General features: G+C 41.1%; 4 protein-coding genes and 1 long non-coding RNA gene across 6 annotated transcripts; all 5 read left to right on the top strand.

Annotated features, from left to right (window-relative positions):
* The first annotated feature begins 10,868 nt into the window (after nt 1-10,868).
* rbm20 (RNA binding motif protein 20) lies at nt 10,869-58,063 on the top strand. Of its 2 annotated transcripts, none has more exons than XM_047579574.1 (14): nt 10,869-11,012; nt 40,244-41,276; nt 41,568-41,632; nt 42,063-42,172; nt 43,358-43,458; nt 48,239-48,385; nt 49,133-49,264; nt 49,353-49,432; nt 49,563-50,277; nt 50,366-50,452; nt 50,555-51,140; nt 51,401-51,466; nt 54,782-54,903; nt 56,869-58,063. In XM_047579574.1, the coding sequence occupies exons 1-14, from the start codon at nt 10,891-10,893 to the stop codon at nt 56,935-56,937; spliced, it is 3,435 nt and encodes a 1,144-aa protein (XP_047435530.1). In that variant the 5' UTR covers nt 10,869-10,890; the 3' UTR covers nt 56,938-58,063. The 2 variants fall into 2 exon arrangements, with proteins under 2 accessions (XP_047435530.1, XP_047435531.1); XM_047579575.1 differs by lacking the exon at nt 10,869-11,012 and adding an exon at nt 34,654-34,812.
* Nucleotides 58,064-59,318: 1,255 nt separating this feature from the next.
* pdcd4b (programmed cell death 4b) lies at nt 59,319-67,509 on the top strand. The gene is made up of 12 exons (XM_047578940.1): nt 59,319-59,420; nt 59,857-59,955; nt 60,453-60,770; nt 62,931-63,025; nt 63,128-63,241; nt 63,344-63,565; nt 64,750-64,847; nt 65,595-65,709; nt 65,951-66,058; nt 66,338-66,448; nt 66,565-66,704; nt 66,792-67,509. The coding sequence occupies exons 2-12, from the start codon at nt 59,913-59,915 to the stop codon at nt 66,850-66,852; spliced, it is 1,425 nt and encodes a 474-aa protein (XP_047434896.1). The 5' UTR covers nt 59,319-59,420; nt 59,857-59,912; the 3' UTR covers nt 66,853-67,509.
* Nucleotides 67,510-70,142: 2,633 nt separating this feature from the next.
* On the top strand, nt 70,143-85,772 carry shoc2 (SHOC2 leucine rich repeat scaffold protein). Its single transcript, XM_047578809.1, has 9 exons — nt 70,143-70,220; nt 75,161-76,241; nt 76,619-76,756; nt 76,906-77,036; nt 77,411-77,599; nt 78,151-78,273; nt 78,510-78,647; nt 79,908-80,025; nt 81,148-85,772. Exons 2-9 carry the CDS (start codon nt 75,539-75,541, stop codon nt 81,354-81,356), a joined length of 1,749 nt encoding a protein of 582 aa, XP_047434765.1. The 5' UTR covers nt 70,143-70,220; nt 75,161-75,538; the 3' UTR covers nt 81,357-85,772.
* Nucleotides 85,773-96,074: 10,302 nt separating this feature from the next.
* Nucleotides 96,075-98,409, top strand: adra2a (adrenoceptor alpha 2A). Its single transcript, XM_047576567.1, has 2 exons — nt 96,075-96,357; nt 96,534-98,409. The coding sequence occupies exon 2, from the start codon at nt 96,742-96,744 to the stop codon at nt 97,966-97,968; it is 1,227 nt and encodes a 408-aa protein (XP_047432523.1). The 5' UTR covers nt 96,075-96,357; nt 96,534-96,741; the 3' UTR covers nt 97,969-98,409.
* Nucleotides 98,410-100,566: 2,157 nt separating this feature from the next.
* On the top strand, nt 100,567-101,711 carry LOC125004351. Its single transcript, XR_007112323.1, has 2 exons — nt 100,567-100,959; nt 101,043-101,711. It is a non-coding gene; the product is annotated as an uncharacterized LOC125004351 (long non-coding RNA).
* Nucleotides 101,712-129,135: the final 27,424 nt, after the last annotated feature.

Below are 129,135 nucleotides of genomic sequence, written 5' to 3'. Positions count from 1 at the left end.
AAATCAGATAATATACTGTAATAAAAATGGCTGCCACCGTACAAGGCTGAACGGCGTCTGTTGCCAAGTCAGCTGATGCGCGTCCGGATAGAAGGAGGACCTAAATTTATCAGCTCCTGCTTAAAACTCATCTCCTACATGTTTCAGTTTCCTGCTGCATCTCACGCAGATAAACCTCCTGTTTTACAGGTGTTGTTTGCTCTGTTTCAGTCGAAGCTGCCTCATCCTTGCATTCAAACAGGCTGCATGCACGGTGCAGATCACGTAATTTAAAGTCTGCTGAACGTTATTTAGAAACAAACAGGGCTTATCTGACCAAACAAGTCTCTACCATATCAGATATAGCTTCATTAGAACCTCAAGCTTCATGACGGTGAACAGTTTATTCATTTGTCCACCATCTTTGTGAAGAAACCATTTGTCTCCAGAAATCCGTCTTTTTTTTTCTCGCACCGTTTTCCACAACTAATTATTTCACTTCTACCCCCACAGAGCTTCCCTCCATTACCATACATGTCATATTTTCCCAGCGGTCCGTCCACCCCTCTGACCTCTATCAGAATGCTGAGTACTGTAATGAACAGATATTACCAGCTGCCATAATCAAGCTCTTTAATCATAAAAAAAAGGCATAAAGCTGTCCTGGATTTTACAGTCAACAGCTTAATTTGTTGTCTAACAGGTGTTTATTAACTGCGGCGCAGAGGGAGGAGGAGGAGGAGGAGGAGGAGGAGGGAGGCCTGTAAAAAAGACGGTCTCTGTCCTTGCACTTCATGGTGGTCCATCTGCAGCGCAGGGTATGACGGGTTTGACTGGTTATTCCTCTTGGCCGCTCCAAAGTCATCCATCTGTTTTAGTCGCCTGTCAGCTGATCAGGCAGTTTGTCATCTGTCTGTTTGTCTCACTGCTTTGCCCCCTAAAGCAGACATGTGATTCTGGTCTGTGTTAAAGTTCCTACATAAACACGCAACTGATCCAAAGCCAGAGCCGGAGCCCTGGACTTTGTGGCGAGAGGTGAGTAACATAAGTATTTTGTTTAGTCCGAGGTAAGGGAAATGTCACTCTGGCTGTGAAATCACAAAATCCTGGGTTATTGAAGGCCGGGATGAACATGAGTAGCATTTGATTTGCCATTCCACATATAATTAGCCATAGTGAAAACAGGACACAGTCGTGTGAATGCTTTGAGAGCTTGAATGATTGTCCCGTGATGATGATGATGGGACTGAGACGTGACTATCCAAAATATCTGAAATAAAGCTGAGTTGTCACAGTCTGAATCCATGTCCAGTTTCATAATATACAGAAAATCACATTAAATTATTGTCTCGACAAATTAATTATATACATATATGAATCAAATTTCACATTGTAATGCAGTGTAATACAACACCTAGCAACTGGTTCCCTGCTTAAAGCTCCTCTACTAGTAAAGACATTTTTGATTTAATTCAATTTATATAACACCCATAACAATACAAAATTTAGCGGAGAAATTTATTTTTTTTAACTGTTGCATATTCAGTGGTCTCAGCTATGTATTTTACTAGCTTACAGTTGACTAAGCAAAACGAATAAACCCCATTGTAGCGAAAGATTAAACTAATGAACACAAGTTAAATGATCACTTCCAAAAAATACTATTTCAAAAATGTTATTATCATTATACTTAATGGCTAAAGAAAAAACTGTGCTGCTTTCAAAAGGGCCTTGTGGTTATGATGTGGCCTTCAAGTGTCATCTGCTGCCCTATGGGAAAGGCGCCCTCTTGTGGTGTACGCAGGTTTTTGTAGGTTGCAAGGACGAAGGTTGGAAGGACACACACACACACAAATTACGTCTGTGGTTGCTACTGAGGTGCAGAGATTACGCTGGCTACGTTTGCTAAGGACTAACCCATGACCTTCCAAGCTCACTTGGCAATCTTGGTTACTTGGCAAACAGACCAGTGGGTAAATGTGGACACACACAGTGTGACCACAGAGTAGCTACAGTGTGGGCTTACAGTGGGATTCTGATTTGGCCCGCTTGAGGGGCCAATTAAAGCAGCCCACACCCCCACCCTGCCCTTACTGTGGGCCCACAATGAACCCCTTCAGGGGCCCACTCTACTTAGCGTGGGGTGGCCCACACTCACCCCACACACTGCAGGCTGCGCCACCAAGGCTCCACACTGTGAGGCCCACACGCGCCCCAAATTTCACAGCTGAGGTCCCAAAGGGGCATGTTTGCTATGTCCTGGGCTAAATTGATTTCTGTGGAAGAAAATCTTTTCAAATTCAATATGAGGTTCATTCACTTTCTGTGCAGGAGGACTGGAGCCTATCCCAGCGGTCACTGGGCGAGAGGTGGGGTACACCCTGGACAGGTCTCCAGTCTAACGCAGGGGTAACGCAGATACAAACAACCACTCACAGAACCCTCACAGACACAGGGAGAACATGCAAACACCACCCAGAAAGACCCCAGTCAGATTCAAGCCCAGGACCTTCGTGCTGTGAGGAATCAGCGGTAACCACCACCACCATACTGTGCTGCTCCAATATGAGGTTCAAAGCATCATATTGTATTGTATTATATTATGTTGTTGAGGCGGATGAAATGCAGAATTGTAATGAAAATAATAACAAATCATCCAGGAGGGGTAATCTTAGCTGACACCAATTTGCCTGACAGGCTGCAGACAGACATTGACCCTGTTGGCCTCCACCTCAGCTGCTGGAGCCCTACCAGAGGCCCAGGCTTAGACTGTGAGAAACCAAAGATCACTGACCTGACCTGAACGGTTGCCCTGCGGTAAAGTGCGATATGTGCCAGGTGGATCAGTGCCATTTTAATAGCCAGCTCTGTGATTTACATGACATTTTTTTGTTTCAGATAACTTGGTGTTAAATCAACCAAGGCTTCTTGCATTTCTGTTATATTCGACTTGACAGAATTAACAGCAATGTTAGCTTTTCATAAAATTCTTCTCCTGTGTCTGGAGCCAAAAAGTTGCACGTGAACACAGAGTTGGGTTGGGTATTTTGAGTTTTATTGCCATGCTCAAATTTCTTATGCTTCGCACCTTGTTTCTCTATTACTGCATTTTGTCATTTTGTTTTCTTGGCAAGTAAGTGTACTACCAGCCAGAGCTCAGCGGGCACATAGCTTCTGAGTAAAAGGAAATAACTCTACATACCAGCAGGTGGCAGTAGACTGTATTCGTCATTCAAAAAAGGAAACAGGAAGAGATACCATTAGCTGAGATGCTAGGCAGCGCTACAAACTGTGTACAGAGCTGAATCATGCTGTTTATTCATTGCAGATGCTCATATTCGTGATGAATGAAGATTAATAATAATAATTAGAGGAGCTTTCTGTGTGACCACTGAACTTAAGTGCTTTGTCTGTTTTAATTATTACCTGTTTTGCTAAACTGTATAGCCAATCAGAATGACTTCTTTCCCTGGAAACCTGCTGGGGTCTGACTAGTGCCTGCAGCGCTAGACGCTGACCTACTGCCCAACCTCGGCAAAAGGCCAAATGTTGGTCTTGTGTGTCACGGTCTTCAAAGATCAGTCCACTAAAGAGAGTTTCTCTCTGAATTAATGACTGATTAGTTTATTACTGAAATACGTCAAGATCCACTTAGATAGGTTTGTAGAGATCATAACTCGTAACTTAACTGAACAGGTTAAAAATCGTTATTTTCTTAACCAAACAGCATGAGTATCATCAAACTCAAGTAATAGTTAACTCACATAAAGTTTTCTTCTCTTACATGAACCCCAACAAAGCAGGCTGCCTTTTTACCCATCATTGTTCATCTTTAAGGTAAGAGTGTCGTCGCACCTCCACGCTTCATCTCGTTGCTGAGTGAATTAGGTGCCTTTTAAGTCTATAAAATGTGAACGTGTTAACAAACTCTCTCCTAATCACCGCTGTTTAAAGCTTCTCAGGTCCGGGACTAAATCCATTCACACAGGATCTGGTGCTGGCGTTAGTGTCGTTCAGCCCTATAAAACTTTTAAGTGTCCATAAACATGCATCTACATTTAGCTGCGTAAGACGGGCCTTTTCTGCGTTAGAAAGCCAACAACGTGGAGCAGCTAGTGATTCTCTGTGCTCCATCATGGCTGTGTGAGTGTCACCGTGTTATTTTAGTTCAGCAGTAAAATAATGTGGCTGCTGTCCTGTCGTGAACAATGGAATTTATGGCCGCTGTTGTCTGTGATTGCTGCAGCCTCATTCCTTTTTTAAGCTGCTTTTATGAGGTCATATGCCCGCTGGGTCCTGCGCCAAATGCTGATGACTGGTGATAACTTGAAGCCACAGTGGCACCGGTGTCTAAACTGTGAATTTGTTAAAGTCGCTTCAGATAAAAATGTTAAAAATGGGTTTATTTCTGTGTCTTCGTGGCTGAGGGTGTGCAAATGTGCTCGGGTTGGACAGATCCGTGAGCCAAACAGCTCCAGGACTTAAAAATCCTCCACTTTAATCTGCGTGGCCTTTAGACTTTAATGAGACGGCAAGAAATTTATGAATGTTCTTGTTCTAGGGAAAGCGCTTTAATATCTTCAGATTTGTGTTTCTTTTCACATGAAAATGAAAAAAATTAATTCTATAACACCTGCGGACGCCTCCATCCGCATTTAAGGTTTGTTTTCGGTGTGTGTGCATGTTTGCGTTGTGTCATCGCCGTTAGCCGGTGAGAGAGGCCAGCTGAAATAGAAACCTTCTTCTCATGCAATGGCTGTAACCACGCTTGACCTTCTGTGTGCATGTGTGTGTTTGTCAGCGTGTCACATGTGTTAGTGAATGAATTTGTGAGCTTTTACAGGCTCAGTTTTCAGCGCGGAGGTCTCGCTGTAATGAGGCCAAAGGTAGAATATTAGAACGGTTTTAATTAACAGACTAAGTCTACTTAATGGCTTCGCACATGTCAGGCTAAATCCTCTGCAAAAAAAAAAAAAAAAAAAGCATTCCCCTCTTCATGGGAAGAAAGGCATTCTCCAGAAAGGCATTCTCAGCTGCACCGGGAGAATTTTTTGAAAACTGATCGCTGGGATAGAGAGAGTTGCTTCTCGCTTAGTACACGATTACTCCGGCATTGCGCAAATGTTTGGAGGATTGTTATGGTCGTCTGTGTTGCTCTGGATTGTTGTGTCACAAAACATAATGGCGGAGAAGTCGCAGCTCAGTTTTCATCCAACATGACTGGCGCAGAGGACACGTTATCTCCCTTTAAGCAGACACTCCACATCTTCATTTCCCGAATAATGACCGCATGCCTATTCAACTTTACTGCACTGCTTTCATATATAAATACACATTTGGATCTGTACAGGGTAACCACACACACACACAAGTGGAGGAACTAAGTACAGTTATAGAAATAAAATTTTGCATCTTTTTAATTCACTCCACTGTATCCTGGAGGAAAAGATTGTACTTTCTACTCCACTACATTTATTTGACTTTAGCTACCTTTAACAACATGTCTTAGGACACATGGAAGGCTTTTCTCACTTCACAAATCTGAGCTTTGAAAGATACGTCTTCAACAGGGGTTCCGCGACCCAAAATCTCTGTTGTTGTATTTTTAAAAATTTTCCCCCACAAATTAAACTTTCTTTTAATACACATTAACATGAATCTAATAAATTTTAGTGAAGTTAACACTTCACTCATTCAGCAATACAGGAGCTGTCTCAACAGAGCACCGTGTCACACGGAGAGTCACACTAGTCGAGATGTGTCAATCTAAGCTTCCTGTACACAGGAGGCTCCTATCACTGCTGAGCCGATCAGCAGTGATAATAATAATGTATATTTACACATAGCACTAGGTCAAGTTTAATATAGAACACATATAGTAGGTGAGAGGTCACTACTTAATCTCTCCATCAGTTTGGGTCCTTGGTATGAAAAACATCGAAGACCCTGCTTCAAAATGTTGTCATCTATAATAAATAACCTGTAGACTAACAGATTAACATGATTGAGGAGAGGCTACTTAACTGCTAATAACTCTTCCGGTTTCCTGGAAAAGTTATTTCCTTTCAAGCAGGCGTGAGTGTATGTTCCAGCTGGTCATTGGCCGTCGTCTTCACCAGTGGCGGTTCTAGACCAAAATTACCAGGGGGGCCGAGGTGGGACCAATGTATTTTCAGGGGGGCACATATAAGGACAAAACACAGCAATATTTAAGCATTCAAAATGTTTAGTTTTCAAAATGTAAGTTATTTAAAAACCAAAAGAAAATACACTGAGTTTAAGTTTATTTCATTTTCATTAAGTATTAATATAAAAAGATAAACATTCTTTGTCTCAATAAACATAAAATAAAATGTGCTCAAGCCTTGAAACCAAGTTTATCTGTTATGTAAAATAAGATTTCTGTTTCTGCATAAAATAACACTTTTATCTGCACAATGACACCTTTTTTTATCTAAACATTTAGCTATACGCAAAGTTCTTTTTCACAGCATGAGACTTAAATGTACAATCACACCGTCTTTATCTAAATCACACTCATCATCTCATTGTTTGTTTATCTACAGTCAGGAGGAAAAATAGAAATAAAAAATAAAAAAGGACATAATGTCCTTGATCCGTTTCATGTTGACAGTCTATGAAAAATAAAATGGAGAGGATTATAGCATCTACTCTCAGAAGGCCATTTAAGTTTTTCATTAAACAAGTAGCTACATACTGTTGGTTATTTCACTCATTTCCCAAGCATGACATCATGTTACTGACTTCAATAGCTTTGCTTATTCACAAACATAACAAGACCAAGCTGTGATTAAGCGCAATAAAAACAAATTTTATCATTGTAGTGACAGTAGCCAGTGACGTTATGTTGTCACTGGCGTTATGAAATTGAATCGTTTTCCAACCTCGGCCTCTTTGCAGTAGTCGAGGGCTGCTGGCTGTTCACTTTCACATCCAAACTTCCCAATTCACGCTGCCGGTCTTTCAGAAGCGGGTAACACTGTGTGTGTAGCACTTCAACGAGTCCGTGTAGAACGCTCGGTGGCGTTAGTTCCGATCTTCAAGTCACCGCATGTCACCTTAAGAAATTAATAAATCTATTATCCGTTCAGCACAGGGGCCACAACAGGGGCCAGGAGCAATTTAACAGGGGCACTTCCCCTGTTGGCCCCCGTTGGCCCCCGTGTAAAACTGCCAATGGTCTTCACCTAGCTTTCTTCAAGATCTTAGATGCTGTGCTTTGTAAACTAATTAGTTCTTTTTTGCCACTTTTAATGAACAAAAATATTTTTTTTTATGACTCTCACTGAGTTTACACTTAACAATGCTGTGTTAGAGTTTTCTGCTGAGGCTGCATTAAGGGAAACATTTAAAATGTTGTTCGATGGCACACATACAGAAGCACACGTACAGTAGTGAGAGAGCTTTCAGGTTATTTGGATACTTTCCGGGGGTTAGTGTGTCCACGTGATGATAAGAACTAGCCAGATGTTTACAGCCTGCAGACACTTCCACAACATCCAGTTTAGTATGGATACATGTTAGACGAGTGAAAAAACTGCAGTGCACCATTCTCTGGATGACGCACTATGTTCACGATTCTTCCGGCAGTACATTTGTGGAGGTGATTTGTGTAGTTCACTTTGATGGTTAAAAAAAAAAAAAAATCAGATATCCACTGGACAAACAGTTTAAAAGTAACTCAGCTCTGTAACTGCCCTGCGTCGCACTGAGTCATCCAGACATGCACCATTATAGAGAGTGCTTCATGCTACAGTGATATCTGCTTTCCTGTAGAGCCAAAAATAAGTGGGGGGATTGTTTTGTAGAGTGTCACATGAATACATACACGCGCTCAAACACACGTGATGCATAGAGATTTTTTTCTAATGGTTGTCAGCAAGGAGTGTCAGATATTTTCTTAATTCTACCATTCATCACTGAAGCAGACGACATGAAGATTGAGAGAATGCCTTCTCTTTCTCTTTAGCTATTAGGAAAATGCCTACCATGGTGTAGCTGATTTAGCTAAATGATTTAGATGAGATTTAAGCCGATCAACAGTATACATTACAATATGAGTTTTAGACAGACTCCAAAACAAACTGCTGTCCTGACAGTTTTGCTGAAATTGGACTAAACTCAATTGTCTCAAAAAATAGCAGCAGCAGTTTCTTCTTCCCATTTTTTCCTGCTTTATTCATTACATTTCTGATGTGAATGCATAAAAGCCAAAGGAAAAGTACAGATGTCTGACTTTTTCCCAGTTGTGTGAATGAGTGAAGGCCAATCATCACAGCTTTTCATAAAAATCTTTTACATCATGTTTCTAGATTAAAGTAAACTAGGCAAAAACTGTGAACAATAAGATATAAATATATTTTATACCTGCTCGATTCACTATTTAAACATTAATATATATATATATATATATATATATATATATATATTTAAAGGACCAGGGTGTTTGGCTTAGTGACATCTAGTGGGTATGCTACACATTGCAACCTTCTGAATAGCCCCTCCTTTCTTCAGGGATGTATGAAAGCCATTAACCATATACTGTATAAAGAATGAGTGACACACTAAGCATTGCCATTTTAATAGTGCCTGACTCCATCTGGCTCAATTAAAAAATGGGCAAAGAGGTAGTGCATGAGCCGAAAGACAGGTGTCAAGTGACCTGTAAGGCCAACCACCTATCAGTTAAATTGATTACTCCCTAAATTATGCATAATTTTAAGCCTTGACATAATTAAACAGTTCTTGATAAAATTGTGAAGTTACGCATTTAAACACGGAGATTGACTAACCAGAGCCGTATTTTAGAGACAGTCCTGCCAACTAGGGAATGGACCGTCTTATCCTTTATGCTGATTGGTTCTGAGCTGGTCACGTGTTTCATGGGCGCCATGTTAGATACATCTAGCCAATATTCTCCTACAGAGAGGTGTCAACAACAGAGAATAAAATCGGATCAAAAGTTAAAATATACCACAATGCTCAGTGCTCAGTCTACGGCTCCAGCACAGGATCGGTTTACCCAGTGGGCAGAAACGGAGAAAGTCATGGGAGCAGAAGATTAAAAGGATGTCAACTGATTTCTCCCTGTCATGTGAGGTAAATGTCAGTTTCTCCCTTTGACGTTTAAGGTTTTATGTAGGAACAATAAAGTCATACCATCATTAATGTGTACCTGAATCTCAAGAACGCCCAACACAAATGATGAAGTTTGAAGTTAACCAAGTCTTATGCTGCCTAGTTATCTAGACTAAAGGCTTAGAAAAATAGCAGCGACCGTCATATTTACTGTGAAACCCGCGTGCACATGTAACTTTTAGACAAATTTAATTGACATGTAACTTTGCTTTGGTTGCTAAGTTATTATGGCTAGCGTGCTAATGTTATAGCCTAATGGTAAGACCAATGATAATACTAAAATAACAGTAAAGGGCTTTTTACATATTGACAGACGTTGGCAATAACATTTTTGTACCCGTTATCGGTGAAAATAGGACATGTATTTCAATATAACACATCGGCCCCATAGTGTTACTCTGTAGAATCTTCCCTCCGATCTGATGCGGCTCTGTGACTCACTTTTGGAGACACGCCTCTTGTGGCCATTCAAGGAACAGCAGTATTTGCCACTATCGCCCAAAAGCTGCAGCTTAGTTTTTTAGCCGTGGCATGCACAGTGCATGAGCTAGTTTACTGTAGAAATGTGTCAGAAAAACATTATGAGGCTATGATAAATCTTACATACTGGTGCTTTAAGAGAAATATTACCTTTTGGTCGAATATCCAGTTCCAGATGATTAGGGTTTGGTTTCATCGACACAGGTGTAGTTTCTAACTAAAGACAAAAAATACACTCCAACTTATAGTCCTAGATTCATAATTTGGAAGCCTTCTACATCATCAGTTATAATAATAATCCTCTTACATATTACTGTAACCTGTCAAATCAAAATAAATGATTAAAAATCCAACCATGCAATACAAGCTAGCCACCACCTCTTACCTTCGTGGTGTGGTGTGGCGTATAAAGGGCCGCGGATGTCCCATTCAGTGCTATCCCCCCCTAATGGTGATTTATTACTGAACATGCCCTACCTTTTGGCTCGGAGACATTACAAAATGTTAATAATCTGACACTGTGTTCCAGAGCTGGAGACTGGACCCTCCAATTATTCAGCAGCTGAATCGATCCCAACACCCACTGAGTGACTGATGGCATTCCCAGAACCACAGTGCACGGCATCATTGGCCAGACTATTGCAAGGGTATGTGTGTGCGTTGTGTGTGTGCTTGACTGTAGAGGTGATAATCAGCAGTGACTAGCGGGGAACTTTCTTGTCCCTGTTGTTGTGCTGCGTGGAGCTGTCCTGGGCAGGGACTCCCATTTGGTCCTGTTCAACTCACCCCCCGAGAGCCGTCCCATGAGCCCACCTCTTCTGTTATTGCCTCTTAAACTGCCCTCAGTCAACCTCCTGTTTCCCTTTGAAGAGGCTCTGCTCCGTCCCCCCCCCCCCCCCCCCCAATCTCTGCCCTGGAGAGAACACAAGTGAAGTGAAGGAAAGCCTTGGAAGTAGTAGCACAGTTTATAGGGAAAGAGAGTTGGATAGACGAAGCTAAAGGGGGCTTTGCTGGCTTTGCTGCTGCTGTCGATCAGAAGTGGCTGCGTGGAAGAGACCCTGCTGAAGTGTCAGCAGCCAGTCTCTTCCCGCCTGTTTGTCCTTCAGTCATCTATCCATTCAGCAAGGGGAGTGAAAAGCAGACTAGACAAAGTTGCCGCCTCATCAGGATTTGCTGTCTTTGGACAGTGGTAGTTATTTTTGAGGGGGGGTGTGTGTGTGGGAAGGGTAGGGGTGTTAAAGCTGCAGGTGGTGCTAGGGAGTTTGCTTCACCATGCAGCAAGCTTGGGATCGGAAAAGTAGCTTTGAGAGTGTAAAACGAGGGTCCACAAAAATGCTGGGAAAAGGACAAAGTGGTGGATACCCCTTGGAGACAGCGAGTGAACCCTTGCAGAGGTAAGGAGAAAATGAATAAACCTCAAGATCAGCAGGCGTATACAGCTTATGCTGTATGTAAGAAAAGAAAAACAAAAATCCACATGAGATTCGGGTGATGGCTTTTAATGAATATAATATCATTTACAAATGTGGCTGAGCCAGTGGGAAATATTTATGAAAGACATAACTGCATCTCTGCTAGAATATCCGGTGGCATGAAACCTCCCACGATGTCTGCTCTAAATGTGATATATAAAAAAATAGATGATTTTCATACGTCAGTCCGCTAGTTAAGTATCAGCATTTTATTTTATATTAGTTCTATACACTTTGTAGTTTAATGTAAAAATATTAGAGTGAAGAACAGTATGGAAATTTGAGTTTCATTTTTACGAGCGGTTTCTTACTTTGAAATCATATTTAAATTCTAAAGCAAGACCAGAGATGCTTTAAGATAATGTACATGTTTTAGTTGTCTCATTGTATATTAAAAAATATATATATCTAAGACAAACATGTCTGTGGAAAAGTAAGGACTGGCCTAAATCTGGCCTAAAATTGATTTGAATGATTGGAGGTATATAGTATGAATATACATTATGTCAGTTTGTATTAATAACTAAACACAAACATTGTACTACTTGATATTGTAAATTTTTCGATTTACCTAAATTTCATTTCATCTCACCTCATCTTCTGCCACCGCTTATCCTCAAATTTGAGGTTTTAAAGTTAGGCAAAATATTCATCCCAAACTTGCAGTTTGTACTGTTTCTGAACTTTTCCTACAGCATGGTGTTTATCAAGAATAAAATGTATGTAGCGAAATTTGTATTAACTATTAACTATATTGCTTCTTTTCACACCCATGAAACTAACCCACAAAACACAACTTTTGTGGGTTTAAAAGATGTTCCATGGGTTTATATGAACTAAAATAAAACTGATTGTTTAGTTGTTTAAATTGTGAAAAAAACTCAGCAGTTTTTAACATTTTTTATTTATTTATAATAAGTAAGATAATTTCAGTATATATTCTATACTGAAATTCAAATGCTGACCAACTCTGTAACTTTTGTCTAAACCTTTTTTTTTCTTTTTGGAAGTGGGAAATTTCACTGCAACTGCATCTGGTGAAGTCGTTTAACTCCGTCCTCGCTCTGTGATAATACGACTAGGCCCTGTACTGAGTTTGTCAGCATCTATATACCAGCTGTGCCACATTTAATGCTGCAAGACTGAAATTATCTAGCAGCACCAGATATTTTACAGGTCTCACAACTAATCTACAATCTAACAGAAACGTGTGGTAAATGGTTTTTAATCCTCCATTTACAGATGGTTTATAGTTTATAGTGACTTTATGCCAAAGATGGTTTGAAAGCTTTGTCTTTGAAGCACTTGTGCATGAGTGTTTGTTCATTAATCAAACTTGTCCACATTAGCAAACAGTGTAATTTGTCTTAAAGATTGAATATCAAGCTGTCAGCATCGAGGAGAGTGTGGTCTCTGGCAGCCTGACTGTGTGGTGTACTGTGTACTGTGTTACTGGTCAGAGACATGGCAGGGACTCAAGAGGGATAAGAAATAGGGAAAATTACACATTCTGTGTATTATTGTTTCCTGGTGTGATACAATTGCTACAGTATAGATATACTACAATTATTTTGCTAATATTGGTATAGTGAGTCCAGTGATCATTTATTTGTGCAGCTCCATATGGAAAATTATACATTTGTATTTACAATCTGTGCAGTTTATGGCTTCACATTATATCACACCACTTTAACATTTGTCGTTGCCTGTTAGGTTAATTAGCAAATTTAATGGGACTTTGGTCAAGCAGGGGTTGAAATAAAACATCACGTTAAAACATTCTGGACAAAACGAACTGAAACTGCTTATAGAGTTTCACGAGGACGTAGCGTCTCTCATCTAAGCAGCTTCTTTAGTTCAAATTCAAATTATTTTTTAAATTTTAAATGTTATATTTATATTTACCTAAATCAGTACAATAAATCAAATTATTTCATAATTACACTTTATCATTACACATCCTATCCCGTGTAATAATTAATGTTCAATTTGTTATAGCACATAATAAAATCAAATGATTTTTTTTCACATGACTCATCCGTCTTGGTTTTTCCCTTTGAAGCAAAAACCAGACCAGCTCCTCTGGTCATGTGGATCTCATCTGTTTCCAGTGAATAACAAGGAGCACGTTGTTTGTTCTGAGCTACTTTCTCTGCACCTGTCGGGTCCACAGGACAGTGGCATTAGTTTGATCTGTTCTGTCCCTAAGTTCTTAAAAACCCGCTCTTTGTTGTCCTTCTCTTAATAGGCTGTCAGATATTTATCTTGAACCCCAGATGAATCGCATTAAGTCGCCGTATACTGACTTGCAGTAGGAGATGTAATCATTTATTTTATTAGACAAAAGGAGCCTGTGCGGTGACGTCTCTCCTTCATGGGTTGGAGGGTAAAATACAGGGCTGTCATTTTATTTTGGCAGGGCTGTTATTAAGCTCTTACACATGATCTAATCTTATAAAAACACTTGATGTGTTGTCCTAGGCCTCAGTTGTGGCACGGCCATATGTTTTGTTAACTTGCTCTTAAGTACACAATCCACTAAGTAAACGTCTGCAGAAAAGTTGTAAACCAAAGTACGGAAACAGATGCATCATTACAAGTGGTAAAGAGGTTTAGCTCCTCAGTCTGGATGGAGCTGAAGCCGTGCGGGGTCTCATGCAGCGACTAGTGATAAGAGGAAAGGGTCTAGGAGCTGGTCCTTGTTTTTCTGCTGGTGACGTGCATCCTGTGATGGATTGCAGAGCTACGGATTTGAGGTCAAATAGATTAGTTGAGCATGGTTAACATGTTTTCACATTAGCATTCATACCTTCCGTCTTTTTGCTATTTCACTTTCCTCATCTTACTGCCCTTTCCCACCTGCTGGCTCTATATCACTTCGACAGCTTGTCGCGGGGGGGGGGGAGTCGGTTGTCCGAGCACCTTGCACCACAGCCCCTGCTGCTCCTCTTCAGCGTACACCGGCTTGTGAAAATGCCACAGAAAGGGTAAATCCCACCGGGCCTCTGCCTTCCCGCTTTACCGACCGCCGCACGTTACGTGATTTCGGGTTTGATTTATTCGTTTTGTCCTCAAGCTGCAACACCGGCAAAGCCACAGCTACGGGTCACGACTCAAAGGCACCGAATGTTGTCGTACAGCCTTTCTAACACTCTGCGTTGTAAATGGTAGCATTTGTTGGAAAACAGTGAAGAAGAAGTATTCTCGTTATAACGCCGATTCTTTTTGTGGTTTTGTTTCAATTACTTATTTAGACTCTAAGGATCCACGAAGGAAATTACTTGGCAACAGTAGCTTCATTGCACGTAAAAGTTGTGTTACTCTTTATTTATCCCTTAATTTAACCACGAAACACTGAAAACACATCCTATAGTGGTGACTCACTTCTGCAGTTATTTGGTTTGTAATCTGAGCCATCAGAGTGGATCTATTTATTTTTATCTTGAGGAGGAGCTGTGATTTTGAGTGTGTTTGTTTTGTCCTCTAGCTGATTAACCACAATCTCTCCCGGCCTGCTTGTCTATCTCTAGCTGTTGGTCTGAGTGCGTTGTTCATTTTTTTTTAGGTAACTTAAATCTGACCGCTGAGTCGGGAGGTTCAGTCCTATACCGTGGGAGGTCATTAACAAGAGCTAATCTGCCGGGCTTCCCTGCACCTCATATGGCTTTGCCCAAATGCTTGTCTGGACTTAGATGTGGCGATTGATTAGTGAGCTGGCTTTACAGCTCTGTGACAGTGGGCGCTCCCTTTGAAGAAGGATGAGCTGAATAAATGCCAAGTATTTAGTTTTGTTTTTTTTTTTCCAGAGAGGGGCCCAGTATTTTTTCTATCCTGGACCTCAGTAGCAGCTCGTGGTTTGTCAGACAACAGAGTAATTCAACATGTGGTGAAAATGATTTGTTTGTTGCCTCGTGAATGATGAACCCGCCCAAAGCCACGCTGGCCAGATATTCTTCTTCGGCGTGGGTGCAGTCGACTACACGTGGCAGCAGGTGGATTTCTTTCCTCTCATACATGAGGTCTATCTCTTCCTTTACTTACAGGATTTGTAAATTATTGTGTCACCTCCGCTACCAAATCTCTCCCCCACCGCCACCGTAAGCATGTGTTCATTGCCGTGTTGACGTGTGGCAGCAACTGTGGCTAATCCTGATGTTAAATGGCTGACAGTTGCATGGCACCACAGAAGAGCTTCGGAGGCCTCGTGGTGACCGTGGCCATGTGGGCGTCCCTCTCATTCAGTCAGCAAAACCACTGGTTTTGCAAAATGCACCCTTGGTATGAGCAAAAGGATGTTTCACTCCATCTGCTTTAGACAAAGGCTCTGGTCAGACCAGGTGTCTGCCTGCTTGTAACTGGGTCACCCACAACGCATTAACATACGTTCTGGGTGACCCAGTTACAAGTAGGCAACTCTAAGTACGTATGTTCACACCTGGCATCTAAGTGTGTCTCCAGAGACCACTTGTGGACAGATCAAATCGTTGCACTGCATTAGATCTCTCAGTGTGGTGGAAAGTGTAGGATCGTTGCGTTGCACTTCTGTACTTCTTGTCATGCTTGTATTAATTCGTGTGTGTGTGTTCATGCATCTATATTTGTCTTTTGAGTTTTATACCAGAGAGTGTACAAGTTTGTAATGTCAGACGTTATAAGTGAACTTGTTAACAGTGTCCTTACTGTTGATGTGGTTCTCGACCTGCAGAGCAGAGGGTTGTTTCCTATTAGGAAAGCAGGCGCTGAGTTGACAGGCTTAGCTGGGGCTGACTATCTGAAACAGTGGGGGTGGGAAGAGTTAAAGAGGTTTCGTACACTGTGTCTACGTTAAAAGATAGCATTTAGGAAAGAGCACTGTCAAATATTTCCGTCTGTGTACATACGCCAACGAGATTAGCTTGGACGGGTTTGAGAGGGATACGACAGCTAATCCTAAAATCATCACGTTTCAGGGTTTAGCTCTGCTGCTTCTATAAATGAAGACTCGGTTGGTGTGATGCTGTTCGGATGTGACGCAGAAAGTTTTCAGTCAGTATTAATCACATGAGACGGTGTGTGGTGTGATGTGTGGGGTTTGATTGCCCGAAGTCGTCTTTAGCAAACTATCAGCACTTCACTTGATTGTGGAGTTCTAGCAACAAGTCTGATAAAGATGAGCAGGTATATTTTTAATAATAGCTTCTTTTTTTCTTTTTTTTTTTACGCAGGTCTGCGCATTATCTGGTGGGGGATGCAATAAATGACTGCAGATTTATTGTTGCTTTTTCTGGAAAAAGTCTAACTTTGTGACATTTTGATTCCCTGGACATTTAAGCAGCAGAGGACCACAGCTCAAATTACAAGACTGTCACTGTTTTCCCCGTTGGGATCATCTCTTCATCACAACTTCTTCCTCTCCTTAATGCTCAATTATATGAGCTGGCAAGGTTTAAAGGTCTCAGTGTAACACAGTCTAACTTTAAAGGGTTGTTCACGTAAAACTAATAAAGTGGCCCAGTAACCTTCTCTCTAATTATTAGAGAATAAAAGTCAGACTTGTATGTAATTAAATTTTGGGGAAATTTGAGAAGAAATTAAATTCCTGTAGCCTTTTACTTATCAGCTCTCAGAGACGTCAGACATTCCTGTAGTTTCTAGGGGATTAAAAGAATTTACTGAACTGTTGACCTACTGTTTGTTGACAGTTTTATACAGTTGACAGCCAATGTTTTTGGGGATTCGTGAATGGCCTCCTAATAGTCTTAAGGCCTGAAGCATAGGAGAAGATCTTAAAAATGACAAGAATGACCCCAGTCTTGCACACATCCAGACCATATGGTTGTGGTATTCTTCACAGTGCATGCATCAACTCTGCTTGGATTAATGGAGACCAGATGTCATTCAGTCTATGTGAGAGTGAATCAGTGGTTGGTGGGAAGTTCTTCTCTCTTCTTATCTTCCATAGGAGGAGTTAATGTGCAAAGGAAAAAGAAAAGCGATGAGGTGACACGTTTATTAGTCTCCGCTTGTTTCTGGTCTTCGACAGTGGACGTATATGTGCTGCAGCTGCTGCACCTGCGCTGACTGTGTCAGATACGGCACATGTGTTTCCAACTCACCACAGGAGTTCAGGTGATTTTAGTCTCAACCATTCACCACAAATGTACAAATGCTGCTAATAGTTAGTTTATGCTATGCAACAATGAAGCGAAAGGGTACCATAAATGTTCTGTTGAGGGCTGTGATCGGAAACATCAAGCTGATGCCCAATAATCGATGGGCATCATATTATCAAAGCTGAGCTTTCTTCACTATTTTCAATGCTTTCTTTAATGCTCCAGCGCATTTGTTTCATCGGCCAACTCGGGTTGGTGTAATATATTATACATGATACAACATCATAATATAGTCGATCCTTTCTCTTAGGCTAGTTCAGAAAACAAGATGGCACCTTGAGTGTTTGGAGAAACTGTTAGTAAAACAGCCGATCATTACATCTCTTTCATCAAGAGAACTGTGGTTACACGGAGGAAGAGGCTGCTCTCGTTGTTGTTCTAGTGGTTCTGGTGAAGGACCTCCACTGTGGGAATGAAATCAACAAGAAAAGTAGCCCTGATAATATATAATCTCTCAGCGTGGCTCACAAACTTATGGGGAATAAAAGCTCTGTTGCCAATAAAGTATAAAGAGGGAGTTTGTATGTTCACTTCTTCATGGCTCTGTTGTTCTGATATTGTGTAGGTAGGTTGCTGCAGGTAAGATTGGGTACGTGGGCACTCTAGTATAATTATTCCTCACATTTAGCTCCCTGAGTCACAAGTGAGTCAGTACCGTTTTAAGATCCTATCAGTACTGGTGCTGCTGTGCTATTTTCTTCTGTCAAGGCTAACATGAGAAGGAGGTCTCTGTTTCTTGATGCCAGTCTGTCGTTTAGTGGTGTTTGTTCAGGATATACTTATACAGAGGGAGGATTGGAGGCTTTGTGTGTCACAAACTAAGTTTCAATTCTTGACATTTCAGACGGCGTTCTACCGAGAACTTTGTCACCTTTCAAAACTGTCTGCTATAAAATTCCTGTTCATCACGTCCACACAGAGGAACGAGAGAGAAATCCCTCTGATCAGTTTTCAGCTCGGAGAGGCAATGCTTGAGGAGGAGAACAGGAGTATACAAAACAAACAAAACACACGGAGTGGCTTTCTTTAACGTTTAACATCTGAACATCTAAATCTGAACATTCAAAATATTCTCAGTAAGTGAACAAACACATCAGGTTCTGTACAACAGTTTGTAGCTCTCCCCAGCTTCCTAGTCTTCTGGTTAATAGTTGTTCTTTTGGTTTCCTGGAGTTATTTCCATTCATGCAGACGTAGAACTTTTGTGCCAGCTGCTCACAGGCTTTGGTCTTTATGGTGTGTTCAAGTGCTGGTAGCTCTTTGATGTCTCTTTGGTGAATCTGTACAGCCTCTTGACAACCTTCGACAAGGATGCAGAAAGTATCGTTTAAGATTTTCAAACTGATATGTCTAAGGCTAGTGTTTGTCATGTACAAGTACAATAATGCAGTTAAAGCCTTGAAAAATGTTTTCATTGTGTGTCAACCTTGGTGTGCATTTGACACACCTGACCAGTAAGTAAGATCTTTATTGTAAACAAGAAAGCTTTGGACAGACAGTAGTGTTATTAATAATAGGCCAGCGCTGGCTTGTAAGTCTTCCTGATTAATAGAAATAGGTGTCTTTGTTTTGATATCGTCCAGCTATGCCAGCCATCAGCACAAGGTCACACACCAGACACACGGTTCAATGAAGCGCCCCAGCTATGAATTTGGAGAATGTACTGAATGCATGTTGCTCCACAGGTTTAACAGTAGGAGAGTACTGGTGTCTAAGACCCACACAGCCTCCCTGCTCTCCCCTGTTAGCCCCGCACCAACAGCTGAGGCCAGGGGAGATTGTAGCACGTGTGCTCACCCCAAAGGCATCTTCCTTTCATCCACACGGCGAGGGGGCCAGAATATAGGAAATCAGATTTACCACACACGCGCAGGTGGAACCCACAAGGTCAGAAAAACAATTGTTAAATGACGAATTAAAGCACCACTGTAAGCAAGGAGATGTGATTTGTTTCCGGCAATATGAGCTTTTGGAAAATTATCCAATAAAGGATGGGCACACGCATTACAGAAAGAATTGGGTGCCCTCCACTCCTTTGTCACGTCTTTATGTAACATGCGTGTTTACCAACACGTCCAGTCTTTTGAGCTTCACGTCTTAAAGCGTTCTATGAATCATGAGTAGTGACTCAGAGGCAATAGTCGACAGCTTTGTCTAATCCCTTGCCCCAGTCATAGACGTTTTTATGTATATATTCAGAAGCATTTCCAGAGGTATTTTCTTCTTGTTTTAACTTAGCAGCTTCTTGAGTCATTTTTACACAAGTTGTGTTTATCTGCGTCAGCATGAGACAATGTAAGCCTGTGGGTCACAGAGCAGCACTGTATAAACTAATGTGGAACAATCTATTACCACCAGTAAATCTACGTGACTATGCGGTGATAATCTCTGTTCATTTATCTTGGAGAAGGCAGACATAAAATCTGATACAAAGCTCCTGATGTCAGGTTTAGATCCAGCCTGTCAGGTTGTGTCAGGGGTTTGCGCTAACGTCATGCTTAGGATGTGAGACGAGACGGCTGCGTAAATCACAAGAGCACGACTGTTACTGCTGATTATTAAATTAGGAACTGATTTCTGTCGGTATCAGGGCAGAGATGAGGGCTCTGTCTATGAATAGGTGTCTAATAGCAGGCTAAAAGAGTTGCTGCTCAGGGAGCAGCAGGCGAACAGAGGGGAGGCAAAGGGTGATAATTACCTATGTGTAATTATTCATAATCACCACATAGATTATCTTTGTGAAATATGATTCACTGTTTGTTTGTGCTTCGGCTCAGAAAGATGCTTATGTCTTTGGCCACCAACCAAAAAAAGAAAAAAAGGGTCAGCTGGTCAAGGCTTTGACTGCGTTAAATAGTTAATATGATGGGAAGCCTACTCATAACCCTGTCAGGTGTTAAGATGACTGAGCAGGTGTTTGATTCAGTGGAGAACTGGGATGTAGTTTAGCAACAAGAGTGTATGTTTAAATTACATGTAGACCGTTCAGTCTGGATATACATTTAAGTTAAGAGTGACTCTAGACTCATAACAAACTCCATACTGATGCACATTTAGCCACAGTATTTGGTAAATGTCTGTCTTTTTGCTTCAGTAAGTCAGGTGTTTGTGGTAGGCTGGCCTCTATTATAAAGGAATATGTGACCTAAAGGTGAAGGTGATAAAGCATTTGTATTTGACAATAGTGTATAGTTTGGCCACAAGAGTCGTAGTCAAAATGACGTGGCAACTTTTACGGTGAGGTTAGGCTTGGTCCGGTTCTGAATTCATTCTTGAGCAAACAATACAGCAATACAAGTTTGTTCAAACAAGAGTTTTAGAAGGTAAATGAAGCTGGAGTCAGTCTGTCATTACTTCTGATAACTCAGTTTAATGTTTAAAGTTGGTGTTCACCTTCCGTTATATTCCTGCCAGCTTTGACGTCTACAGTGAGAAAAACCACTTTACACTGAATGATTTGTTTTGGTGAGTGAAAACGCACATGTGTCATCAGAACCTTTTCTGGCCTCCATTAAACAGTTCAGCTGAAATCTCTAATATGAATTATTTCAGATGAGGTGTTGTCTATGTAATCATAGCCGCCGAGGATTTGTGAACACAGACTTCTTTTAAATATGCAAATAAAAGGAAAACTACTAAACTATATGTTTTCAGAGCAGCCCAAGTTGCTCAACTATCAAAACCTGTTTAATGCAGAAAAGAAAAATGGCTGGAGCTCTGCTGGTGTCCCTCAAACCGGTGGTGCGCTGGAAAGGAAACTAATGGCTGAAGGGAAATGGAAAAATCAAGCAGAAAAATGCAGAAAACAATCCAGGTCCAGGCACTCAAATATGTTTGAAAATGCTTTTAATTAAACAGGCTGGAGTACCAGAGGAAGGCTCAGTCTGAAACGCGTATTTGTTTGTTTTTTTACTGCAGCCCCTTGAATTAAAAGCCTTTTCAAACCCATTTGAGTGCCTGGATGTGGATTTTTTTATGCAGTTTCCTGTATGATTTTTTTTCCATTTTCCTTCATCCCTTTTAATGCAGTTCAGTAATCAGTGATGTCCTTGAAACAGCTTAAAGTGCCAGTTTACTTTGACACCTCCTGGAGACACATTAACCATCACTGCACATGTTGCCATAGTTTCTCATAGTCTCTTAATGCAGATTGAATATAAAGATTGGATCATTTTAGTCGACTTTGAGAGGTCAAAGAACCCGAGCATCACCAGATTGAGTTTGTTTGTTGTCTGCCTCGTAAAAAAGCGACATGTGTAGCTTCTAAAACCAGCTTTTAGGTGGATCGTCTTGCACCTCTAGATTTATGATCCGGTGACCTACAGTGACACCGACAGTCAGACATTACCACAGTTCGTCTCACTCAGTCTAATGAACCGTCTGTGTTTTTGTTTTTTTTACTGAAGCTTTATACTAAAGGAACATGTGGCAGAGGAAGGCGAACTGGCTCTGTTCACTCCTCCACATGCTGTGGAACACATGTGGCAGTGAGGGAAGGCGTCAGGAAGCTCGCGGATTTGTGGTGGTGTAAAGATACAGTTTGACATGTAATCGCTTTTGGCCCTTGTGAAGTTGGGGGGAAAGCTGTACACGATAGAGGCTCTTCTCAGTCTGGTACATTCAGACCCTAAGCTATCTACAGGACACCAGGTGGGTAATGTATAAATTATCACACATGCCAGATCTGCAAACAGCCCCCTCTTCATTCCAACACCGGAGGAGTCGGAGTGCTCCTAGACTTAATATATAACTTTACAACTCAGCAAATTGTAATTGTAGATACTGTCCACACCGATGCTAATGGATCGCAATGCCTGATATTCACTGCGGGGTATTTGGTCTCCATCATGTGACCAGCCCTCGCCAACAGATGAAGCAGGTGAGCTGGATCGCTGACATTACGTGGAGTTATTGACAGCTGTGAACAGGTTCCCCTCGTGTCCCGTGATAAGATAAATAAAGGTGGCTGCAACTGTGAGGAAAGCATGATGAATAGAGATGTCAGAGTTTTATTTTAATTAATCCTACACATAAATCTCTGAGGATTTATAGGAGATAACACGCTGCATTTGAGATGATGCAGTGAAGGTTGTGGTCGTTCAGATGCGGAGAATTTAAACCTCCAGACAATCAAGAAGAATAAGCAAGACAAACATATGGGATGCAGAAAGGACTCTGTGAGGATGTCTGCAGTTGAGGTCAAGCAGAGTATGTTGTGCACTTTGCTTTGTTTACTTGCACACAAGGGTCCTGCTAATAATTGGATCAGTAGGAAATATAGATTGAGAAGAGTAGTAAATCCTAACTCGATAACATGGGATAAATAAAAACATTCTGTGACTTGATCAGAGTGGAAACATGGCAGTACTAAATCAAAATCTGTGAAAAGATGAATGAAGCTGGATACAGTGTTGCCGTTGAAATCTGGGTCTCGGTCTTCCTCTCGTATTCACTGCTGTCGGTAATGAAATAATAAAATATAATAAAAATATGTATCTTGTATCATTTTATTCAGGTGATATCTCCAGAAAAATTCCAGTAGAATAAATACTCTCCATATTAACGTGTGGGATGAAGACTTATGGCGTCTGTAACTTATGACTCGGAGAGAATTATCACTTCATTATTATTTCCATGGTGCAGGAGGTTGAGGTCTGTCTCCTGGATCCTACAACGGATGAAACTTCTACCACAGGAAATCATTTTCCAGAGAGGCTTCAGCTATAATTACACTTTAACCACGTTTCCCTCAAAACATTTTGCTATTAATCTGTTGATTCTGCTCTATAGGGATCTCAAATAGTGTTGGAGTTACAGTCGGGGATACGGTTTAAATGGACTGAGAAGGGTGGTAATAGGAAGAATGACTCCCAGGAGATGACTGCCTCCAGTAAGAAGCACTTAGTCTGTCACCTGGCCCACTCTGTGTTATCTTTCAAGCACAGCACTTTGCCAGAACCTCGTCACCATAACAGCGAACGAATTAAACAGAGTCATTCATGAAAATATTATCGGAACATTAAAATGTGATCTTGGTTCACAGGCAACCAACACTTGCGTTTTTGTATATTCATAGTTATTTAAAAAAATTAGAAAAAAATAGGAAAAAGTTATTATGAACCGTTATTATAAACCATACCATAACACGGTCATGACAGGGGTTGCAACAATCGATTAGTCTGTCTATTCTTTAGGGATATTCTGTTAATCTATGGAGTATTTTTTTGGACTAGTCCTTTGGTCAACGTTTCACTAAATATAACATTAATCTTTCAATGTTTTATTCAAACATTTTCTGATAATAACATATTTTAACAAAGAATCCATGGATGTAACATGTCCAACTTACTAACTTCATCACAAACGCTGCAGTTGGCTGTTTAATTTTTACACATCATTCTAGTTCCAGGTCCGTGTTCAAACAATGACCTCATTTTTGATGACTGGCTTTGTGCTTTTGCCAGATAAAGTCTGTTTGTTAACACTCCTGGCGGTGGGAGCTGCATTAGTGGGAATGAACATAAACACACTAATTGAACTTACATCATCAGCTACGCTGCCCTCTCGATGCAAGCTTACTTGTAACATGCTGCTAGTCAGTAACATGATGCCTTCTAAGCCGACTATATGTCGCATGTCAAGTCTGGTAAATTTAAACTGCATATAACGCAGTGATCTATAAATTACCTCGGGCTATATATCTCTTAGCTTGGATCATTTCAGCTGATGGCTCAGTTAGAGCGCGCTCTTTGTAGACAGAGATTTTCCCTGCAGTGTGTTTGGACTTTACTTTTCTCAGAAATGTCATCATTTTAATATAGAAGTTACCGGGCCTACAGCAGGAAGCTCCACAAAATCTTTTAACCTCCCGTCTCTCGTCCAGTGCAGCGCTGCCAGTCGTCTTTATAGTCACTTGGCAAACATGTTGAATCCACAGCGGCACAAGTTGGTGACAGATATCAAATTTTACTGGCTGATCAGCTTAGAGAACCACTGCATAGATGGAAGTAAACAAAACAACAAAGTCCACAGGGCATCCAGAAGGCTCTGCTCGTTTCTCATCATCATCCAGTCTGAACATTCAGATACATAAATACACGGTTATCTCGACTGAATGAACCGTAGACCAGCTGATCAGCACTGAGAGGTCATCTCTCCACGGCAGCTGATAGCAGCTCGAAAAAAAAAAAAAAAATAAAAATGCAAATGTCATGAGCAATTTTGATAATAAAGATAATTCTAGCTCTTGGTTTTACTATCATCCACAAGGCCTTAGCATATAGCTTCTAATTAAAACAACTGGCATATCAGCAGCATTACTTGGGAAGTTTTTCACCGTGCGATGCAGAATTATAAATGTGCCTTTAACCTGCATTTCTCTGTCAGTGACGAAATGCCACCTCCTCCCATTTAAGTGCCACAGAGTTTGCTAGAGTGTGGAGCAGCATGGGTGCAGGATTCAGAATATTTTGGCTAAAGTGGTGAATCATGGAGTGAAACTGGAGTGAGTCACTGCCCTGTCTGTCATCACAAACCTTACATAACACCAAAACAGTAACTTTGGAAACTGGGTCAGACCACACATCATGGCTGTGGTGACGTAACGAATCAGAATCCGGTGTGAGTGGTATTAACCTTACAATACTTTGACTTTATAATTCTTATTCCATGTAGGTTAATGACAAATGAATGTGTGAAAGGAGACAGATCTTCATTGTTTTATTATTGCTCCTGACTCATCGCTGTTATGAAACTTTTTTTTTTTTTTTTACATTTTTCTTCCATTATTATCTCTATTTATCGGTCTTCCCACATGCATATACGTACGTTCACCCACGCTGGGTTGGATGAGTGTGTAGAGGTGTGATCGCACCTGTTCTCTGCTCCAGCTGTCAGAAGGATATCGACAGATTATCCTTGAGTGTTTGTGTCAGAATCACCTTTACTGGCCATGTACAAATAGGAATTGGATTGTCAGTCCTCTTACACAGGCATAGTTAGCTAAATGGACAAGGTTAAACATTTAAGAGGTGTATGTGGAACAAAAGGAGCTGTTTTCCTTTAGCTCTCGGTTTGAAATTTGGGTATAACTTGTGAGGATGTGTCACAGTAAAAGAGTCGAAGCTCAGAGCATGCATGCACCGAGTCACCGTGGGGATAGAAACATGTAATAAGAGATAACTCCTTTATACTGTAAAGACAACACGACCTCATGGTGCTGGCAGAAGCGATGGTGCGTCAACCTACTATTCCTGGCTTCTGCTATCAGCCACTCCGCTACCGCCATCATCGAGTGCCAGCCATGGATAATGAAGAGATCTGTGTGTGCGTGTGTGTCTGTGACAGGGAAACAGTGGGAAGGCAGAGAGGGCGAAGCACAAAAACAAACAGAGACGGCGAGATAGTAGATGCTTATCAGAAGAAGGCCGTTGTCATGAAAATCAAGCATGCTAATGGGCCGCCTAAAATACCCCGCGTGTGACGAGCGGTAGGGGGTACGCGGAGGCTTTCTGTTTGTCGTCACAAGGTCAAACATCCATAGCAAAGAGCTTCCTGTCAATTAACCTCCCAGCTAATCAACTGCACCGCAGGGAGGGAGGAGGGCACAGGTGGCGGTGGCTTATTATGACTCAAACTGCTATAATTGCACCGCTGATTTCAAGCGCTTCCAGTTAAAACTTGCGGAGCGACTGCGCACAAGAAATAAACAAAACTGCGGTTGTGTTTTTGTGTGTGGGTCTGGAACAGCTCAGATACAGCTGTCAGTGACTCATCAGTGTGAAGATAGCAGGCAGTGGCCTTTCTGCCTCCCCGCTACGCTGGGATTTGCCTGTTTCCCTTTGCAGACAGTGAAGTCAAGATAAAACTTGTCTGTCTCTGTCTATCCTCCAGCCATAGAAACAATAAAAGCATCTCTGCTACTTATGGCAAAGATAAACATATTTTTAGCCCAGTGATACGCAGATTTCGTGTCCCCAGTCTGCTGAAAATACCAACGATAACGTGTCTTTTCAGAAAGCTGGTTCGATTCGACTGAAGAAGGCACAGACTTCTGTGAATAATTATACTGTGGATATTTAAATGCAGTTTCCCCATTGTGGGACACATAAAGGTTTTTCTATTCTATTCTATGTGTGACGTCACAGAAGGTGAAGTCTCCATGGTTACGGCCACTGAAAGTTGAGCATGGAGATTAGCAGCATTAGTTTGAATCATAGGTCTAGTTGCATCTAAATTGTAAAATTACTTTAAAAAATGGGCAAGAGCTGTTTTGCGACTGACTATACCAATAGATTTGAAAAGCAGTCAGAGATATATTTTTACAGATCTCCAACTCCCAAAGAAAAGAGAAGTAAATGGATCACTGCATTACTAACCTGGTGTTGTGGTTCACATTTAGTGTCAGGTAATATTAATTTATGCTGTATTTTCTGGTGAGGTCATACCATAAATTACATTCTGGAGGGCTGTCAGATAAGCTTGTCCATGTTGTTGTTTTGGTGTATTTTAGTTCCATCAATAAATAAAAATAAAATAATAGACAGAATATTTGTGATCACTCCTCGTCATCCTTTTAACGTCCAGTCAGACGCTACAGTATTATATGGCTAACGCTACTTCTCAGTAAAGCTCTTAGTGTTGTCATCTTTTACTTAGCAACATTTATCATGACTGAAAAGACCTAATACTAACTGAAACTGAGGCTAATCCACTTTTCCAAATCCAAACTAGTTTGTATGGATCATTGTCGAGTCCAATTGTCCTTAGTTTGATCTGATAATCCACATTTTCCCCAGTCTCGCTGTTTTTACTGATACGTTTCACTGTGTTTTTGCCACTTGGGGGTCGTCAGCGTATAACCTCTATAAACAGGAACAAGTGCCAGCATGCGATCCATTCATTTAAACGTAATTGTTAATGTGTAGTCTAGTCTCATAGTCTGGCTTTTCCGGTGTGTCCTGCACTATTACCATAATTGTTTAGTCACACAGATCATTCTGATCGGCAGTTTTAGCTAAGAAATGACAAATTCAAACCATCTGTTTTTTGTCCGTCGACTATAGTCTTTGTGATGTGTTCAAGTGCAGCTTTTTGGCTGAGACACAGGCAACGTGAGGCTGGTGCCGTAAAAAACCCGATAGACTGCAGTTTACGTTACCTAACCGACGTCACCGGATCATTGCTCCCTCAGCTGTCTGTCCGCGGTGCTGTCCGTCATATTTTTATTTACCTCACAGATAAACAAACTAACAGATTAACATTCACGCTGGTATCTGCTGATCTGTTGATGATTAACACTCACAGACAACTAGATCTTCTAATAGAGCCGTGGTCTCTGAGTGCGCCGTATCATCGCCTTTTTGTAATTAGACCACAGTGCATTCAAAAATAGACAGCAATAGCTGTATGCAATATGTAACCGTATATTGTGTAAATGTGTGAGAAGAATGAAGTTTGGAAAACGGCATTTAGTTTTATGTGATGATAATTTTATGTTTGGCGACTGGTGTGGCCAGTTTATGGAGCAGTCCTCTGTTTCCTGTGTGTACGTGACTGGTTTGTGAAAGCGAGCCGTCCTTCACTGACAGTTTATACAACGTTTGAGCTCTTTTTGAATGTGCGGCTGAATTCCAACACGAGGAGGACACAGGTGTCACTGGCAGCAGTCTCAGCTTTTGCATTGATTTCTTTTTATGCGAATAAGATTAAAGATAGGCCTCGGGGCTGGTGCACTGTAGCCACAAAATGGAAAAATAAAAACACTAAATGAACAATCTTGTTTTGTTGTTTCTTTTTTTTTTTTTTTTTTTTACGAGTGCGTTCTGTTTGAGTGGTGCAGCTCTGCGGAGTAATCCCTTGACGGTCATCATTCTCTGGCATAGCCAACCCATTCTGTCCACTGGCTTTGGGGGGGATTTCTCACTCGCAGTGGGGTTTGGCTCAACGACTTTCTCCTTTTCCTCCTTTTGTCGCGTTAGGAATTCGCCCGAGCAGCTGTCGAGAAAAAGTTGCTGAGTTCACTTGCTTTCGTTGGTCGGGCTAATTTGCACTAATGGCTGCTTGAGCGGCCAGGGCCTTCCTGAGATCAGACGTGTTGAGCCATATGGTCTCAGCGCTCTCCCTGTCCATGTCAGCCCTGTATTGTGCCCACCATGTGTGGGTGTGTGATTGGCTCCGTTTTAGCCTAAATCTGTTATCCATCTGTTGGCTCCACTTTGAACAAGAATATCATGCCCATTCCCTTGTGGAGCGCCTCTGAACTGTATTTCAGTATTTCGAGACATCTGAGACAACCATAAGAATCAATTTTCCAATCCAACTGTTGCTCAGCACATTTTGGGTGAAATCTGTCTCAATCAGTATACTTGTCAGTAATGAATTTTTAGATAATGATGTTCGGATGCACGTTAGATTTTGACACATTAAATACAGATAATATATTTAGTAGATTAATATTTATGTTGTAGCCTCTCTATCACTGTAGAACCATATGTCACTTAAATATGCCAAACCCATATTAATCACGCTCCCACTTTCTCTTTCCCTGTTTTCCTTTAGATTTAATCACAGGCATACATCCGTATTGTGTCTATATTTTCATTTAAAGTTAAAGCTCTGACAAATCTCTGTGTCACAACCAGTGATGTTCGATACCTCCGATTTACTTTGTGATCTGATACTGAGTAAAATTCAGGTTGGTACTGGCAATGCCGATACTTTGCGTAAAAAATGTGTCTGATAAACCTAAAAAAAGAAAAGTAATGTGTTTCAAGTCACAGCTTCATAAAGAATACAAGACATCAGAGTAATTTATTTATTTATTTTAAACTTAAAGGATATCGGGGTTGTGGCCTCATTTACTGTATAGCCAAGCTTATACCACGGAAGGAAAAACAAACAGAGGACACAATAATATGTGAAAAAAGAAATTAGTAAAATAATTGGACCATTTAAATACATTTTTGTTTAACTATTAAGAACTTCTATAAGATTAAAACTTGCATGTTAATTGTGACACTGTTCTCCTCTTCTGTCCTCTTCATCATAAATTCTTCGTTTCACGAGGTTTGTTGTGTTGCCACAACTCAGTAGTTTAGTTACTTTCCACTTCCAGTTCCTATATTACCTCAAATGACTCAAGTATCAAAAGTATCAATAATTTGATTTAAGGATCGATTTTAGAGCATAAGCACCTGGTATCGGAAGTATCAGCGTTTCAGTATCGATCCCTACAAATTATGCTTTTTTTTATAACTGATTTCACACAGTTAAATTCTTTTAATCTCTTTTGATGTTTTTCCTCACTCAGTCTGATTTAATCTTCCTTCCCGTCACTGGACAAAAATCAAAATGTATTTCCAGAATTTTTAAAAACAGCAGAACTGTATAAATTTCTTTTTTTTTCTTCCTGCCCACTTTTATGCAGCCACATTCATGTAGGGAATCTTAGCTCTCGTTGAGCCTTTGTCTCTATGGAAATCATACTTCTTACATGCAGCTTTACCACTACAATATTTGGATTTATTTATTTATGATGCGTGCAGTGATTGCTGGTGCAGGGCTTTTATTTGCGGTTTTTGTTTTCAGTCTCTTTTACTGTGGGCCTTAATTTGGCTGTAACTTCAACTGCGTTTAACCACCTGTCACCACAATAGCGCTGGGCTTGGACTGTTTGTTTTATGGATCACACACGGGGAATGTTACGAGGTGGACGAGAATATATTCTGGTGCTGCAAAAGGAATTAAATAACTTCAGAAAAAAAATAAAAAAATGATGGGAGGCAAGAAGGGAGCCGCGCTGCCATTGGCTGCTGAGTGACTGAGCGGGGCGATGCAGCTGGGTGTGATTGGTATTTGAAAGCGCGACAGCAGTGACAGATGGTAAAATGCAATGCTTGCTCTGGACAGAGATGGAGGAGAGTGGGAGTGAGGTAAGGCCAACGGGAGAGGCTGATTCGAGAGGAAGGAAGGTAGGAAGGAAGGAGAGAAGGAGGGGTTGTGGGAATCACGTCACCCCGTGCACCAATTTAGCTCTGATGTTGCTGACCATGGCCGGGGAAGACTCCAGCTTCCTCGCTGTGCCCCGCGTCTACTCGTGAACAGAACTAACGAGTTACCCTGTGGAAAATGTCATCTTGTTTGCATGTTTATATTTGGAAGTGGAGAAAGTCTTAAAGAAACATTTAAAAAGAAATGAAAAAGTGAAAAAGAAATTGACTTGCTGCACCGAGCCAGCAGCTATAAATAACTGTTTCAGAGCAGCGGGAAAAATGGCTGGTTGAGCTCAGTTGTCAAAGCCAACACAATCCTCCCCCACTCATCATGTTACTTCACCTCTGAGTCTTGTGACGACTTCTGTAGTTGAATTCCCACCTTTCAAATATTTCTCTAATCTAATTTAGACGACAGGAATTTGCAAAGGAGCAAAATACTTTTCCCGATGTTCCCGATGCTCATCGTTTCTTTTTTTTTTTTGCCTGACTGGAGGATTAAAAGGCGAGGATTTTTTTTTTCTTGTCTAGCTGTAGCTGCCGTTTGAAAGGTTTACACTTTCCCCTGTGAGGTCGTCATCCTTCGGCGACCGTGACAAGCCAGATGGATCTCTGACGTCACTCGGTCACCTGGCCCTCAGCTCTCAGCTCTCAGCACCCAGTTTGACACTCAGTGTCAGCAGATCCCAGGTAAACCAGGGTCTTTTCTTTCTCTGTCTGCAGTCTCGCATCAAAACTGACCACAGGACACCCAGTAGGCCAGAAAGTGTTCAACTATCTGAAAAGTTGTGGTGGATTGGGAATGTATGGCTTAAATTTTACCTTTTTTTTTTGCTTTAGTGCCTGATAAGCAGATATTTATACCAGGCTACAAAGTCTTGTTCCTTTTTATTTACAGAAGTATTTTATTTCCGAGTAAACGCCTCAAACAGGTGTCACCCTGTAATCCCCAAGCGAGCACTGTGTCAGCAGAGCTTTAAAGACTAATTGCTGTTTTCCTGCTACGGGACATGTTTGTGGGAACGCTCCTAAGGGTCCACATTCGGGAGGCAGCTGTCCAGTCAGAAGGTTCTTTTTGACCTCTGTGTTTCTCTGTGACCCCAATATTCCACGTTACTCCATCCTAATGGCTGAAACAAGATCACCTCCAGCGCCCATGTGCATGTGAGACGCGGAGAACAAAGTTTCCCCAGCATAAGTCGCTCAGTATTTAGTTGCACGTCTGCAACATGCGTGTGTGTGTGTGTGACTCAGTGTCTAATGTCAGACTAAGGCCAAGGGAGAAACTTGAAATTTCCTTTTTTTAAACGCCGCTTCATGAAACGCCGCGCCTGATCGCCAGTATAAATCTGATCACTTTTACAGGCACCATCAGAGAAACATGGCGTTAATCAAAGTGACACGTTAAAGTGGACGTGGGTCGCGAGGGGGGCAGACCCCGCGTCTCCGTGGACGAGAAACTCTCGTTGCGAGGGGGGCCATAAATCGGGAGCCGCCCTCCTTGCGACTGTGCCAAATGTGGAGCGAGGCAAGCTGAGCCTGCTTCCTCTGCCCACACCTCGCCCGCGCAACAGTCCTTCATGGCTTGATGGTGGCAACGTGTCGACTATGCGGGCCGTGGCTATGTGTCTCATTTGTTGAAAAGTTAAATTAAGGCTCTGGAATGTGAGTAAGTGTTTATGCCTTATTTGGATGAGGAGGGGTCACATAGGATCCTCTTGATGAGAGTCACTCATCCTGAAGCTCTCATATGTTTGCATGTATTCTGTCCAAATGCCAGCTCTCTGTAAGAGTTCGGAAGAAGCACTTTTGAAGCACTTTCGACTTATTTCAGAGGTCGCTGTGTCACCAAAGAGACATGTCATCATGAGTCACACCATGTAAACTACGGCTTACAAATGTAAACACTGCAACTCCCAATCTATCAAGCTGGATGAGGCCTGCTGATTAAAACGAGTACAGTGCCCTCATTCGGTAGACTGATACACACATCCAACAGACCTCAAGGGGCCAGTAATGGCACCACCTAGTGGACCACACAGAAAATGTCTCTGTGAGCTGCGTGTTTATGCGTGCGCTTGTATTACTGGCGCAGTCAGGACGTAAATCTGTTAATACAGCCACATTACAGGGATTTCGTTATAGAGACACTAATCAAACTCCCAGAGTTTGCCCAGTAGTGACTGTGGTCACTGAGAGGAAATATAAGTCATATCATTTCCTCTGAGGCAACAGAGATATGACTCAGTCTGTGTCTGCTCTTAAACTTCAAGGACATAATCAAATAAAATGTCAGAGAGAATAAGTACAATTTATTTGCCTTCATAGAACGAAATCAGCAAATACCAGAGACTTTTCTCTGCATGTCTGATTTCTGGCTTTTAATCCATTCCCCGCCGTAGTTTTGAAACAAAAACTCACACACACACACACACACACACACACACACACACCGCCCTCTATAGCTGCTCACCAACGGAGCAAATACACTGTTCCCATAAAGCTGTAATAATTTAGTTTCCTTTTTTTTATTCATATTTATACACATCAATTATATGTTTGGAAGAGATCGATCAGTAAAGTTTTGAGAAGATATGCAAGAATAAATCACAATAGTCAAAATAGTTTGAGAAGAAACTATTTTATTTCAACTTTATAGGCAACAGTGTAGTACCACTATTTGTGGATGTCTAATTTAGTGCATTTGTCTCATGGAATTAATATGTCTTTAAAAAAAAACTGTGAATTTATTTTAATGTCAGTATAAATATTTTTGTCCCATTAATGGACACAGACACCAACGATATTAATGCCTAATACATTAATAATGATAAATATTTATTGGTTGGTAGTGATGTAGGATGGAGTCTTCTCACTTTGCCATCGGGGTGTGATGCTAACAGATGGAGGGACTATAAATCTGCGGGCCCAAGTGAAGCCTCCCCGGGAGCCGAATACTTGTGTGCTTAAGCAAAGTGCATATTTACAGCTGTATGATCTACTCCAGATCCCCACAGGAGCTCCACGAGAAAAGAACGTAAATATAATATATGCATTTATATAGGATGAAATCATAGGATTGATTATTATTTCATGTGATACTAGTCTGTGTTACAATCTACGTTTGTCGTGTTCTCAGTGGCACCAGACTAGCAGTGTAAATAATAATAACACAGAAATACAGTTAATTAATGTAAATAAATAATATAGTTAATTAATATAGCTGTGTAGCTGTAATTGAAGAGAAATTAAATACAGAATAAAAGTTGAAATGATTTAGAGATTCAGATTAAATGTGTCCACAAGGTGAAGACACTTGTGGACACAAAGAACAAGTGGTTCAAGTGGAAACAGAAATTCAGTTTTTAGAAAAACAAAACAAAACATGTTTGTGTGTTGGTCTCGAGCCCAAAAAGCTTTGAATCTGACGATGTTGCTTCAGAGTCTGAAATTTATTTGATTAATTTTTAATAATTTGTTGCTAGAATAGGACTTAATAAATGTCCTTTATCTGGGCGTGTTTAGATTACTGTTTATCTGATTTATCCAACAGTTCGTTTACAATAAAATTATTAGTTTAGATAGAAAGAATGATACTTCTACACACTTTCTGGTGCTTTAAATGCTATATTAAAATTTTACGAACCTAATAATTTCTGAACTTGAATATTAAATAATGAAGATATATGTAGATAGATCTAGTAGAGCTTATGTAGGTTCTAATATGCGGTTTATTTCTGTACGTTATTCTTTTGCATTTTTGTTTTATAATCACGCAGCATAGAAGAGGAACATTTAATTCTAAACACTTTTACAATGACACACTGCTTAAAACTTAGGCGTTGTACTATGTCAAGATATCAAAATGAATCAATCAATTAAACTTTATTTATAAAGCACCTTTTATACAAAATAAAAAACATAAAAAAACTTATTATGTTGAATATATTGAACATATATTGAAAACCTGCCCCTTCCACTCCCATACATAGACCACGCACGCACCACACACGCACACAAAAGAAAAAAATTTAAATGGGTCAAGAACGAGCTCATTGCCACATTTTTTTATTTTCTTCTGCCCCTAAAAAATGTACAGCTTCAGGAGGACTGATTCATTGTTTTATTTTAGGCTGACATTGAGTCAGTCGGCCACATGCTTGTTTTTTCTGTTTTTTTTACTCTGAACTTGCCGGTCGACTCTAAATTAATCTGCCGTGGCCGTGGAAGCTGCAGATTCAGGATGGCGCTTCCTGAAGGTCTCCTCGGAAAATACTGTCGTCCCTATGTGTTGGTCTACCCCCGTCCTCTCTCTCACACACACACACTCACACACACACACACACACACACACACACGCTGACCACTTGTGACTTTTCATCACATGCGCCTGTGCCTGTCCGGTTAACACTGGGAAGCAGCGTCACTCACATGTGGCAAAGAGCAGTAGCTGTGATGTTAGTGTACGTGATCTAGGTAGAGACGTACGTCAGTCTCGGCTGCTGGACAGAGGTCACACTATGGATGAGCTGCACACAGTTTAGCGTCACTTGGACCGCCGCCGGCTGACTTTTCAAGGTCTGTGCGTTTCTTTCAGCAACGTCCAGGTGTGCTTTTCAGTTTTAGCCGGTTGTAGTCTTGTCAGCTGTGTTGTGTTGGGGATCTGCATAGGGGGCATGATTTATAGCTGCCTGCGGAGCTGCAGTGTGTCTGGACAGTGTGGGATATTCTCTTGGATGTGGACTGGACTCGAGTCCTTCCTCTAATTTGTTACTTCCTCCGACAAGGCTCTGCCGACTGACTGGGACCATGTGGCGGTTTGTTATGACTACATTCTTGTGCAAGGACAATGTGGCTTTGGAAGAAGTACTTTTGAATTCAGTGTGTTCTTCAGAGCTTCCCTGAAAATGACAAATATCATGTTATTAAGGCTCGATAAGCAACTGTTGTCCATCACTGTTGATGTCAACGTTTTTGGAATATTAAATCCCAGTCGTATGGTTTTCTTTCCAAACTGATGCAGCAGTGGATCACTGCTGTCTTTAATAATTGTTAGCTGTGGCTTGTACATACATTTATATTTTATCATGCTTTCACTGACACTGGTGTGATGTTAGGCTACAATGTGAAGACATATGGGTGTATAATAAAGCAGAGTCGTTCCTGTACGATACAGGAAAAGAAGGTATTTGTCAGAGCTCCCGTTGCCCACTTGACCTCTTACTTTCCCGTCCATTTGGTCATGACATTGGCTTTTTATTCTTGGAGGAGAAAAAAGCTTCAGGAGCAGCGGTAGCTAAAAGTAGCTAAACGTAGTTTCTAATATTGCAACCTTAATGAAATGTGATTATCAGTTTCATTCCCTATCATTTGCCACCTTTTCACTGAAAATACCACGAGCTTGGACACATTATGTTCATTGGACTCATGCAGTGAAAATACAGCACAACACGTAGTTATTCATCAAGTGCGTAGCACTGTACATGAAAGAAAATGTAGAAACAGAGTAAGAAACTGTTGTTACTGGGGCAGTGGCATCTTGAAATGGTTTATACCGGTAAAGAAATGCTTTCAAAAGAATAAAAGAATATGTGGAGGGGTGAGTGTTAAAAACATCACTCAAAGTGCAACCTGCAGTTTTATATCACACAGTTACTGGATATAACTTGGTCAGGGTAAAATGACAGAAATTCTCTCTATAACTATAATTCTGATGTAAAACATGTAATAGAATATTTTTTTTTGTATGTATACATTTTCTAAATTTGTGAAACAACAACGCTGTGTAATACGTGAATTTGTTTATGCGCCCAACTACGACTGTGGCTGTGAGAGACTTTTTTTTCATCCGTCTCAGGAACCAAAACACGGTGTGACAGTAACAAATAAAAAACAGACATTGAAAAAATAAATAAGAACATAGACAGTTTAAAACATCAACTCCAAGGCTGCAGTGTGAACGTTTTACTCTGAACCTATAGCACATGGTGTCTTTTTTAATGTAACGGGAGCTGCTCTTTTGGGTGAAAGGGTATAAGTGTGTAGGTGAATTGAAAATAATTGCAAATTAATGGTTCACATTAAAGATTTGTTGATCTGGATATATTAATTGGGCATTTATCTTATTCTCTTTGCCCTTAGAATAATTATTCTGCCTTCACTCACATGTGTTTTAAATGATGTCTTAGACGACATGCACCCCTCCAGTTAGCGAATATTCTTGAAAGTAATTTTTTTGTACCTGTCAACAGGCAACATATAGAGACACTCAGTCCTCCTGATTTAGCACATCTTGAATAATCTTGAGTAGGAGTTGGCTGCTGTCTCTAAATCAGTGGTTTGATTTATTTGTCATTTAAAACACAGAACGTTAAAGTATAAAACGTAATCTGATTCAGATTAATTCCCCCAAACACAAAGAGCTATTCTCGCAGCAGTCTCTGTTTACACGCGTTATCTATACCGCTCATATGCACACACACAATCTGATGAAGCCTTTCTTGTCATCCATCTACAGACTATCTGGAGTTACACTTTTAAACCCTTCCCTTCCACACCTGGTTGAGGTTTATTTGACACCCATATTCCCTATCATCATCACAAGATTGGTCTGAAGTGTCTAGCGCTCTGTGCCAGCTGCCCAAGTGTCCATATTAGTCTATTAAGGACACTGTGTATCGGGATGGCAGAGGGCAGCCATAGTATTTATAGCTTTGAGTCATAAGCTGGAATGGTGTAAGTGTATCTCTCCATCAGCATGCTTGTTCACTTAAAAGTGTGTACAATCGAAACTGGGGGCTGTCAATTGTCCAAAATAAGCAAATTAACATAATTACATTGGCAAGTCGCTTGATTTTGCATCTGTGTAAGATGTGTTTTTCACAGATACATTAAAACAAGGCCATGCAACTTTAACTTTAACGCACAGATTTAGCAATTATTTCATTTTCATTTAATCCTACTAACGCGCAAAAAATGCTTTCATCCATTAAACCTCCTTAGTGGAAGTTTCTGATAAAAAATCAACTAAAAGTGCACATAATAAATACAATATATCAGCATTATGTTGCAGTGAGTCATTGACGGACAGTACAGCAGGGTTGTTTATAGGTCAGAGGGAGAGTGAGTCTGTGATATGATGACTTTATGATGTGGCAATTTGATCACAAAACCAACTAAAGGAGCCAGAGGGAAGACCGACTCTGGAGGTGATAATCCTCTGCGAGATTCAGTTTCATGAATTAATATTTGAAAACACCCTCTGAACTTCTTACATATGAACATATATTTAAAGACCAGCTCTTCGGTATCGTTGCATGTCTCTTCTCACCCCACAGGATGAGTCACTATGTGTGTGCTGACAAAGCTTTGTCTCCAACAAGCTGCACCCCACTGAGGCTGGAGCAGACAGGCAGACAGTGCAGTGTCAGGTGCCTAACATAGAAGATGCAACAGATAGTCGAGTAGACTAAGTTTAGACCCCATGTCAGAGCATTCATCAGAAAGTGAAAAGGCTGAGCAGCCATACGAGGTCACAGCTCCAGTGGTGCCATGCCAGTACACTAGGGCAGCAGGAAAACAAGCAGCTAACATCTTAATGTCTGAACAGCTGCCACTCTTGAACTTCAACAACTATATTTTCTTTTTACTGAGGGAATTTAAACTGCGGTACTCTGTGCAGTGCGTGCTTCAGCAGCTGAGACCCTTCTGTGTTTACAACTAACTCTCCTGTAGTCTCCAGACAGATGTTACAGTGTAAGACAGAAATAAATATTCAAAGGAAAAAAAGGTATTTTGATCACTTACAGTAATATAAAGGAAATATATGATTCTCGGTTTGATATGGACACTGTGAAGCTAAAGAGACTTCCTTTGTGCTTTTTATATTCTTTGATCTGAGGAGCTGTGCCAGCAGTTCTCTCTGGTGTTGTTTACATCAGGTTTTTGCGGTAGTGGATAGAGAAGTAACAACAACATGGTCGTACAGTTATATTTGTGGAGTTGGATTTGTTGGCTCTGATTGGTTTCAGGAAAATTTAGTTGTGTGAAGAGGTATAATTTCATCTGTATCAGTTGAAACCACGGATTTACATTTGCAGACAGGTGATTGCAGTCTTTGAAGCCACACTACTGTCCAGTGTAGGGCCCCTAATACCCAGTTAGTTGAGGAGGTGACCTCAGGGCTGGAGGTCTGGGCCCGAACAGAGAGCAAGGAGGAGAATATATGAAACCTCTTTCATTATATCATTGTTTGACATGAGAGGGACACTTAATGAATCAAATGAACAAGCTTAGTGCACTGACTATGACCCAGAGGGTATGTCAGGAATGCAGTATTCTTTACTGAGCTCCAGCTGCATGAATATGATCCTTGCTCTAACTCATTGCTTTTCAGACCACACAGGCCCACAGTTTCTGTAAGCAGAGCTTAATAAGCTTAATGAGACCCTATGAGAACAGTTGCAGTTGTTGAGTTACAGATGTATTCTTCTTTTTCTCCATCACCACCTGTGTCTAGACTTCAGGGGATTCAGTGACCTGCATCGTCTATTCCAGGGGTTCTCAAAGAGAGAAAACGTTTGAGGACCCCCTCATACTCCAATTTATTGCCCATTGTTCACATTATTGGTAGAAAACCTTTTATTTCTCACCCTTTCGTGAGGAATAAAAACCTTTAGTTTTGTCCTTACACTCTGGGTGCTTTATAATGAGATCTCATTTTGGCTTGGCTGCCTTCAGGGCTTCATTTGCCAGCACCTGGAGGCACACAACACATTTTTGTTTTCCCTCGCTGCTGTCAGTAAATCCAAACTCAAGATTACTGTTGTCATACTTTCTCAGTTTGGGCTTAGCATCACTTGAAGAGCTATAGCTCGGGGGCCGCCAGGGGTCCGGGGACCCCAGTTTCAGAACTGTTGGTCTATTCAGTTCCATGACATTGTTACTTTCGGACTTGTTTAAGAACATCAATCTATGCTCATCGTTCTTTGTGACCCTCTGGACAATAGCAACAGTGTGACAAAGCACACGTATTCTTCATCCAGGACAGAGATGGCCTAGATTGGTATTCTTCTTCGTACTCTAACCACTGTTACCTTCCACGTCCGTGTCTCCTCAAAAAATGTTCACTGTCAAGTAAAGATACAGGAGAGTGACGCGTGACTTACTTGAATTCTCCTTGTTATCTGATCAAGTTCATTGTTCAGTGTTGCTGTTTATATCCCACCATCACAATGTGACCTCATTCACTGATACATGTATCAGTGACACAATACAATCCCAATGCTAAAATATTTTTTAGAAATATGAAATTGGAATTTTAGAAATATGATTGGATAAAAGCTCTAATGCAAAGCTACACTTTGAGAAACCGTAGCTGAGAGACAGACAAGCCATAAAATGAAACGAATAGACTATTGGGAATCTCTTGATAACATTAGTGGAAATTAAATTAAAATGTAACTCAATGATTTTAATAAAGTCCAGGCCATCAGAGAAGGCTTTACTGGCTCTGTCAGCCCACCACTGCCATTTTGGAAACATGTTGTTTGTAATATGAACAAGACAATGATCGCATCTACTGCACCTGCCATATCTGTGAGATCAGGAGACAGACGAGTAGAAGAACCAAGCTTCCCATCTTTAGTCTCTTAGTATGCAGCAGTAAGCTCTGCTGCTTGCATATGTTACATGTAGCACAGCTGCAATGGGAAGCTATCAGCTGATACAAGAATGTCATTTGAAGTCAGTGTACCATTTACTATAATGCCCAAGTTCTTAAAGATTTTAGATGTATTGTACGCAGTATTAACTGTTTCTAGTCTGTGTTTAAAATGTCTAATACGTTCAAAAATAAATACACATTGCTGTTTTGTGGGCATCACTTATGCCGCATTGGTTTGTATAGGTTCTTACAAGTCCCCTTGTGTTTGTGTTGGCTGCGTTTATGTAGCTGGTGAATAGATGTGTCCTTTGACATTCCTGACTTAAATGACGCTTCATCCTGCAGCATCCCTGCGGCACCTTTGGACAGTGCCGACAAGAAGGGCCTCCAGTTGGGAATCCAGCTGCCAGCCAATGTGCAGACGGGGCCGCAGCAGCAGAACCAGCAGCTCCTGTTGACACCAGCCAGCCTCCAGCTCGCACAGCTCCAGGCCCAGCTCACCCTCCATCGCCTGAAACTGGCACAGGGAGGCAATACAGCCACCGCTGCCAGTGTCCTCAACCAGGTCCTTTCCAATGTCACCATGTCCCAGCCCCTGTTTAATCAGCTACGGACTTCGGCTATGGTTGGGAACCAACAGGGTGTCTTCCCCGGGGGGGTGCTAGGTTTCCCCTCTTCAAATTCAGCCATGGGGGCCTTGGTGGGTGGAGGATTCAACCAAAACCCAGACAACGTGCGACTGAACCATCCGGGTGGAGGGGGCACAAATGGTCAACAGGGTGGGGAGTACGGTAAAAAGTTAGGGACAGCTTACCCCTCTGATACCGACAGGCGTCTTCAGTACAACCTCGCTGGAGGGACATCTGCAGCATCAGCTGGTGATGGACAATACACAATGATTAACACTCAGGCCAAAAACATGACCAACGTTGGTTTTCAGAGGGATTTCTATGGGCAGGATGTGCAGGGTCAGCAAGCTGGCTTCAGTGATCAGAAGATGAACGTTTATAACACCTCTGGACATAAGGAGCAATGGAAAGGCCACGCTAATTTAACTCACAGTGGGAAGATGGACATGGTTTCCAGTCCTCAGACGGTGTGGACAGCAGCTGGGCAGCCCATGCGCTCCAGAACGGAACTGTACAACCCAGAGGAGCCGACCCCTGACCCCAAGCTAAACTGCACTGGTGGGATTTCTTTTGGTTCAAGTGGCACACAGGGGTTTGGAGGCTACCAGCCCCTGCATGGAAGTGAGGAAACCTATTCCTCAGGAACCAGGACACTTCAGCCCTATCAGTTCAACGATTACCATGCTGTCACCCCCACTCAGCTGCCCCACCAGTGTAGCATCTGTGACAAGAAGGTCTACAACCTCAAGGTGAGTGAGCTGAATGTCACCAAATGCCCACCATTTAAATAAACAACGAGTTTATTATTATGTTTCATTACATCAAACATGAATAAATGATTTATTTGGATTCAAATAAAACAGGAGTTCCAAAAAATATTGAATAATCTTGATCTGGGACATGTATTTCAGCCCAACAAAGTCATCCAAAATGTTGTCTCTTTAATTGCCCCCAGCCAGCAGCTTACAGGGGGTGTTGCCAGCGTGACCAGGCTGTTTGAGTCTATGTTTGGACTGTCTTTCTGTCTATGTGCTTTTTAGGACTGGGACCAGCATGTAAAGGGGAAACTACACTTGCAGAATCGAACTTTGTACACAAATGAAAGGTGAGTTATTTGGAACATACTCACAAAAAAATGATTAATTGGACAGAGTTTTTTTTTTTTTTTTAAATAGACTTGAAAAATGAACCCTGTCATTGTTCCACTTCTAAATGACACCGTAAGATGTTCACAAAGCATCACAAAGTACTAAATTATTCTGTATTTTATAGATTTACAAAACATTGTACGTAAAACCGCTATGTTATTTTGCTATCCTTGACCACCACTTGGTAACTTCCCCTCATATTTTAATTTTTTATGAACGCTCTGTAAATCAGTTCTGATCCAACCTCTCTGGAAGCTTTTCATTTTCCTTTTCCTCGCTCCACATACAGCTGTCTTAATCTTTCTATGAATATGAGCTCTGTCATAAGATATGAGCGAGCAAGGCAGGGGAGAGGAAGCTAAAATCAGCCTTCTGTGATTGTTGCAGCTCAGCGGTGGTTTCAGCTGGAGCTGTTCATTATGCTGCCGGCGGGCCTTCTGATGGAGGTCTGAACCCCGGAGGAGCGAACCCCATCGTCTGTGCTGCTGCAAATCAAGGTACGATGACTGATACGCCAGAGGGCTTGCAGAAACATGAAAAACGGGCTGTTTTTAGCGTTACGTGAGAGCACAAGTCAACGCGCTTTTCGAGTTTGACACTGTTTATTTTGATACATGGATGTGCTGTGTCTGGGCAGCACTAATCCACAACATAGTTTTTACTCGCTGGGTAGCTTTTTGTGATTCGCAATAGAAACTGTCCACCTAACTGTTTACGATTAGTTCAGGACAGACCATCTGCAGGTTGACCTGATGCGTATAAAAGAGCATTTCTACCTACGCTGACCCTCAATGTTCACAATTTACTATGGGATGAGGCTTTGAGGACAGAGATCTTGCTTTTGGCCTCCTTTCATTGACTCTTAGGCTATCATGGAGGTGTTCCATGTTTAGAAAGGCTGGTGAACAAAAGCTTCCAAAAGTAGCTATTGTTTTGCGGAGCCCACTACACAGTAGTTGGAAGTGACCCAGCAAACACTAGGCTCCATTTTACAAAAACGTCTGAGGACAATCTGGTCGTCAGGGCTTGAACAAACTATAAGTCAGTGGTTGATTCAGTATCATGGAGGTAGCCTGTAATTTGCTGAAAGAGTCTAGCCAGCTGGTAACACTCCACTCTTTGCACCCAGTGGGTAGTCCTCCAACCAATCAGAGCCACACATCATGCATCCTTCTCCTCTGGAGTTAACTAACAGTTCCTCCTTTACAATTAGTGTTTTTTTAAAACATCTAAGCATGTCGCTTCTGTGACGGCAGCCATTTTGTCGTAAACAAAATCAACTCAGCAGTGCTCAGATGACATGCAGGCCTACGTCTGTGTTACTTTTCTGTCTATCACCACATAAACCATTTGATTGGTCCGACAGAGCGAGTCCAGAAGGAGATACCCCGACTAGGATTTCATGGGTGGAGAAACCTTGGCCAGGCTTTTAGGCCGGGAACCAACCACAGACTATTACTGACAATGTGTACAAGTTTTCAAGATGTTAGTTCTGATAAGACATTTTTTAACAATTTTCATCTAACTGCTATCAACCCATCAATAAAAAAATATATGGATTTTTTTTTTAAAAAAAGAGAAAATAATAATTAGACATGTTTATTTATTTTGAGCCACTAAGTAAGCAATTTAGAGACTGTTTCAAGGCAACTTTAAATCCACATTTCAAATTGTTTCCCCAGATGTGTCCTCAGGAGGCAATACGTCATACATGCCAGCTACAGCCATGAAGACTTATCCCATGCCAGACGCAGGATTTGCCTCACACCAGTCAGAGTCAAAGGTCAGACAAATGCTCTCTGGTTGTTGTGTTCTTCCTCTGGATTGTTAAAGTTGTGGGAACAGCGAACGTCCTAAAACCCTAACTTTGTCCTATTTTATTAAAACGAAGGAAAATAATTAGCGATTAATATTTGATATGAACAGACCCTGAAAGTCTTCTGCCTCGTGGACAGACCCAGATCCTCTTGTTGACAGGTGCGAGTGCTCAACAGCGGGCTTTGTCTGGGCAACTTGACAACTCTTTTCTTCTGAACTTGATAAATCAGATAAACTTTCATTAAACAATGCGTAAAATTAAATATAGATTTTTTGCGACATTCACATTTAACCACTTAATGTTTATCTCTTACCCAACACTGAATGTAAGTTATTTAAAATGTAAAAGTGTGATTGGATCAGACATTAACTCAGATGTTTTTAATTGTTTTCCCTCCACAGCAGAGACAGCTTCTTTTTGGTGGTTACATATTTTTATACATGTTTGAAATGTTCAAATAAAATCAATAAATTAATTTATTAATTTATTGATTTTAACTATAGCAACTGTTTGCTTAAAAATACAGTACACACATGTGCTCATCTGTCTTGATAAAATCTCATTAGAGACAAATTGTGGAATAATTTAATAATGTTCACACTACATAATTTTACTGGGATTTTCTGTTTTATTGCTCGGTCTCTTAATGTAATGACACTGATATTTAACAGCTGGATCATAGTGGGGGGAACAAATAAAAAGATAAATGTTAATCTTAGCCGCTTAAACAAATAAGTATTCGTAAAACAATCGCAGCTCTATGCCCTACTTTGCCGTCCGTTTGCCCGTCTCAAAGTGTTGGCTTTTGGTTGGGGCTGAAAAACAGCAGCTGTTGACGGGCGTCCATCATGGAGGCAGGTCTCTTGAAAAGCACAGTGCACATGATGAGTGAGGTGAAAGGCGCCCAAATTAGCCCCCGCAAACCTGTGGAAAGACCACGCTGGTGAACAGCGGGCGGCTTTCAGCAGTCATCAACACGCACACAACGTAGGGACACATACCTCTATACTGGCACATACTGTACATATGCAGGCATTTACTAGCTCTTCAGTAAAGCTGCTCCCATCATTTTATTCAAACGCCATATGCGTCGTTTTCAATGTTGAACTGCTATATTAAATTTCCCTGCATTTCTTCTTTTTTTTTTATCTTGGATGTCTTAAAAATTAAAAATACAAGTTTATAGCATATTAATAAAACACCAATAAAAAAAGTATCCACAAAATATCGAGTGCTTTCTGTTAAGTTATGTGTTTTTTCTTTGTTTTTTGTTTTTTTTGGTTCACTCATCATCTGTGTCTGTTTAAATCATCAACCCCCCTCAGATGGAGCAGTGTACCTCTATATAAGTATATGATTTATGTGGATAAATGAAAAAGAAAAACACGTTGTGAAACTTTAAAAACGCACCAGAGAATTTGTGCCCACGCCATAAATAGACAAGAGTTCCAAGAATACACGAGTGTGTGAGTGATAGATGCTGATCCAGATTCTGATGTCATGTTGTTTGAACTACATCCCTTTTAAACTGTAAACCCGTCTCTGCTTTTTTAACTGCCATTTGTTTCGTTCCTTCATTGCCAGGAGAGTCTGTCTATCAGGAGCCTGAACTTAGCGACGTGATACGCCACATGCTTCAGTAGTCCGTTATTGACAAAGGATTTTATTGTATCACTGTGGAAATATTTACAGGCTGCGCTAATGTTAGTTGCTATAAACTCACACCTGTCCGAGCGTAACATGTGTGGGTTTACTGTCTTTGAAACCCTGAGATGCATGAGATGAACACACTGTCAACTACATGCAAGGTAATCTCTAAAGTGTTTTTTTTTTAACTTAATTTGCACAGGAAACTTAATTTAATGCAACATGCAACGTAAGATTTGTGCAAAGACAGAAATATAACTAAAGAAAAAGTCTTTATGAATCCAGTTTTACAGAACTGTCAGTTGATTTTATGACTCACAGATGCTGACACACACAGTATGTGCGAGCGCACACATAAAAGCGTGCACAGACACCGCTGGTTTGCAGCGTTCGGCTTGAAGTAGCACAGTAGCTTCTATTGACAGAACTTGAACAGAGATAAACACGGGATTACAGCTAACTGCTGCTGGGAGCACAGACCTAAAGACCCCTGGGTCACACCCACGGGCAGCGGTGTAAAGTTTCAGCCTGGTGAGAGACTGGTAAAGTGATCTGGATCGTTGGCGTGCGAGCGCTCTGTGCAGGAACGTGTGGAGGAACTGTCAAACCAAACTGACCATCTCCTTGGATCCTCCAACACGGTTCCTGCTTTGTATAAATAAACAGACATGTCGCGAGGAGAGGCTCCAGCGGACGTCAGTCAGCGTGCTGTCAGAGGAAAAAGGGAAAACACAGTGTGGAATGGTTTACAACTTTTGGCCCCAGTTCGCAAGGTCATAAGTGGTGACAGTGTAACGCTTTTAGACAGATTATTTGGCGGAACACACAGTCACAGGCGGTTATTAGCTCTGTCAGAGTTGATTAAAAGTGTTTTGACTGGGCTAAAAGCAGAACAATGTTTGGAAAAAAAAATACAAATGCAATATAACCTTTACAGGGAAATCTTATTTGACATCTTGATCAATTTAACTACACAAGGGCAGCTCCTTGTGTAGTTAAATTGATCAAATGTGCAGTTTATTTCCTGACAATCATTTGGAGCTGACCAGGAAAACCAGCCTCAGTATAACTGCAAAACCATGTTTCCACGCGTGCCTCCTCCTAAGAACCCGGCTTAACTCCTCGCTTCTTGTTTACGGTGAACAGAAACAGCTACTGTTCAAAGTCTGAGCCAACCTTGACGGCGATATCAACGCCGTGGGGCTAGACACAGGCCACGCAAGACTCTTGTTCTCTCTAATATTCCAGAGACATAAACAGCCTATTCCTGGATCTGTTTATCGAGCCCAGCCTGCACTGACCTTCATGTACTCCGGTGGTGGCAGTGGCACCGGCACGGAGATGTTCACAGAATTATCACTCTTACATCTGAGGTTGTTAATGCCATCTTGTTGGCACAGAGAACACATCATCTTTTGGTAAAATGAACGGTGCAGCCTTAGGAACAGAGATAGACGTGACAGATTATCAGAGCGGTGGCACAATGTGTCCTATTAAACAAAAGTATCAGTCTTGGGTTTATTGAATTACTCGTCTGTCTCAGGGTTTTGTAAAGTAAAGTTATTTGTGAACACTGCTTCAGATTATCTTGTGTGACTTTGAAACTGTAAAAGCTGCCTCCTCCTCCTCGTCCTCTTCCTCCTCCTCCTCAAACATTTTACACCTCAGTGAAGTCCGTGTTATTGTTCGGCTTTCCCTGGACAAATTCCCTGTAAAACCTGAGACCGCGGCTGGAATCAGGACCCCGTCTGTCCCACACATGGAACTGTCCGTCATGTCTGTCAGCCAGAGGAGGAGGGGCTCTGGAAAAAACTGCAGTTGCAGCACAATGGCTGCAGAAATAAGACTCCGTGACATAACAAGCTGAATTTACAACTGCTTTCTGCGGCAATGTGGGAAGAACATGAGGGCATGGGCATGGATATAGCCGTGGCATTTATAAACGTGCAATATGAGGTTGATAAAACACCAGGAAGAAAACTCGTCTTTTGCATGTGCTTTTTAGTTACACCTCTGCCATGGTGCCGCTTGTCTTTTAGCTTATCTCTGTTAGCTGTTAACATGGCTATTCTCTAAAGTCAGCTTTTAACTGACTGAGATTTGAGTATAATATTAAATTAAAACATAAAACCTTTTATCTGCCTTTACATTAAAGCCAATGTAAGTAAACTACAATAAAAATCACCTGTCCAGTTTCTCCGGTGTACAGTCTAATATGTTTCCACAAAGAAAAAACGTGATAGTTCACTGTTCATGCCCCTGCCCTCCTTCCAGAAGAGACCAAGCAAAGGATGTCAAACACTGCAGGTCGCTACCCTTGGCTGCTTACAGGGATTTGTGTCAAATGTGTGAAATGTCTGCGGCCAGTCAGCTGACGAGTCTGTAAATCCAAACAAGAAAACTTTCATTATCACTGCCGCGCTACTGCCAAGGAACTATTAATAGTTGCAGCGAGGTGGGCTGTAGCAAGGAGGGAAAATGGCACGACGCTCTGTGTGATAGTGTTGCTGTGCTGTTAGACAGACTAGAATGTGTTTGGCTTGGATATGCTGCACAGCCTGTTAAAACATCACTTTTGGATGGTGTCAGATGAGAGGATCATAGAAAATGAGTCTGGTTGGGAGTGAAGCCTGGCCTCACAGCTCCTACTGCAAGCATGGAGCATGGATCAAAAGATTGAGGCAAATATCTCCATATTTACTTAACTAGATCATCAGAATCCAGACAGGCCTGTTCGTAGGAACAGCAGTATTGTAGCTGGAGTGTTTAGCTTAGCTTGTCCGCCTCCCATTCCTGCATCCCTGACCAACAGCTGAGTTCAGGAGTTCAGTGACTGGTCGTAGCATCTCTGAAGTCCTGCTCTGAGTCACACTGAATTTAACAACTGCACCGCCCTCCGTATGCTGGTCATGGCGTTAATAGCATCGTAAACAGGGTGAAGTCGTTTGGGTTTTTATTTAGTGGTAGTTTAAATGTCTAAATACTGATATACTGATATAGAAAGGTGTTGACTCGGTTCAGTTATTTTCAGATGATTTTTGTCACTTATTTGTGTTTAAAACGATATGTTTTCTCAAAGACCGTCTTTTCTTTGCAGCCATTTCCACCGAGGAAGGTCACGGCAAGCCGAGTCGTTCACATCTGCAACCTCCCAGAAGGCAGCTGCACGGAGAATGATGTCATCAACCTGGGACTGCCGTTTGGCAAGGTCACCAACTACATCCTCATGAGGTCTACCCATCAGGTACAATTATGGGATTATTCGCCAGTTAAGAGTGATATTTTCAACTTCACTTTGGTACTACATCAATACAAAAGGCATAGATTATTTATTATTGTATTAAGCATTAATAATTGCAACCTTAATAACAACTACCTTTTAATTAGCCATTTCTTTTAGTATTTATTCACATTTTACTATACTACAACTGATTATACCGTCAGACACACAGTTGAGTAATACTACTTACCACCAGTACATAAATCATCCTACGTCTTAGATCTTTGTCTGGATCGTTTCCATAGAACGTGATGAGTCTAAGATTGTGTTTGCTTGTAACAAGTGTTTCATAGTCATCAAACGGCCTTTGATGATCTGCATCTTCTTTTCCGTCGCAGCTGTTACGTGATATCATGGACTTTGTCGTAACTTACTGGCCGTTTAACTACCAGTACTTGACAACTCAATTAAGTTCCAAGGTTTCATTGGACTGAATTGCTACATGGATATCACCCCTATCAAATTTAATGCATTCATACTAAAATCTATGTACTGGTTGCGGGGACTAAAGCGACTGTTCTGGTGATTTATTACGGTGAAATGTGATAAAACATGATCCCTTTTGACGATGATTTTGTAAGATTCTCTTGTGTGCACTCCACTGATGTGTGAAATGTGAAATATGTCTGAGCAGATCAGCTCTGAATGGAAGGATCAGTTGGGAGATTATTACTTACAGCGACTGTTTTGGTTTTTTCTCTCCCCCGTCAGGCCTTTCTGGAGATGGCGTATATCGAGGCGGCTCAGGCCATGGTTCAGTACTACCAGCTTACTCCAGCTATGATTAACAATCAGAAACTCCTCATACGAATATCTAAGAGGTACAAGGAGCTGCAGCTCAAGGTAAAACTGACGGACAAAGTGAACAGGTTTCAGTGTGTGTTGAGCAGTTGCTATATTTCAATGTTTTTATTTAATCGTTGTTTTGTAGAAACCTGGTAAAGATGTTAAATCCATCATCCAGGATATTGCATCACAGCGGGAAAGGGATGAGATGCAAGAACTTGAACAGTAAGAAAACGCTTCTAAAGTCTTTGATATGACAAACTCAGATGTTGAGTTGAATGAATGTGGTTCATGTGATAACACAGAGTGCAGCTTTCAAACATTTGTCAATGTTATCCACTACATCATCTTCCAGCTACGTGCCAGAGAGAGCGCGCTCCCGCAGCCCTATCAGCCGCTCTCTGAGTCCTCATTCCCACAGCCCCAGTTTCACATCGTGCAGCTCAGCCCACAGCCCCCAAGGGGCGTCATGCAGGGGTCCAGAAAGAGGGAGCAATGGCCTGGGCCCCCACCGGAGTTCCCGGGATTGGTCATCCCACTTAAGAAGGGGTGAAGACGAAAGGGACAGGGACGACCCGTGGAGGAACGGGGGCGCCGTGGACGACAGTCGGCCCAATGGCCGAACGGTGGACCGTCGGAAGAGCTACCAGAAGCCCTTAGACCATCTCAGTTTGAGGTCTGCAGATGAGCGGGAAGGAGGAGGTGGAGGAGGAGGAGGAGGTGAAGGGATGAGGGGCAACAGAGACTGGCACCCTAGAGGCAGCCCTCAAGGCTCGTCCTTTAACTCTTACAGAAACATGGAGGACGATTTCTACATGGAGAAGGTGTACAAGTCAGACAAGCCGCCCAGGCCTCTGTACCAGCGGCACGACCCAAAGCCAAAGAGGAGAGACGGTGGCGACTACCACGTCAGAGCGAGGCATTCTGAGTTTCAGACGACAGAGGATCCGCTTCGCAGGACGCCAGAGGACAAGAGGCAGGGGTCACCAGGCAGAGGCAGGAGCAAAAAAAATATCAGGAGGCACACAGCCGCAGACAAACATGAGAGAGAAAACGCCCCTGAAAATAATGTAAGTAACTTTTGTAAGTGAACATTGCTGTTGCTAACAACTGACGCATCCCTCTAGTAACCGTTCTTGTCTTCTCTTTTTTTTTCAGAAGCGCCAGTCAAAAGAAAAATCTGTTTCACCTCAGCAGAGCAATAAGCCTAAAGACAGTACTGAATGTAACAAAGAAAGAGGCACGGTGAGTAAACAGACTCTAATGACGCATTCAAATCACTTCATCTCCACAGATTAACTGTTAGAGTAGTCGTATTATCAACTCCTTTTTTCATCCATTCCTCAGGAGAAAGAGTGGGAAAGTGGTGGTGACACTGACGAAGAGTGTTGGTACCCCAAGAACATGGAGGAGCTGGTCACTGTGGATGAAGTGGGAGGAGAGGATGATTCCATTATCGAGCCCGACCTCTCCGAGCTAGAAGAGTTTGCATCCTGCCCCAAAGAGTCTGAAGTGGAAGAATCGGTCGAAGAGCATGTGTCTACGTCTACCTCTTCCGTGGAGGTGCCGGAGACACCCAACGAGAAATCCAAGCAGGAAACTCCTTGTGGGGGAGTTGTAGAGCAGACAGCAACAGCTGTGATTGAAAAGGAAGACGATGATTTAACTGCACCCGGCTGTGAAGACCAGAGGACGGATCCAGTGGCTTCTCAGCCACCAGTGGCTAACCTTTGTGACTTCCCGACTGAGGAGTTCAAGGCTGCACTGGAGGAGACGTGCTCAGAGGAGAACAAAGGAACCGCCGACGGTCCCCCAGAAGAACTAATGGAAAATCACATTTGTGCGTCAGAAGAGAGTAAAACCCAGGAAGTAGGACAGGTCACGGAAACCATCATGAGTGGAGTGCAACACAAGGATGGTGTTCTTAAAAAAGGTATTTTTAATTTTTGCTGTTTAAATTATTAGTTTTTGCTGATGTGCATGAATATAATCTAAATAAAGTTCAGTTCAGGTCCACTTAACCCGTAAAATTAATAAAAATGTTGATAGAGTTGTTGTTACAAGAGCTTACAATTTGACACATATTGTTGCAACTTTTCTATTATTATTTAAGACAATACAATAAGTTAAAAAAAATCTCCTAAGTAGGTTTTGTTCATCCTGCCTTTCTCATAATTAATTTGCCTTCAATAGAGATCGAGGCCCCCTCTCCATCTCCTGAACAAGACAAAGCTGTCAGTGAACACAGCATCCCTTTGGGTAAGCTCAACTTTTTAAAAAATCACACATGGTATGGATCTAATTTTGCCAGCAGCAGCTTGCACAAAATATATTTTCTGGTCATTAATGAAAGCTAGGTCAGACTTGAGTTTTCACAGACTTCAAAGTTGATTTGGTCTTTTCACTGGAACTGGAACTTTTCACTTTACTGTGCTTTTAGTCTGAGTTGCGTTGTGATTTAAATCCAGTGAGAAGCTCATTTTAAAATAGTCCAATATTTCTCCTGAAATCCTGACACCTATTAATGAAGATACAAGAAAAAGCTACTAAAATCTAAACAGTTCTGGGTTTTGATCATCACAGATGGCTCCAGCCTTTCTCACTTTGCATGCTCTCCCGGTACATGCATGGGTTTGCGTGTTAATTGGTTAATTAGTGATTTTAAATTAGCCTTTGGTCTGCATGGGACGGATCGGTTGTTTGTTTGTCTTGTGTGTTAGCTCTGTGACAGACTGGCCACCTGTCTAGACTGTACCCTGACGCTCATCTAAGACAGGAAGGATATGCTGTCGCCCCCGTGGCCCCTAACCCTCTACAGAACAAGCGTGTAATAGATAATGGATGGATGGATTATGAAGTGCAGCACTGAAGTTAGTGCTGTCAAAACCTCTGTATTACTCTGATGGCCCTGTGGTCCTGGTATTAAACCGATCCAGCTCAGGATCTTCAGTGTTTGTCCTGGGCTGTCTGCAGTGGAAGTTCTTTAATCCATATATGTCAAAACAATGTGCTTGGGACCTGCTTATCACCACTCACAGCTATATTTAATCTTTGTCACAGGCAGCTTGATGGAGCCGTCAGCCTTCGGCCTCAGTTCTAAAGATAATGCATTATCCTTTCCAACGTTAATAAATAAATGCACCACCGACCGGTTGAATTAGCGCTCTAATTGACTGGTATTGCTCCTCCACTTGTTGGCCTATTTCCGTTTGTAGGTTGTGAAGTGCACCCCTGAGAGAGCGGTGCTTATATTATCATTAGGGTTGGAATGACACGGTCAGGCAAATGGCCGGTGTCAGCCGCGCCTGATGTATGGAGGCTTATGTAAGTTCTGGTGCTGCGTCACAACAACAGAGCGACAAGATGTAGGAAAAGCATATGAAGCCCTGAGTGTGTGTGTGTAGGTGTGTATCTGTGGCAAATGTGCATCTGTAAATTGACAGAATGACTGAAACAACTCGATGAGTCGTTGGTTGAAATAATAAATGTCTTCTACAGGGGGTCCACAGCCCCCAGAGGGTCCGAGGTGGTACTGTAGGGTGGGTGGGTGGGGGTGGGGGGATCTTTGGTTTCATATATATATATATATTTTATATATATATATATATTTTTTAATTTAAATGTCTTTAAATACACATTAACATGGATCCAGATTATTTTAGTAAAGGAATAAGGAAAAGGTTAATATTGAATGCAAAATGATAATAAAAATGTATATTTATAAATAGCACTAGGCTGAGTTTAATATAGATCACTTATAGTAGATGGGGGGTCACTACTTAATCCCTCCATCAGTTTGGGGTCCATGGCCTGAAAAACATTGAAGACTCTGCTTTAATCCATTCAACACTGTAGAAACTTAAATAAAGTGTTTAAGATTTATTTTTTTCTCTAAGCATCGTACGTCCTGCTTTGAGTGTGTGATACATATTAGATATATATTAGATATATACATATGTGAGACGATGTACTCAGAAAAAAACAGTAATAAAAGAAAATATAAAATAAAAGTAAAGTAAAAAATATCAAAGAATGTGTGCCCGTTTCTGAATAACACTTTACTATTACTGGGCCGGTGCATTAATGTGTTAACGCTGCTGCTAGGTAATGGGGTGTGTTTTACTGTGGGGTAGCATGTCTATGAACATGTCATTTTATATTAGTAGTTTTTTATATATACTAATAATATAACTGGGTGGCATGGTTGTGGTTAGCGCTGGCGCCTCACAGCAAGAACACACTGTGTGGCGTTTCCACATTGTCCCTGTGCCTGCAGACGTTTTCCCCTGATACTCTGGCTTCTCTCCACAGTCCAAAGACATGCTCGTTAGATTTATTGTTGATTCTCAATTTGCTGCAGGTGTTGACATGAGTGTGAATGGTTGTTTGTCTTCGCCCTGGCATAGACTGGCGACCTGTCCAGAGTGGAGACCCTCTTGATGACTTGTCTAAGTAATCAAATAAATGCAGTGAAACAAAGAGTTCAGTCTCTGCCTCCAGCTTAAAGATATGCTGGTATAAAGTACCAGAAGTTAGAGAATGTCTGTAACCGACCTTAGACTGTAGTGATTATGGCCAACTATGCATCTACCAAATACTGATTTGACCAGGATGAATATATGTGCAATCCCTTTCTGTTGCACTATATATTTTTACTTAATAGACATAACTTTGAGATATCAATTTTCTTTCACTTGACAGTGAAAGATATTTTGTTTTTTTAAACATTCTTGTCAAAAAAGCCTAATTATATAGACCACGATGCCATTTAACACACAGGAGGGTGAATACTTCACTGTACTAAAGTGTGGTATTTTTAAAGGTAATTAGCTTAATGTTTTAGTTAGTTTTAGTTAGTTTAGTTTAGTTACATTCTGACAATGCACATAGTACACACATACAGCTCAAAGAGAAGATTAAAAATATTAGGATCATGAGACAAACTCTCGCGCATTTACACTGAAGTTAGCAGAATAAAGAATAGTGCTTATTGTGGAGGAAAGAGAAAAAAAGTAATTGTAGTCAGTCTGATAATTACTAGTAGCTTCATGTGTGATGTAACGGTGCTTTAGCTTTGAGCAAGTCCATAGGGAGATCAACAAAAATACACTCAGCCGCTTTAAGAAACATAAATAAATAAATGATATACCCCCCTAGTAGTGGCTGGCCTGGGCGCCAGAGATAAAAATGGCGTAATCTGAGCCCAACCTGTAGCCACACAGTCCCACAGGCTCAAGAGTCTCTGGAGAGTAGTCGGTTTATAATTTGCTGAGCTTCACTGAATGTTACAAACTTACAACTTTTTCTGGTTTGAAGCTTTCTAATAATCATTAAACTCATGTGTAGTCAAACACACTGACCCCATTTTGTGTCTCAAGCGTAGAGGAAGGTGCTGCAATGAGGGGTGAAGGACAGTCCAGGCACGATTTCTGTTTCTCCTTCACACTTATTTCAATACGTGTACAGCGCTGGAAGAATTTAGTCTGCAATTTCAGATGCATGTCTTTTGTGAGATGTGTCCTTTGTCACGCGTGTATTCCAGCGACTGAATGTTTTGTGCTCACCGTCTTACAGGAGTGGAGTTCGTGGTGCCGAGGACGGGCTTCTACTGCAAACTCTGCGGCCTGTTCTACACCAGCGAGGAGACGGCGAAGGCCACCCACTGCCGCAGCACCGTTCACTACAGGAACCTACAGGTACGCCCCACACCGTCACACACTCCTCCTTCAGGTGATGAACACAACAGGGAAATATACCTTTCTCCATTTATTCAGGCTTTCCCCCGTGAATCACACAGTGTCCGTCTTTGTGCCTGTACGCTTCTTCCGAGGTTACTGTCAGTGTGTGGTCCACAGGCCGTGTGGTCTGGTAGCAGAAACCTTGTGATTACACCACCTGTTGTTGAGCCGGGTGACTAATCTCTTTGTTTCATATGTAAGAATATACAGCACATGCATATAATATCAACTTTCTGTTCTTCCCATGCTTGGAGGTTTGTGGAATACATCTTTATGTGTGTTTGGTGTGGTCCTCTGCAGAGTGTGTGTACCGTTTAAACTGTGCGACCTGTGCACAAAGAATATCATTGAAAAACACTTTGATTGTGCTAAATAAAAAGTTTAAAAGTATTGGGTAAGCAGTCACCTAATTGGTCAAAATCAATTGATGTTGATCATAAACTTTTACATTATTTAAGGAACAAATTCTTAATCGCAGATTCTCAGGGTACGTTTTGCAGCTCTGCTGATTTTTTTATTTATTTAATTGAAATAATTACGTGAAATAACAAAAACAAAAAACAGCGGACCACTTGAACATTAAAATGTTCAGACGCCATCAGATCAGTAAACACAAGCCAATCAAATACTCAGATATATACCATACACCGTCACATCCCAGCGCACACACCATATATACATTGCATGTACGCTTGCACATGTACAGTATTAGGTTTCCGATCATTGGCCAGTCAGCACCAAGCCATCTTGCATTTCTTTCGTCCCCAGCTGCACAGCTGAAGCACACCAGAGGAGCGTGATTCCCTCACATTTGATGGATTACATTCCAGGAGGGAGAAAAAAACGGATTTAAACAGTTGCGCTGTCTGTCAAAGCTCAGCGTGTATGTTTGTTCTGGTGTTTAACATTTGATCTTGGCCATAGATCCATATTACTTGTGTGCTTATGTACTAGGGCTGCTCCTAAAATTTTTCATAGTGTGGCTGGTAATTGTTGATATTATATGCAGACAATTAATAAACAGATTTTTTTCCGTCTCATCATAAAGTATTCGACCTGTTGCTGTAGGTGACAGCAGCTGCTACTATGTTCTAAAACCTTCTAAATGATGACAGTATTTATTCACATTCAAAGCGCAAACCTGGAGATGGTATGAAGACTGCAGACACGTATTTTGAGCTGGTTACTTCTGAACACTGCAAGTGTACATTATAATAATCAGCATGAAGCCAACTTGCCAACGTGGCTTTTTGGAGGCTAATTTAAATATTATGCATACCAAGACTTAGAATTGGTGATATAAAATGTCGACAACTAATTTATTTTACAGCTTTTAATTGTCACTTCAGAAGGCATGTGGACTGCTGCAGCTGTTGTTACTAATACTTTCAACACTTGGCTGAAAACTGTTTTCATAAAAATGAAAAAGAAAAAAGAAATTGCAGTTCTACAATTCTACTTTGTTGCGTGACACTGTCTGGATTTAGCTTAAAAATTCACTCTCATAAACTTCCTAGTTTTAATTCTGATCTGATTTGTAGAAAACGTGACTCATTAGATTATTTTAGCGGCGCAGTCAAATCCTTTACACACCGACGAGCCAAATCCTTCGGAGCAACTGCAAAGATTGGGAGATGTTTCCTATCAGCAGGAGGTCCGAGGAGGGACAAAGCATGAAAAGGTGACAGGGTGTTGGAGCATGTGCTGGAGCAAGTCAGATCCAAAACACAACTTACGGGACTTAAAGGATCTGCTAATGTTCTGGTGTCGGATACCACAGGAAAACCGTCACAGGTCTTGTGAAGCCTCCTGTTATAACGCCACCAAAAGGCCCAGCAGCGCAGTAGCTGTGGGTCAGGATGTGGCTCTCTGTGTCTCTGCCTGCTCAGCTTACTTAGGTTTGCTTTTTTATTTTTTTCACAGAAGTACCTGTCTCAGCTAGCGGAGCAAAGTCTGGCAGGTGCACTTGCTGAACCCGCGGCTGCACAGTGACAGCTCGACCTCTCAACTCTCACGTGGCGAACAGCGGAAGAAAGCTATCAGCAGCAGCAGCGTGGATAATGTGATGCACTGCAGCTACAATTTGTGGACGGTTGCAATGATTTTTATATTTAGGTGGACTGATGTTTGCAGGTCTTGCGCCACAGATGCTTTCTATTTTTTACGTATCTGAAGTGAAATGTATATTAAGGGCTATTACGTTTTAATTTATCTCTTGTTTTTTTCTTACAGTGTTATTTTATTGGCTTGTGTGACTTAAAGTTATGTGTTGTTTTACTGGCATGGAAATGAGAAAGCTATCGTTTGCAATAGGGCCTTACAGTATGTCAGCTTGTTGGGTTTAAATCAATTCTTGGCATTGTCTGCTTTTGGATTTTCTCTGTACATCATCCACACAACAGTGATTCATTTACAGCTGCAAAATGACTTGAATGTGTTATGTGCTAAGAAGTGCTTTTTGTTTTACGGTCGGCTCAAAAGCTCAGTGAGCTGCAACTTAAGCAAAGAACAACAAATAGAAGTATTTGTTTTCTCACCTTGCAGGTTTTCTCTAAATGCGGAGCAGATCTTGTCAAAATGTCCTTTTGCTGCCTCACATTGAGTTCTCAAGGCCACTGAATTTTTGTTCTCAGATTCTCAGGATTTCGGTGTATAGATCATAACATTTATATTTTTATTTATATTTGGAGTTTTGAGGCTTTATGGCAAATTTTCTTTCATCCTGTTGTTGTGCACTATACAGTATCTGTCTGTGAGGTAAAATGTACATCATGAATAATGATGCAACTATGCAAACATTTTTTATTTTATTTTATTTTTCATTTTATGTTGCATTTTATTCATAAGTCAACCCCAGTCATATTTGCCACTTTGTGTAATGCCTTAAATATTAAAGACCTTAAACTGGACCATGTGTTTAATGAATCAGTTAAACATGAAGTGTTTCATGTTGCGGTGATGTGTAACAGAAGGATTGTCAGGCCAGACTCTGTTTTTTGTATACTGTGAATAACACTGATCTTGTGACGTCAGTGATAGTGCTGTTTTCTTTTGAGGAACTTTTCATATGATTTTTGATGCCAAAAACTTGAATAAACGTTGCAGATGTTTCACTTTGGCCGCGTCCACGTCACTCAGCTTGTCTCCATAGGTATCTTGTATTTTCCCAGTATTTTTGCCAGTGCTATACCAGGTTAGTAAAGTATTTTAATGTGATATAGTGGTAACATAACACTTCCATCACTCTAATTCATGCAGTGAGATTTGACTGGGACTGTTGTATAAGAGCTCCCCCAAGTGTTGAGGCAGAGAACACAACTGAGTTATTAAACCAAAAACAGTATAAAAGATATGTCAAACCAAGCTTTAACATTGATCAGATCCAACACTACAATCCTATTTGCTATGCCATGCTATTTGTTCGTCTGCTTATTTACTGTCTTATCTGTTTATTCAGCTTATTAATGATAGTTTGTGATCTGTCCATAGTACTTAGCATGTTTTGGCCCCAAATTATAATTCTTAATTGTAATTCTTTGGACACAATCAATAAATTGTTATAATCAGTACACACTCAATGAACTGTAGTGCAGTCCATCAAGAGCACTGCTAAAAACCACTGCATTCTAATATACCCTGCACTAAATTAAGGTTATGGTATTCTGCATTTGATTTAGATAACCTACAAAGCTGTTAATTCAGCTGTGTTTTTATTTTGTAGGTTGTGAAAGGCTGCTGCTTAGATTCTTCCCAAATGAGCTATGAATTGCAAATAATCAATATTTCTAGTAACTAGGTTGCAGTAAGTGGGCCCACTGGATCTTTTAACAATAACACTATTGTTTGTTCCTCATATTGCCATAGAAATTGTAATGTTGCCAGATATCACATTGAAGATACTGACTGACCTTTTTCTGCAGGTGGAGCTGGAGGAAAAAGTGTGCAAGGCAGATCTGTACATGTTTCTATTTTCTGACAACTCCATTTTAGTTAGCGGGCTACGCTAAATAACAGAAACACTTTTGTGATTAATTCAATCCAGTTTATCAACGCCGCAAACTGCAACTTCCAAAATGATCATATAGTTGAATTATCATCTTTCTTGCATAAACTGAACTTGAGGGGTTATTTGGTGCAAGACTGTCGTATTAGAATGCATTACTTTTATTTTTTTAGTGTCTTGGGAAAGTCAACACATATTATTGTCGCTATGAACCAGACCGCTGTGATTAATGGTGAAGCGCTGTAACACCGTCGATAGGGGGCAGCACTTTATAAACTGCACAGACCTCACAGAACCTACGAGAAGAACGATTCCCGTGTTGCATTCCCATTGGTCCGCTGGTTAAAACCCCCACGAGCCTCCAGCCAATCAGACAAAGAAAACACCAACCTACGTGCCTGCGTTGCTGGGTAGGTAAAACAAAAACAACGGCGTTTGTGTCAAGAGTTTGAAGCTTGGACTACGACAGACGGTCAGTGATTCCATTGGCACGTATTAAATCGTTTGAGAAGACGAAATTTTACGTGATACCATGAACTTAACAATTTAATCGATGAAATAATATTGTACGTGAAGCTCGCTGAGTGAGCAGTTTGATATGATATTTTTCTAACGTCTGTGCTTCGACAACCGAAAACTCCGCTGACTGTTGGTTAACTGTTAACTGTAGGTTTCATGTAGGAGTGTCGGTCGTAAATATGTATAAATACATTCCTCTAGTATCGTGCCTGTAACCCGCCTCCGTTGGTTGTAGACCTCCGAGACAGCTAACGCAGCGTTAGCCATTGTTTGTCAACAGTATGACTGAATGAATAAGGGGGAGGGGAGCCGTTGTGTTGCAGCATGTCGAGGCATGTTAGCTGTTATTAGCGCCCACGTAAATTCACTTTTCTTCTCCAACATTGCAGGCGTATCTTGAAATATCTGCACGGTTCTGCTGCAAACTGTGAAAATACGGTGAAACATGGCAACTGACTGCGTGGCCTGGCTGAACGCGATCCCTGTTGGTAAGTGTGAGCCATTTAAATGCCTCCTCAGCTGCTTGTGTTGTGTTATGATGTAGGGCACTGGGACTTTTTCGTGCGGAAGTGGTTGAATGCTTGTCTTCTTGCATTGCCGTTTTATTTTTTTCTTCTGCTCATCCTTTATGTTGTGGCCGTGTGCAGGAAGAAATTGAATATATTCCAGTTTGTTGGGAACTCTGATGAAAAGAAACATATTGTAATTTAAGAGTCTTGCACCAGAGCTCCACCAAGGTTCTGGTAATCAGCACTAGTTCATCATACAGTTGAGTTACCATTACTATTTCTCACATAAACAGAACATTACAGCACATTGGGTACAACAAGATTGTACCCAACTTTTGGCTAGAAGGTGTAGTATAATATTAACTAGCTTTTCCTGAGTTGCCTTTCATTTCTCCTCCTTTTGCCTTAAAGGAACTCACTCATCATCTGTTAACTCAAGCATAACTTCATCTCCATGTGTACTAATATTTCAACAGAGGCTGAGGACCTGAGTGACTCGTTCGTATCCGCAGAGGAAGACAATGGAGGATTAGCTGTCTCCAATAAAAACATCAACAACGAGATCAATGGTAACTGGCTGTTATCGTCAAGCAACAACATCCACGAGGCACGTCTGAAGGCGAAGGCCAAGCGGAGGCTGAGGAAGAACTCCTCCAGGGACTCTGGAAGAGGGGACTCCCTCAGCGATAACGGGGATGTGGTTAGGGGAAACTCTGCGGCTCCCACAAGCCCAAAGAGCAAGCTGCTGGACAGAAAGTCTCGACTGGGGAAGGGCAGAGGGCTACCAAAGAAAGGTAAGAACACTTGATGTATTCATAAATATGCAAATGATTGGTCTGAGTCAGTTTCCTTCTGTTTTTAAATGTCAGCATTTTGGTGCCCATTGCAACAGGCGAGTGAAAGTGCCGCAGATGTTTCACGTAGCAGTTCTTCAAAGGGAAACACTTTGTTCCTGTGTTGTTGTCACCTGTTGGCTTTCCATCTTGGTGTCATAAACCAATTAGGTTGTAAACAAATGGCACGGTGATCCTGAGCAGCTTGTGCCCATTTAAATGTACTCTCCTGTTTTCTTGCCATCTGCCTCGCCAGGCTTTTCTGGAAATTGCCATGGCAGGTTTAATTAAAATCTTGGCAGCATTTTGTGCAATGCACCAGACGTTTTTTTGTTGTACTAGTAATGCTAACAGGGAAAGCTGTCCGTCGTTGTAATAAGGAGATATAATGTATCTGATAAATATTAGATAAACATATACTTTAATTAAGGTTATGGTCTATCTGATTGCCTTTTACTTGATTTGTTTGAAGTGTTTGTGTTGCTAAAGAACACTATCATGTTTGCCAAGGCACAGATAAATCCTCATAATGGCATTGGCCATTCTGCTGAAAAGGTTGCATAATGCTTCCTGTGATTGCCTATCTAATTTATTTAATTAGACAAAGATAGCTCCTCTAACCCGCCAATTCACGTCAGAAATGTATTAGGGAATCAGAATGCATTATTTTCTAGTGTCTCTTACTGTAGGTTTTTATTCAGTGTTTTAAGAGCATAGTGTAACTGTACTACAGACTGCAGTACAGTTCAGGCACCATGCTCTGCCCATGGGCGGTAGAACTGGAGCATATGAAGCTACTCCTGACATAATCTTTTTTTCTTTTTTTTTTTTTGTTACATAACCAAACTGGCACACCAGAGGAGCTGTGTAATTTTAGCCACGAACTTTCCTGCATTAATACTTTCTTGCATTTCAGTTTTGTTGATGTATTGAGTGTCAGGTGAAAGCACATTTTGCGTAAAAATTGTCCACAATGGATGTGGGCTAAGCTAAATATAGTTGCATGTCATATGCTACATACTGGGTGGGACTAATGGGGGGTTTAAAGCATGTCTCAGAAGCAGCTTTGGTATTGGGCTTCTTAAACTGTCTGCAATCTGCTGGGGCTGACCTCAGACCCAGCAGATGTTCGCTTGTGTTTTCTGAGCTGCATGTTAGCTTCAATGCTATGTGTGTATTCAGTTGTAGCAGGAGGACACAGGCACAATACTGAGGTATAGGCTACTCATGTTCAGAGGCATCCATGGTCCTGGACGATATCACTGTTACACATGTAAAATGGGTGGCATCATAGGGCACGTAACCTGGGTGCGATTTGCAATGCTACACAGCCTGTGTAGGCAGCAGGGTATTTAACACAGTACAACACATACATACCCACATGGATGGATTATAGCACAGCACGTCTGGTCTCAGGATTATAAAAACGTGCTTTGGCATTTTGAAATTAAAACACACAGAGATGGGGATACGTTTAACATGAGCAGTAATAAAATAAATAAACAAATATGCAATATGGATCCCTGGACCAGACCTTCCTGAAGTCAAATGCTAAAGCTGAGTGTGACTGTGCTGTGCTGCAGATAAGGAAGTGAGATAGAGACTGTGCTATTTTCCGGTTTGATTATTGTGTGTAGAAATGATCCACCCACAACTTTCTTGAACTGCGTCTCAGTTTCCTCAACTGTGGCTTCCTTCCCCATATCAGAACCTTCTCCACAAATTAATTAAGACTTGCCACTACATGGCCAGTAAGCAAAATATTCTGCATAATTGCAGCTTGTGTGATTTAATCTGACAACCTGATTTAATCACAACAAAGACTTCAAGTGTGTCAGCATCAAGCTCAGTACTGTCACTGCCAGGTACTCTTATTATGTCACCTCTGCATAGCCTTGCTTTCAGATAAGTCATGGTACTTAACGTTCTTTTCATAGGAGATATGAGTTGTAAACTAATAAATGGGAGTTAAAGCTGTATGTACAATAGTAACTCATGTTTCTAGTAATTAATATATGTGGACCACTAGATTTTTTGAAAATGACACTGCCGGTGACCTTGTTTGCTCCTCATATTGCCTTTGGTGTTGATTATCACATCAACATTGATGTTTGTCTGCAGGCGGAGCTGGAGGAAAAGGTGTGTGGGGCAGATCTGGGGAAGTTTACGAACCAGAGGAGGTAGATGAGAAAGACCCCAACTACGATGAAGCTCAGGTAAGGACTGTTGTTTGAAAAAGTACGTTACATTATAACACGTCCCTTCGTGATGTGTCCCCCCCCAAACGCGAGACTTGGAATGTGGTTGTGTTTTGACAGGAAAACTGTGTGTATGAGACTGTGGTTCCCCCCCTGGATGAGAACGACTTTGAGAAGACAGTCACCCCTATAGTGCAAGAGTACTTTGAACACGGAGACACAAATGAAGTAGCTGTAAGTGCTTCAGAAACAGAAACTGGGATTTATATACAAAGTTTTCTCAAGTGTAATGAATTCAACGACATAGTAAAAATCAACACCCCGTTCCGTTTAAAGGAGCTGCTTGCAGAACTTAACTTGGGGCCCATGCGGAGCGAGGTGCCCTCACTGGCTGTGTCACTGGCCCTGGAGGCCAAAGCCAGCCACAGGGAGCTCACCTCCAGGCTGCTGGCTGACCTGTGTGGGCCTGTTCTGTCAACCAGGGACATGGAAACCTCCTTTGACAAATTGCTCACAGAGCTCCCTGACCTAGTCCTGGACACACCAGGAGCTCCTCAGGTGAGTCTCCAGAGATGTGGGTGTACATGTGTGTTAATCAGTCAGGAAGTTATTAAGTGTCTGTTTGTTATAGTACAACATATAATTTTTAGAATCACCTAAAAAAAAAATCACCTAGTGAATTATGAGCCTCTTTCTTGTATGAACTCCAGACTACTTGGTCAACATTAGGTGTTTTCTTCCAGGCTTGTGTCAATTGGACCGAACTGTGTAGGAGCAAGTTGACTGATTTGTTCAGAGCTGCAGTGCATGTGTAAAAATAGCTTTAGACAGTTAAAATCACAAAATAGAATTGCTACAAGAAATGAGAGCGAGTTCATACGGACAACTGGAGTCTAATGGAGCTACATTAAATCCACATTACACAATCTGACTCATTTAGGTTTTGGGACATTTTGTCCTTTTGTTAGCATTATAGAAAACGTTAAAGGCTCCTTGTCAGCTGAGATAACAGTTTGTGTTTGCAGCCTGTGGTAGAGCACAGAGGAAGCACTGTGGTTGGATGTACGAGTGTGTGTGTGTGTGTGTGTGTGAGAGAGCCCCTTTCTTTTTCAGCCTACACAGACATGAGATCCCTAGCTATTGTCTGTCAGCGCTCGCAAAATGCAGCCTCAGCAAAGGACGCTAAAAAGGGGTTATTGGTAGTCCTTCCCCCTTTACCCCTCCTTTCACCACCCCATTTGGTCTCACTGGTCATTTCTGTCCCACTCTTTCAGTTCTCAGTGGGGCTAAATGGGTATTATTATTCTGCCCTGCCCCCATTTTCTTCCGTCTGCTCTTTCACCCCGTCTCTGTCTCACTTTCACACGCTCCTTTTCTCCCCGTGTGCCTGCCAGTCTCGCCACAGCGACGGGTCAGATGAGATGTAGCTGTAGCTGTTGTCTACTCAGGAACAATGAGCAGCAACCAGCACTGGCTTTGTGGAGGCTAGAAGAGCAAAGCCAGCTTTTTCATTTCCCCCAATCACACTACTGTAAACAAAGACACGTGCCTCAGAGGCCACTGTCAGTGTTTTTGTAGGGCCTCTGACCTGAAAGGATTTTGTAATTGTTATCTTGTAATGTGTACCAGCATTTTTACATAACTGTTTTCTGATCTAGTAGAGTGATAAGGATGAACCTTGTACTTGCCATGCGTTGTGTTTGGGATTATCTACATTTCATTCTTTTGTCTTTCTCTTTCAGTTGGTGGGTCAATTCCTTGCACGCGCTGTTACTGACCAGATATTGTCTAAGAGCTACATCGATGGCTACAAAGGCAGAGTTGACTGTGAATACACCAGGCATGTGATTGCTTGCAAAGCTCTAAGTTTTCTGTTTGTGCCGTTGGCATAAAAATATTTTATGATGTTGGGGTTTTAAAGGTGAGAGGATATTCACTCAATAACTATATCATCAGTCAGGCTAGTCTGTCTTGAACCAGTAGTCAGGAGGCTATTTGCACCACAGGTTTTTATTGTCATCATCCCTCCTGTTCATACTGAAAATATTCCTTCTTAAAGTGACTGTAATTTAAGTACAGGGATTCAAAATAAATAGAATTGCTTTGTGTGAATATGTATTTCAGAATTCTGAAGTGATCTGACTTAAAGAATACAAGTTTTCAGAAAACTTTTTCTTGTAAATTTACTGATCCACACTGTAGTAGATTTTAAATCTTTTGATATCAAACATTTGTGATACTGAGCGTGACGGCCCCGATGGGTAGTTTAAGAGGTTAAAGAGCTGGTCTGCACCAATTAATCTGGTACAGAGTGAGTGGTGAATTTGCGGATATATCATCCCAAATCTCCTGTAGTCTGAGCCCAGCTTTAGTTTAGTGTGGAAAGATGGCTGCAGATTATGTATTCTACCTTAAAAATGCACAGAGAGGGATCTCTGAAAAGCGATTCCAGCAGGAAAAAATGCTTTAGTAAGGACGGAATAATAAGAGATCGATGGAATCTAAACTTGTGTCATTTAATTATTCTTTTTTAAAACACAGCAGTAACTTTGGCCTGTGACTCTAACGTGTGTTGTTTCTCTCTCAGGGCGGCACTAGATCGGGCGGCCGTGCTGCTGAAGATGAATATGGGTGGGCTTCGCATAGACAATCAGTGGGGTACAGGGGGCGGCCAGAGACCTGTCATACAGCTCATTAAAGAGGTAATGCTAATGATAACACTGAACAGTTCTTTGAGTTTTGTATGGTGTGCTAATGTATGTAAATTAAATGTCCTTTTCATCAAAAACTATGAAGATTTAGTTGAATCATCAAATTCACAGTGACACTGAACGGTTTCCAAAAACTTGGGTAGAATTGAGACCTGATGATCATTTATTTGAACAAAACTGTTGACAGTGAAGCCATATGAAGGCCAGTGACGTGTATTCTCTGTCCTGCTAGATGAACCTGCTGCTGAAGGAGTACATCCTGTCTGGAGACAGCAAGGAAGCTGAGAGGTGCCTGAGAGACCTAGAGGTTCCCCACTTCCATCATGAGTTTGTCTATGAGGTGAATATTTGGCTACACTTGTTTTAGCAACACAGAGAAACACTCCTACGATATGAAACTGAAATACAAATGTGGGTGTGTCTAACACCTGATTACAAAGGTGTGTTCAAGTTATTGTGTATTGTTGTCAAGCTACTGCAACCACAGTTACTTTGTGTATTTAAAATCCTGACTGACGAGTTCAAACTCTTCTTGCCGGTCTGTGAATAAAACAGTAGTTTGTATAAGAGTCTGTAAGTACTGATGCAAAGCTTTGAATGTGTCCTCCGTTTCTCGCAGGCAATAGTTATGGTGTTGGAGTCCAAAGGAGACAAAACACTCAAAATGATTTTGCAGCTACTCAAGTCTCTCTCTGTGTCCTCCATCATCACTGTCGACCAAATGAGAAGGGTACGGTGCCACCTGGTGTTGAAATCATGCACTGCATACAATTTCACCACATCAGTTTTGCTTGGTAGCCTTACAGAGTGATGCTTAAGATACAGCGACTTTTCTTTCTTTTATAGGGCTATGAAAGAGTTTATATGGACATTGCTGAAATTAACATAGACGTCCCTCGTGCATACTTCATCTTGGAGCAACTTGTTGACAAGAGCTTCAGCATGGGAATCATTGATGTAAAGCTAAGAGATCTCTGTCCCTGTCGGTGAGTGCGCCACCTTTCACAGACACACTCATCTCTGCAGATTTATTTTACTACTTTGTTAATCATTGTTGTTCTGTCATTCATCAGCGGCCGGAAGAGGTTCGTCAGCGAGGGAGACGGAGGTGTTGTCAAACTTGAAAGCTACTGAAGAAAAATTTTTATGTGCCAGATTTCCTTTAGAGGATGAAGCTACTTTTTTACAGGCATATTTTTCAAAATAGTTGAGTACAATTTCTTCCTTTTACCAGTCAAAATAATGTACATTTCTAAAATTGAGGTGGGGTAAAAAAAAACAAAAAACTCCCAGCAAAACTGCACTTTTGATTGAAACTGAAGTAGATCACTTTCTCCCAGGTGTTTCAGTATAAACATTTACATAAGCTAGCCCTCAAAGTGCCAGTGTCAGTCATTCCATGTTGTTTTGTACAGTATTTTCTTGATTTCACTGCCACTCCCCTTGTGTTTTCTAGAAAGCAGTGATTGTACAGAGAAGGCTGGTTTGTGTCGAAAGCTTTATTAAAAAAATCAAAAAACTAAAGGGAGCATGTTGGTTCAGTACAATACAGTTTCCCTGACTAGCTGCTTTTTCTATGCTGTGCTTGACTGTTTCTTTTTATTCTTGAAATTACAATAAAAAAAATGTCATTATTAAAGGTGTCATGACACAAGTGCAAAAACAAATACCAGTCGGACAACTTCAGGAAAATGGTGTTTGAGAATGTTTATTTTTGTATTTGATGAGTACTAGTGTGTGTATTACACCACATATTGCTCTATGTTTGTTCATTAAACGACTTAAATGACATACGTGCGTTGTGAGTGTTGCAATATCAACAAAGTCCTAATTCCTGTTGCTGCTTTGCTCTGCCTCAAACTCACACTTGTTTAATGAATTAATTCCAAAGACGTAATAATACAAAAGAAAAGCTTAAAGAAGCACATCAGTAACCAACGACGCTGTCACACAAGTCATGGATGTAATCCTTCCTAACAACATGCTGTCAATCATTCAACAATGACTAAAGAACAGCAAGACTTAAAGAGTGGTGTCCCACCTCTTCCTGAGCTCTTCTGCTCTGAGAAGCCACATATTAGTAGCTTCATGACCTTGCAAGTCGCTGTCCATACAAACACTCTTAAACCTGTGCTTGTGTCATCCATTTGCTGCATTTGACTATCTCTGTTCTTACGACTCTTCCATTGGATCTACTGTGTCTGCTCCTTTGACGCCACCTCTTGCTGTTTGACAGCCTCTTGAGCCTCCAACTGCATCTTTTCCAGTTTTTCTAGAGTGACTGATTTGAGTGGGAGCAACTTTGGTTTACACAGAATCATGGTGGGGACATCCTCCATGGAAAGCTGCCCTGTGGATGTTGGAAAAAAACAAACAAACATTAATTCTCACATTTCTACATTAAATCTTGGCTGTATTGGTGCTATGTCTCAGAAAACATCCAGCATATTAGCAGTGATAAATTCTCTCCACTAAATAAGATACTGCAATTGGTTAAGCAGCGTGGAAAAACTGATCCGCAGTTTTTTTTACATATCCAATGTTACGTTCACAGCCCTGTAATGTGTGGAGACTCACTTGTTTGGTAGCGCTAATATTTTTTTTTTATTATTATTTCTGTTTCACTTGATTGTAATTTGTTACCAATTTGTCTCACTGCTTGCAACATCTGGATAGTTAAAACATCTGGCCGAGAGCATATAACATATTTAACGTGTTATTACTATTACTATAAGTACACTATTATCAATTCCGGATACTGGCTAAAAATATTTAATGGTTTTAAGCTATAAACGAGTCGGTAAAGAGGGAGCACACAGCACCCAATTTTGCAAGCTTTTGCATTTTCTAAACAGCTGACGTGTTGTATTGGGCTCCACAGACAACCTTTTGTAACCACTGCAGTCCAAACTGCTAGCTGCTGAGCTACTAACCTTGTTTAGGCAGAACCTCTCGGAATGTTGACTTGACTTCTGGCATTATGTCTTCTGAGTGCTTGCTGAAAGGTAAGCATAATAGTTAAATATGACGCACTTCTAACATAATTTATCGATTCAAGGAACAGAATAATTCAGTTGTGTGCAAACCACGATTTGTAACACACAGCAGCGTCGGCATATAGAGAGCGATGTTGCTAATACAGATCCGGTAACAGAGAACATAATAAAATACAAATTGAAAATATGGTTTGCACTAATTGAAACATTTACTCGTCTCTGTGCAGTCAATACGGAAGCAGCTATCCTGTGGCTTATCCGTGGAACTGCAAAATGTTAACATTGTTTTTCGATGTAATATTTCAAGGTATCGTGTATTTAATAAACGGATTACATTTACACCAGATAGCGTTGATGTATTCGTGTTAATATTGGTACATGTCCGCCTATGTGGCCATAAACATAGAAGCAAAATGACCAGCTGAGTTGTTGATCCGTTTAATGCTGGAGTTAGCCTCTTAGCTCAAACGCTTGTTAGGTTTAGCACGCAATACACGCTAGCAAAGTAGGTAAATTAACGGTACGTTTTCTTTGATCAAACAGTTTCTCACATACAATTTCTATGTCTAAAATACAGAATATTAGGTCACCTTTTTCGTCAATGAATATAAATGTGATTCTTTCATTCAGTCAATCCTGCCCTTAGCGCCAGGTAGAGATTACAGCAGTTGTCAAGCCAACCCTTCCGCGAGTGTCACGTGACCTTCTTCTGCGCTTTATTTTACTTGTCCAGTGTTATACGGACACCTACAGGCAGCTCCGGGACAGTCAGCTAAACTCAAATGGCATAGTCATAGGATAGTCACTAAAAGTTGTCATTCTGACCTTCTGTCACTGTACTATTCTTCACAGGTTTAAATCATGTCTAGATATAGCATTGCAAATTATGTATTTTTATTACAACCATAGGAAAGTACGTAGGCCTACTATATTGAGTATTTCGTATTTATGCTAGGAATATTGTACACTATTTACTGCAATACAGTAAAGAGTCTGGTCTGTCGCCATGAGTTTCAAGAGTGCATTACCCACAGATGTTCCAAATAAAAACCTAAAACCCTAAACCTCCAATTAATCATTTAGAAAAAAAGGCCACTTGTATTATAATTAATTATTATTATTAATATTGTTGTTGTTGTTGTTATTAAATGCAAATCAAGTCATTTACTAGTGTACGATAAATACAGAAATAATAACAATAATAACAATACATTTAAAGTATTATTATTATTATTATTATTATGTAACATACAAAGCTCAACGTTTACTCTTTTGTAAGCGCTGGCAATAATAATAATGATTAAACTTATTAGGCCTATTAGACCTTTTCCAATTAGTGTATAAAAATATGAAATGTTGAAGATTTGATTGTATTTCAAAGTCTCGTGATAACATTGGTTAGGCGTGCGAATGACGCAGTTTGGTGTCCGGGGAGGGAGGGGAGCGGAGCAGCAGTGTAGGAAAAGAGGAGGAAGCAGCAAGGATGGCGGAGTCACACCTCTGAAGGTAAAACTGCTATTTTATCAGATTAAACCTTCGCGTTTTAGTACCACGTCGCGCCAAAGCAACATTCAATAGATACTACTTTCGCCAGCCTCTTGTTGCGGCGCGTGTATCGCTCAAGTGTCATTTTGCGGTGGCAAGTACGAACGTACTCTTTTGTTCAGCTTCGGAATGGCCGCTGTTTTTCAGAGTGTTTTCTTTTTTTCCTCGGATAATATTCAACACGGGAACGACGCTTGGGTACTGTGTTGCAGTGAATCCGCACCCCGTGCGCCTTCAGTGTGTGCTCGGCTTGGGATATCAGCTGCCTCCGCCGGCTGTTCCTCGTTGGGTGTGTGATTGCGCCCAGCTGGCTGCAGCAGAGATTCTCCTCTCGGTCGAAGTCACGGCGGACTGCTCGCTCTGCTCGGGCCTACGCTACGCTCACTGTTCAGCTTCAAATCAAGCTAACCCCCGGATTTGGGGAGTAAAGATCTACGCGAAAAACACTGACACCCCCTGTGCCGTCTATTGACGTAGCAGCATTTTGTTATGCCACGACGAACGTGGCGTTATTCTCCATTTTGCGAGAAAATCGCTGGCTAAAATCGTGTTAGCTTTTGGGCTAAGTTGCTTGCTAGCTGACGTTAGCAGTCTGGCATAACGGACGTTTGCTTTGCTGTTGACGTTTAGCTTAGCTCTGTTTATTTCCTGCCTTGTTGTCAGTCGCTTTGGCTGCCTTTGCTCTTGTAATTTGTTCATCTGGAAGATCAGTCTGTTGAACTATTCAATGTAGGTGTTTTTCGTCAGTGTCACGGACGGTTTCGCTAACATGAGACCAATATTAGTATAATTATTATTATTTTTATTCCTTGGCTAGTTGATGATGTTAGGTCAGCAGTCACAACGTTAACGCAGTATCACTGTAACGTTACCGTCAGGTTACAACTATCACGCCAACGACCCCACAATGCCAACAATCTCATTGTTTTTCCATGATTATCGTGTTATGTAAATTTATTAATCTTGCAAGGCATCTTGACTTCCTGACCTGGTAGCTTCGGTTTTGTCGGTAATCTGTTTCCAAGGATTTGTCAGTGGCACACGTATCCATCAAAGCTAGCTGGATCATGTGGAGTGCTGTGTAGTAGCAGTAGCTGCCAACTCACCTCTGTGTTTTGCAATTTTGCTTACCATATCACACGGGTGATTATCACTGCTCACAGGCCAGATCATTTCTGAGTTGTTATTCCTCCCTGCTGGTGTAATAACGCACTGTCAAGCAGCGACACTGGCGTTGGATCCTTTCGAATATTATTTGAATCTGTGCCGCTTTCAGTCACATCACAGCACTTGAGTCTGTTTGCTTTACACACGTGTTTTATTGTATACTCTGATTAGCCAACATTGGTGCCTGTCTTATTTGATCATAAAGCCATTGTAATGGATAAACAAAGGAGAACAGGCCTAAATGCACTGGCATTAGCAGATGGGCCCAAGATATCCTTAATGGAAACTTCATTAGTCCCTATGTGGGAAGTTCGAGTAGCACTTTATGGTGGAGTTGTGGTAGTGTTGATGGACACACATTAGCTTTTTCTGCAAAGCTGTATTTGAGTTTATACTCATATTTACATTGGCTTAATGCGTATTTCTAATTTACAGGGTGCTTGCAAGTTATGTGACCGCTGGATTGATTCAAAGTCATTCAGTGTCTTTTGCCAAAAAAGTTTATTTAAAATTGCCTGTAAACACAGTCGCGCGCCAATACAGAAGAAAGGCAGCGTGAAGGCTTTAAACAAGAGTGTCTATCAATAGTGCAGTTTTTCTGATCAAAGTAAGTTAGACTGTTGAGCCACTATGCTATTCCATCATTTTATGCACATCTAATTTAAATTGCTACTATTTCCTTCTTGGATTATATAGGCTATACAGTCATACATATGTATGCATTATGAATGTTGCGCAACAGATTTCTTAGGAAATGTTTAACTAGCTCAGTTCATGCTTAGGTGGGGCTGTAGCCTTACAGTAATGTCAACATTCGCTGGGCCATGTTTGTTTAGCAGCAGTTAGGTGATGTGAGCTTTTGCTTAGTACATTGAACAGATTTTTTTCTGGTAAAGCACATTTGAAACACATGACATGACATTGGTAACCAGCCAACATTTTTCAAATGTGTATGAGTTTCACTGCATCTATAAGGACGAATCTCACCAAGATATTAAAACTTTGTTGATAATTACTACCTGCTTTAATTGTATACTAAGTCCACTGAAGACACATCTTGATATTAGTTTCTATTTATTTTAGCATATTAGTAATGTTTAGGACCCACATTACAGTGTTATGCATGATAGCATGGAGTGTGTTGTTGAATGCGGATGTGTTAAGACAAGAAGACTTGAATTTTTTCACCAGGAAAAAATGTTCAACTAGCAGCAGTTCTTCACAAATGTCGTTGAAACAGGCTCAGTGAAGAAATGCATTCATTGCATGGTGCCATGTGTCACCAGTATTTAGTATGTGAAAGAGCTTATCCCTGTTGGAGTTTACTTTATCATAGTCATCACATAGCAAAGTGAGGAGTTTTTGAATGCTTCTTACCAGCGCAAACAAAGGATCTCATCTGAAATGAGCTCTATGCATCTAGTTATTACATTCACACTCAACAAGTGGACACAACCGTAACAGGAGTGGAGTTGAGTGTGCCTGTGGTTCTTTGGTTTTCCAACACAACCATTAGCCTTTTTTTTCTTATGTTCCCTCAGAAGTGAAAGATATTTTGATCATTTGAATTTTAATTTGTTGAGTTATTGTGAAAAAAACAGCTGCATTAATGTGAATGATGTAAATTAGCGTGTACCTGCTTTGCTGTGGTTAGTATTTAGTTTTTATGAGTTAGGCCAATGAAGGTTTCCTCCTTGATATATGATTGATTTCGTTTCCAAATTGTAAATTTCATAAATAAGACACATTTTCTAAAACGTGCTAAATGTTTAACATTTACTTCTTATTTTTTTGGCCTTTCGTTAGGTCCAAGGAAAAAATAAATCTATAGCGTGTTTACATGGGTCTGTTGTAACCAAAATGATGTACCCGTACAGAGACAGAGAGCGCAACCATAAAAGGAAGTGGCTTTGACGGTTTGGTTTACATGGCCCCAGCAGATGGGCTGGCCTGGCTATTCTCATTTTTTGTTAACAATTATTTAGTGCACAGGTATGTGTGTTTTACCAAGTGTTAGATGTCTATCTCTTTATGCTGGACAAAAAGAGCAGTGGATACCTTTTATTATTTACAGGACAAACTCTGAGCCGTTCTGTCATGTAAGAGGTGCTGCTATTGACCAAACATTTCTTTTACCCAAAAGGTCATATGATCTGTTTTTGTGGGGACTTAGTGCTTTGAAGGCCACTTCTAAAGATTACTCGCAGCAGTCGTAACCTTTTCACTTAGCTCTGATCCTGAGCCAAACCTGCCTCTCGTTTTGCCACGGCTTAGCTTGTACTAGTGCTGGAAAGCTTTACACAGGTTCAACAGCAACAGAGACAAAGCCAAAGCAAGCCAACACACACATTTGTCATATAAGGGTCCAAAGGACAGTGTGTTTTGTCTGGGTTTCTTTGAGAAATAAGTATTCTTTATGATTGTTGCTCTACATGTTTCGACGAGGATGATAAGTAGCTCAGTTCATGCTTAGGTGGGGTTGTAGATTTACAGTGATATCATCTCTTGCTGGACCATGTTTGCTTGGAAGGAGTAAGTTGATGTGAGGTTGTGCTTCATTTATTACGCAGGTTTCCTCAGGGTGGCAGAATACATGCGGCACCACATATCTTATATGTCTCATTCGTAGTGACATACAACCAAACCTGTTGAAATATACAGGGTCTCTTATGTTTTATTGCTGCTCATGTACCAGGAGATGTACACAAAGATGAGCCACCTGAATATTAGTTTGTAACGTATCTGCTGAGATAAGGACGTAAGCGTGAGCTTGGTGAGGAAGCAAGGCTTTCTTTTCAGCAGACTAAACTGTCAGTAAAATATGCACATGGTGGATACATTGATAATGATGTGTTCCTCTGTGTGTTTTTAGTATTTGGAACTGTGTGGCATCACTGTGTAGAACAATGTGGGGAGTTTTTGAGTGTTGTCTTCCCGTGCAAACAATGAAAGGGTCTGAATGAACTGAATTTTACTTTTTATCAAAACGTGCTTAGATCAGTTCAGATACTCTAGGTGATCTTGTAAAAACATTTGTTATATTGATAGTACAGTCAAAAAATTGCTTTATTCACCAAACATTTTTGTCAGTGAAGAATCTCTTCATTATAGGTGCCTCTCATCAATAGGTAGAGCGATAATAGTGCTGTGTGGTATATTTCATTTTCAAGATGTATGTTTTCAAACAATAAATGGAGTAAGACAACAAAATTTATGTTGATTCAATGTTGCCAACATAACAACTTTTCAGAGACATGATTTTTGTTCCAATACGACCAGTATCCTGTTCAGTTCGTTGGACAATATGCTCTTGTCTGTCTGACAATTGGCCATGTTACTTTGATAACGAGGACACCCCAGATCCCCAACCACACTTTTGACATGCCAACATAATGGATATGGCTTAGTCAAACATATCATATTTCACATTTACTGAATGTTGAGGAGACACTCATCTTGATAAAATTTAGTTTTGTCGCTTGTTTTCTTTTCAGTACAGCGTGTTTTCTTTTTTGTAAAAACTGTAAAAAGCAAATATTTAAACTACAGAGTTTTATAATTTGAGTTCTAAGAAAGTATTAAGATTTTAATTAATTTAGCATGTAGCTGATAAAGTGTTTTCTTTTTCATGTGGAGCAACTCAGTTGTTAAAAATTCAAACTGCAGAAATGTTTTTAAAATGTAAACATGAAACTGAAAATGTGAACAAAATTTCTTTTTTTTTCTCCCAACAGCCACAACAGAGGGATTATAAAAAAACTTGGTGAACTTTGCAGCCTGAAAGAACTTGTCTCTGGAGGTCCTGGGATTGTATGTAGTTCAAACACTTAAGCATGTGGCTCATGGATGCCACGATCCAGATCCAGCTACTTCAAAGGATTTTTTCTCCTATGGCATTTTAACAACGGAACAAAGTATCATAAGTATCCAAAAAAAAAAAACCTTTGGATCACAAAACCTTTATTTGAAGGGTGATCATAAATGTGTGGGCCTGCACAGGGATGTTTTCTTTAAAGGCCTCCTTGGCTGTTGTTGTCCCTTTTATTCTGAATAAATAACCTGACAAGAGAGACTCTCATGAGCAACTCTGCAGGAGGCCCGATAACGTCGACATGAGTAGTACTTTAGGTAAAGAAAAAGATTCAAAAGAAAAGGACCCCAAAGGTGGTCCAGCGGGTAAAGAAAGGGAAAAGGAGGCCAAGGCTTTGGCGAGCCTAGTCAAGGATGGGGGCAAAGAAGCTAAGACCAAAGGGAAAGATGCCAAAGAAGGAAAGAAGGACACTAGCAGCTCAACACCGGGTGTTGCCTTCTCTGTTGACAATACGATAAAGCGGCCAAACCCGGCACCAGGTACACGCAAGAAATCCAGTAATGCAGAGGTGATCAAAGAGCTCAACAAATGTCGGGAGGAGAACTCAATGAGACTGGACCTATCCAAACGGTCCATTCACATGCTGCCCACCTCCATTAAGGAGTTGACGCAGTTGGCTGAACTCTACCTATACAGCAACAAGCTGCAGAGCCTGCCAGCTGAGGTGGGCTGCCTATCGGGTCTGGTCACTCTGGCCCTCAGCGAGAACTCTCTGACCAGTTTGCCTGACTCCTTGGACTGCCTGAAAATGCTTCGAATGCTCGACCTCCGGCACAACAAGCTGAGAGAGATACCAGCTGTCGTCTATCGACTGACGTCTCTGACCACTCTGTACCTGCGCTTCAATCGCATCACAACTGTGGAGAAGGACATCCGAAACCTATCCAAGCTCACCATGCTTAGCATCCGAGAGAACAAGATTAAACAGCTACCTGCAGAGATAGGTGAGTAAGAGCTTCATGTAAAGACGCTTTGAATTCAGAGTTGGGAAGAACAATACGTCTTTTTCTTAGTGACTAAGAATTCAAATGAAAAGTGTGGGAGGTGTTGGGAAATATCTGGTCTATATCATTTGTTAATTTCCACCCAAAGCTCACAATGTGTTTTCTACACATTCTACATATATTCTCATCCTATAGACCCTAGTGTTGATGGTCACTATCCAACCCCAGCCCTGAGTCCATATTCAGCAGTGCTACATATCCTGATTATCATTGAGCTGTTTGGAAGCCATGGCTTTAAATTTGATTATTTAACATGGATAAACTCAGCTTGACTCATTTTTTTCATGTAATATCTACATTCTTTGTGCTTTCTGCAGGGGAGCTATGCAGCCTAATTACTCTCGATGTTGCTCATAATCAATTGGAACACCTACCGAAGGAGATTGGAAATTGCACACAGATAACCAACCTTGACCTGCAGCACAATGAGCTCTTGGACCTCCCAGAGACTATAGGTGAGTAGAATATGTCAAAACAATATTCTTCAAGAGTCCAGTGCAAAGTTATGGTGATTTTGTCTATGTATTAGTTCTATTTTACTAATGTGATTCCCCCTAGTTTTCAAAAACTGTACTCTTGACAGTACCTGTTTTTGTGATTTCAGGCAATCTTGCAAGCATAAATCGCTTAGGTCTGAGATACAATAGATTGTCAGCTATTCCCAAATCATTAGCCACATGTCGAGAACTGGAGGAGCTAAATCTTGAAAACAACAACATTTCTGTGTTGCCAGAGGTAAGTAGAAGATGAATTTCAGTCCAAATATGTTTGAGTTATTTGCAGCATTAATCAGTACTCTATCTGCTGTTTCCTGTTGTGCAAAAATGACAACTCCATTGTCACGTAGGACTGTAGCAAGAAAGCCACAGCTCTAAGATGTATTGATCATATATGGGCAAGCCATAAGCCATAGCCATAAATTACGACATAATCATAGCATTTGAGATATATCTGTGGAAACTGGACTGTATATGCTTACTAAATTGTTAAACTCCTCCCAGTCTAGGGGCTACTAGTGCGTCCAGCATAAACATAACACAGCCTATAGTAATAGAGTCTTGTCCAGATCATGTGATTTCTGCCATGTCTCTGTTTCTCTGCTTGGTCAGGGCCTGCTGTCAAGTTTGGTAAACCTGACAAGTTTAACGCTGGCGAGGAACTGCTTCCAGTCATACCCTGTGGGTGGGCCGTCCCAGTTCTCCACCATTTATTCCCTCAACATGGAGCACAACCGTATAAACAAGATCCCCTTTGGGATATTCTCCAGGGCCAAAGTGTTGAGCAAGCTTAACATGAAGGTATATGTGCATGCTTGTCTGTAAAATTGGCTCAGGTTAATAATTACTTTTCTGAATGTTTAAAATAGCTGAACAATGTACTTATTTAAAAATAGTAAGTCTGGTGCCACAAGACAGTAAAGTGGTGTGTTAAAATATATCCATTGAAAAACATGAAAGACAAACTAAAATTACGCAAATACATTAAAAAATACATCTTTGTTACCCTAATGTGGCCCTGGCTATCGATAGTACGATTTTAATAGGGCTGAGGTGGAACCGTGAGAATGGATATAGTTTATTTTGTTAAATTCCACAATACCTGTTTAGTCATATTTGTTTTCCAGTTGTCTGAACAACATGGGTGTTGAAGTATCAATGTTTTTGTAAGGCATGTGCAAGTATTTGTATCTTATTTGTATTTCAGTGTCCTAAGAAAATATTTTCCTCTGATGCTACATTTCTGCCATATTCCAGTCAGCTGTTCAGCTTCTTGAGCTGTGCTGTTGTTGTGTCGACCCATTGGATTGTCAGCCATGTTGCTAATAAAGGCATGTCACTGACTTCCTTAGGACAACCAGCTGACATCTCTGCCGTTGGATTTTGGCACATGGACTACCATGGTTGAGCTTAACCTGGCCACCAATCAGCTGACTAAGATCCCAGAGGATGTCTGTGGACTTGTCTCCCTTGAGGTTTGTCTTATACACACAAACATAGTATGATTTCAGGTTGCTATTGCAGTATCTAAAGGTCATATTTGTTTTCTAAGCTTAAAAGGAAGTCCATTTCTTGAACTTTCCATATTTTTTTCTCAAATAAAAGACAATACAGTCCATGAGAAAAATTGCATTTGTAACATATATTTCAGAATGCCAGACTTTTACTGAAGATCTGTTCGTCATTTTGAAATACATTCTTGTCTTCACAGGTGTTAATATTGTCCAATAATCTTCTCAAGAAGTTACCGCATGGTATTGGGAATTTGAGAAAGTTACGAGAACTTGACTTGGAGGAAAACAAGTTGGAATGTCTACCTAATGAAATCGCTTACCTTAAAGATTTACAGGTACGTTTTCTAACACACATCAACAGTATAATCTCAAGGTTTTTGGAGGCTATAACATCTGTTGTAAGATTCCTTGTTTTACTTTTTCTGTAGATTCTCTTTTATGACTCTGGCTCTATGTTTAGGCCTGTTCTCATGCACGATTAAAATTAGAAACATCTGAAGTGGCTAAAATATTTTCAAATTACTCGATTCCCATTCCACCGCCATGTCTGTGTGTTCACTGTGTTAAATTAATGTTTTGGAGTTTGGATATTTTATGAAGAGTGGAAACCCTGAAATTGAATACATGAAGTCTACCCTCTGTAAACCTAGAAGTTAATGAACCATCATTTAAAGCTCTGAGTGTTCCTAGGCCCAAGATGTTTGCAACCACCATGACCATTCCTAGAGTTGGCAGTCTGGTACCACAATGAGATACCTTTGTCAGGGAGCTGGCCAAGAGCCCAATGATCTCTAACAGAGTTTCAGAAACACTTGGCAGGGATCAAGAGGAAAAAAATTATAAACTGCCTTGCAAGACAGAAATCAGATTTCTTGGGACAGAACTCCAAGCACTTTGTTTGGGAACCATCGACACAGCTCATCAGCTGTGGTTCTTAACCTTTTGCATGGTGGTGGCAGCATCATGCTGTTGAAGTGTTTTTCAGCACATGCACATGACTGGTCAGGATGAAGGGGAAGCTGAATGCATACAGAAAACATACTCCAGAGTTCAGTAACCCGACATTGTTGCAGCGGTTTGCTATGAAGCGTGACACTGACCTGAAGCATTCAGCTCAAACTGTCCTTAAGTGGCCCTGGCCAAAACCCAACAGGACATTTGTGAAGAGACCTAAATGTGGAAATTCCTCCTTTCCTTTCATCGAGCGTGATGAAGCTAGAGAGCATCTGCCAGGAAGAGAAGGCCAAACAGCCCCGATACAAACCTAGTTGAGACTTGCCCAACAAGACTTAACCTTATAATTGTTATCAGTGGAGTTTCCACAAAGTATTGAATTAGGGGTCTGCAAAGCTTTTATCCACTTCACCTTCCTTCATCATATAGTGAAAAATCAAACAGACCTGAATACTCTGTGAATGCACTGTGCAGCTGTTGGTAAATGGTTAGATTGCATTGACAACCAGAGGGCTGTTCCATCATTATCTTTTTTTAATTACACACTTGGACTGGTAAATGTGATTTATTCTCCTGCAGTACTCACACTTTGACTTGTACATGTAAATTAACTATTTCTATTGTTCTATTGTACACATTAGAAATTGGTGTTGACAAATAATCAGCTGACAACGTTACCCAGAGGCATCGGCCATCTCACCAACCTGACTCATCTTGGTTTGGGGGAGAACCTCCTGCAACACCTTCCTGAAGAGATTGGTAAGATTGGTACAAACATCACAAACACGGAGGAGTCAGAACTGGTCCAGGGAGGTTCCACTATGAGTGAACTCCACTCTGTGTTTCTCCTAGAGGTGAACATGGATGGAACAGAAATGGTTGTGTGTATGTGTGTATATATATGTGTCTATGTATACACACATACACAAGTTCAGTAAAGGGCAGGAGTTGACTATTAATATTAAAGTAACATCTTTTGTTATTCATTTGTACTGAAATGAACCACAGTCCACATTTTGTTCATCTCCATTTACTACTCATCAAATGTTTTGGTTTCTTACACATTATGTTCTCTTCAAGTTAAACTTAACCTTTGGGATTTAAGAGCTTAATAGTCAACAGTAAATCCCACCTCTCACCCTTCCTCTCATTGGTTCGAGCTGGACAGGTTAGTTACTGAGGTTAAGAGTTAAGCCAGAGATTTAAATGAGCAGAGAAAGGAGCTGGAGGTGAGTGTATTTTTAGTGCATTCAGACTGCATGAAGAATTGAGAGTGACCTGTGGCTATGCAACTCAATACATGTTTGCGTGTGAGACCGTAGGAGGCTCTTCATCATCCCCTAAGGATCTAAGTGATTTCCCCTAAGCTTGGTTTAGCTCAGCCTTTTTAAGATCTCATCTAGACAATGTGCTGGAATTTGTACGAAAATGACCACAAAACAACATATTGATGGACTTGCCAACAGCTGATTGACTGTTTTGTATGTAACAATACATGTATATTGTCAAATATAAGATGGTAAATAAATGCTTTGAAGATTTCCATTTGACATTTTCAAGACTAAACAATCAAGAAAAAAAAAAGCTGGATTTGTCTTCTAATAGCCACCAACCTGAGGGCTCCAATGCTTTGTCAAATTCTGACTTCCTACATTAGTGTTACTAACCCCCTGGTTAGTGGCCAGCAGACCAGTCACAAGAGCAGCAAAGAGTTGACAGGCAGCCAGACAGCAGTGATGCTTTAAGAAGTGTCATCGGCCTATCACAGGGCTAACCACTTTGATTCCTAAAAACTGTATCGTGTCATGATGTTTTGCTGATTTGAGACCTTTCCTGGGTCAATACGAGATGTAACTGACAGTCCCGGATGTCCGTCTTCAGGCACACTGGAGAACCTGGAGGAACTGTACCTCAACGACAACCCCAACCTGCACAGCCTCCCGTTCGAGCTGGCCCTCTGCAGCAAGCTGTCCATCATGAGCATCGAGAACTGTCCCCTGACCCACCTGCCGCCTCAGATCGTTGCAGGAGGACCTTCCTTCATCATCCAGTTCCTCAAGATGCAAGGACCATACCGTGCCATGGTCTGAGCCAAGAGCAGCTCGATGCCAGTCCTGCTAACTCCAAACCCTCTGATCGCTCTGCACCCTTTTCGCCTGCCCGCCCCCACTACGTGTATCATACACTGTAAAGAAAACAGACTCGCCAGCGTTGGTGTCGGGGGTGTGAATTCAAGGAGGAGGTTGATGAGGAAAACATTTCTTTCACCATCCTTGGGCAGAAATAAGGCGAATTTTTAGAAACTTGACTTCTGTGATGCTCCAGAGTTTATCACGGTCATTTTAGGACCCCAGCAACCACCAAGCCCCCTCTCATCTGTCATTCCAAATCATGCGAGAGGAAAATATTTCCATCTATTTGCCAAAACTGAAGATATATAAAGTTATATATATTGAGTAACTGTGAGCTAAGTGGCAAGTCTTTCAACCATATAAACCGTGCTCCCATTGCCAATGTATTTACAGTAATTACAAGCATCTATTATGTGAGCAAGGATACAACTGTATGCAAAAACAAACAAAAAAAGTCTTTGGAACTTTTCATTTACTGCTGCTGCCGTAATTTAAACTTTGTCATCTTGTTGTACTTTCTTTTGATATTCCCTTTTTTTTTTATACATAATTCTCCCTCGACATAACTTATGTTAACTGCTTCTTGACCATAAAGAACAAAGGTCTAATGATGGGTGTGCTTATAATTTGATTTTGTATTTTCTTTTCCTTTTTTTTTTTTTTTAACCTTATGTTTTAAAAGAAACAAAACTGTGCCTATGTTTAGAGTGATCCAGTGGCTCATTTCTAAACACAATTGTCCATGAGAATACAAAGATATAAATTATTTCAGTAACTTTTTTTATTATTATTATTATTACTGCTGTTTTTACCTTTTGTTTTTATTTTCTTCATAATTTTTAGTGACCCTCTTGCATTAACCCGTCACTATTAGTTGTGGAATCGGGAGACCTTTTTTAAACCTATAGCAGCAGTAGTTGTTCAAAATTAAGCTAGTAATGTATACATATGAGAAATGCCAATCACTCATGCTTGAAGAGAGGACAACCTGGACTCTTTGAAAAACAGGTGGCACTGCAGCCCTGTCTTTACTGATTGAATCCAACAAGGAAAGGTGTTGGGGGAGTCAAACATACATAGGTGATGGGATAAATCGATGTCTTTTTAATGTATGTATACGAATCCTGGTTGTTGCCTTGAGTACAATTTTTTTTTTTTTTTTTTTTTTTTTTTTTTAGTCCTGTTTACTCATATGATATTCAGTGTTGCGTAGCTGTCACCCAGTTGATCATTGACCAACATATCAAGCGTTTTCAAGTGATGAACCTCTGGAGCTTCAGAAAAAGATTTGATAATAAAACATTGACAGGTAACTCCTTCCGGACACTTACTTTTTTTTCCTTTTAATGTTTTCTTTGACGTGGTCTCCTGAGAATATAAATTGCATTAAGGAAAATACTCCCTTGATTTATATTGATTTGTAATTTAACTTTTTTCAACATCTTTTGTCCCACACTGTCCCAGCAATGCTGCTGCTCTTATGCACTTTTTTTTTCTTTTTTCTTTTTTTAAATTGAAGACATTGGCATCCTCTATATAAAGACGAAAACGCAATAGCCTCTCATTGGTTATTTTAAATGAGGGGCGTTTTGTTTCATAAGTATTTTATCTGTTGAAACGGTTTAACCTGTAAATTTGTATCGATTAAATATTTGTTTTGTGGGCTCAGAATATATCATTAACTTTCTTTGGGGAAGTTTTATCCTGTCGATCTTAAAAGGAGCTTGCTCTCTTGAACTGTAAAAGGGTCTCTGAGACATTTTAAGATTCCCACATCCTGCAAGATAAAAAGGCTTCTGCCGATTCAGATGAGCATAGTTTATTTTAAATTAAGTGTTTTTCTTTTTCTAAACGATGAAAAATGTATTCAGTTAGTATTATTTCAATGGACTGTACATTAAAAATCCCAACAATAGGTAATCAAACTTTTTTTTTTTTTTTTTTTTGGAAATTGTTTTGCATCCCAGTTCCTTATCCAATCATGATTCTGTTTTTCTATTGAACTGTGTGGGTCGACTTTCTTTGCAGCAGCTAGGTGTGTTTTGGTGGCATGTGGTCCGGCCTCCTGGGCGGAATTAGGGGTGAGGGGTGAGAGGGGAGGTGGGGTTGCAAAACGCTGCTTCTATTTTACCAGCAGAACCTGTTGCTGCTTTTCATGGACTTCAAACATATGCTGTCGGTGACGGAGGGAGCCGAGCAGGGCGAGGAGGAGGCGGGAACCGATCCACTCCCAACACTGACTCAAAAAACCTGACCAGGGGACAAATCCACTGACCTTTTTTTTTTTTTTTTTTGATTTGGCGTCAGGCCCGGTGGTTTTCACACAGATCAAATCGTTCGGACACAACGATGCGACGACACAACAACAAGGTGCATATTTGAGCTTAACGCAGTTACAGTACAACGAGACTGTCGGAAAAAGACAAAAAAATTGTAAAAAGGGCTTTCTGTGTTCACGCTCAACAACACACCGGAGGCATTGCATTCCTGGGTTTTATATAAAAGCTTTGGAAGTTTCTCTCTTTTTTTTTTTTTTTGGTGTATTTACTTTTAGCTGTAAACAATTGTGTGAAAAATGCCTTCAACGAGTACTCAAAAGTGAGATGTGCATTAGGTATGCAGCGTGAGTGCTGTGACCCATTTTTACATTCAGTCTCTCTGTTTTGACTTTTTTCCATGTGCCATTTTGCAAGGTTGAGAATGAATTTCAGTGCATGAAGGCGCAGAGGATGATGGGAGGTGAATCCGAGGCGGGCTAAATCGACTGGAGAGCATTTATCTGATCGTGGAATGTAGTTTTAACGTGCTGTCGGGCCGAGATGGAGAACACCCTACTGGCCCGTCCGGTCAGAGGCACGACTCGTTGCTGGATCAAAGCGATGACGTGTTGCATACTGGTGCATCCAAAATAATTGGGAGTATTTGTGTTTATTTTTCTATTGTCCGTGATTTTAGGCCATGGAGAGCATCGCAGAATCAAAGTCTTTTCGCTCCTTTTTTGCTTTCTTTCTTTCTGTTCCCTGTTCACTTTCTTGCCTGGTTATTTTGTACAGGAAACAAGCATGTTGAACACATATTTGACATGATTTGTCTGGGTCAGAATCAGGCGTTTCTGCATAGAAGACTTGGATTTAGTGGCTATTTGGTGTATCTGCAAATGCTCCTTTTTTGTATATTGCGAAGGGTGTTGGAAGCATTGTGTGGCAATGCTTCTCCTACTTAATCTACATTGACAAGCAGCCTTAATGGTCTTTTTTTATGTGTTCGTTTGGCTATTCCTTGTGTCTATGGCCACTGACTGTACTTGATGACAAGCAACTGGTCGTTACGATGTAAATTTGGGTCTAGTTTCTTCTGTCTTATTTTTCCTTTTACTCTGTACAGTAAACTGGTAGACTCAGTATTACAAGATCTGTAATGTGATGAGAGTTTTACATGAAGAGTGCAATGGAAGATGATGCCATTATGCTAAGTGGATGTGCATTAGCTTACGTCTCGCTTGTCTTTGGCATTAAAGGGGAATTCCACCAAAACTGACTTGCATTGTTATTTTACTAGAAACATTTATCTGTGTTTCAATTTGATCTACAGTTTATATCATATTAAAGTTAGACACATTAGACAGAATTAAGCTTCTTTTAGGTTCACATAATCTTCATGGTGAGAGCACATAACATCAAACACTTTTTTTCTTTTTTCCCAAATTCTCAGTTTTGGTGGAACGGCCCTTTGATGTGAAGCTGCCCTCTCTTTCCCCACTGCATCTGATCCCCATCCGCTCCACCTCTCTATAGTGACTTCACACATTTACTTGACTGCCTTACGCGCACCAAGCAAAACCTTTATGACCGTTTAAACAACAGAAACAGATAATCATTTCTTCTTTCTTTAACGTCAGTAAAGGGACCTTGGATCGAACAGATGTTAAAAGTTTTTTTTTTTTTTTTTTGGGTCAGTTGTCTCTTGACTGGACGAGCAGATGCAGACATGACTACCTCTATGTGAGTCTCCATTGCTAACCACAGTGACCAAGATCCAGTCTGAGGGGTTTCTACCTGTGTTGGGATTCGGACCAGCAACTCAGCAACAGTTTGTTTTAACACAGCACCCTCCTGTTGTTTTACTTTGGATATATGCCTTTACTAAAGCATTATCTGGCAAATGGAAAAGAGGACAGTGAAGACACTGATGTTACCGTACCTGCTTGGTTGTAAATGACAGACTTAATCAATGCCGCCCCATTGTAAGACAGTTACCCTGGAACCAACTAGTTGCAGAGTGCTACTTTGCAAATGAGTGAAAATGACCATGTTTGGTGGTGTTCTGTATGTACATACATCTTTTTAACTGTAATAAACTGATAAATATTTACAACTTCATGATGTGTGTGAATATTTCGGTTACGTTGACCACAGAAGTTAATGGCATCCAAAAGTTTTTTTATTTTCACATCCTGATTTAAGTCTATATTTGTTTCTTGATTTGAAAGGAACAGGTGCAGAAAAAACACCGACAATTACTGATGAGTTGCCCAATGTTCTGAACAAATTAAACTTATATCTAACTAATTAATTGTATATATATGGGAAATGCCATTCATACATGCTTGAAGAGAAAAAAAACAACAACTTGGACTCTCCACTCCAGCCCCGTCTTTACTGATATAATCCAACACAAAAAGTTGCAAGGGAGACCTACACAAAATTGAGAAGGTGGTCATAATAATATGCCTGATTTGATGTAAGTGAGCACAAGAAATAGGAAGACACAATGTATCTCCATGTTCCCTAAACTGTGAAATTCTAATAACTTCATTATTTATACTTTTCCCCCTGGACAGCTGGGATGAGGTGGAGATGAAGTTGCACGAAAGACTTTCTCATGAAAAACAGAGTTACGAATTTGCTATGAATTTAAGGAACTCTGGACTTTTTTATTGTACGCAAAGCAGAAGTGATGCAGAGAACAGGCAAACAGCCACAGTTGACTGTAAAGGGAAAGGAGAGATGTTCCTTCTGCCCAAAGTGTCATAATACCAGAATATTCTAAGTTGTGCATTTCACATCAGCTAAACCAAACAAAAAGTGAATCTAAACCTCAAACTCCCCAAAGATAAACAATGTTTCTCTCGTTCACACACGAAGAATGTGTTAACCAGTGCAAGGAAAATAAAACAAGTCATTATACCGTTAATGTCCGACCTAAAGTGAACGCCCACCATATAACTAAAGCGTCTTCAAGGCTTACACAGAGGAATCTTCACTCCTCCTCTTCATCACCTATCGAGGCACTTTACAAAAGCCCCCCGTAGACATTTTCACACATTTTCCTGTAAGTAATCTTTTCCAATAGCATCTTACATATACACTGCAGTCTATCCTGTGCAGAAAATCTATTATCCACTCATATACGCTCTCCTGTTTATCACCCTAACAGAACGCCCTGCTATAAGATTTCCTGTTGTGTTATTACTCCATATTTACAGTATGTGTCACCATTGACCTGCCAGATCCGAGCCTCTTCTTCTCCACAGCTCGACTTGGAAATATTTATGTGAATCATTATTTTCATACCCAGGTACAATCATTCAGAGCATACGCCCGCAAACTTTACCGAGAACCACGGAGGTAAACAGGTTGCTCTCGCCTCTGTGTATTTATATGCGGCGTTTCTCACAACTAATTTTCCTATTATTCAGATTGATGATTTTAATAACATTTTAATCATTTTATTACCAGAACCCAATGAAACTGCAGCTGGTGCATCATGATCTATGTTCTCCCACACTGTTGTGCTCTGCAGCTGATCACAGGCTAATTGATGCCATGATTATTTCCACCCTATCATACAGAATGATAAGGGTCAGTAGTTGTGTATTTTCCCAAACGTTTAAGTGTGTTTTTCTAAACTCTGAGCACAAACTGTTGAAATGTTTTTTTTTTTTTTTTTTTTTTTTCCTGAAGTGTTCCTTTACAGTGTCACTGAAAAATTTCTGTATTTCTGTGCCAAAATCAGTGTAGTGAAAACAAGTTCTCAAAACATCTGTGCAACGGCACAAAACTATACGAATGTTTTTGGTCATTTTTGGAAAATATGGGGAAATGAAGACTGGTAATTTGCTTTGACTTTAGCATATTGTTCATAGATATAGACTTGCGTAGTTGTATTTTGTGTGTGTGTGTGTGTGTGTGTGTGTGTGTGTGTGTGTGTGTGTGTGTGTGTGTGTGTGTGTGCGTGCGTGCGTGCGTGAGTGTGTGCTGGGGATGAACTGTGTATGGATGTTTGTCTCTATCCAGTACAACACCGCCCCCTGCTGGCGAATTAAGTTCTTGGTTTGCAAAGGTCGAGGCTGCCTCCGCTTCTGTAATAATTATTAATAATTACAATAATAATTCTATGAGCTTTTCTTCCTAGGAAGCGTCATGTCCTTAATGACACTGGTCAACTGAATGTTGATAGTCGCGTCGCACCGATACTGTCGCCTCGTTTGATGAGACTGGAGCGCAGTCTCCTTCACACCTTTGTCCTCAGCAAAGGAAATGACCCGCAGACATGAGAAAACTCTGAGCCGCATTGACCTCCAGTTCCTGGTCCTCCTTCAGCACTCATGCAGTAATGTAGGCTATATTTATTTCATCGTCCTCCTGAAGCTCTCTTGGAGGAGACGACAGGTGTCACTGTATCCTTGCGCTTTGTGTGCGCCCTCATGAAACAACCAGCTAGGTGTTTATCCAAAAACAATAGACCGGCTTATCGGGCCGATGAGAAGCCCGCGTCTCTCTCTCTCTCTCTCTTTCTCTCTCTCTCTCACACTCTCTCTCTCTGTGTGTGTGGTGTGTTTGTTCCTTCGCAGGTGGGCGCATTGAATATTCACCCACTTCCAGCAAAAAGCCTTCCGCGCATTTGTCAAATACTTCGTGCCTGATGGCTTTCAACAGGTACCAATCATAGCGGGGGAAAATTGAGTCCCTAACAGGCCATTAAGCTGCTGTCGGAATACATTCGTGCCAATTACCTGATCCATCTTCTTGTCTGTCTCTTGAAGGGAGTACGGGGTCAGTGGCACACTTAGGTTTCCGTGGGAACAGGTGTGAGTGACGTCACCCTCAGGTACTCCTCTAAAGGAAACACTGACAGTAAAATACTAGTACCACTACAGTAGTAAAGCAGGGTCTAGTTAGTTTAATGCAAATGGAAGAAAAACTCTTACGGTTTCATTTAATGCCTGATAGAGGCTCCTGATAGATTTCAGATGTGGTGCCGACATTAACTAAAATACTTTTATCCCCTCAACACATTTTTTATTTTTTATTTCCTTGTAAAAAAAAAAAAAAAAAAGAAAATTCAAGAACTGTTCTGGGAATTACTGAATTGGACATAAACACATGGCATTCAACGAGGTTTTAAAAGATAAAACTGAATTTAAAAAAAAAATAAATAATCTGAATAAAAGATGCACTCAAGGCCAGCCAGACAAAAGGCAAACATACATACAAGTAAGTGGCTCCTCAGCTGAAAACACAAAACATAATAAGAGAGAGCTGAATGGAGGTCAGCACTTCGCTGTAACGTCGTCGTCCTTGATCTGTAAACATATCATTTATTAACTTCATTAAGGAGAGAGTGGCAGCAACACACTGTGAAGATTTTCACAGCTGCAGTGAGGACCATTGTGATGCTGCCATCCCCGTCCTCTGAGTCAGACTTTGTCCGGCACACTCTGATGATAAGCGGTGAACGCTGTGTCCTCCCTCAGCTCAGCTGTTTCGGGACTTTCCTTATCCAGCTCACGCGCCCGGAGTGTCTTCAAATCTGGCACAGCAGTGGAACACAAACACAGCATTAAACAGAGCTTTTGTGGTAAGAGGGGGAGACTGGAAGTTTGGACCGAGATTAATCTGCCCGGGGTATAGAGTTTACACTACAATCAATGGACTTCTGACAGAGTTATGAAAACAGTTCTTTTAGATTTGAATTTTGATCATTACCAAGTGCCTTGATATTATTCATTATTGTTAATCTGTTTAATCACAATATCCCGCTGGTTTAACGTTGACTCTTAAGGGGTTGGGCCAAAAGTAAAATAATCAAACATTTATTTTGATATAATTAAGTGGATCTGAACTAGTGTGTGAGTATAAATCTGAAGTTAACAGCTGATTTAAGACGGGTACAATTTGTGTTGAAATTAATAATGAAATGAAAATGTGCAGTTCATCTTCCTCATTTAAAAACCAAATTGTTACAAAAACACAGAAATCAGCTATGGAAAAAATAAATAATGATTTTGGGAGATGAAAGCTGAATGTCAGCTGTTCTAGAGACCTGTGATTTAATGCAGATTGTGCATTTTAAGAGCTGCTTGGCTAAGGATGTTTTGTTTGTGACAAGGGTAGGCATGATTAGCATGAGCTTCAGCTTTTTGATTATCTTCATCCCTCATTGTATTTTGAGTATGTTGAAAGTAAATTCCATTTGTTTGTGGGGGGCTGACCTGAAGTAGTGGACACTTAAATAAACCCATTAGTTGTATTATATCTTCAAGTAGTAACAATTCAAAGTGAACATCTTGGCTCCAAATCACATTGTTACATTTACTTTAAAGTTTGCATACTGTTTTTTTGTTTCTTGGTAAAGTCAACAGATTTTACGGTGTATAGGTTTGAAAGAAAGAGATGGTGTGATGAACTTCTGATGAACTCGTTTTTGAAAATGTCATATGTCTTCCATTACCAGCCACATCTCAACACTGTGGATAAAGTAAACAAGACGGTGCTGTTTTTGATGGACACAATGTACGTATCATTTGACAGCTAAGCATGATCTAGTTAAACAACGCTGCGTTATATGACGGGAAAAGACATGAGCTTCCCGGGGCAAAAATGACATCAAGGATTATTCAGTGAATATTAAATATTGTAGAACTATCAGCCTTAAAGTGGCCACTTTAACTACTGCAGTAAGGTCCAGTAGTAGTAGTGAGTATCTATAGTAAACTCACTTTTAAATCATTTTACATTATTGTTCCCTTCTATTTATCCCTTCTATTTATATTATAAGCCATGGACTGAAGGCTTGCTGGGAGCCACCAGATTACACTGTTTGAGCCGTGACTGTTCTTCCTGTCTACATGTGCCCGTGTCCATTAATAGTCCTGTCTGTGCCGTGTCTGCATGAGGCCCCTTTAAACTATTTGACTTTCTCTCTCCACCGAGTCCTTCATCTTATGTTAGCAGTTCAAGCACAGAGATTGGAAAAGGACAGACACAAACCCATCGTCTCTCTGCTTGAAGGACATATCGATTTAATTTCATACGGTCTCTGTTTGAGCAGAAAATATTTAATGAAGCGTGAGTCTTTTGTCTTCAGTTTACCACTTGGCCTGGTGTCTTTTTGCTATGTAAAGGTAAACTCTGTCATTACAACCCTTTTAATACTGGGTTAACAACAACAACAATAACACAATATATAATACGCATATAGATATGTATAGAAATGTAGATACAAAACATGTTTTTTCCAACTGCGTACTCCGTTAAAAGCAGCTTTTCAGTTATCAATTTTCATTATACTTTTAAAAGAGCTTTTATTTTGTGGCGTTGTTTTATTCTTGTCATGTTTTGTGCTTTGCTGTTTTTGTAAGGCCTTATTAGAGCTTTAAAATGTGGCCACAAATAAAATACATACGTACGTTGGTGCATATTTAAAAGCGAGCCCAATAACATCACAGAAGCAGAGAAATCTTACCCGCTGTGTACGCCAGATCCTGTTCCCGGCAGATGTGAAATGCTGCTGAGGGTATCTCTGTGTTTTTGAGCTGATGATCATGTGTGTGTGGCCGCCTCCAGGAGGCAGCCACAACGTGTGGGACTCTGTCAGTCATGGATGGCCAGGGCGACTACGGAAAGGAGTGTTGCACATGAAACACCCGCTCAAATTTAAATTAGTAAGTGGATGTGACAGCAAGGAGGACAGAACTCACCGACAGCTGGGGATGTGTGCTACTCTTGTCTCGTAGGCAGTGTTAACAGGCTGCTTCTCATTCGCCTTGTTAAAGATTTACACCGCCAGCCAAGTATAAACATCTGTAACAACACACACATATGAAACAGGGCTGCAGGACACTAATCTTAATTAATAATGATACTAATCTTAATTTATAATAACTTTATTTAAAAAATTGACAATTATACATTCAGATAAGACAGTTTAGCGCAATTAAATAATATCAAATGAGGACAATAAAAGCAAAGAAAGCAAATTCACCCCAGTTCAGATAAACAGGGAGATGTTGGTTTGTTTTAAAGTGTCTCATTTTAGTTCAGGGGCCACATTCAGCTGGACCAGTAACATAACAGAATAATAACCTATAAATGATGACAACACCAGATATTTAAAATACAGGTATAAGTAAATTAGGAGAATGTTTATAGATGAATTTCTTTGTAAGAAAAATACGTGCAGTTTGGGCTCATGTTGTGTTCTGTCCACTTCTCTGACTAAAACAGTTTACAAATAATGAAGACCAGTTATTTTAATTGAAAAATTTGTAGCATTCTGTGTAATTTTCTCACTTGCTGTGGGACAGTTTTGGTCCACGGGCCGTACGGGCTGCATTTTAAAGGATATGTTTTAAAAAGTGTGTCTGGTATCCAGCTCTCTGCTGCGGATGAACACTAACCTGTAAGCTGAGGACAGAGGCTGAAACAGGGCTAAGGTGAAGTGGACTTTTTCAGATTCATTCACAGGAATAAATACTGACACTGTTTAAATCTGGACGGATTTGAGCTATAAAAGGTTCACGTCTTTGCCCCGTCTGGCAGAGGCAGATCAGATTTCCGGCTCTGTGTTCCGTAAAGCATCTTTGTAGATCATTTATATGGTTATTGCTATATAAATGAAACTGAATTGAAATCCTGGTATAAATGGTACAGAAGAAACACGGCAGGTCTTATCTACACTGAAAGTGAAAGTTGGAATAATAATAATAATATTTTTTTGTCTCTTCTCATGAAATGACTGTCACAATGTGATTTATATGAAGAGGAATAAAAAGAGGAATGTGTCTGAAAACAAATTTCCACCTTCATGGGCAACAGTGTAGATGTGTGATTCAGTTTTCCAAAAAGTTTTACTCCTCTTTAAGTGGGATAAGGCCTTATCTGTGGCATCAGGAGGTTAACTCAGTTTCATCTTTCCATTAGGAAACATGCGTGTTTTTCATAATTATACTGATACACTTCACTATATTCTCTAGACAGAAAACCTGCACCAGTTCTTGATGCCGCAAATCAAATACGTAAGAGGTGAACAAAACACACACAGAAGTGGTAACCCTAAAACCAATGGTGAACAACAAAAAAGGTGCACAGGTGTTGTTGTGTTGTCTTGTTTGTTTGGGTCTATGAACCATTGTTTTGAGTTTTTCTAATTTTATCAAATCAAAAGCTGTAGTTCCTTAAATATGTAGAGTGTGTGCACCAAGACGTTCTTCAGGGACACTTTATGCGGAAAGAGAAAAACAGCGGTATCATGTCTCACATTTTTACATCAGTAATGAGCTTGTGATGCAATAGAGCCGACCAGCTGATGGCCAGGGACACTGACGATGCCACACACTGCATCACCGTTAAACACGTTAGAAAACCTGTGACGTTCTTCATCTGCAGGAGGTCTCACTTATAGCACAGATACGGAGGCAGATCGAGGTATGAGAGGGCATGATGGAGAAGTAGGGAAAACACTGGTCAGAAATAACAACCATTGTTAATGATTTTTGGGGGAGGGTGTCAGGGGAACATCCATGCACCTCGGCATTAACCTGTCAACCACATGACTGATGAGGCGGAGCAGGCAGCGCTACCAGAGACGTAATGTACTGAAGTAATTCCCTAACACTTACCCTAACCATAAGCATTACTACAGTAAGTGCCTACATTTACGCCAAAACCATGCAGCCTTAACAGGTTTTAACCGTTAAATTGTTGTGGAGCCCACACAAGTACAAAATGGTCCTACAATGATAGCGTTTGGTCCTTTTCCTCCGTACAATATAAAAAAAAAGAGGAAAAAAACAACAACATAAACACACATGCATTCTTTTCCCCAAAGCATCTGTTGGTGCGTTTGACTTTCCCTGGACAGGTCTGAGTGTTATAAGTACGGCAACTGTCATCATCACAGGAGCAATAAGAGGAAAATAAATTCCATATGTCCACAGTAAGTTGAGGCTCAACTAATCCACAACACAATCAGTGCGTTTACATGCAGAGCTTAATCGAGATATGCTCAAAATTCAACTTTCTGACTACAGCCCTTGAGTCTGAATGTACGGACACTAACTGGGACCTTGTGATTAAAGCTGCATGGAGGGTTTCAGTAATGTCACTGACATCCTGTTAAAACAAGCAGCAAGGCTCATCCGCCCAGGAAGAGATAGCGGCGCTGTGTCAACCAGACACCGTGAAAGCTGATGAAATTCAGAGATTATTGTATGACTGGAGAGAAAAAAAAAAGAAGATATGAAGAGGGTGGTACCAAGCTGAACTTTGAGCTCTGACACAGAGCTGGATTCACCATGCGGCTTGAAATGTTGACATGGATAATATCTCTTCAACCTGATCAGTCCTTCTGATCTGACATTTCCATTTAGCCGTTCATACACAGATGACAAATGAAGATCTGATCAGAAAACAACTGAAGAACTTTATTTACAAAAAGAAGAAGAGGAAGAAGAGTGAGAAGGAGATGATGAAGTCGGGGAGCAGAAAAAGAAAAAAGCATACTGAGAAAAGGAGGAAAAGGAGGAGGAGAACAATAAAACGATGATGAAGACGTGTAATGAGGATGAGGAGGAGATAAGGACAAGAATAAGTAGAAGGAAAAGTGGGAGGATGAGGAAAAGACGAAGAAAAGTAAGGGGGATAAAGACAAGATGATGAAGAGAAGAAGAAGAAGAAGAAGAGCATGTTGTTTCTGGGTTTGTTCGTGCGTTTAAACATTTTTTAGAACTGTTTTGCTACCTCCATGTTTCTGTTCCTCCTGGGAACACATGTCATGTCCTCATGTTTACCTCATGAGACACAAACATGCTCAGAAAGAACTGATTTATTCCAACCAGAGAGAAACGATCAGATCACATGTTATATATATTTATATTAAATGAATTATCAAAGGAAATCCCTCCTCATCTGCCCTGAATTAGGCAATGAATGTTTATTAGTGGAATAGTGGTGTCTGTGGGAGTTAAAATGAAACATAAACTGCAGTCTGTGCTGAACATTTTCAGTTGCTGGGGTGCAGACCCACATAATGTGTACGTTCAATTTAGCCGCTAAATGTGATGTGGTTAAACAGCTGGAGCCATTAAAGTTAAGTAGTTAAATACTAAAGCAGCAGGTCAGCTGTTCAATTGAGTTCATGACTTACATGGATACGGCAGGTTTCCTTCATTATCGTAGCTTAAAAATAATGTTACAGATGACATCTGGCTTACCAACAGCCGTCGTCAAACACATTTCAGCATGAGGCCACACCTAAGAAACGCTCCCCCAACAACGGATTCACTCTTCACAGTGAGTAATCTCCTCCACCTGCCCGTGCCACCGCTCCAGCATCACTTTTGTAAACACCAAATTACACTGTCAGATGAGTGCGTTGAGCAAACAGGATCAGAGAATCAGCCTGAGCCCTGCTCCTCACAAAGTTTGGGGAAGTCCCCCATGTGTTCAGCACAAAGTGTAAAAGGTGGCTAAATAAATTAAGTTTGAACAAAGTAATAAAATGCCTCTGTTGATGTCCACATGGTGTGGCTGTGGCTGCTGCTTAGCAACAGAGACTAGGAGACGCACTGCAAAAAATGTCCGTTCCCCCCACATCCTGCAGCTCCCTCTGTTTATAATGTTTCTGTCTGAAGAAAGAAACATCTTACGTCTCCAAACTGGGACACTGGTTTCCAAACACAAATGAGGCCCAACCTTCACATTTGTGCTATAAATGAAGTTGGCCGGAGTAGCTCACCTTTTATTATGTGTTTGCTCAGTCCATACACGGTTCTTATGATCATGATTGTAAGGTGTCTGTTAAACGTAGAGCACTGGCATCACGTCAAGTGATTTAGTCTGGCTGAATTCATGTGAAAATGTTAATAATTTAATAAAATAAAAAGCTGGTATCTTGTGTCAGTTAAAATGTTTTGTTTTTTTTTTTTTAATCATGGTTGACACGTGTTGTTGTAATAAAATTGAACCTGCGCATGTGTTATGTATATAAATGACACTTCAGCGTCACGTTTGTAGAACTAACCAATGACATTTTGCACCGTTCTCGTATTTTAATTACTATTTTTTAATATGTTTGTAAAAGTGGCATTTCTCCTGACGTTTTCAGTTGACTACCTGTCATTTTATCCGAGTCCTGCAACTCTATGTTTTCTATATATGCTCATGTTCATGAATGCAAATGAAATTTGTTTCTCCCTCTCTCTGGTGCCCTGTTCTCCCTGTAATTACTTCTGGACTCAGCACGCTTGCAGCCGAGGGTGCTGCCTGTGTCAGATGTTGCCAGACAAACATGGCATGGCACGATGCCAGTGTTGACACTCTCGCGGACGCACGGTGACCCAGTGAGCGGGACACTTTTTGCAGCGTGCGGGCTATAAAGAGAGGGAGTGGCGCACTGGTTAACACTGAGGAGAGAAACTCCACACACAGACAGGAGCACGGCAGCGCCCGGGATAACGTGATTAGCGCTCTATTAGGTCCGCTCCTGAGCGCAACTAGATGGAGCGCAGAGATCATTGTGTGGGGAGAGAGAGGAGACACAGAGGAAACGCTTCATCCGTCTCATGGATCTCCTTTGCTCCTTATTGATCTGCGTAAAGAAGTTACCCGCCGCCAGTTTTTTTAATACCCGTCCGTCTCTGGCATTGGAGAGGTCGTGTCCGCGCTCATACGCACAGGTAAGACTATTCCGCTCTTTATAGGGCTTTCCCCCCCCTCAGTGTTATTCAAATTACTTTTCCGATGTCTGAGCCAATTCTGTTAGTAATTTAACAGATGTGTCATAATTGTTTTCAAATAGTGTTAATAACTTTGAAGGATCTGATTTTTACCCCTTGTTGCCTCATATTTTCAGATCAGAAGTGACACCCTTATAATCAGTGAGGGTTTATCCTTGAGGAGGCAGTACACAATGAAAAAGAAAAATCCGGGAAAGCCTACGAGGAGTGATTCAGTTCGTTCCCCTCTCAGTCCTGCTGCGAGCAACTAGCTCCGTCCTTCCTGTTGGATGATATTTGTTAACCTCAGGTGAACTCACGGAGGAAGCAAGACAATCTGCTCCGATGGAGTTTAACGAGACCAACCAGACTGCTCCAAATCAGGCCCCTTACAGCCTCGAGGTGTCCCTGCTGCTCACCGTGCTGGTGGGGATCATGATTCTGTTGATAGTGTTTGGTAACGTGCTGGTGGTCATAGCTGTGTTTACAAGCCGGGCCTTGCGGGCCCCGCAGAACTTATTTTTGGTGTCCCTGGCATCGGCAGACATTTTGGTGGCAACCCTCGTGATGCCTTTCTCCTTGGCCAATGAGCTCATGGGATACTGGTACTTCGGTGAGGTGTGGTGTGAGATATATCTTGCGCTTGATGTTCTTTTTTGCACTGCCTCCATTGCCCATCTCTGTGCAATCAGCTTGGACCGCTACTGGTCCATCACTCAGGCCATCGAGTACAACCTGAAGAGGACGCCACGTCGCATCAAGTGTATCATCTTCATTGTGTGGGTCATAGCAGCAGTTATCTCCTTCCCACCTCTGATCACCATGGAGAAAGACATCGGCAAGGACAACCCTGCCTGTGAGATCAATGATAATAAATGGTATGTCATCTCCTCGTGCATCGGCTCCTTCTTCCTCCCTTGTGTCATCATGGTGCTGGTCTATGTGCGGATCTACCAGATCGCCAAAAAGAGGACGAGGGCACCACCAGGAGATCGGAAGCGGAACCTGCCCAAAACGGCCACCGTTGCTGCCGCCGATCAGAAGAACGGCCACCAGAAGCTGAACGGTGAACAGGACATTGAGCTGAAGGAGGGACTGAAAGGAGAAGGGGGAGCAAATGAGGAGAAAGGTGAAGTCAATGGGGTGGACCTTGAGGAGTCATCCTCCTCTGACCACAAAGTGAACAATCCATGCTCGATTAAAAAGAAATCCACAAAATGCAAAACCAGACTGAGCCAAATCAAACCGGGGGACAGTGACATCCAAAAGCAGGTGCCAAGCACCAAGGGCAGCCGCTGGAAGGGACGCCAGAACCGGGAGAAACGCTTCACCTTCGTCCTGGCCGTGGTCATTGGAGTGTTTGTCATCTGCTGGTTTCCTTTTTTCTTTACATACATGCTGAAGACTCTGTGTGTGACCTGCCAGGTACCTGAGACCCTCTTCAAGTTCTTCTTCTGGTTTGGCTATTGCAACAGTGCTCTGAACCCTGTCATTTACACCATCTTCAACAACGACTTTAGGAGGTCGTTCAAAAAGATACTGTGCAGAAGGGACACTAGGAGATACGTGTGACTGTCTCCATCTTTATGTACATACTTCTTTTTTTTACTATATTGTGCATAAGGTGTAAACACATTGACCATTGTGCATATATCACCGGTTTGTGAGAGCTCTAGGTGTAACTGCTTGGAAAGGCCGGGGCGAGCTTTACATGCTGCATCTTCTTTTCAAAACATCCACAGCTTCAACACAGAAAACAGTAAAAGTGAAAACGTGTTTTTATCGTAACTGCTATTTTTATTTTTTTATAAGAGTAAAAGTGAAATCCACGACGTGTATTGTATTTTCTAGTACAGTATATTGTACAATGACTGTCTAAATATTTGTCTCTATTTCCGTTGTTATGGACACAGTATTGTACCATTTTGTATGAAATGACGACAGCGGTTAGGATGATGATGCTGACTTGTGGGAAAAATGCAGAATAAATAAAAACCCTTTCCTGAAATTGTCTCAAGGACCCATGTAAGATGTCTGATTTGGTGACGTCATCTCATTACATTGCTGACACACATTGATTCACATACTTGTCCTACACATAAACAGCCTCTCAAGAGGCTCGGAGGATGGGGGAGAGGCAGAAAGGAAGCCGCAGAGTCACGAGCAGGCACTGAGAAGATAATCGGGATTTAAAGGAGAGTTCCCAAAGTGAAAATCTCTTTTACCCGCCATATGTGAAGGCATGAAAGCGTAGAAGCAAAGAGTCCTCTCAACAGAAAAGTGCAAATTCACTGGTCTGTTGAATCTGACCTTTCCAAGAGATTAACAAGAAGCTTAGATCTTAATGAGCCTGAACAGAACATGTGCAATGTTCTTTAGGTCCCTGGATTAATAACTCTTAATGATAAGATGGGGCCCTTTTGTCTGCGATATCAGATTTCCAAAATTACATTCTTAATCTTTTTTTCTTGCCAAAGTGTGTGTTTTCGTAAGGCTTCAGATTTCATCAATTTCTGAATCAAGTCTGTATGATGAATACAGCTGTAATGAGAGGCACGGGAAGCGGAGAAGTAACGGTTCATTTGCCGTCTTGTGTTACCACCATACGCGTCATTAAGTTAAGACACAGAGCCTGTCAAACCAGAACCTGATTGACTGGTCTCTCTCTCTGTGTTTGCTTTGCTCCCTCTACGAAGTCTAGATAGAAGAATGAGAGAATAAAACAAAAGAGTGACTATCATCTGTGCGCTGAATACAAAGAAAAGTGCTCTCCCCAGCCGATGGAGAGTAACTAAATGGATTCCTATTGACAGTCAGAGAGGCAACAGAGCAGCACCATCTTCACAAAGCTAAATGGTCCTTCTGGGAGTTTTTCTTCAACTGTATACCCAGCGACTCATCCAGCAGAGCCTGATGTATACTCATATTCAGTTGGTGGAGAGCCTCCCCGTACGTTTACAAAATGTGTAAGTGCCGTGAGTCTGTGAGAAAGAGGGAGTGTATGTGTGTGAGAATCTGCATGTGTATTTGCAGCACATATAAACACGGGGTGAACTCCCACTGGACAGGCCAGTTTGTAGTCGTGCTGAAACTCCACGTTCAATTTAAATTAGAGCAGAAATTTTGTGGGAGGCATTAGGATGTAGAAAAAAGATTACTTCAAGGAAAACAAATCCGGGCCTTCATTGTTGGACCGTTGGCTGGAATATCTCTTGGGCTTCACTGTCCTGATTACCAGTAGCCACAAACCAAAAGTAAAATATGTTTGCAGTTTTTGCTTTGTGTATAAATATAGATTCAGAACAAATCAGCAGCATTCAACACTTCAAGCATGACCCCAGAAATTCCCAAGCGTTGGCGGGAGCTTAATTTAGATCCTGGTTCCTCTCATGAAAAGGGAGATAGGGGACCTGAGCTCCTCAGGTGGTCCCCGTTTCCTGAGGGCAACCCCGGTGGTAGAGATGCATATGTTAATATTTAGTATTGAAACAACCTTGTAAGTATAATCCAACACTTACACGCCCATATTTACAGTACATTGACTGAGTTACTGGTTGGTGTTACCATTCCCCCTCTGTTTCATAATTTCTTCCTTGAGCAACCTCTGAGTATAAAACTCACAGGCTTCATTCTGTGGTCTGACGGCCTTGACCAGTAGTTATAATGCCTAATATCATTGTTAATGTGGGCATTAGCATGGTATTATTATTAATGTGTCTGTCTCATCTCAGCTTCTTCGTGAGAGAGGGTACAATAGGCCTCATTCCGTGGGAAAATACGTTTTTAAAGCAAACCTGTCATTTTTTTACCAACATAGTTGCGTATTCTTCCTATTTCTAGAGTATTCTGTGGAAACAGTCTGTTGTAGCCTCGTCTGACCAGTAGCCTGCATAGTCTGATGTTATTGTTAATGTGAGCAACACACTCTGCAACTCACATTAGTGATTGTCATTGCTGAACACAAACATTAATTAAACCAGCAGTAACCCCTATTATGGGGGGCAGTGGACACCTTTGTTAACAACGGTGACATAGTGTATCACCATACTTGTAGTTGTTTTTTTTTTTGCTTGTTTGCACATCTAGCAGTCACAGTGCAGCATTAGTATTCTCTTTGTGCTGTGTTTGTGGACAGCTGGTGAATATATGCATTGTTCATTCTACTGTAGCAGCATATAATTATGCGGCTGGGCGTGGCCAGGAGCCAATTATGATGGGGTCGTGGATAAAAGAGCGGCCCCTCCTACGCCTCCTCCCTCTGTCTCCCGCTGGCGTAATTTCCGGGACGTCCTGTGTGGCTGCAACAGGTAACTCCGGGGGCCGCGTACGTTTTTGCCAGTTTTGTATTTGCGGGAGCCTTAACTATTTCTTGTGCTGTGACAAAGGGGCTGTGGGTGGATTCTGGCTCCATGTGGTCTCCTTGTCTGGTGCGTATCCTCTCTCGTTGTGCTGGATCTCTCGTTATCAGTAGTTTAATGTAGTGTGGTCACAGGTAAATGCTGGTAGCGGCTCGCTGCTCTTGCCTCGTCTCACTGGTTGCATGAACAGGTGCTGTACCATAAGGTATGTAGTTCATTCTTTCTGAGTCTAACCTGTCCTGTGGGGGGAGCGATCGGGTATTTAATTTCCTTTTTTTGTTTAAGTAGGATCAAGTCCATCACCTCCATTGGCTCCCTTCCGTCTGCATGACCTCTGCTGCTTTGTCCTGCTTCAAGTTCCTGTCCGTCCGTGTAGCTGTTTCCCGGTTCGGGTTTGGCTGGCTCCGGCGTGCTGCGGTGCTTTGCTGCCGTCCGTCCTATTGCGCTGGTCGCCCACCTGTGGTTGGGTCGTTCGCCTTCGCCGCGGCTCGTAGCAGCCCGTTCTCGGATGCCAGCGTCCGCTCTTTTTTAGTGAGGGTTTCGTGACCCCTTTTATCTGGTTCACACTTTCGGATTTCGTTTTTCATTCAATTCCGATTGTGTTCAATTGATGCTGGCGATTTGATTTGTATTAGCAGTTTTATCATTTTATCTGGTGATATTTTAACTTTGTATATTTGCTGATTATATTTGGTGCTTTTCTTTTTGTTTCAGGGGCTGACGGCCTGTAGTGGTGTGGGTGATCGTAGGAGATCCTCCTGTCTGCTGTGCCGTTTCCAGGGATGTGGGTCGTTCACGGGTGTGCTCTTTTCACGTGTGTCTGGGGGAACTTTTACTTTGGGGACCCCTCCTTTCGCTTGCCCTAGCTACTTTTAGGCCGAAGCCCTTGATTAACTTTTGTTTTTGCATTTTCTTTTGTTTGGATCCTTTGTATTAATAAAATATTATTGTGACTAATTTCATGGGCCACGTCTCTTGCTTGCCGAGCAACGGACCTGTATTGTGTAAAACCGAAGATCTGGTAATAGTAATGTCCTTAGGGGGAGTACCTGAGGTGGCGTTGTCTGGCAACAAGTATACTGATTTCAGTGTAAAATAACTAAGTACAATTTATTAGCCCTACCGCTCCGCCACACTACGCTTGGTCTCCACCAAACTCCAGAAGGAAATATCTCAATTAGTTCCTGTGTGTTTGCTGTTTGCCGCTGGGACGGTTTCACTGTCAGCACTGCATTGCATCTGATACAGCAGTTATGTAAATGATAACGGATGCAGCAGCTGTAAATTCATGTTCAGGGATGTTAGTATTTGCCTTTATTACAGGTGATATATTTCTGTGTATACTTGTGTCACCTCGTCCTGCTATTCCTCTCTGTCTGCTGGTCTGTACCTTCCACATCAACAAGCAGCAGTGATATCATTAGGCGGATGTGCTTACTGACAGCCTATTGGAAGAAGCCAGCTGTTGAAGTCAGCAGACCCTCTTCACACACACACACACACACACACACACACACACACACACACACACACACATTGACAGACCCCACATATAGCCTGTGGGAGAAGGGCCATGGATCATCAGGTTAGAGTGCACATCCGTCTCCAAATGGCTAAGCTTGGTGGTGAGGCTGCTATTCAAAAAGACGGGCACAAAAATGCTAGCAAAATGTTTTAAATAACAAAAAAAAAAGAAAAAAAAGAATTATTTGTAATCGGAGGATGCGTGCGAGGACAAAGTTGCGCTTGACTTGGCTGCCTCGCTCTGAGATGACAGTCTGTGCCTGTGTGTGTTTGAGTGTTCCTAAGTGGCTGTGGGAGGATGGGCGTGCCTTTGTTGTGCTCATGTTCTGTAGGTGTTTGGGGTGAAGAGGTCGTGATGACGACGAACGTTGGCTCTGGCACCCACATATTGCATCTTGTTTTTTTTTTTTCTTTTCTTTTTTTTTTTTTTTTGAGGTGCCTGCCATATGCATGATTATTCACAGTGTCGCACATGACTCACTGTTGTTTGCTCCTACTTTTATACGCCTTCCATCAATGCGGTTTCACTGAAGCTCTGCGCTTGTCATCTAAATTATACCGTCCAAGAATGTGTTATTGGAGTAGGATCATATTTTCTTAGAGTTTCCTGGTTGGCTGTCAGTTCCTTTTTGTAAGGAGAGATTGTCATTTAAAGCGGAGTCCCAGTCTCATTAACGGCAGGCTGATTAGCTGTCAGGCCTCTGGGTCTGACTGGAGACACAAAACAACACCGGGCATTGGATATTTCCCCGGAAAATAATTTGTCTAGACAAATCTATTTTCCGGGAGCTCATTATGATTGAGAGCAATCAGCTCCCATCGTCCTAGGGACCACACAGCATTATGCGGCGTGATTATTAGACCTGTGAGGTAATTCGCTCTGGCTGAAGAAAAGGAGCAGGTGCAGGCTTTAACGTCCTAGTGACCTGCATATGAAAGATTTGTGAGTTGGAGCAACACGGGGCTCAATTTCAAAAGTGGCTTGAGTGCAGTTACATACACAATCTGGACTGTACACACGCGGTTAAGAAGAGAAATTGTAAAGACATTTAGACAACTTCTAGAGTTTCCTTCTAGAGTCTTTTAGAATCGTAGCGATACACTTAGGAAACAAAACAAAAAACAAAAATTACAAGTAGTACACCAAATACTGATACATATGTCTGACTTTTAACAGAATTTTAGTTGCTTTTAATACAGCAAACTCAAAGTAAGTGTGTGTATATTTATATGGTTCAGGTTCAGTTTTAATGACACTAATAGCAGCACTTGAAACAGTGAAACTGATTCATGTGTACGCGTGCATACAATTAAAGAACGTAATTAATATATCCAAAGTTTTCACTCTGTGCCCACTTATGTTTAAAGGTCTAAACAGATCTAGTGTGGTGGGTGCAGTAAAACATAGCATTCTAATTGCGTTTTCATGAGAGTATAATCTTATGAAACTATGGCTCATTGTGTTTGATTACAATGGGTCTTGTACATTAAGAGCTGGTCTTCTCATAAAAACAACAACAACAACAAAAAAAATATGCAGAATGAAGGCACACAAAAAATAAAAGTAGTTTTGCACAATCATATATCTACAATAAGATAAAATGTACTTGACAGAGCAGCATTAGAATCCGAGACTGAAGAAAAGACAACAATCTTAGCCTAATAGCATAAGTAATTTTTTCATTTGTTGCAATATCAGTCAAAAAACCAATGTGCTGCTGTTTTACTCTTGTTTTCAGAAGACATTAAAATATGACTTAAGCAGTTATACTATTAGGCTAACGCTTCAAGAATATAACGGTAATTATATTGTTTTACAATTATTGTAAGTGTTACAGTGGTAATCTATAGATCCCTTCATGGTCTACGTCACTGTGACGACAATATAACCTGCAGGCAAAACAAAGGGAAGCTGGAGGCGAACACTGTCACTTTCAACCACGAAAATGTTTTGTACTCGCTGTATTTTTTGGGGCCAAAACCAAAAAATCTAAAACACTAACTTAAAGTTGTACTTCATACCAGCCACTGCCAGTCACAAACAACTTTGGAGTGAAACGATTGGAGTGGTACAATCAATTCATGCATCAGTTTTATTTAGGGGATTACTTATCACCTGTTAATGCTAATGCTAACTGCTAGGTAACGTTTCGTGTTTCATGGGTGTCCAAGCTTAAGCTGCTTTACTACGTCCCCCTCCACAGTGGTTCCACTTACTTCTGGTAATGTCTTTGTAGAAGAGGCCTCACTTGATGAAGACAGACCAGACTTCATCCCCTCTGTGTCCTGGAATGCTAGCCCTAAGTGATCAGTGTCAAGTGGCCATTCCAGGAACTGCAGTTTTTGGTGCTTCATGTCTTGGTTTCATTTTTAATCCAGGGTTATTTATTAAATCCAGGGAATTCACACACACGTGCCTCCACATCCCTGCTATTCTATGGAAACGACATATTGTAAAATATGTCATGACAGTCTGTGTTTGCTGATCCACCTGGTTTGAAATGGTTTATTTAGCTCTAACCAAGCAAATTTTTTTATTAACCCATAAAAAAGATTCATGTTTTATATGGGAAATTATTCCCATAAAAAACATATAGTGTACATATTGTGTACACTAATTTTAAATTGTACACTAATTGTAAATAATAACTTTATTAATGGCAATAAAGCCTGCCCATAAAGTCTGTCCAGACTTTATGGGCACACACATGCACACACATGCACACACATGCACACACATGCAAATCAGTGACTGTCACACAGTAATCACAAGTCAACCAGCTAATATTTCAGAGTGGTGTTTTGGCAGAATGGTGGTTAAAAGAGCATTATGAGAGAGTGTTTCACAGAGGTGGAAGATTAAAAAAACAACCAACATATTTCTACTGCCAAGTACACCATGTGGTTCTGTAATTATCACGGATAAAAGCAACAAAGATTTGAGGACTCTCTCTATTGTTTGAGCTCTTTGTGCTGGAAATCCCAGTCTCTCCACGAGTGACGGACAGCAGAGAAGAATATCTGTACGATGACACGGGGACGGCAAAGTGAGCGCGAGGCAGAGAGGGTAGTTGAAGTGGGTTGCTGTAGTGTGTGTGACTGTCTAGTGTGTGCTGATGGACAGGCCGGTGGGCGTTTGAAGGAGATTATACCTGAGCACTCCTCTGTTTCATCGCTGCAGCTCTTAATGAGGGTGACTTAATGAAGCAGCCGTAAATAGCAGCTCATTGTGAGTAGTATGAGTTTGGCCAAGTGTTTGTGTACATCAAAGAGAGAGGGAGGAAAAAATGGTTTTCCGGAAGCGTGACTACGCCAGTCTGTGTCTTAAACTCTGATGATTTTTTTTCTAATAAAACACATATAGATTCATGTTTTCCTTTTATTTGATGGTCTTTAACTCAGATTCAGATTCAGAAAACTTATATAAGTTTAAATAATAATTTGCACTAAACTACAGTTTGATTTCCATGTCATACTGAGGAAGGAATCACTCGCAGTGATGCACCTACAGAGAACAATTACCTTTCAGGTAACATGAGTCTCTGCAGGGTAGATGGTGTAATTTTCGGTCACAGGAGGTAGCTCGTTTCTATGAAAAAGCTGCTGTGCACTTTGTCATTACAACCACAAGGTTGAGTTAAGCAGTTAAAAAGCAAGTGGCAAAAAAAGAAAAAAAAGTCAGTGAGAAAGTCCCAAAAACTGCAGTTCCTCAAATGGCCACTTGGGTCAAGATGGCAGTGGTCGCAGGCACCATACTGGGTCTCAGAACCTGTCTTCAGCAAACCTCTGGGTGGCATCACTTAAGACTAAACTGTCAAAGGTTTTTTTTTTTTTTTTTTTAATCTAATTGAATGACAAAGTGAATGAATTAATGTTTATTTTTTTTGAATAAAACATAATCAGTTCAAAAAGGAACAGGAAGTAAAAGACTATAAACTTATTAACTCCTACCCCTTAAACATCCCTATATATAATGAAAGGATACAATATAAAAAATGCATTTATATAATCAATCAACTGCACCATTATATAGTATATAATTATGCCATATATATACCACACCAAATTACTACTACAAACAGTTCAAGTGTGCATTGACCTTTTCTTGACGGTGCTGGCAACATAAGCACACGACCCTATGAATAGAATCACATTAGGATTCAGATGGTTCATAAAACTACTCTAAGGGCCTTCAAGATGTCTGAAAATGACACAGAATTGATTTTGACTAGCTGTGAACAAGAGTGAAAACATTCCCAGTTATCCTAAAAAAGTTGCCATAGCAACCTAGAGGTGATGTTCAATCACTCTTCTTGTTCATTGCAGGTCTCTTGTTTGTTGTTATTTGTTCTGCCAATATGTTTGTAGCTACATTTTAAGGACACTATTTTCCCACTGGCTCAGTAAGATTAAGATTTATTCCCACCGTCAGAGAGCATTGCTACTGTGGCTTCTCAACTAGACGATACTGCTTGTGGTTTGTTCTCATATTATCAAAGAAGTAGAGAAATGACATGAAAATATCAGGAAAGTACATGAACGACTCAAGACTAAACGTGGCCACAGAGGAGACCATGGAGAAAGTGAAATTTGTTTTTAACAGCACAGAGCTTTCTGGAGTTTTTATGTAACCTACTTTCTGTGGTTTGCTCCACTCCTACGTTCTTGTTCTTTCTTCCAGCAAACTGACAGCAGCCTCACTGTTTTCCAAGCTGCTCTCTTGCAACCATACCTGAGCTCCCATCTTAAACGGAGTGAGAGGCTCCTGTAAGACATCGCATCATAAAGATATAATTACACGTACGTGTGGAAACAATCGAGCCTGTCATTTCATGCCATATACAGGTGAAGTCCCCTTGTTGCCTCCATGACTCACACGTTCATTCACCCCTCGAGTGACATTTCCACACAAGAACTACGACACAAGAACCTCCTGAATTCCTAGTAAATATGAATCATTCAGAAGCATGGTATTTAATGTGCACTTAAAAGCCTTTAAGTGAAACTAAAAGGAGACTTGGTAGCTGGCAAATACCTCAAAGATAAACACATTATAGGTAATTATCTGTATCTGTGGGAAATTGGATGGGGTGTACCAGCGACTCTGAATCTAAATACTGTATGCTATCTAATATGTGGCTGAGTTGTCTCTCAGGCAACGTACGCATGGAAATGTGAGCGGAGATGTAAGAAATGTGAAAATTGAAAAGGGAAATAAGGAGAGAGGCAAACAAGTAGCCATTAAATTGCCTGGATGTTTTGATATCGTGAAAACCGACCGAGATCAGAGCCAGAGGTTCACAAGCAGCCATGTTATATGCATAATGGCTGGAAGAATCTTCAGTGAGAGTGAAGTGAATCCACAGGCCACTCTGGCGGCAACATAAAGTCCATCTCATCTATATGCTAAAACACTCCGCTGTGTTTGCATGAGATGTTCTTGAAAACTCTACAGTTCAAGTCCTGCTGTGAGGATTCCTGTTACCGCTGCCCACCCAAACTGCACTGTCACCGTCACCTTCTCTTGAAGCGAGCCCCTTTCTGTCAAAGCAGATGAGATTCTGCCTCTTCCCATCATTGTGAATAATCCTATTTCCCTGAGAGAAAAGGCTCATCTTTCATATCAGTGCCAGTGGTAAATTAGTCTGAGGAACAGGCATGGAAAATGGACATGATAGCCCATATTTATGGGTGAATTGGGTTATGTGGCTGGCAAACAGAAATGGAAGAAAACCACCGGTATTCTTTCTGGAACGTAGGGCGGTGGGCAAGCAGTGTGTACATTAAACAGTGGAGCAGCTGGGAGAATATGGGTCTGGGACCCCTGGGACACTGTGCAAAATTGAAAAAGAAAAAAATCATTAGAAAAGCAGCTGCATAGTGTAATGCGTCGGAATAAAGCGCTGCTAAAATGCATGCTTTCTCACTTCGACCGGCTGCCTTCATTCTTTTTTTCTTCAGCGCTAACGCTGTGCACCTCAGGTTATGTTCTTTTAAAATATTAAACAAAAAATACTCTTTCATTCTTTCCCACTGCACTTCGTCTTCCAGAGAGCGCTTACTCACAAATTGAGTTTAACGCCCCCCTCCCCTCCCCTCCCCTCACCTCCCCGAGAGTGCGCCTTTGTAAATATTTGAGCTGTGAAACACGAAACATAATTGCTCAAGAAAAAATCAGGTGCGAGACAAATACTCTATTGTTGGTCCGAGGGGAAGAGAGGTGGCTAGGGCCGGACTTTGCCACCATGTTGACATTGTTCTTTCAAACGATGCGATAACACCGGCTTGTTGCGGCACATTAGATGGCATTATACTGTATAAATCAAAGGTTTATCATTGGCAGGAGATCATGAGGAATTGTTTCATAATCTTTGAGCTCACTCTAAGTAATGCTGCTGAAAAAGGAGACAATCACACGGCGGTCGTCGGACCTGAAAAAAACAAACAAACAAAAAAACATTGACTCAGAGTGGTTGTGCTTTATGAAGTCTCTGCTCCCTGCTCTCCGCTCATGTTGTCTGAGGCAGAAAGGCTTTTAAACTATGCCAATGAATTCACAGCATCCCTTCCCAACAAAGGTCAGCCTTAAAATTGCTCTCTGGGCTGGTCTGCAGGGAGGAACAGTATTAGCTCCCGGTTTCACAGGGCACTGTTAATCAATAAGGCGTTGTGTCTTGGTGCCTGTTTGTCCATCTGCACATGCACATGCATGTAGCAGTAAGACTCTCAAACATTTTTGATCTGCAGCGAGTGGCAGCAGAAGTGGACGATCCTTCCTCTCCGGATCTGCTCCGACTCCTCCACACTGTATTCCCCCTTTAACCTCTCGTCCATCTGTCTCTTCCCTTCCCTTCCCATGCGGATACTTTTCGAGAAAACTCCAAAACATCCAACACGCACGTGCGCAGGGCTTTATGACAAACTTCTGCTTTAATTTATTCACCCTCTTTCCTTTTTTTCTCCATTATTTAATTCATCGAGCATTTCACTTGGAGGCGGAGGGGAGCTGATAAAGAGAGGCGGAATGTGAAAAATGAGACGGGGAGAAAAAAATGGCAACACATGGGCAGCGGAGAGGTAGACAGCGGCGGGGGGAGAGGGCCTGGCGGTGAATACTGATGGGGTAATCATTGGTGTTTCGATTGCGCATGAAAAAGCTAGTCCGCGCTGGCCCGGGGAGGAGAAGGGGAGAGAAAAGAAAGAAAGAAAGAAAGAAAAAGCAGAAGTTGCGGTGGACAACATCTGGCACAGCTTTGCACTCTTTCCTCGTCACTTTTTTTTTTTTTGGGCTCTTGTTTGTTTCTGGGGGAATTACTCAGGCCGTGGGGGAGTTGTCTGAAGAAATACAGACATCAATCTCCCATAACTTTCAGACGAGGAACAGAAATACATCAAAAGTAGGGCTCTCTGCACGTTGTTGGGGGTCAGTCAAGACTTAGGAGACATGATGCTCTAAATGCATGCATTTCGAATGCATGGGAAAGACTTCACCACCTTTGTTTCCTATTTTGAAGAACATCTCTCTTGGCTTGTCTGGAGAGCAGTCGATCAAGCTCAGCGAGCGGATGTTTACATACCGGCTATCAGTCTTTGTTATTCATCATTAACATCCTGACAGCTAGGAAAATCTATTTCTTACGACTTAACGCCTTGATAAAACTGTCGCTGGACATATTCAATTCAATCAGTATCTCAGCTGTCAACGTGGAATTTGACTGAGCAGGTGGCGGGCCGCTGTGTAACGGTCCGTGACACGCTGCGTCCTGCTCCAATAGGATTGTCGCTTCTAGGCTGTGTGTGTGTGTGTGTGTGTGTGTGCGTGTGCGTGCATACATGTTGCCTCCTGCCCTCTCCACATGGAGCCTGTCCAGGGTTCCACAGTAGTCAGTTCTCACAAGATTTCCACTTCCCTGAGGGGATTGACTGATAAACAGCCCAGCTTATTCTGGAACTACACACCCCCGCGCTCCCTCCTCTCCCGCCATTTGTTGCTCTTTTATTTCCTTTACGTTATTTATTAATTAATTTATTTATTTATTCTTCTCTCCTTCTCTTTATCCCCCTCTCTCCTTTCCTCTCTCCTATCCTCCTCCTCCTCTTTTTTCTCTCCTCAATTTAGTCTCGTTTCCTGTCTTTTTTTTCATTTTCTTGTCCATTACATTGTTTCCTTTCTGTCTCTCCTCTCATCCCCTCTCCTCTCACTCTCTTATATCTCCCGTCCTCCTCTTCTTTTCTCTGCTTTCCCTTCTTCCTTTGCTCTCATTTCCTCGCCTGTCATCACTCACTCCCTCCATCCTCTGTCCTCCTCCTCCTCCTTTTCCTCCTCTTGTATCGAGTGACCTCTCCTCCCCAGTGACTATTTGACTAAGTGGGAACTTGTATCACAAATATGAAAACAACAAGCCAGACACAAGGCAGCGGGGTGTAACTGCTGCCTGGAGATAACAGACGAACTGCCAGGGACTTTTTGACTCCCCCCTCATCACGCAGGCACACATAAACCAGCCCTGCCTCATGTGTGTGGCAGCAGGTAGGTAATTGCTGCTCTGTTTTGGTGGATAGGAATTACACCAATGAGCGATTCAATTGCAGGGACCTTGTGCGTAATTTCAGGGACCTCCCAAAGGTTCTGCATCTATACTCCCATTATGGTGTTATTTTGCAAGGGGATGATGAACTTATCATTCTGATGCGACACTGGGGAGACGCAATACAAACAGGGACATTCACAAACAGTACAACTAATATTGCAGCATTTCGCTTGGACAAATCTACCGCAGTGAAAGAGTAAGCACCGGTGTGTGGGACCAGGGTTACAATAGACGTCGCAGCTCACAAGGAATGAGTTAGAAATGAATCTCTCTTCTCCCTCTTTCACAACAACAACAACAAGACAGCGTGAAAACGCAAATAAAAATTGGTGGGGACAAGGAGGAGTTTTAAGGGAGTGTGGAGGCATCAGCTTTGGACACGGCCTGCGGTGAAATTTGATTGGAAAGAGATTAAGGTGTTTGCTCAAAGGAAGGTCTGTCCATCACACAGCAAAGTTAATTGAGCAAGTGAGAGAAAACCGTGAGCCCCCACACCACTGCGTATCTGTGTTTTTGTGCATGTGCTTGATTGAATCCATGCTGTTGTGATCACGTATTCCCAAGTTGGCGTCATGTGGTTTTCACGGGTCCACATGGCTCTTTATCATCCTAAATCACCTAAACTACATCAGGCAACGTGAAAACAAGCTCCTGATAGAAAAATGGCTTTTTTAATTGTCTTATTTCACTCACGATTTCATCTCTCGGTGTCACCCTGCCTTTAATCGTCTTCAGTCAAATTGTTTTTTTTGCTTTCTAATTTCAGACGGCTGTGTGTTTTTTTTTTTGCCAAATATTATTGTATTATACCTTGACTCGGCGATGCAGCCTGTTAATTTGTTAAGGAAATCACTGTAGTGCTGAAATGACTCTGCCAGAGATTTTGAGAATAACAAAAGGCAGAAGAAGCAAGGCCGAAGATTTATTTGCATGCTGCTTCAAACAGAGAGAACTGAATTGCTGCATTTGCGCCATTAGGAACTAGTTTGATGTAATTCATGCAGCACACAACTTAAGGTCACCTCTGTTTAGCTTTTAGTCTTTTATTGCATTTTGTACAGTCTAGGCAACATGCTGTTTTTGTGTAGCTGGTTTTCCAGTGTGCCTCTGTGAATGATTAACTCCAGTAGCTAAGACATTTGAGATGCAGGTGCAAAGGCGCTATATAACACGAGGCTGTAATGTGAGGTAAACTGAGTGGTACTGACTGATGATGGAGGTGCGAAGACACTAAATATATGCTTCTGTCACATCTTATGTTGTAGCCCTTTGCTGGTGTGTTTGCACTGTTCTGCTATTTCACCACTAAAATGCTAGCCAGCGATGTGATTTCTGTGTCCAGGCTCAGCCGGGAAGATGCACAGTCATATTACACACAACTACACCCATGACATGAACATCTCAGTGTCACACCACTCTAAAATGTCCACTAGGATGTGATTTTATTGCTTGATTAAATTTTTCTGTTATTTGGGTGTGCATATTATCCTGTTGACCATCTCCTGCTTCATATGTGTCTCTAATATGACATAAAACAAAACAGACATCAGTGCTGTGCTTTTTGATTTGATCACAGCCGAAATGGCATGAACATGTTGTACCGACGTTTAACGATCTGAACGCGAAGAAAATGGAGTGTTTATTTTTATTAATGGTAGTAATTTGTTGGTTATGGTTATAGTGTTTTTAGGCTACAAACAAACCCCGCGGCTTGTTCTGTATTTTTACACATTATCGTTAAGTACTGTCTGCTCTGTGCTGTGAATTCACATTACATGAGCCCCTACCAATCTGCTCTCTTCCGCTTTCCTCCCAAAGATGAGTAAATATCTAATTTGCAGAAATGGCTTCATCATATGACGCTTTGGCTTCCGCAATATCCGCTTGCCACTTGATGCATTGTGTTTCATTCATCCCTTCAAAGGGGTGATTTTCCCCTGGTTAGTGTTTGCTCCTAACATTGCCCCCCATCCCTCCATTTCCACTTAATCTCCCCAAAGTGAACAGAGGTGATACGAATAAAACAACTTGTTATGTAGAAAAAAAAAACAACAGCCACATGAATTACTCACAGGAGTTGTCATGACGCACATAGCCTGCGAGGGAACACGTCTTCCCACCGCTTTACACAGACCGCTACATTTCCTTAATGGGATAAGATTTATTTTTTGTATCAATTTGTGATATTTTTGACTTGACGGAGAGAGAATAAAATGTGAGCAGCAAAGAGAAGCGGTATGGCTTTTCACAAGCTTAAATCCTGGGGGGAAAAAAAATAATTAATTTTTTACTCTGGACTCCCTCAGCACAGCTTTATCCATTAGACCTTTTACATTACAGATATAAAGATTGCAAAAGATTCAGTGTTCTTAATAATGTATCTTCACATTTCCTCAACATATTTTGCATAGCCTGAAGCAGACAACTAAACACAAATCTAGTATAGTGTTTATTTTTAAGGCATTTTTATTCGGTGACTCAGCAATGCGCATTTTTGTACAATTAAATGAGGTCTGGAAGAGATTGGTTTAAGATGATTAACTACTGCCCTGACGTGGAACAGATTCATACTTGACAGGAGTCAAGAGAAACCCTTTTCATACTCTGCAATATGACATTGATAAATATCTGGTCTTTAGTTAGCCTAACTTTAGAAATGTTGCATCTACTGAGTCAAAATCCACTGGAATAATTCAACATTTCACCAGCACCAACACTGGACACCGGACAAACCAAGTGGACACTTTCTTTGCAACAAAGGCTGACTGTGATATCACCAATGTCTGTCCATGTCTCAGCCACACACACTGCAAAAAGTATAACTAACGACTAGCTAGCACATATGTTCCGCACAAGCACGAATGGAAATAACTCTTTATGCTAGCAGCTGACAGGAAACCTGAAGAATTAGCTAGGAGGCTATGAAGAGCTACAAGCCCCAACTGTTGCAATGAGTTGCTTCTCATTTCTTAAACAACCATGTGGAAAGACACATCCCATGTTTGTGGTAAAGATGTTAGTCTGTTTGAGAAGGGTCAAATCATTGGCATACATCAAACAGGGAAAACATGGAGGAGACTGAAGCAGAAACTACTGAAACTGTCCAACGCATTATTATAAACTGGAAGGATAGTGGAGAACCGTTGTCTTCAAGGAGGAAATGTGGTTGGAAAAGAATCTTGATTGATGGTGATCTGTGATCACTTAAAGGTTTGGTGAAATCAAATAGAAGAAAAACAGCAGAGCTCAGGGCTATGCTATTTGTAATAGTAAAAGTAAGAGTATTTCCACAGGTACAATGTGAAGAGAAGTCAAAGAATTGGGACCGAACAGCTGTGTAGCCTTAAGAAGTGATGGCCCCCATCATACCCAGTGTTTACTGTACCAGCCTGTGGGGGCAGTGCTATGATCTGGGTTTTACTGCAGTTGCTCAGGTCTAGGTTCAGAAACATTATGCCCAAAGAATAAGGTCAGCTGAGTATATACTGAATGACTGGTTATTCTATCAATGGATTTTTTCTTTCTGGATGACACAGGCATGTTCCAAGATGACAATATCAGGAGCATGAAACATAATTTTCACACATAGATTGTCCCCTACAGAGTCCAGCATGACTAACCAAACATAGATGACTTCGATGGTAACGACAGGATCAGCATGAAAGGTCAGGGCTCGGTGTCTTCCCCTTGAAAAATAAAATCAAACGCTTCTTTCAGGTCAGTGATTCACACATACAGCACATTCAAGCAGCAGTGGCAAGGATGGCAGCAAGCCATGTGAGATCAATGTGAAGGATTTCACCCTTTAAGCAAAGCAAGTGTTCAGAAAATCATTTTGGGAGTGTTGAATGTTGAGGCAGAGTTACCGAGCTACATTAAAATAGATGCTACATTAGAAAAAATGCATTCAGAACTGAGCAGATGGCTGGACATCTGTTCAAATTTATCAGTCCCCTCCTCCAAAGCTTGTACGTTTCCTGGTTTTAAAGTTTAATTAAACAAGGCAGCAAATGAGGAGTTTGATCACTTAATGTCATCCACACGTATAAGTAAAAACTTTGAAATATGTAAGAGATATCAGCATCTACCCCTTCAGTTCAGAGGACCTTAACGGCAGGGCTGTACACGACAGGTCAAGTGGCAACATCCCAGGATGAAAAATGAAGCCAACCCTGAAGACCCAAAGAACTCTTCCTCAAAAATGTCCACTAAAAGCTGGCTGTAAAAGTGTGGATGAGTAATTTATTTATTTATTTATTTTAAACTCAGAAGTATATTGAGGTACTGGTCTCATTTACAATACAGCCAAGCTAATGTAACAACAAAAAATAAGTAAAATAATAAGGTTAACAATTATTGTTTAACTATTAAGAACTACTATAAAATCAAAACTTGCATCTTAATACTGACACTGTGCCACAACTCAGTAGTTTAGTTACTCTTTGTGTTCCTACATTACCTTGAATCAATATTTTGATTTGAGAATCAATTTCAATTCAATTCAGTTCAGTTCAATTTTATTTATACAGCGTCAATAACAATACAAATTATCTCAAGATGCTTCATAAAAACCAGCCTGAAGCGCCCAGAGCAAGTCTGAAGGCGACGGTGGCAAAGAAAAACTACCTTTAACAGGAAGAAACCTTGAGCAGAACCCAGCTCATATGGAGGACCCATCTGTCGAAGGCCAGCCATGTAGAAACAGAGAAGATAGAGAGAAAAGAAGAGCAGGAGAAACAAGATGAAAAAACTTCTGTCATAGATCTGGTGTCGGAAGTATCGGTATTTCAGCATCGATCCACACATCACTAATCCAAATATAACCAGACTCATACAGTGATAAGAACAGACTGTGACTCGGTCAGGCCACTGAGCCTCAGATTCATTCTACAGTAATAAGCAACATCACAGAGGATTTGTCCATCTTTATATATTTGTTGTTGTGGAAACACTTATGCTTGTCAGTATTCATAAATGCTTTTGTTGTATTCACACTCACTCACTGAGACTGATGCAACTCATCAAAAGTCACTCAGGGTTGTGCATGAAATTACAGACTGACATCGAAGTCAGTAACACAGACTGAAAGCAGCAAAAAATTAACACATTCAGAAAAAAGCTCCTGATCAAATACCACCAACTGGCCATGAATGTAAAATTAAGGCTTATAAAACCTCTGCCTTCTCTTTTTTTCCTCCATGAGTCACCCTCTCTGTCATCTGTTGTTTTAAACTTCAAACCATCACGATGGAAATTAACTGAGAACAGTGATTGTTTGCCGATGGTTATGACAAGCTTTGGTTTAGAGACTCCAATTTTTCTTTTATGGCTTGTTGCCAACGGTACCTCTATTAGACTTTGGTCAGAGGGGTGTTATCTTTGTCTAGTACGAAGTCAAGTCACACAGGTGGAGGTGGGTCAATAAAATAGCAATTAGAAAAGTGGAGTTGGTGAAAGGCAAATAAATTTCAGTTAAACTGCTATTAAGAAAAGTTTTTTAGAAGAATTAATTTTAGAAGATAAACTGTATTTTTTAGAATCAGATATTAGGCTCGTTAGGATAAGAATTGACTCTTCCTCCACAAATTTATAGGAATAAATTGCAATGAAGCCCTATTCGCATGGGACTATTACTGTCTGGGGACCTCTAGTAATTGTAATTACTGCAGAGATCCTCTATGATCTTAATCTCAGGCGAAACAGACATTATCATCATTTGTCAAGCAAAAATTACACAGCAAATTACCATATTTCCCCAAACACAGCTGTTCTGTGAAAATGCATGTCCCATACAAATCAGCATCACTGCGTTCTGGGGTGCGTGGTTTTCCTACATTAGGAGATTCCTCCTCACTTTTCTGCTTCTTTCGTGCTCGAGAAGTATGGAGGCGTTGCTGACAATTATAAATGAAGGTTTTGACAGCAGCAGTTTGGCTTCAAACCGAAGAGGATGTTGATACTTGGAGACCCATTCACAGTTAAAGCGGGCTCAAGGTGGTAAGATGGGTGATGTGCATGCTAACACCTATTAATGTGTTTTATTTCATTTATTTATGCGTGTTCATCATGCCACTAGTAAAGGTGGAGCTCATTTGCATACTAAGAGGCCTGACTGTAAATTGACCAAAGCTGTTAAATAAGTGTAGAGGTGTAAAATTTAAAATGTACCTAGAGTGGAAACCGAAATTAACAGAGCTTTGACATTATATCCTGTATAATGAGCAGATTTGAGTAAAACACAGAGTTATCTTACCCCATGTGACTACACCAGATGTAGGGGGTTATTTCTAAATTACATAACGTCCCCAGGTAATGCTAATCTCACGCAAACAGGTTTTATGCTCTGTATTCATTTGTCTCAGCATTTCACATTTGACCATACAACACAATGAAGTGCTTTTAATGTCTAGATGCAAAATAATAATAAAATAAAATAAGATAAAGATAGGTCGCTTTGTGGTTTCACTGAGGAATGTTCACCACTCCATTTCATGGAAACCAAAGGGCAAATAAAAGCCTTTTTCCCACAATGTGACAAAGAAATCTAAAATAAATAAATAAGATTCTGGCACTGACTGTACCACTGCAATGAAAACCTTTTGGCTCTTGCTTTCATTTTCTGGTCACTTCTGTGGGCCCAAGCTGACAAGATTTTTCATCATCCTTTTAACTCTGTATGTCACAGTATATAGCTGACAGATTCTAGTGTCAGAAGCAGCATGTCGATATGATGGCCTCTGTGTAGGGGGCTCTAAATGTCACAGAAAAATTTCAGCCCTTCATCAATATGAGCACATAGGTGTTTGTTTCAGAGAACACGGCTACAGCAGATGAGAGACAGGCAGCGACTGCCATTTATACCTTGAAAATTAGTTAAGTTAATGCCCCTAAACAAACACCTCTCAGTTGCCACAGAGGAGACGGTTAAACCTAATAATCCTGTGAATACTGCCATTTGTCATCTACAGAGTATTTTATTACCTGAGGATGGTTTATCTTCTCTCGCTCATATGCATGTGAACCAAACTGGCCACAGGACATGTAGTCAGAGGAATGGAGATAAATGCCCAACAAACAGGAGAAGCAAAGCATTTTATTCACATATCAAGTGTTTTCTGGAGATGACTGTTATTATTTAAATTTAGAAATAAACACTTTGACATTCAACATTTGCTGGGTTTTTATCGTGCTTGAATAGTTGTTTCTGAAACTGCCGGATGATTTGGAGCACATGAACACACATTTCCTACTGGTGAGTACTGTGAGAATTGGGCTTTCATTTAATGAAAGAAAAGAAAAAAAAAGTTGGATACAAGTTTCTCCCATCTGAGTTAAACCAACAAACTTTACAAAGTTCCAGCTTTCACTTCTCACATTAATCATCCCTCAGTCGTTTTATAAAAACTTGATGGGCTGTTTTGCATATATATTCACTTTTTTGTGTTTCTTTTCAAAGCTTGCTGGGAAGCAATGACGCCTCAGGGTTCACCTGTATCCATCTCTGTTCTGTTCTGTTCAGATGAGTCTTTGTTGTGATGCTCTCTCCTCCTCTGCCGCCTCCTCTCCGATCGCTAGGAGACTCATTCCTGGTAATTTCTGAGAGGCAGCCTCTTCCCTTGCCCATTGATTTTCTGCAGCAGCTTGTGGTCTAATTGCCCTTATCAAAATCATGACCTGCTAAATGATGACTGCCTTTAATCGCCCGCACCCTCGCCAGCAGCTACTGACATTTAGTACAATTAATTAATGCAAAGACAACAGGGGGTTAGTATCTGCTCTGCCTGGCTAAGATGGCTGGACAAGAAAAGATGAGAAAATGCTCAATTAAATGCTTGCTGGTTTAAGTGGAATATAATGTGGGAAGAGTTGCTATGGGAGGAGTGTATTTGGTGTTTTATCTTATTTTCTACAGCATCTCAAGCTTTAACCTTGTCTGAGTGTCAAGTACCAGCAGCCGGAACGTCCTCATACGTAAGCTCCTCCAACCATAGCAAGTGTCAGGCTTCTTGAGTGATGTAATGTTTGCGTTGCTGTGTGTGTAGGATTTTGTGCAGTAAGCATCCAAAAACAAAGGCTGAAGTGAATATCATTTATCCTGGTGGAGTTTTCTTTCTATGGTAGTGGTGGAAATGTGACAAGTGCAGACATAACTGTAAGTGAAACAGGATTTAAAATATTTATAATCCTGTTTTACTTACAGTTATGTTCACTAACCAGCGGCAGAGCAGATGGTTCAGACCCTGCAGCAGAAATAAACAAATATGGTTCTTGCCTATTGACATGACAACTGTATGGGTTAGGTGGGTGGTGGTATAATTATACAACAAGTAGTTCCGACCAACCAATCTGATTGGTCAGTAAGACATTTAGAACATGCTCAAATCAGCATAACAGCACAGCTGACTCATCACTAAAAATATTGCTCCGACAAGTCTGTGGCAACATTGTATCCATCTCCATGGCAACACTGTAACTGTCAGAGCTGGAGCGGGAAACAGCTGAAAAATACGTTACAAAATGGATCGTCTTGTTGTTAATTTCGATTTAATGTCCATCAACATGAATATATATTTAATTATATGCTTTATTTTGTTGGTAATTGTTGTATAATCGCAATATTACACCTGAGGGTGTGCTTAAACATAATTTGAGCACTTGCTTGCGGACCGCATCACCGTCGTGCTCAAATGACGTTAAAGCACACCCTCTCGGGTAATATTGCTTAATTCACTTACAGAGAAGGTGTAAAGCATAATTAAGGAACAATGTGGGATCTCACAGGTCCACTCACATTGCAAGCCTTTGACAATTAACCAGGAGTAAGGTAAAATAAGTAAAGTCAGACAGGCAATTTCATAATGGCAACAGAGTCCCAACCCCTGGTTTAGAAGAACCAACACTTGTTTGTGTCAAGGTTTCATGTCTGTCTGTGTCATGTTCCACATCTGTCCATGTCATGTTGTGTTTTCTGTTTTATTTTGTTAAGTTGCTGGGTTTCCTGTTTTGTTTCTCATTGTCTCTTGATTGTTTATTGGTTTCACCTGTGTTGATTGTCTTCATGTGTTTCACCTGTGTCTTGTCATCCCTCAGTCCTCATGTGTATATATAGCCCAGCCTTTGCCTTTGCTCCTTGTCACGTCGTTAAAGTTAGCTCCATGTCCTCATGCCATGTTCCATGTTTCCTTGTCATGGTCCATGTTGCCTTGCCGTGTTTGATGGTTCTTTTGTGTTTTTGGTTTTTGGTTTTCCTGCCATGCGTGGTGCTTTTTGTTAATTATTAAATACCTTTTGTTTTAGAGATCCTGCCTCATCAGTAGTTCTGCATCTGGGTCCTCACCTACTACCCCAACTCTGACGACGCGTTCGTCACACACATCAGGACAACATCTACTCGAGCCGTCTCCTTCACAGCATCAAAACAGCATCTGAAAACCCTAGAAGATCCTATTAAACAGTGGATGGTTACAAATGTTGAACACGTGTAATTAGTGAATAAATTTTTCGCTTTTGTGTTGTGTATCACCGTGTTCTGGTCTTTTTCGCTGCTGGTCCATCTGTCGTAAAAAAAACAGGTTTCCCTTGAGGTGTTCGTGGCCTCTGAAGTTATTTTTGTTTGTGGCAGTCTTTTATTCTGTTTTTCCTGCTTTTTGCTATTTGTGCTGCTGATAACTTTTTATTGTTTTGCTACCCTCATGGATTCATCTGCTGTTCATTATGTTCTCTGTCTCTTCCACTGTCCCATTCTCCTTCTGCTAAGTGTTTTATTGGTCTTTTATATGAACCCCAACAACACGCTTCCCCACTAGGAAGAGAACTCCTTCCCTGAAAGCCTCCTCGGGCATCTTTATTAAATGGCAGTTTGCTTCTTAATCTACTAGCCTGTGTGCTTATTTTTTTTTAGATGCTTCTTTTCGAATGAAAACAAAAGCTGAATTCACATCTGTCACATGTCTCTAGACAGGTGGTGTATCGTACACGGATGCACTGTCAGGGCTTCTATTTCTTTAACTTGCACATACAAAGTCAACGCAGACGCTTTCAAAGTTTAATTGCGTACTGAAAGATGTAATCATACACCACAGTGCAGCTTGTATCTCTCAAAGTGCTTGTAGTCTTGCACTACCAACCAAGGAAGAAGCAATCTGTTCTACAAGACAGAGAGACAATCTTGGTCTCAATATTTCAGCTACACAAAATTCAGATGAATCCGAGCTTTGTAACGCAGCAAGCATGAGGTTAAATGTTGAACAGAAGCAGTTGCAGGGCACAATCCTTCAAAATCAATACAACAAACTTAGACATAAAACACAGCACATAAGAGCACACTGTGTGTATGTAGTTAAATAGTTAAACAGAACCTATCTACTTGAATCTGAAACACAGCACTGAGCTTAACACTCTGGAACTACAAATTCATGCACTTGAGAAAACATACCAAGATGCTCAGGACATGTACAGAGAATTGGTGAATCTGAAACTCAAATACAACACTATAAATAAATATCAAGCAGAGAGGGCAATACCATCCAAAGTTATAATTTATAAATTAATGACTTTATAAATGAATGAGGCCTTTAGAAAGTATTATATGGACATTTATACATCACAATCTGCTAAAATTTATTTTTAGCAGAACTTCAGGTTCCCCATCTTAGATTTTTAAAACATTTTAAACCTTCTCATCGTGTTTTTATTTCTCTTTCCCCAAAATTAGATTTTATTTTATTTTTTTAATTTTTAACCTGTAGCCCTCTGAGATCCTTTGATGAAAAGTGCGTTATAAATAAATGTATTATTACTATTTAATCTCATGGAGATTTACCTAAAATGAGTCTTTCTTACCCTCCATGGACTTGCCGTGTTTATCAGAGGAAGACAGAGAGGGTGTAGAGAAGCCCTTTTCTTTATTAGTCAATTCCTGTAAATAAATGACCTGGGGATGATCGCTTTCCTTTTGATTTTTATAAGGAATTTTAAGGCCTTCTTATACCCGAGGGAAGACAGAGTCGAGGAGGCGAACAAGCGCAAGAGATCTATATATAGATCTTCATTCCTGAAGAGAGGGGCTCGATAGAGATTAGTCAGTTTAGACCAATCATTTTGCTTGATGTTGAGGGGAAGATCTTCTTCAGTGTTGTGGCACAGAGGCCGTCCAGTTACTTGGAGGAAAATGGGTTGATTGATACATTGGTGCAAAAGGCTGGAATCCCTGCCTTTTCGGGATGCTTAAAGCACACCAGCATGATTTGGCACCACATTCAGTTAGCAAAGCGAGAGAAGAGAGACCTGCATGTTGTATTTCTAGACCTGGCTAATGGATTTGGTTCAGTTCCTCACAGTTTGTTATGGGAAGCTTTTTATTTTTTTAGAGTCCCAGGCAGTGTCAAAGGCCTAGTATTTTGCAGATATACAGCTCTGCTTTACTACAACAGAGTATATTACAGCTTGGCAGCCGCTGGAGGTAGGCATCATGGCAGATTGTGCAATCTCACCACTAGCCTTTACAATGGCATTGGAGGTAAGTATTAGGGCTTCAAAATGGGTGGTAGGTGGAGAAAAGCTGCATGGAGGGCTTCGTCTCCCCCCAATTAGGGCCTACATGGATGACATGACGACTGTGACGTCTACTTTCTCCATGTACTTGAAAACTGCTGGGTAAGTTAAACAGCAACTTGCAGTGTGCTAGGATGAAGGTGAAGCCAAGTAAGTCTTGGAGTATTTCAGTTGTTAAAGGAAAGATAGTAGATAAGAGGTTTGTCATAAATGAGGAGGTGATTCCCACAATGACAGAGAAGCTAGTGAAGAGTCTAGGAAGGTGGTATGATGCAAGTCTCAGTGATAGAGTGCAGTTCGATTGAGGGATTGAGACAGGAAATGATTCAAGGCATTTTGAGCATAGACCAGTCAGGGCTCCCAGGAAAGTTGAGGTTATGGTCTATGCAATTTGGGTTATTGCCCCGACTAATGTGGCCACTGACAGTGTATGAGGTCCCTCTGACAAAAGTTGAGAAGCTTGAAAGGATGATTAACTCATCAATTAGGAGATGGCTTGGTCTCCCACACTGCTTAAGCGATGCAGCCTTGTATGGGAAAGGCATACTGCAGCTCCCAGTAACTAGCCTAAGAGAGGAGTTTAAGTGTGCTAAGGCTAGACTAGAGATGACTCTTACTCAGTCGACTAGGATCCAGTAGTCAGGCGGACAGCCCACACGGTCAAAACAGGGAGGAAGTGGAATCCGAGAGACAAGGTTCAGGAGGCACAGGCTGCCTTCAGGCTTAGGGATTTCATAGTTCATGTACAGCAAGGGCATGGAGGCCTGGGACTATGTGCAGGGAAACCTCTGTGGAGCAAGGCATCAGCAGCGGGAAAGAGGAAGATGGTAGAGGAAGAAATTTATAGGCAAGAGAAAGCAGTAAGATGTACTACGGCAGTGTTGCAGACTAAGCGAGGACAGTGGGTGACTGAGAGAGTGTAGAGAAAAGGAAGTTGAATTAGAGAGAGCTGTGGAGCATGGAGGCTAGTAGGATTAGATTTATGATTGGGGCTATTTATGATGTGCTGCCATCCCCCCAAAACCTAAACCAGTGGTTAGGGGAGGATGCTGCCTGCCCACTGTGTTCTTGTGTATGTGCGCTCAGCCACGTTCTGACAGGTTGCAGGGTTAGCCTCTCCCAAGGGTGATATACAAGGCATCACAACCAGTTTCTGAAATACTTAACAGCCGCAATTGAGGAAAAATGGTTCATAGAAAATTCCTCATCTGCTAGAAAAGAGAATAGCCATACTATATTTATTCTGGGGGGAGATAAGGTCAGACCAGAATCCGGCACAGCGTGGGGCAGCTAAGGGCGAGAGCTGAGGTCAAACCGGCCAGCTAATTGTTCCATTACATATAGCCATTACTTGCAAAAAACCAGACTTGCTTTTGCGGTCCAAAGTAGAAAAGAAAGTGTACTTTGCGGAACTTACTGTCCCGTGGGAAGACAGAGTTGAGGAGGCGAATGAGCGCAAGAGAGATAGATATGCGGAGATGGCATCAGAAAGAGGCTTGAGCACCCATGTGCGGCCAGTGGAGGTCAGTTGCTGTGGATTTTTTTGAAAAATCCACGATTGATCTCCTGTACGAGTTGGGCATTCACGGGAAAGAACAGAGGTTCGCTGTAAACAACATGGGGAGCACACTGAAGGTAAGGCTAGCTGTGTAGTGTTAGTATTTAGCAGTTGTAGTAGAGCTAATCTAATCTGTTGGTTGAAAGTCACACAGTGACGTGGTGAATGCATTGAAGGGGGTGACTCCAGGAGCTCACTGTTAAGCCTTCTTGAGGTGTCGTGGCCTAACTTAACAAAACATCAGTGAAGGGAGGTGCCTACTTGAAAGCCCCAATGATGTGCCGCACCCTGCCTACTGCTGCTGGCTAGGCATGTTAGCTGGTGTTTTCTTGTGTGTTACTTCCGATCTTGGCAGAGGGGAGAGATGTTGGTTGAAGTGTAGTTGCATGTCCTATCATTTATTACCTGTTGGCCAGGTAAGGGAGCTGCTGTTTTCAAGTGTTTTACTTCCGTGGCTAGGCTAATTAGCTGGTGTCTGTTAGTGTGTCATTTTTGATCCTAGCTGAAGGGAGAGGTGTTGGTTGAAGTGTAGTTGCATGTCCCTAGCCTACTGGCTAGGCTAGTTAGTAGTTGACTGCAGGTCTGCTGGTTGATTTTTCAGTTGGACTAGGCTTCTAAATAAGTTTGTCTCAGATCATGGCACAAGGGATTGTAACATCTTGTCCTGTGTATTAATGAATGCTTCCATTTTTAAGGTCAGGCTTAAGACTTTCCTTATTGAGAAAGCTTATAGTTAGAGCTGGACTTAGCCATCCCTTAGTTATGCTGCTATTGTCCTTGGCTGCTAGGGGACAATGCATTGAGCACATGTCCTCTACTCTCTTCTCTTTTGCACCAAGTTCCTAAACTGTACTTTCTCTTCTCTGGCATGAGCTCCAGTCCTATAATTTCTTTTCTATTACTAACCACTGTTTCTCCCTCTTTTCCCTCACCTAAAATGTGATTTTGTGAAATCAATAGCTGTGTGCCTGTAGAGAAAATAACTTATTGGATGCAGAAGAGAAGTAAGACATTACTGTTATACCGGATCAGTCGGGGCCAGGGTATCAACGACTGCCTCATGTACTGTTGACCAGCAGGGTGCTGGTGGAAATTGGATTGTCCTGTCATTATGAGTTTGTTTCACTCATTCGTCTAAATGTGTACCAGTTTGACAGAGGGTATGCAAAAGATGCCTCCGTGGTTCAGCCACTGACTGTCAAATCCATACCTGTTCGTGTGGATCATTGTCGAGTCCAACTGTCCTTAATTTGATTTGATAATCCACATTTTTTCCGATCTCGCTGTATTTACTGATACATTTCACTGTCTTGCTGTGCCACTCAGGGGGGCATGGCTGCAAGCGGCAGTGCAGTCAGTGCATAGCCTCTGAATGTGCTCAGTACATTCCAGAGCAAACTGAAAGAATCAAATCATTCTAAAGATCCACTTATTAGTAGTCACAGATTAATACTGGATTATACAACAAGTAGTTCCGACCAAGCAATCTGATTGGTCAGTAAGACATTTAGAACGTGCTCAAATCAGCATTACAGCACGGCTGACTCATCACTAAAGATATTGCTACACCAAGTCTGTGGCAACATTGTATCCATCTCCATGGCAACACTGTAACTGTCAGAGCTGGAGCGGGAAATACGCTACAAGATGGATGTTTTTTTGTTAATTTCGATTTATTTGGTGTTTTGATGCTGATAAAGACCCATAGTCCTCTGCGGCCAAGATGGACACGACCAGAGCCACCCTTCTAAGCTTCAAAATCACTCTTCCTTATATACAATTCATGCTAAAAACACCACTACAAGAGTATCTGCCTTGTATCTGATAACATGGCATAATATGAATAAAATGTTGCAGTGCCAAAACAAGGTCATCCATCTTGACTATATGTTTGATGTTTAGCAGCAGCGTTGCAGTCTTTGATGTTGTTGCTGCACACTTCACATTTGACGAGACTAATGAGCTCCCAAAACCTGAAGGGGAAGAGAAAAACTACAAAAAAATCAGGATTAGCCCCAAATAAGTCAGTCTCTCTCCATTGTTTATCTTGTTGTCAAGAAACACTTTCTTTTAATGTAACTTTGCTTTGAATTATCTGGATTTGGAGTCAAAAATGTAATCTCTTGTGTATATGCTTGATAGATAACATACATCAATGTCACAGTCACAGACATTGAGAAACAAAATCAAGAAACTATAGTCCAGTGTTTTTTGATTTAACAGACCAGCCTGATAAATACTCTGAAGTAGGTACACATCAAAAAGTTTTGAGTTTGGACTGAGTGGTTGTTTTCCTATGAGCTTTAGTAATGAAGACTTTCTGCACCAATGCACTGTGAGATTTATTGATGCAGCTTTAGCAGCCAAAAACTTTGTTTGTTTCTTACCTGCATCTGGACCCTGACTATAGAAGTTTACAAAGAATAATAATGCACGTCATTGGAAACTCTCAGCTCTGTTACAGCTTTTGAAACTATATTTGTTTTCACTTTTCAGTATGCAGAACTTCACATTGTTCAGCAGTCATGGTTTGGTTTGGATTAAATTACGCTGGGAAACATTTTTCCACACCAGGATTCTATAACTCTCTTAGTTCAGCCACTCTGTCCTTCGTTTGCTCCTACAGGAGACTAGTTGTTCATGTCAAAAACACAGAAAATGCTTCATGTGTTTTGTATCAGGTACATGTGTCATAAATCCACAGTTTAGTCTGTGTTGACTCAGATGGGTGGCTGTAGTGGACCTTGATATGTCTAAAATGGCCTGGCAGTGGATTGCTCACATCCAACTGCGGATTAACTATATCAGTACATCTGTCTTTGTATTTTGGAAGGCTCTTCCTCTCCTTTATTTCATCACTTAATTCATGACTCTTGACCTCTCCTTTTCATAATTGTAAATGTTTACTTAATTTTTATTGAATGTTGTTTGAAATCTGTTGGTTGTGCACAGATAAGAAAGATTCTTCTTTGGCCACTTTAGTGCTCACCAGTGTGCTCCTTTTTCTCAGAATGTACCAAGCTGATGATTTGGCCACTCCTAACATTACAACTTTCTGATTTTGTCTTTTTTGTTCAGCATTTTGACCCGAGTGCCCCTTGTATGAAAAGCTGTGGTGAGATCCATGTGCTACAGATGATCTAAATGCATGATAGCATGCACCATTCTGAACATGTAACACACCAAAATGACGGGGAGAAACTCATCTAAAAGCCTCTATCCGGTATTCCCACCTAAACGAAACACAAATAAAACCCCAAGCCATTGTATGGGAATGTGACAAAAACATGAATACAGCGAATGTCTCATTTAGGGCTTCTACTAACCTCACCACTACAAGATAGCCACACAAATGAGTGTGTGTCATTTGAAAGCAGAGATGCTGTTGATTACAACAATGTTTGTCTTTTCACTGTGCGACAAAAACTCAAAGAGCTAGAAGCCAAAGAGTTGCAAAAATAAAATTTGCATAATATTAAAGTATGTCACACCTTTGCTGTTTTGTGATTAAAAGTTATATTTAAGCTCCAAAAACTCTATGTCAGTTTGAGAGAGAATTAACAGTTTACAGGCTGCAGTAATAGTAATTTGGTTGAAGTTTGGAACTACCAGGACTCCTCCAAGAGTGGTTTGTCTAACCAAACTGAGTAACAGACCAAAAAGGTCCTTGGTCAGGGAGGTGACCAAGATACAAAGTTCAGAAGTCCTCTGTTGAGTTGGGAGAACATGCTGGAAGGGCTACATCAGTGTGACCTTTTTGGTTAAACAGAAGCTACTTTGAATAAATAGGCCACTGGGAGCTTGCCAAGTTGAAATATTTAGGCAGAACTCCAAGATCTATGTCTGGTGGACATCAGGCAATACTCCTCAGTGAAGCATGGTCTTGGAAGTGTCACACAATGTCAGTGCTCCATAGGAACAAGGACAGGCAGACTGGTCTGAGTTAAAGGGAGAACGCAGTAAAAATAATACAGAGAAGTATTAGAAGAAAGCTTGCTCCAGATACCTGAGACGTCTCACCTTTCTGCTTGATGGTGAACCAAAGGGTACATCCATGACAACACTGTTGTTGAGTTGACTGTCTGTGAGTGGTCCAGACGGGAACTCACAGATTGTTGGTGGACAACTGACAAAGCTTGACAGAAACAATGACAATGGACAGGAAAAAAATGCACAAATTGTGCTACAGTTATCCGAGATAGCAGTATCAGAATCACTTAATTGTCATTGTACAAAGTGCAACGAAATTGAGGTTGTTTTTGAGTGTTCAAGTGTTTCCAGTGATGAATGTGGTCTTTCTGCCACTTGTGACCCAGCCTCAAAGCGGGTGAAGATGTGGTTAAGCTCCTCAGCCAGTGAGATGTCACCTTCAGCTGCAGTTAAGTTGCTGCCCCTGTATGATGATATTTTGGACTCTTTACTGCATGTGCCATATGTTGTTGCTGCTGAAATTGTCCACAATATTCCTCTTATATGTTGTCTTGGCCTTTCTGATACCTTAGTTGGTTCTGGAAGGCCAGTACTGGGTTTCATCCCCAGACCTGAAAGTGCTGCTCCTCTCCTTCAACAACCCTTTGACCTTCTTTGTCGTCCCTGGCTTTTGGTTTGGATAAACTCTAATCAGGATGTCTCAGTTATTTTTTTTCTGAGAGAGGGTGTATGCCGGAATCATGAGCAGGGACATGTGATCGGAGAGACCAAGGTGACCAAGGTATTTGCTTCTCTAGTGGCAAATGTGTGGTACAATATAGGGAGCACTAGGACTGGGCAGTATTACCAACAATGTATATCACAATATTTTTCAAAATTCTGACTGTATCACGCTATATCACGGTAATTTTTTCATCTGTGATTACGTGTTTACAACATGTTCTAAAATGAAATCCGGTGACATTTACAGCTTGGAGATAAAAAAAAAAAGAAGAAGAAGATGAAATGAAGAAATGGGGACAATTATTGCTTCATTTATTTTGACATTTTTATTCATATTTAAACCAGGGCTCTGAAGTTCAAGTTCTCACTATTCTCACTACCATTAAGACAGCATGGTTAAAGTCTTCTGTTATGACGTGAACTGCCTCTGGATAGATGTTCTGTTGAAGGCTGATGGCATTGTACAGGTGGCTGAGGGCTAAGTTAGCATTAGCTGTTGGTG

Source organism: Mugil cephalus, chromosome 2 (genome assembly GCF_022458985.1).
Source record: "Mugil cephalus isolate CIBA_MC_2020 chromosome 2, CIBA_Mcephalus_1.1, whole genome shotgun sequence".
NCBI lineage: Eukaryota > Metazoa > Chordata > Actinopteri > Mugiliformes > Mugilidae > Mugil > Mugil cephalus.
This window is presented reverse-complemented; position numbering and strand designations above follow the sequence as displayed.

What these genes read in the sequence shown, in the direction of transcription:
- shoc2 (XM_047578809.1), top strand. Translation starts at nt 75,539, where the DNA reads ATGAGTAGTACTTTAGGTAAAGAAAAAGATTCAAAAGAAAAGGACCCC. An exon ending in ACATTTCTGTGTTGCCAGAG is followed by an intron (nt 77,037 to 77,410) that starts GTAAGTAGAAGA and finishes CTGCTTGGTCAG; the next exon opens with GGCCTGCTGTCAAGTTTGGT. An exon ending in CTTACCTTAAAGATTTACAG is followed by an intron (nt 78,648 to 79,907) that starts GTACGTTTTCTA and finishes TGTACACATTAG; the next exon opens with AAATTGGTGTTGACAAATAA.
- adra2a (XM_047576567.1), top strand. Translation starts at nt 96,742, where the DNA reads ATGGAGTTTAACGAGACCAACCAGACTGCTCCAAATCAGGCCCCTTAC.
- rbm20 (XM_047579574.1), top strand. Translation starts at nt 10,891, where the DNA reads ATGCAGCAAGCTTGGGATCGGAAAAGTAGCTTTGAGAGTGTAAAACGA. An exon ending in GCGAGTGAACCCTTGCAGAG is followed by an intron (nt 11,013 to 40,243) that starts GTAAGGAGAAAA and finishes TTCATCCTGCAG; the next exon opens with CATCCCTGCGGCACCTTTGG. An exon ending in TTCACTACAGGAACCTACAG is followed by an intron (nt 54,904 to 56,868) that starts GTACGCCCCACA and finishes TTTTTTTCACAG; the next exon opens with AAGTACCTGTCTCAGCTAGC.
- pdcd4b (XM_047578940.1), top strand. Translation starts at nt 59,913, where the DNA reads ATGGCAACTGACTGCGTGGCCTGGCTGAACGCGATCCCTGTTG. An exon ending in GAGACACAAATGAAGTAGCT is followed by an intron (nt 63,242 to 63,343) that starts GTAAGTGCTTCA and finishes TTCCGTTTAAAG; the next exon opens with GAGCTGCTTGCAGAACTTAA. An exon ending in CTGTCGACCAAATGAGAAGG is followed by an intron (nt 66,449 to 66,564) that starts GTACGGTGCCAC and finishes TTTCTTTTATAG; the next exon opens with GGCTATGAAAGAGTTTATAT.